We start from the raw sequence: 102,515 nt of genomic DNA on the forward strand, positions 1-102,515 counted from the left end.
AGAACAGAGTAAATGGTAAACTCCACTATTGTAGTCAATCAGTAACAATTCAATTTAGCTGATGTAATTTAGCACCTGACCAAGGCAGCTCCAAAAAGGGTACATGCACAAAACTGCTCAAAATTCAAAGAACAACATTGACAATCTTGGCTAATTGAGCACTAAATGACTGATTTATTGCCAATCTTAAACTTAATGGACATTCGTAAAACATCTAAACTTAAAAAATAGTTCTTATAAAAAATGGTTATTTTAGAGTATTCCAGAGAAAAAATGTCGGTTATTAGGAGCGAAATAGCAGTACCGATTTAGACAATTTGAACTGCTCTTCAATGCCGGCTGTTTTCTTTTGTGCGAAATTATCGAAATCAAAATTGACAATATAAAGCCGCCGAAATCGTATTGTTTGTGAGAGGCATTGTTTGACATTTTATTAGGTGTTCTCAAGCCAATATTTTTCCAATAAAATCTGGGAAAGTCCAGAAGGAAAAATCATCTATAACTCGCAATAAAATCGCACGATATTTTTGTAAATGTAAACACGCGATGGAAAACAAATTTGATGTGAAAAGATTAAACGCGTCCAGCTTTGGAAACAAGAAACACTATTATTAAGCTTTCATTACAACTGTTTTGGTGCTTGGCGCGACTGTGGAAAAAATACGAAAAAAAACAACCTTTTAAATTCCCCAGAGCTGTGCAGCTGGTTCGTTTGTGCATACTAAATCATTGCGCGCAATTGTGTGTGTATGTAAATTATACCAGCTTATCGCAAATGATACAAAAAGACAAAGAAAAACAAAAGGCTTGACCTCATCAATATTAGAGCTTGAATTGGGGCATTTAATCAAAGTAGGTCATTGTACGATGAAAACTATTTTTTTAAACAATTGCGTAACAGCTTTTGATATCTGCCACAATTCAAAAACAAAATTACATTTAATGTTTAGCTAACTATGTCATCAAAACTGTTTTACTCATCTTAGAGTTGCATAAAAAACTGATATAAAAGGAGTTTGTCCGGAAAAGTGATGAAATTTAAAGTGCAGCTGGAAACGTCTACACTTTCTCAAACATTCATACAAACATCATCATGAAACATAACCGACACCATGAAATTGTCTCTACACATCATGAAATTGCCTCCTCAAAACAGTTTTGGTGGATTGCATTCTCAGAGACTGGTAAGGCGTAAGGCTCAAAAACAACTTAATGCCCTCCGAGCGTTTCCTGTTTATCCCGTTTCAGAGGAAGAAAAGTTAGTTGGGCCAGGCGAAAAATCGGTCAAGCGAAAAAAGTGTCTAGTAAATGTGTCACGCAAAAAAAATCCCAACAAATTTTCTATAGGATATAAAACCCCAAGGAAATGAACCTCCACGGAAATAAACCATCATTTTAAATTTGAATTTAGCTCGTGATAATTTGTTGAATTGTGGTAGATAGATAGAGGCATGGCCAAACGCGCTAAAAACGCAACTTGTTAAAAGTCAATCAGGGGTTTATTTCCGTAGCGATTTATTTCCTATTCAAAATTAAAATCTTTTTTCTCCGCGTGGTTCTCTTTGCGAAACCGCAAAAAAGACCACAGAATTAATATAATAGCTACTAACTTCGCTTGAGAGCAATTAAACAGCGCTTTAGTTGTAACAAGTACATTCTTGATGTAAGAAAGATACCATAATCACTTATTCGAAATAAAAAGAACCATTTTTTGGTGTAATAATCATTGAGTATAACATGAAAAAAAATTTATGCCAATGACCCGAGTTGTGCCCCAGAGCGACAAATAAAACTTTTATCTAAAAAAACGCAAATCGCTGTATGCCGTTCAAAATCAGCAACTGTACCAGCCTAGTCGTTTCCATAATATATGCTCGCGTGTGTCTTCACATTTAGAGGAATTTTCAGAGCATACGAACTGTTTTTGTGCAAATACTTTTTTACAAACATAGTGGGGTTTTCTGATAAATAAGACCGACAAAGTCCAGTTGGGGCATAACTTGCCGATATTAAATACATGGTCCAGCACACTATAAATGTCCACCCATTGTTTTTTTTCCCTCAAACATTAATTGCATTTTTAGGGTCCACGGGCGCGCTAATTTATTCTGCTGAAAATTTGACTGAATAGTAGCGATTTCTAAAAGATTAAGCGCTGTCCTTTTTAGATGACTTGAGACTTTTTTCGTGCTAATTGGCCAAGTCTTGGATGATCCCAAAACAAAACCAAACGACTTTAGTTAAATTTAAGCATTGAAATCAAGCACATTTATGCTACTAAAAAATTGTCGCAACAGTTTATCACAAATTACTTGTCTTTCTACTGTATCGCATACTTATCGAGGTGCAAAATGTCTGTCCTTTTGTCCTAACTTTTGTCCTAACTTTCAGATATTTTTAATTTATTTCTAAAATTATGGCCATTAATTTTAACCTTTTTGGATACCCTTGCATCGAAACATTGTAGACTGAAATAAATTACACCTTTTCTTCAAAATATTCTAAATTCTAACAACTAAATACATTATTAATTAAGCTAGAGCGTAGAAGGAGAAAAAAGAAACAGTTCTAAGGTAAAAAGTAAGGCAGATTTGTTAATCTGTTATCCACTTACTGTTGCTATAGCAACAATCTACGTCAGAGTAGATGTTGCTACAGTTCAAGTCATAGTCAAGTCACAAAAGGAAAAGGTTACTAAAACGGCAACACAAAAAGCACTCATTTACAGCCACCGGTTTTTTCCATTACTCAGCAAACTATTGCAGATTAAATTGATTTGAGCAGTAAATATCATAAAACTCTGTCTTGTAATCTTAAAATTTTTGAGCAGTAAATTTTTACTGTATCTTGTGTCTACAAATTTTTTGAGCAAAAATTCAAATTTCTTTTGCGTCCTGCTTCTAATATTTCAACTCGTGAGTACATAGAGCGGAACCCCAATTGTTGAAATTGTAAACTTCTGAGTACACGATTCTCCGACATAAATCTTTGCTTTCAATTTGATTCCTAGTCAGATTGAACATGTATACATAAATATATCATGTATGGTGTGAAATTTAATCAAGCCAGATAAACTTGAGGTTGAAATTAAACCTAACAAATAGTTATAGAATTCAACTGTAAAAATATAACAAAGATAGAGTTTCAAAAGAGCATTGCAAAAACATATCCAATCAGATTTGGAACCGCTAAAACAAACTAGGCGGTGCAAAGCTTTCCCTGTCATAATTGGAAAAGCACCCATTTTAATAATTTGTTGCCTTTGAAAAGTTGTTTTTGAAAAATACGAGTGTTGAAATTTCTTGGAAATTTGAAATTTTTGGGAAGGGAAAACAAATTGAGGGTCTCTTCGAAATTCGCCAGACAACTTTTTGCTTTAACGCGTGAATGATGCGTCTTTATTTCGCTTCTATGTGTCAAAAAAAACATGTCAAAATGAAATTTAAGTTTTTTACTTCGCTTCTTAAGTGCCTCCGAACGAATTCGAGGCAACCACCAAGAACTACCAAACATTTTGCTATTCAATTTTGTGCGGCATCTGATCAAAACCCAAGGTTCATTTCAAAACGAAAATTTTTGGTACTAAAAAACTAGGAGTAGATATTACAAATTATACACATTTCTTCATAAAAATAACCACCTGACCGAATTATTCGTTTTTGCCAGGCTACATGCCTTGTCAACACACCAGAATATTCACTTGGCGGATTCAGCGGAAAATGCAGGAACAAAATTTTGCAGTTTTGTTTGCAAATACTCTACTTCCTTTATTTTATTGATAGCTTGATTTTTCGCTGTACAAATTCGCTCTCTAAAGGAGTTTGGTAGTCACAAAAAATGAAACGATTGAAAAACATTATTGCAAAGGCACCGGTAGTTTATTGTTGAATTAGAATAATTTTGTCAAGTCTGGATAATCGTATGTTGTCCTCTTCGCAGTGTTTGAAGGATTTAGAGAGCATCAACCGTCGGCATCTCTCTAATGTTACCTTCGGAGAAAAAAATGTGAGCAACTCAACTATTTGTAAAAGCAAGATAAACAACTTGAATATTTCTACTTTGAAACAAAATAACTGTCCACTATTAATTTCTGTTAAATATCTCCTGATGGTCAACTGAATTTTATCCTAAAAGACCAGTGGGAATGTATCCCTTTCTTTTAAATTAGAATTTTTTTCTTGGCTTAGGACTGGAAAATGTCCAGATTCTTCAGATTCTTCTCTCTTGAAGAGATGTTGCTAACCTTCTATTCTCACAGTTCAATGTCTACAGCGCAAACTAAGTCGAATTTTACCGTCTCTTCCTTCTATAAGTGCAGTTTATTGCAATTATATACGCATGAGAGAACCCGTTCAATTTTCATACTAAACTATTGAATGACTCCTTTCAAATTGAGGAGCCAAGACAATTGAATAGTTTGCTTTAATATTGCTGAGAGAAGATGAGTGCTGGTACTTTGTTTTCAAAACGAAATAGATGTGAAGTTCAAACTCAGGACTGTTTTGTTACTTTGAATGTTTCTTTCAATTGTGCAACTTGCAAATTATTTTGTAGAAAAATATTTAGATCAGACGTTGGCGATTCCGTCCTACTACTCTTATAAATGAACAACTGAATATTTAACTGGTACCAGCCTCCACCCTCGTCCCAAAGCACACGCGCACGTACCCACACCACTGCCACAAAGAAACACACAAACACGCACACAGAAAATTATTCACAAATTTCCGACTAGTCCTATTTGATAAATTCCTTTTCCCCGGATTGAACAACAATTTTAATGATTGACTTCACAGATTGATTCAGTATTCTTCAATACCATTTATTGTTCTTCTCAATTATGTTGATTCGTTGCCCAAAGTTGATTATGAAATTATTATTACATCGCTACAATCGTTCTAAGAAAGTTTCATTTTAATTATTTCAGAAATTGAGATAAGGTTTTATATTCCGGATGACAAAATTTATGGACCGCTGGATGTGAACAAAAAAGAAAAATCAAATTTGTAGATTTTCTACAGCAGTTATAAAGAATTGCACACATGACCCAGTTAAACAAGTAGATCAATTTCACGTCAAAGTTTTCAACACCTGTTTACAAACACTTCCATTTGAGAAAAATGGTTGTTCAATCTATTTGCTCTGATTTTTATAAAGTTATACCTAAGAATTTCGTGAGATGAACTAAACTTGAAAACATTCTACAAAAATCTCCAAAACAAATTTAGGCATAAAAACGGAAAATGAACTATAGCAGTTCAATTTTTCAAGAGAATTTTGGCAGTCGGTTTCAATTCTCGACAATGTAGATCGGTGATAGAAATCCAAGAGTATGGGTAATATGATCATAACCAAACTTCAGATAATTTCTTAAACTAAGAACTGACGAAAGGTTGCCGTGGTGACTATCGTGGAAGTCAGAAGAATTCGGGAATAATTAGCCCTTTCAAGTAGTCAAATGGCCAATTAATATTGAGCATCGATAAATTTTAAGACAGTCACAAAATATATTAATCTTCAGATCCAATAAAACTCAATTCTTGAAGTTTTTAAAATGGTCTAAAGTTAGCTTACTATAATTTGCTTTAATTCTTTACACATAATAATCCGACAAAATTTTCTATGTGAGAAGATTCGCCGGAAAATCTTACGATAACGATACTCTTCATTTATCTACAATAATGTTTTCTGTTTTTCACTAAAAGACTACCATTGAAGGAGCTAGCAGTCTATTTTAATTAACAACAATACTAGCTATAAAAATATGTAATAAGATTATTATTAGTAACAATTAATTTATTAGCAATAGTTTTTTTTAGTAATAAGATGTTTACTAGACTATTCTATTGCTACTGACTGCTTTAAGAAAATAATTATCACCAGAGCATTAAATTTCGGTCCATACTCATCAAAGAATTAACACAACAAATTTAAATAAGTCTTTATGGCCCTCAAAATTGCTAATTAGTTTTGAAGATCGCAGTTATAGTCGCAAGAGATCACAAAAATAAACAATGTATCGAGTCATAATAACAAAGAAACGCCGGCGTTTTTATTTGATTATTTGGAAAACTAAATTATGAAGAACTCTGAAGTATAAGTTTATAAGTATAAGTGACTTTATCAGAGTCACGAATCCCGCTTTAAACACGCAACTTACAAGTTTCAAAATTCTTCAATGTATATAAAAATTTGATATTCTAGAATCTGGCACTGTGGAGTTAGGGCATCCTGGTACTTGCACGTGCATGCTTCAATTATGAGGAAAATCAAAGCATTGCTAATGTTTATGTACATGGTTGCGGAGGGGAATCTTGTTCATGTGTTTTCGCGTACAGTTCTCAGTTGATAACGGAATCTGCGTAATAAGACAAGATAATTTTACGGATGTGTTGATAGAACAATCCATAGATCTGACTATGCAAATATGTGAACATAATTCAGCCAATATCTCATTCACTCATAACTCAATGGTCATGAACTATACAGCAAACCTTGTAAACCTTATTGGGAAATATTTATTCTCTTCAATCGCCCACCTCATCTTGTCCCATTGCATATTGCATACTCCCTGCCCCCCCCCCCCCCCGTTGGAGTTAAGAACCTCTTGGAAATCTGTTAATCTAAATTTAAGCGCGTCCACTCTAAGAGAGCTGATTATCAAAAAATAATGTTTTTCGGTGTATGTGTGTGTTTCGGGAGGTGGGGGGGGGGGGGGGGTAGAATATATCCCAGACACAATTTGCATAGTTTCTTTTCTTTGAGTAACAGTTGTTACGTCATCTGTGAGTCTAAAGCGTTTGCAGTCCATTCTGGGTGAGCAGTTGCAATTCTGTTCACAATGTCATTCACCTGTGAGCACACCTGTCTAATCTGTTGGTCCCACAGCTGTGTTTGGCTGCTTGTTTCGAAGTGAACAAACCTAGCCAACTGGTCTATTGAACCCTCCATTCTGCCCTGAAATCGACAAAGTCTCAATCAAAAAATTTGTCATTTCACAGAAGAGTTGAACGAGGAGGCTCGTTAATGTGCGTTCGCACATGATGTTCCCACCCGAGCTTATCAACATTTTTTACTTAATTGTCAACCAAATGACGATATAACAAAAATAGATATTTCAGTTTAAAACAATCGTTACACAATCTAACCACTAATTGAATTACATAATGCCACGCCTCATTACTGCGCCAACAAAATCTGCCGTTAAAGAGACTACGAGAAAAAAGCAACAAAATTAGCAAAAACAAAAATTTCACGGCAAAAACTGAAAATCAAAAATTAAAAGCACCGAGTAACAACGTCAAAATGCAGTCAGATAAAAACTTAACGACACAAATTTACTTTTTCCTAACTATACAGCAGATGGAAATTTTTCTTAATGAGACTAGGTTACAAGTCGATAGAGAACGAATAATGAGGCGAAATTCAAAATTTAACCAATATTTTTTAAACCAAAAAATTTCAAAAGTCTTAAAAAGCATTAGCTTTTAACTAAACAAACCTTGACAAATTACTAAAAAGTTATTACGAAACCAAAAGGACCTGTCTTTGGTAAGAATAAGCCATAGAAACGGACTAAAGATGCAGAAAAACTAGAAAAAAATACAATTTACAAATACACAAATTATTGATACCATTAAAATCATTAGCTATTAATGACACTTATGTACTTTTAAATTAATTGTTTTTCTACTATTTCAGCTAGGATTTATACAGAGACATTTACTAAGTTTACCTACGCCACAAATGAAAACCATTGGGATCGGTTATTACGCGATTGTGTTGAAAGAAGAGAAAAAGAAACACAAAACTGACCACTCAGAAAACGTTTATAAAAACGCATATTGTATAACAAACAAAACGTCAGTGAAAAATCATATAAGTAGAAATGTTTTTTTGAAATACAAAAAATTGGACGGGACCTCTCAATGATGAAAAAAGTCACAAGTTGACGAAAAGAACAACAAAAACTGAAAACTTCGAAAAAAAAATTGAAAATGTACATCATAAACATTAAGACTATTCGCTATAAACCGAGTGCTTCGGGTAACATCATTCCTTCAATCTTCAATTACAAGCTTATGCGACCGGCCAACAATTTACGGCTACCTACAGAACAAAAAAACAGGAAAAAACAGCAAATTCAAGAAAAAAATTGATCAAGAGAAGTGTCGAAGACACTATGAAAACTCGTAGTATCAACGCCACAAAATTCAACAGCTTTCAACGGAAGCCAGTAAATACGCTAAATTGATGGTGCGACAAGATTGTTTGCCGTTCATATTTCATCAATAAACCAATACCACAAGTCATTGACCATGAAAACAACAACAAATACAGGCAGAAATTAAAAAAATCAGAAAAGTGCCTGAAGAAATTATCGAAGCAATTTAAATAATAAGCTCAACTCTGAAAACTTTAGCTACCATCCATTGAACGTCTTCGCTAAACCAACGGAAACTACCAGTATTAGGATAATGTGATAAGATTTCAAAAGGAACCAAAAATAAGAAAAAGTAACCAAAAATTTTAAAAATTATGAAAACCAGTGGCATTGAAGTCTTAAAACTATTAGATAGAAGATTAAACCGCAAGCCATATTAATTTTGTATGCAGTAGAAAAGAAAGGGGTCCTCTCAATACTGAGACTGACTAACAAGTCACGAAAAAAGTTTATTATTTATTAATGTTAAAAAAAATTTGGTGAAATTATATTTAAGCAAATTTAACAGCCATTAAATTCAATAGAAGTTAATTTTAACCTTTAAACTCAACGGAAGTAAAAAAAAACTCCGATATGCCCCGATTGGAGGTTAAGGATATTTGTCTTGCATAGTTAATTAATAAAGCATCACAATAAGTCTTATGACTATGAAAACAACAAAAACATGCAAAAACCAAAAATTCAGTAGGAAAATATAAGAAGAAAGTGTCAGAGCCATTTAAAACATAAGCTTTTCTCTGAAAACCTCATCTGTGATCCCCTGAAAATCATTTCTAAGCCATTGGGAGCTATCAATATTTGGATAATGTGATAAGAGTTCAAAAGTAACCAATAATACGAAAATATCCAAATATCTAAAAAAAATTGAAATCTTGCCATTGAAGTCATAGAACCAATTGTTAGAAAACCGCTAACCAGTTCAATTTTGGTTGCGGTAGAAAAGAAGGAGTCCTGTCACTACTGAGACTAATTAACAGTTCACGAAAAAAAAGCTTAAGATTCGTTAATGTTCATCAAAATTTTTTGAAAAATTATTTTCAAAGTCTTGACAGCCATTAAAATCAATAGCTTTCAACGAAAAAAAATAACCCGTTGTGAGGACAATGACGTTTGTTATTCTTAGGTAATCAATAAGACATCACAATAAGTCTTACGACTATGAAAACAACAAAAACAGGAAAAAAAAACCAAAAAAGTGTCGAAGCCATTTAAGCCATAAGCTTTTCTCTGAAAACTTTATCAGCGATCCACTGAACGTATTTTCTAAGTCTATGGGAGCTATCAATATTTGGATAAAGTGACACGACTTCAAAAGCAACCAATAATACAAAAATAACTAAAAAAAATTTTTAAAAAATTGAGCTCTTGTGTCATTGAAGTCATATATCCAATAGTTAGTAGATAAAACCAATAACCAGATAAAATTTGATTGCAGTAGGAAGGAATAGGGTCCTGTCATTACTGAGACTGACTTAAAGTTCACGAAAATAAGTTTATGATTAGTTAATGTTCAAAAAAAATTTTCGAAAAATTACTCTTAAGGTCTTAACAGCCAATAGCTGTCCACTCAAAGCACTAGATATGTTCACTTAATGCTCATTAGGGAACATATTGCACCTTTAGTTTATGAGTTCATGTCCTAGGACTCCAAAAACATTAGTAAATCCCCAAAAGAAAAATCAAATTTTCATTTAAAATTACGAAAACTCAGTGTCGAAGCCAAAAAAAACATGAGCAATTCCTTGAAAACAATTTTTTTGTTCATTGGGCTTTATTTGACTGTAAATGAGGTTTTTCGTTAACGGAACCTCGATATAAAAAGTGACTAGTCTCTAGGTGACTTGAAAAACAAAAAAAAGTTTTCTAAAAAAGAGCCCTCAAACAGAATTCGATTTTTTTAATAGTGAACTTCCCTATGAGACCAGAATTAGTCTTTTCAACGCCTTCAGTCTATTAGGAACACACAATTGGTTCAATTTGTGGCATGAAATGTAAATAATAAATCCTTTTTTTTATAGAAAATATCTTTATTTGAAGAAAAATTACACTAAATGTGAACAAAATCATGCCAAATATCCCGTGTTCACACAAAACTTCAATGCTCGATAACTCCTCGAAAAAACAAAAAAACGAAATTCAAAAATATCTTTTTAATTTGAATTCTACGCTGGAACAGCGTTTGAATGATACCACTCACATTTCTCTACGATGAATATATTGATCGGCCAAAATTGACTGAACAAAAAAAAACCCATTTGAGTATATAGCTCCTACCCCCACAAGTAGGTCGGAACAAAAATCTAATTTGCTATTCAGAATCCTGCAGCCTTAACGTGCATACGCAACATCTGCATGTAACTTTTTGTGCCTTTAAATGAGTTAATGTCGGACATGATAGACTGATCAGCTGGAGCTTGACTCAAATTACGCAAAACTTGAAATCGTATCGAGATTTGATTAAAAACAATACCACATGGTTGATGTCGCTCTTTAATAACTTGGCTTAACTTCGGAGTTGGGTAACGTCTGGGTGGCGTTAATAACCACTTGGCAATATTCATGATTTTATCACCACAGCCGTGCCTTATTTTGCTACATAAACATTGATGGACTCTGAACACAAATTTGACAAGGTGTTATACATCGCCTGCTCTGTGCGACTGATTAAGCTGAATGGCTATGTCTAATAGCATTTAAATCTCCATTTACCATAAATGTATGTTGTTGTAGCTGACCATAAATCAGTTTGAGATCAGAACTAGTTCAAGGCATCAATTCAAAAACAGTCGAATTATTATTATTGCATCTCATAATTATTATTTTTTTTTAAAACATGTAAATTACTCAGACTATAACCCTAAGGTTAGATATCTACATGCTCTAAAATGTTAAATAAATTAATCAGCATTGTTATTAATATAGTAATCTTCAAATTGTGGCTGTTCGTTTTTATAGGTAAAAATAGGATTTGAAGGCTCCTATTTGTCTATTAACGGGTACTTTCCTGTGTTGATCGAGCAAAAACTCGGTTAAAACATTTTTAAAGCAAGTTTTACTGTTAAAAGTTCTTATTGAAGAGGGCAATTTGTTCCATTTTTGAACGCTTTTCAAGATTAAAGATTTGTTATTCCACTTCGTTTTCGTTTTCTTTTTTATAATAATTTGATTTGTTCTGTTGTTCTGTCTGGCGTTATGGCGACTAGTAAACATTTTAAAATTTTCGGATGTTTCCCATTGTTTTATATCTGTTTGTAGCTTCATTAGGCTAACTTTTGAGATAAACAATTCGGCTGGTAGGATACGATCCTTAATGAGAAGATCAATGGAGTGGTCAAATTTTTGACGAAAATAACAAACTTTTATTCCCCAGTTAATTTGCCTGTTTATGCGGTTTATGTTTTTCACTGTAAGAGTTTGGAGGAATACTCCACTGAAAGAAAGATGAGAGAGTACAACTGACTTGAAAACATCAATTCTTACTTTCAAAGGTATTTGATTTCTTACAAGATACAAAGAACGAATTGCATTAGCCATTTTGCTTGAAACTGAATTCAGGTGATTTTCAAAGGTTAAGTTTGAATCAATTTGTACTCCCAGATAACGACATGCATGAGCTGGCTTGATAACTTCGCCTTTAAAAGAAATTTCTGGATCCGAATTAGTATGATCTGTAAAGAATAACATCTCTGTTTTATCGGCATTTAATGTGAGTTGATTCTCTGTCAGGTATTTGTCTGTTTGTTCTAATATTTTTTCAATTTTTTGGGGAATATTTTCATTACGTTCGAATTTGCATATAATACTAGTGTCATCAGCAAATTGAACAACATTATTTTCACCTTCCAGCTTTTCAGAAAAATTGTTGACATATAACAGAAAAATAAGAGGTCCTAACACAGTTCCTTGTGGAACACCATGATTAATAGTTAATTTATCTGATAAGTCAATACCCAGTTTTACGCATTGTGTTCGATTTTCGAGAAAAGATTTGAGAAGTAAAATTGTTGATTGAGAGAGGTTGAAATTTTCAGCTTTCTTGAGAAAGATTTCATGTGAAATTGAATTGAAAGCTTTTGCAAGATCTAAGAACACAGCACCTGTATCGTTATCTTGCATATTTCCTATTATTTTTTCAAAAAAAGTAAAGAACAGCATCAGTAGACGACTTTCGAGATTGGAAACCGAATTGTTTTTTGTTCAAGAGCGCAAATTTTTCAAGATATTCTAATAACTGATTAAGTAAAAGCCTTTCAAAAACTTTTGCAAAAGTTGGTGTTACAGAAATTGGACGATAATTCGTTAAAACAGAAACATCTCCTTTTTTGAAAATTGGTGTGATGTGTGCATCCTTAAGAATTGTTGGAAAAACTTTCTCTTGAATACAATCGTTAAATATAATCTGAAGATGTGTCCCAATAGCATATTTTCCGGATTTCAATGCCCAAGCATTGATGTATCCCGGCCCTGGTGCTTTGTTGTTGTCTAGATTGTCAATAACTTTATAGATTTCCCTCAAAGTAAAAGGTCTAAAATTAAACTCTTGAAAAGTTCGCTCTATTTTTTCGACGTTCAATGGAACAATCTGCCCTCTGTAGATGCCCATTTCGCTGAAAAATCTGTTAAAAGCGTTACATATTGATTTTTTATCTTTCGTTTTTTTACCATTCTCATCAATTTCAGTGATGTTTGGACTGTTATTTTTCTTTCCAATTTTTTTCTTAATGAATTTCCATTTCTCTTTTGTGGTTTCAATTTTCTTAAAAAAATCCTCTGAAAATTGATTTTGTGCTTCTTTTAACTTTCGGTTTACAAGGTTGCGATATTTTTTAAATGACGCAAAAGATTCAGCACTTTGTGTCAGTTTGTACTCATTGAAGTAACGATGTTTCTCAGAAACTAAATGTTTAATTTCTTTTGTCATCCAAGGTTTTTCTGAAGTAGTCTTTTATATTAGAAATTAATTTCTTCTCTGTTGGTGCATTTTTCTCGAGTATTGTCAGAAAAATTTTGTTAAACTCTGCAAACATTTCATCGCAGTTTCTTTGTTGATAAACTGTTCTCCAATCTGCAAGAGCCAGATCTCGACAAATTTTTTGTATCTCGTTTTTAAAAAAATTTTGTTTTCTAACAACAAAAGTTTGCTCTGAAAAAATATTACATTATGATCAATATCGAAAGGAGGTAAGCAGACTTTCCAACTAGTGATTTGCTTATTAGACGAGAAACAGTGATCTATCAAACTTTTTTATTGTTGCTTATGCGTGTAGGAATATCAATGTTAGATAACTGTAATCCTAGTCCCGCCGCAAAATTCTGAAGGCTTTTCTGCCCATTTACGCTCAACATATCAATGTTATAATCACCAAATAAGAGAATATTATCTGTAGCTGAGAACGCATTAGAAACCTCTGCACTTAATTCGTCTAAAAAGAAGTCACCCAGGCTTTGATGTGGACAATATGAGATGTTAATGAGACATTTTTCTGATAAAGAGTTGCCTAGCTCCAGCCACAAAGTTTCAAAAAATTTCGGATCAGCTAACTCAAATTCTCTTCTGCGTTTAAAATTTATTTTCTTAGGAATCCATATTCCTACACCCCCACCCTTAGCTGCTCCTGTTTGATGTGACCGATTTTTATGCAAAAAAATTGGGCTCAGCGCTGAGGTTTATATTCCAGCTTTGATCTTCGCTCATCCAAGTTTCAGTTACTATAACAAAAGTTTCCGAATCTAGCTGCTGGAGCAAGTTTGATATATCTTGATACTTATTCTGTATGCTACGAGCGTTGAAAAGTAGAAATTTTATGCCAGTTTGAGCGCCAAAAATAGCATCATCCAAAGAAGAAAGTTTTAAGTCATAGGGTCCAGGATTTTTTTCTATGTCACCACAGAGAAGCAAAAAATTTCTGTTAGGAAAACGTGAAACACTACGAACAGCCGCAATGAATAATAAAATCAGCATTCTCTGGAAATAAATCAGCACATTTTCTAAATTATCATGTTTCTTATTTATTTGAGTTAAGTAACGTTGCTTAATGTATACCTGGTCTTTCATATTTCCCATAATTATAGTAGATTAGAAGCAAGTTGACAGTCAATTGTAATTGAATTATCAACTGAAGGTCAAAATGGTCGACTGCGTTGGCATAAAACAGGCGCTAACTAAACAACAGTTGTAAAAATTCTTCCAATCAATATATGAATAAACCGGAAGACGTTGAACTTTTATGAAAACGTAAATCATAAGTTGAAATCATATCAAGCAGCTTGCAAGAAATTATCTGATATAGCGTCATAGACATGAAATCTCAAAAGAGCTATGAAGAGATTGAAACAAAAAAAAGGTTTCTAACTAATTGTCTCTTGCTTGCTTGTATGTGGAGCCGCCCTCCCATAACATTTAATTGGAGTGAGTAAAACCTAATTGAATTTAAATTACCCCATCAAAGTTTGACAAGCTTACTTTGAGAGATAAAAAATCATTTTGAGAGTAAGGCGCAAAAGAGCAAACGATTAGTCACGCCATGAACCAAAATCTCTTCTCTAATGAGCGTGAAAAATGATGGCAGGAATACAATTTGGTTAAACAATTGCAAGATAGAAAGACCAAGACGCGGATTTGAAAAGAGCGTGACATCAAATGACGAAACAAAAGAGTCGACATCACGAAATTTAAAAAAACAGCACAAGTCATGAACTACAATTCGCAGAATTTTCATTGACTAAAAAAAACTAGAGCTTGAATGGACTATGACTGGATTGCAAAACTATTAAGAAAAGAATTCCATCAAAAAAATTGGGAAAAAAGTAAAATCGAAGCAAAAATGCCGCATGTGAACAAAAAATCAGTAGCGAGAAAGCGATTTTTTTCAAACACTGCTTTATCACTTTACATAAAAATTAGAATGAAAACATTTCACGCCGCAGAGCTACTCGCTTTTTCGCTCCACTCCTTGTTTCGGCTTGATCAAAATCATCACTCCAAATTGACTTCAAAAATCGTGAAAATGTGTGAACAAATATTAAAATAATTGGAAAAAATTCTGGAAACAACTCAAAGATGTCTTTGCCAAAAAACAGCTATTTGAATAACTAGTTTCTGACGGTTGTGTAAGCATCAAAGAAAATGAAATACTTTCTTAGTTGAAATAATACAAGATAATCAAATACAAAAATTCCATTAAAAGAAAAGCTTCCAGATTTTGCAGTGAAAACGTTCAAAACTATTTTTTATCTCCTGACTTATGTCAAGTAAACCATCTGCAAGACTTGAAAAACTTTGTTGGCCAGTAATGATAGTTAAACTCAGAAAAGGACAAAACATTCCACAATTGCAAATTTTAACAAAATCCTGCTAAAATTCAACACATTAAAAACTTTAAAACCATTTCATTGTCTCAAGATACTAAACAGTATCCCTGTTTCAAACCTGAAATAGTTTCACTGGCTCATAAAGATCCATACGCTTGGAACAAAAATTTTCCAAAATTTGAAAAGTTTAAATTTTATTAATTTAAAACTAAAAGTTTTAGAGTTTTTAAATATTACTAAAACTGAAGTAAAAAAAACTGTTGATCACAATCCCATTAACTCTAGAAACTATGCAGCAGCTTATTATCAAACTTTGGTCCCAGGGCCTCTGTTGCCGGAAAAAATTCGAAAACATGAAAAAATTGCAAATACTTTTTTAAAAATTGATTAAATTCGTAATATTAAAATCTCCAAGAACACTCCATTTCATCTATAAACTATGCAGTAACATATTATCAAACCCTAGAGGAAGTTCTTAGGCCCTTGAGACTAGAGCAACCTAAAAAATGACAAAAAATTTCAAAATACTTCAAAAAATTGCAAGTTTTAAAGAAAAATTGCTAAAACTTGATATTAAAAATTTGAAAATTAATCCATGACCAACAAAAATTTTCCAATAACTTATTATCACACCCTAGCAGAGGCTTTTTTGACCCTTGACGCTCAAAAAATCTGAATAATGACTATGAATGTTAAAAAGTTGGAAAAAAAATGGCAAAAAATATCAAAAATATGCAAAAATTTGTGATGTCAAAATATTGCAAGACATTCCATTTAATCTAAAAATTATTCAGAAACTTATTTGCAAACCCTAGAGGAGGTTATTTGGCTCTTAAGGCTGAAAAATCTAAAAAAACGACAAAAAAATTGAAAAAAAGCAAGTTTTATCAAAAAATTGCTAAAATTTGTCACATCAAAAAGTTGAAAAACTATTCCGTTACCATTAAAATTATGTCAGTAACTTATTATCAAACCGCATATGATGTTTTCTGGCCCCTGGGTCTGGAAAGACCTCCATAAGGAAAAAAATGTCAAAATTTGAAAAAATTGCACGTTTTGTCAAAAAAAAAATGCTAAAATTCGTGATGGTAAAATGTTGAAACCATTAAATTACCACTAGAAACTACTCAGTAATCTGTTTATAAAACCTAAAGGAGGTTCCTTGACACATAGGGCTGATAAAAATCAAAAAAAAAAATTTCAAAAAGCTTGAAAAAAAATTGCAAAATAGTATAAATTTGCGTTTTTAGCAAGCGGTTGTTCGTCAGTAGCTAGCCGCGGGAGGGGGGGGGGGGGGGGGTGCACCCGGGGCTGATTTGGGGGGGGGGCAACACTGGGGTGGGGGGGGCAACAACAAGGTGGGGGGGTGAGGTCAATAGGGGGGGCAACAGTGAGGGTGTCTTCAACCTCTAAGAACCGCCCTTCACACCTAAGTATAAGTATGAGTCTCAAAAACAGTTTGAGCTGAAACAGAGCTTAAAGGCTCTAAGAGCACTTAATGCCCGCTGGGCGCTACCTGTTTATCCCGTTTTTGAGGACGAAAAGTCAAAAGCGTCAGACGAAAAATCGGTCAGGCGAAAAATCGCATAAAAAAAGACCGACAGGACTAATATAATTGCTACAAACTTCGTTTGAGAGCAATTAAACATTAATTCATGCAAAAGAGACAACTTCACTGCTTACATAAAAAAGTACATTCCAAACATAAACCTCTCTCTAATTTTTGAATAAAGCGGAAAAACCATAAGAAATCATAAAAAAACACTTCAAGTTTTCCTCAAACTTCAAAAGACATCAAAGGTTAGTACAAAATACCGAGTACTTAATTTGTTACAGAGCTTGAATTTATTTTGAAAACAATAAAACATAAAAATGGGCCAAAAATTACTAAAATATCCTTCAAACCGGAGATTTAGTTGAAACTCCTTCAAACTATCGTAAAGCTCATATTAATTGCAAAACCCAACGAAACCATGTCAAAACAGTAAAATGATAACTTTAGTTCATATTAACTTTTTAGACAACACATGAAAAACTACCGATAATAGCTCCGCTCAGCTTTCGCAAAAATAAAAACAAAATACAGTCAACAAATTGCCAGAAAATGACCACTGCTGACCCAATTGACGAATCTGGGTTAAAACAGAAGAAAAGAAAAACATACCCGGCAGATTGCCGGAAAATAGCCGCCGTTGATTCTAATAAGCATGATTGGGATTGAAAGAATAGAAGATATTGAAAAAAAATATTTTTGTACAAAAACATTTTTTAAGTCCGATTTATTTTGATGGCATTTTGTAGTTGAACATAACGTACTTCTGTTTCCTAGAGAGAGGGTACAGGGGCTACTATCAATACCAATAAGCATTAGAGATGGTAACTAAGACTTATAGGAACGACGTTCAAATAGCGGGCATCTAAAATTGGGCTTTATGGGTTTATCCCTTTTCTATTTCTGACTTCAATTTTTTATACTGACTCTGTTCATTTTGAATTGCTTTGCTGAGCAACTGATGTTCAAAATCACTTTTAGCAGAATGAGAGAATAGAGAAACTAGCCTAGAGAAGTCAACAAGATATCACGCAAAATGTTGAAAAAGCGGCAAAATGAGGTAAAGCAAAACATTTTTTTATTCGACGAAGTAAAAAAAGGAGCGCTATAATAGCCGGCTGAGAAGATGAGGGCGGCTATTAAAAACAAAACATAGCCAGCAGATTGCCGGAAAATAGCCGCCGTTGATGCGCTAAACGCACATCGGGATTGAAATAGAAAAAAAAAGGATAGAAATTGACAAAAAATTTTTCCTAAATTTGTTCTATTTCAGCGTGGAGTTTTAGTTACATTTTAAACTTATACTTACTTCAGCCTCTATACTGAAGGGTATTAAGCTTAATACCAATATCAGCTAGTAATCGCTCTAATGAACTTTGGTAACCTAATGCGCTATGACTTAATGACCGGGCTTTATCGGTTTATCCCGTTTCTTTTGATTTTGCTCTTTCGACATTGACCGCATTCACAATACGTAATTCAATGCGTGAAAGAATTCAGAATCTATTCGGTTTAAACAGTGAGTGAGGTAAGTCAAAAGTCAAACGCGACAATTAAAATCGAAGCAAAAATGCCGCATGTGAACAAAAAATCAGTAGCGAGAAAGCGATTTTTTTCAAACATTGCTTTATCACTTTACATAAAAATTAGAATGAAAACATTTCACGCCGCAGAGCTACTCGCTTTTTCGCTCCACTCCTTGTTTCGGCTTGATCAAAATCATCACTCCAAATTGACTTCAAAAATCGTAAAAATGTGTGAACAAATATTAAAATAATTGGAAAAAATTCTGGAAACAACTCAAAGATGTCTTTGCCAAAAAACAGCTCTTTGAATAACTAGTTTCTGACGGTTGTGTAAGCATCAAAGAAAATGAAATACTTTCTTAGTTGAAATAATACAAGATAATCAAATACAAAAATTCCATTAAAAGAAAAGCTTCCAGATTTTGCAGTGAAAACGTTCAAAACTATTTTTTATCTCCTGACTTATGTCAAGTAAACCATCTGCAAGACTTGAAAAACTTTGTTGGCCAGTAATGATAGTTAAACTCAGAAAAGGACAAAAACATTCCACAATTGCAAATTTTAACAAAATCCTGCTAAAATTCAACACATTAAAAACTTTAAAACCATTTCATTGTCTCAAGATACTAAACAGTATCCCTGTTTCAAACCTGAAATAGTTTCACTGGCTCATAAAGATCCATACGCTTGGAACAAAAATTTTCCAAAATTTGAAAAGTTTAAATTTTATTTATTTAAAACTAAAAGTTTTAGAGTTTTTAAATATTACTAAAACTGAAGTAAAAAAAACTGTTGATCACAATCCCATTAACTCTAGAAACTATGCAGCAGCTTATTATCAAACTTTGGTCCCAGGGCCTCTGTTGCCGGAAAAAATTCGAAAACATGAAAAAATTGCAAATACTTTTTTAAAAATTGATTAAATTCGTAATATTGAAATCTCCAAGAACACTCCATTTCATCTATAAACTATGCAGTAACATATTATCAAACCCTAGAGGAAGTTCTTAGGCCCTTGAGACTAGAGCAACCTAAAAAATGACAAAAAATTTCAAAATACTTCAAAAAATTGCAAGTTTTAAAGAAAAATTGCTAAAACTTGTTGATATTAAAAATTTGAAAATTAATCCATGACCAACAAAAATTTTCCAATAACTTATTATCACACCCTAGCAGAGGCTTTTTTGACCCTTGACGCTCAAAAAATCTGAATAATGACTATGAATGTTAAAAAGTTGGAAAAAAAATGGCAAAAAATATCAAAAATATGCAAAAATTTGTGATGTCAAAATATTGCAAGACATTCCATTTAATCTAAAAATTATTCAGAAACTTATTTGCAAACCCTAGAGGAGGTTATTTGGCTCTTAAGGCTGAAAAATCTAAAAAACGACAAAAAAATTGAAAAAAAGCAAGTTTTATCAAAAAATTGCTAAAATTTGTCACATCAAAAAGTTGAAAAACTATTCCGTTACCATTAAAATTATGTCAGTAACTTATTATCAAACCGCATATGATGTTTTCTGGCCCCTGGGTCTGGAAAGACCTCCATAAGGAAAAAAATGTCAAAATTTGAAAAAATTGCACGTTTTGTCAAAAAAAAAATGCTAAAATTCGTGATGGTAAAATGTTGAAACCATTAAATTACCACTAGAAACTACTCAGTAATCTGTTTATAAAACCTAAAGGAGGTTCCTTGACACATAGGGCTGATAAAAATCAAAAAAAAAAATTTCAAAAAGCTTGAAAAAAAATTGCAAAATAGTATAAATTTGCGTTTTTAGCAAGCGGTTGTTCGTCAGTAGCTAGCCGCGGGAGGGGGGGGGGTGCACCCGGGGCTGATTTGGGGGGGGGGGGGGGCAACACTGGGGTGGGGGGGCAACAACAAGGTGGGGGGGTGAGGTCAATAGGGGGGGCAACAGTGAGGGTGTCTTCAACCTCTTAGAACCGCCCTTCACACCTAAGTATAAGTATGAGTCTCAAAAACAGTTTGAGCTGAAACAGAGCTTAAAGGCTCTAAGAGCACTTAATGCCCGCTGGGCGCTACCTGTTTATCCCGTTTTTGAGGACGAAAAGTCAAAAGCGTCAGACGAAAAATCGGTCAGGCGAAAAATCGCATAAAAAAAGACCGACAGGACTAATATAATTGCTACAAACTTCGTTTGAGAGCAATTAAACATTAATTCATGCAAAAGAGACAACTTCACTGCTTACATAAAAAAGTACATTCCAAACATAAACCTCTCTCTAATTTTTGAATAAAGCGGAAAAACCATAAGAAATCATAAAAAAACACTTCAAGTTTTCCTCAAACTTCAAAAGACATCAAAGGTTAGTACAAAATACCGAGTACTTAATTTGTTACAGAGCTTGAATTTATTTTGAAAACAATAAAACATAAAAATGGGCCAAAAATTACTAAAATATCCTTCAAACCGGAGATTTAGTTGAAACTCCTTCAAACTATCGTAAAGCTCATATTAATTGCAAAACCCAACGAAACCATGTCAAAACAGTAAAATGATAACTTTAGTTCATATTAACTTTTTAGACAACACATGAAAAACTACCGATAATAGCTCCGCTCAGCTTTCGCAAAAATAAAAACAAAATACAGTCAACAAATTGCCAGAAAATGACCACTGCTGACCCAATTGACGAATCTGGTTAAAACAGAAGAAAAGAAAAACATACCCGGCAGATTGCCGGAAAATAGCCGCCGTTGATTCTAATAAGCATGATTGGGATTGAAAGAATAGAAGATATTGAAAAAAAATATTTTTGTACAAAAACATTTTTTAAGTCCGATTTATTTTGATGGCATTTCGTAGTTGAACATAACGTACTTCTGTTTCCTAGAGAGAGGGTACAGGGGCTACTATCAATACCAATAAGCATTAGAGATGGTAACTAAGACTTATAGGAACGACGTTCAAATAGCGGGCATCTAAAATTGGGCTTTATGGGTTTATCCCTTTTCTATTTCTGACTTCAATTTTTTATACTGACTCTGTTCATTTTGAATTGCTTTGCTGAGCAACGGATGTTCAAAATCACTTTTAGCAGAATGAGAGAATAGAGAAACTAGCCTAGAGAAGTCAACAAGATATCACGCAAAATGTTGAAAAAGCGGCAAAATGAGGTAAAGCAAAACATTTTTTTATTCGACGAAGTAAAAAAAGGAGCGCTATAATAGCCGGCTGAGAAGATGAGGGCGGCTATTAAAAACAAAACATAGCCAGCAGATTGCCGGAAAATAGCCGCCGTTGATGCGCTAAACGCACATCGGGATTGAAATAGAAAAAAAGGATAGAAATTGACAAAAAATTTTTCCTAAATTTGTTCTATTTCAGCGTGGAGTTTTAGTTACATTTTAAACTTATACTTACTTCAGCCTCTATACTGAAGGGTATTAAGCTTAATACCAATATCAGCTAGTAATCGCTCTAATGAACTTTGGTAACCTAATGCGCTATGACTTAATGACCGGGCTTTATCGGTTTATCCCGTTTCTTTTGATTTTGCTCTTTCGACATTGACCGCATTCACAATACGTAATTCAATGCGTGAAAGAATTCAGAATCTATTCGGTTTAAACAGTGAGTGAGGTAAGTCAAAAGTCAAACGCGACAATTGTGACTTAAGTAAAACGAAAACTTGATCAAAAGGTAACGCGAATTGAAAAAAGGAGAGAATCTAAATAATAGCCATTTGAGAGGCTGAAGGCGGCTATTAAAAACAAACAACTTGATAAAGCCGCACGTGAACCAAAAAAAAATCGCTCGCTTAATCAAAAATTTTTTTACCCATACGTTTCTCGCTGGATTTTAATATTTTAATAGAAGGCATTAACAAAATATTCTCTCTCTCTCTCTCTCTCTCTCTCTCTCTCTCTCTCTCTCTCTCCCTCTCCCTCTCCCTCCCTCCCTCTCTCTCTCTCTCACTCTCTCTCTCTCTCTCTCTCTCTCTCTCTCTCTCTCTCTCTCTCTGTTCTTGGCTTCTCAAAATTTGTCACTGAAACGACTTTTTTGAACTTAATTTACTCCCTGACTTCCGGTTTTCTTGCTCAGAAAACCATAACGACTCTTCGAGTAGTAAAAACGACAGCAACCCAAAACAATTCAAATTCTTTGAATTGTGACAAAACAGGAGAACCCCGAACTACAAATCGAAATTTTGTATTGACTAACCAAAACACTTCAACTATAAAGTACTAGGACTGGACTGGGAAAACCACTAGGTCTGGACTAGGAAACACCGCGAAAAAAAGGTAGTGAAAATAGAAGTCAAATTCCCACGCGTAAACAAGGAAACCCCTATCCAGAAATTGGGTCGCGCAGTGTTTTCTCATACTAACTTCCTTTTCATTAGAACATTCAGTGACTAACAAATTACGAGAAAAATTTCTTTCGATAAACAGCCCACCCGTTGTTCATTCAACTGCAACTTAAATTCTAGCAACCGAATCAATTCCTCAGCAACTCCAGCAACCACAGCAAAATAGCCACCAATGAAGACGCCCTTACTGACATCGGAAGACAAAGCCGGCAGATTGCGGGTTACAAATTGACAGCCTTTTTTCTATTCCGGTGTGCTTAAAAATTAAGAGTATAAAAATTCACAAAGCAAGACCCCCTTCAATTTTAAATCCAATTTTCACAACTCCAACTTTAATTGGCTCCTTACAGCAATAAGTTTTTCAAAAGTAGAAAGAAAAAATGTTAAAATCACAATCTTTTACATTATGCAGAACCTTATTTATTTTCTGAAACTTGAGAAAGCCACAAAAAACGAAGCTGTAACGTAAAGAAGCTAACAATTAGCCTCTTCAGACCTCTAAAATTGTTTCATCGTGAGTTAATTCTCTCAGGTTCTACCATTTTATCTTGGGTCTCCCAACAAACAGTCGAACCAGTCAGTCACCCTAGAAACAAAAATGGGGAACACGTCTGACAGTTAAACGCGAATAAAGACTTGAATAAAAACCACGGACGGTTACCACTTACTATACATTAAGTACTATTAAAGCGTTATCTACATGGGTAATGCTTGAATGAAAAAAAGTGAGTTTCTAGAAAAAGAAGCCAAACTTAAGCCACGAACAACGCGTTTAATTTTAACAGTGTCTTTGACTAGTCAACTGCCCAGATATCTTTTAAATAACTTATTCTTCCCCTTCATTAGAACATTAATTAACTAATCAAATAAGGAGAAAAATTTTCTTTCGATAAAGAGCTCACCCATGGATCATTCAACTGCAACGTGATTTCTAGCAATTCTAGCAACCGCATCAAAATAGCCACCAAGGACGCCCTTACCGACATTGGCTGACAAAGCCGGCAGATTGCCAGTAAATAGCCACAGTTAACACCTTGACGCCAATCGGGATTGAAAGAGAAAGAAGAGTTACAAATTGAGAGCCTTCTTTCTAAGTGACAAAAACGATTCTATTCTGGTGTGCAGTGCAGTTGCAGTTACATGACTATACAGCTGCACTAATTGCTGCTTCCAAACTGAACGCTATTAATTTGAATACTTATTGCCAGGTAGCAACCGGCTCTGATAAACTATACATTTTTAATCCACTTAAAAATGTGTTAATGAACATACTTAATGAGCCGCCTTTAACGGTTTATCCGGTTTCTTTTGATTTTGCCCATCTGACCTTGACAGTATTCACTAAATTCACTACACTTAATTTGTTTGAATGAAATCTAAACCCAATTCAGATGAAACAGTGAGTGAGGCAAGTGAAAAATCACGAGTAAAAATTGTGACTTTTGTAAATAAAAACGTGATCTAAAGATAAAAACGAAATGAGTAACATAGTAGGACCAGCATTTAATTGAAATCCACAGATTCAAGTGGAAAACTTGACAATTTCTAATTTCAATGTCAAGCCAAATCATTTACGAGCCAATCAGACGAACATACAATAACAAATTTGTACAAAACACAGAACATTTAAATTGTAGACATTTTTAAAGTTAAGTATTGAGAGCCAATACTTCCCATTAAAACCAATAATGGGAATAAAGACCCAGTAAAAACCAGGCTTAATACAACAAAAAACAAGCAGAAGCAAAATAAACCAACTTCATACAAATTAACTAATGAGTTTCGTCGTGTTCATGAAAGCAAAAAAAAAAAATTTTGCGTTCTACGCATAAACCTCCCAGAAAGTGAAAACAAAGATGGGCACATTGTAACTAGGAAACACAAGAATGAAAACTTTTTAAAAAAATAATAAGCCTTAACAATTTTGCTTAATTTTCGTGAGTTATGTTCCCAAAAACTACTAATTTGCAGTATAGCTGAAACCATGATAGACGTATAGTATAGGCAATTATAGAGAGGTCAATGTTATAAGTTGAAGCTATGAACACACTCCATTAGCTTGTAGAATACCCGAAACAATTCAGAGGACCAGCCGATTTCAAATTTAAACCACCTTAACATAAATTTTTTAAAAAATCAAAGGACAGAAAAATGCAAGTTAAAGACTTCATAAAACTATTGGAGGTATTTTATTATAGCAGACAAGTTTTTAGGTGGGGCGAAGGGGGCTAGATAGGGGGAGCAGGGGGTAGGTGAGGGGTGGGGATTAAGTAGAGTGGGTACGACTTCAATCAAAGACGCGAAGTCTCAAAAATTGTTCAAAAAATGTTCTGCTGATATCTGTACTAAATCAATGACTACAAATGTGACTACCCAAATTACGCAAAACATAAAGCACACACTAAAGGCGAAAAAACAAAATTCAGTAGTTTTTGAAAAAACAAGTTGTATCAAATAATCAGGTGTCTCCCTCCAGTAACACAGTCCAAAACTTTAATTTAGAAGAAAAATTTTGAAGAACACAAAAATAAAGAAAAGTTATTAAGAAAACATCTAAAACGAACAATAAAACTCCGACATTAGACTTAAATTAATCAGTTTGCTCAACCAGAAAAAACATAATATATAATTCTCACTACATAACTCACAAGATAATGTAAAAAGGTTAGAAAATGAAATAGAAAACGCTCCATTCATCTAGAATGGCAGAATGACAGTACGAACCTCAAAATTTCATTTGAAATTCTTAAATTGTTCGAAAACAGTCCCAAGCCTACCATTAATTGTGAACTTGTGAAAATAATCAATTGAGCCACAGATAATGATCTAAAAATATAACAGATTAACGTCGGAAGAACGTCTAGTGGCAGCTCGAGTCTATAGACGCATGCTTCAGTCTGGTCGGTGGTAACTTTATGCACTAAGGTAAGCTTCAAATGACGTCTTCAGAGATTGTTATACCACTAAAAACCACCAATTTCGACGCTTTTTTCATTTGACTTTTATTGGTGAACTGCTGCCACTTGAGTTCAGCTGCTAACAAGTGAGAGAAATTTAGATCAAGCAAAACTAAAAAATCAAGGGCGCAAAGATCACTCGAAAAGTTAAAATGGTCAAGCGTAAATTTTGCATAAAGACCAACAAGTTTACAATAATTGCTTCAAACTTCGTTCGAGAGCAATTAAAAACATAGCCGGCAGACTACCGGAAGATCTGCGAAATAGACTTGTGTGCCGCAAAATACAGCTAGAAACAGATACAAAATGACTTGAAAAAAGGCTATCACGACCACCCAAAAAATAATTCAAAATGCAAATTCATTGAAAACAATTTTGGGTGTAAAAAAGTATTGACAACGCAGAGGTTCGAACCCAAATCCCAGGCGTACAGAAGACTTTGACCACTTGGCTACCACTCCAGTTCCCTTGTTACACTTCATCTTAGATTTTGTTTTGGCAACAGACATTAATTAATGAATGACTAAACAAAAAACCAAGAGCACCGCAATATAGCTCCGCTCAGCTTACAGCTTTGCGGCTACATAAATGCTTTGGAAATGCCGCACGTGATTAACGAAATCTGATATCGCTTTTAGAAATTTTCACTCCTACTTTTCTCTCTCTATCAGAGCATTGTATGAACAGAACAAAAATCATTCTGAAACTTTCTTCTGCTTTCGAATTCTGTTCATCAGATTGACCTAAACACCTGTATTCACGTGCGGCATATGACCGAATACTGAAGTGAAGGTGCTACAGTTTTTTTTTAAAAAAAAGTAGATCACTAGCTGATTTTGATGGCCATTTATGCGCATTAAGACTGCACCTTACATGATTTTAAATCAAGGCCAGGAAGTGTGCTTTTTGATCGGCTACCTGCTCTGTGCAACCAAAACATATTTGCATTGCAAATAACAAAATGTAAGCTATATAACCCTCGTAGAATGCTTAACTACTCTCAAACGACGCGGTTTTCAACACCTTATTGTGCCATGTTGGACTTTTCCAGCAAATTTTTGTCTGGCTAATTTGCTTCATCAGAAGAAAGACTGGTAAAGCCAGCAGATATCGCTGCAGTTCTATTAGATATTTTCTCGTACGGTGCACCAAAAAACTACTGCGGAAAATAAATTCATGGCGCAAGGAGCAAGTTTTGAGCAGTTATCCCCCCCACCCCCACCCCAACTTGGAGGCTAGTCTCCCTAAGTTTCAGTTGACTAATATCAAACCTCACCAGGATTTGAGAGCAGTTCAGTTCGACTGACGATATCGGTTTTTATATTTGCTGAACACCTGACAAGGCAAACATTTTGAAAAAGAAAAACTAGCCTCTGAAATCATCTGTGAAGCAAACTTCTCTGCATTTTCAGCGGACACTCCAAGTAGAGCACCCAACTCATCAAAAGATATGTTCACGTACAGCTTACTGGCTGAGAGCAAATTGTGTTCTATGACTGCACTCTCAAGTATTGTTATGTTGTCAGCAGTCAGTGCTTTCTGATGGGCTGAAACAGGAACATACACATACAATAATGACAAGACTCCAGGTCGAAATCGATCAATTATCCAAACCGCGATCTACAACAAAGGATCTTCATCGTCTTAGCATCAGAAAATATCACCATAATCATAAAAATGGTTATTAATAATAAAATAGATTCAGCAATTCACTACAACCCAAAACGTGGGGGTCTCACGGAACCTACACTTAACCCTTAACCTCTTTAGAGTACATAGAAAACGATCAAGCAAAAATGTTGCATAAAAAGACAAACACATTTACAATAATTGCTTCAAACATAGTTTGAGAGCAACTAAACAACTAAGCAGAGATTTCATGGAGTAAACAAAATTTAAAGGAGGCGGACACTATTCACAGGAGAGACAAATAAACGTTTTCCTTAAAAAAATCTATCTGTTTTCCAGTTCTATCCTTAACTTCAATTCAAATTACGCGCATCGATATCTCTCAAGTAATCAAAGGTCAATATCATCAACTTAAACTGTACAAAAGAGTAGAAGTTTTTTTCGAAAGAGGTAAGTCATGTATGATCAAAAAACTCAACAACGTTTACATAAGAACTCATGCCAGAGAACCTATCAAATCAAGTTAAGCACACCAATTAAGCAGTTGAGTGGTAGAATTTAAGAAATGTTGTTCTGTTTCGACGGCTTGAAGCATATCAAATGTTCGCTTAAATTCACAATTATGACGAACCAAAAATTACCAGGATGAGGTCAATACGATCCCTCGCCTATTAAAATTCGTGAGCCAACAGAAACTCGCACATTAACAAGAGATATCTACAAAAACGATTCTTTTGAAAAATTAATCTACGAACAATATAGTTTATAGAGGAACGTAGAGGAACAATCAGCTCTTTTCATAAATGTAAAAACCCGTTTGCATATAAAAAAATTGAAAAACAAAATCAAGCTATACTATTTTTAGGCAGTGCTATAAAACAAGTTGTATAAAACTAAAACACAAACCGGCTAATGTCGGACAAATTCCTCTCGAACCACAGGCTGGGTAATTTTATTCAGAGGGGCTTTAGCCTAGATATATTTTTGTGTGCGACAAATTCCGACTAGGGAGGGGCTCAAACCCGATACCTCTGCGGCACTATATCAATCATTACCCATACGGCTAAGATGCCGTTGTAATTTCCTATCTTACAATTCCTTTTGTTTTCAGCAAGAGACTAAAATTCTGAAGAGCCATTTCAATAAGGTCACACAAAAATCAAGAAGCCGAGCGTGAAGAAGTCAATTAAGAGGTCAAATCGAACAATTTTTGAAATATAGCAGTCAAACTGCCAGAAAATAGCCGCAACAAAGCTTCATAGATCCGCAATCTCAAAAAAATGTAAAAAGACAGACAAAAAATTGCTCTTTTCATTAAAGGATGAAACGTTATTTGGATAAAGAATCTGTATAAGTTATTGCTGCCTCTATTAGCTACTCTCAAAAAACCTTCATTTAGATTGGCACACATTCACCTGACCTTATCTCTTTGATTAAAAGTAAAGAAAAGCCAATTTCAAAGTGAGGAAATCATTTTTGAGAAAGAGGTAATTCACGCGTGACTAAGAACTTAATCACGCGAAAGAAAAAAACATAGCAGGACAAGTCATGGCGTACATTTCACAGATTTTTCATTGGTTTAAAAACTAAACATAGAACGGACAATGAAAGAATTGGAAAAGCCATTCCTTAAAAAATCAGATAAAAAATTATTAAAAAAAACAGAAAATCAATGTCAAAATGCCGCATGTGAACAAAAAACAACTAGCAAGAAAGCAAATTTTTGTTCAATCTTTGGATTCTTACTCTATGTTGAAATTATAACGAAAACAATTCACGCCGCAAAACCACTTGCATTTTCGCTCCACTTCCTGTTTCAGCGAGACCAAAATCAGTACTCCGATTTGATTTCAAAAATCATGAAAATGTGTGAACAGGTCTTAAAAAAACATAGCAGGACAAGTGCTGACGTACAATTCAAAAAATTGTCATTGACTAAACAAAAAATTAGACCTAGAACGGACTAAGAGTGAATTGGGAAAACCATTTCTAAAAAAAATCATATAAAAAATTAAAAAAAAGAAAATCAATGTCAAAATGCCGCATGTGAACAAAAAAACCATAGCGAGAAATTGAAATTTAGATTAAACAAAAAACTAGACCTAGAATGAACTATGAATGGATTGGGAAAACAAAATTGGCCGTTACACGAATTTGATCAATGTGAATAGAAAATTGCAGACATTTTTGGTCCACGAAATTTTACGGAGCCCTTATTATTTCGCGGTGGAGTTTTCTTTACTCCTCAATGTTCTTTCAAATTTCCTCCATTTGTGAAGCTCTTTTTGGTCAACCTTTAGGGCGGTGTAGTTGTATTGTAATGGAAATTATTGGAACTTTGCAAGCACATTTCTGATTTTGTTTTGCGCATAACATACAACGAGATGCAATAGTCTAGATAGCAGGAAAAGAATTTAGTAGATATATGTAAGCAAGAGTGGGGGGGGGGGGGGGTAAAAGGACGTACCTATGTATAAAGATTACCTATAGCCTATTTTCATCAATTTTCCAAAGACGTACCTAAAAAAGAGAGTGAGAACAATAGACCTGTCATCTTATCGTAATTACCCAGGGGTAATTATTTTAATCACCCCAGGTAAATGCATCCAGTTTTCCGCTCTAATGCACTTCAGCTAATCTTATCTACTTAATAAAAAAATATCTGCAGAATTTTTTCTTTCATTCACTTCATTTACGCATAACTTTTTCAATTATCAAGAAATTTTTTAGTTTTTGATCATTAATGAAGTTTTGTTTCGAATAATTTCAATATATTGAAAATTTTTCACAAAATCTTCTGTAACTTTTTTTTTGAAAATTTCATTTTTTTAAAGTTTTTTTCACTCCTGATGATGTGAAAGTATGCAAGACCTTTTGGCAGTTTCTTTTCGTAGTTTCTGGTTTATTTCTCAGTAGTTTCAGTTTCGAAAACCCGAAACCATGAACAAATTTTTTCAGATATTGATGTTCAAATAATCGATTAAAAATTTTTAACTCAGATTTCAATGAAAAATACTAAAGCACAGAAAACCATCACTGAATTTTTTTTTGTTTTTTCACAGTTTCAGATTCTGAAACCTTAAACTAAAATTTTTTTTTGGTCGAAAATTTATGTTACAGTACAACTTTAGAGGGTATTTTTCGAAGTGGAATTCAATGGTGGTAATTTCACGGTCAATTGTAGATTATGGCTTTGGGTTTTTTGTAGTTTTAGTTTCTCAAACCTCATATTACAAAAAATTTTCTTCGAGAATGGTAAGCTGTATCATCTCTCTATATGTTGTTTTTAAACAATGCATTTGATAGTGATTTCTTTGACCCTAAGGAGTTACAATTTTTCGGTTTTTGCGAAGTTTCAGCTTCTGAAACCTGAAACCTCGAACTTTTTTTTTAGAATTTTGTGTTACAGTACATCTTTATAGCGTAATTTCTAACGCAGAATTCAATGGATACAATTTAAAAATCATGAAAAGGGGACAAGTTTTTTTGTTTTTCGAAGTTTTAGATTCTGCAACCTGAAACCTCAAATTTTTTTTGGATTTGTGTGTTACAGTACATCTTTATATTGTAATTTTTAAGGCAGAATGCACAGGGCATAATTTGTAAGTCATTGGTAAAGTATAAGTTCTTGGAAAAAATACCCAATTATTGCCAAAAATTACCCAATTATTGCCGAAAAAACCCAATTATTGGCAAAAAAATCCCACATTCTTCAAAAACAAACACTCAACCATTGTGAAAAATTCCTAACTATTGCCAACAGAACCAAGGTCTTGGTGAAAAACACCAAATTCTAGACCCAAAATATCCAATTTTTGTCAAAAATACTCAAATGTTTCCAAAAAAAATCAAACTGTTGCCAAAAAAAGAAAATTCTAGCCCAAAAAAATCTGTTTATAGTCCAGAATTACGCAATTCATAGCAAAAATTCCAAATTATTACCAAAATATACTACTTTTTTGCCAAAAATACCTAATTCCTGTGGAAAGGAACTCCGTTCTAGCAAAAATATCCCAATACTTGCCACACAAAGAGACAAATCTCGCCAGAAATACCCATTTTTACCACAAAGTAGCAAAATCTTGTCAAAAAATACCCAAATTGTAACCAAAATAACGAAATTTTATCAAATATTTATCTAAAAAATAACAAAAATTAGACAACCTTGCATCATCTGTATTTCTCTAAGTTCTTACTAACAATCAAATTATTTAGTCATCTTAAAAACATCAACATTTGAGATCATCTTTTGTAAGGCCGAATCTTCTCAGTTGATCGATATAGGTTTAATGAGCACAAATTTGTCACGAATTATTTGCTATTGTACAGAATTAATCGTTAAATGTTTGAGTTCAATCATAGTAATTTAACAATTACGTCCTATTATCTTTTCAATTACGAACAATTAGGTGATCTCATTTTTTGTAAGAAGGTCATTGAACTCTTTGGAACAAAATTTATTCCAGCTACGTCATATGATTGCTACAATTAGGGATACCTAGGTATTAAATGGGGTCACTGAACTCATGTGAACAAAAAATAATCCTTACTATTTACGATATTATTCTTACTTTATCGAAGCATACACAGCTCACGTGATCGAGGTCTTAATCATAATAATGTAATAATTACGTCACTATTGCGTAATAATGATGTCATTTTTATTGTAGTGTACAAACAAAAATTGAACTCATTGTGCTTATTTTCCTTCTCTTCAACAACACAGCTGTAATTAGTTTTTTCATTCTTTTTCGGAGACAATTTGAATCTCTTTTTCCTACAAACCTAAGTTGTCAGTAAAAACCCTTTCAGTGGAGATTCTTCATCTCTATTACATCTTCCTATTTCCAGTTCCAGGTAAGTCACCTCTGTTATAAAATATGAAAGCAGACCAGAAGAAACGAATAAAGGGCTATTATAATCATCGTACTCATTCACAAATAGCATATTAATTCTTCAGAGAGAAAGATTTTGGAATATCTGTAACTTCAGTTCTTTTAGGTGTTCAACCGTCTTCACCCAAAAAAGCCTGGAATAATGAATATCAAATCTGTGAAACTGAACAAAAATCCTTAAGGCCCACTTCTTCCCCGATTTCAATGATGATGTAGCAATTATAAAGGAGAGGAAGACGTGCTTCGGCTGGGTAGCTGATCCTCCATTCTCAATTCCGAGGCAGCTTCTGGTCTTCATTATTGCAATCGAGAATTTGCCTGAAGTCTCTGTTCCATACAAACAGTCAACTGTAGACTTCTACAAGAACCACTTCGAAAACTAAACTTTACAAATCTCAGACAACATGGAACTTAGCAGATCGGTCCCTGCACAATTCTGTGATTATGAGTTGTCCTATAGACCAATGTATGAAAATCAATTGGGAGTCTTTGAGGAGGAAAGAGAACTTAAATTTCTCTGGTGTGTGTCTGACGAGTATGACAATTTGCAGGAGCAGAAACCTGATCGGGATTGTGACGAGTGGGAAAATGGGTCATTGACAGAGAGTATTATCGCAAGAATAGAAGAAGAGAACGCACTTAAACCCAAGTTAGACAACAAAAAATCTGACAAGGCAGTCCCCTCTTCGTGTTTTTCTACCGAAACTGGACAAGATACAATGAAAAAAGTACAAGGAGCATCGACTGTTGAAAATATTTCATTCAAGTCTGCCAGAACCACCCATAGTACTATAGTCAATGATTATACAGATTACCAAGATCATATTTTATCTATGGAAGCAAGTGAAAAAATAACTGAAAAAACTGCCCTCAAATCTGAGCAACCAGCGTCTTGTACAAAAAAAGACTGTCAAGAGAAGGGCTCCAGCTGTCAGTAACCCTGAGAGAGTGGGAAGTAAAAATCCAGATGGTGATGAAAGCGAAGACAAAATGTGTCCTCCATCTCGCAAATTGAGACGAGCTGCTGAGTTGTATAGTAACTAAACTAGCAGGCTGAGAGGTTATTTCTTTAATTGATTATTTGTTTTTATTTCCGGTATAATTTCAGATCCAAAACTACTATTTCCTGAGATGACTAATTGACTGGTTAATTTGTAATATTCTGTTTTTACACTCAGAAAAAACTGAATTTCACGTATGCTTTTGAATTGATACTTTGATACTATAGTTTAATTGAGTTTTAAAAATTTCTTTTCGAAATCAATTTTTAGAGTTCAATTTTGAATTAAAATTTATGTCAAAAAATGCTTGTTTTTGTAATATGTTTTTTTCAAAAGTGGCTGTTAACGACAAAAAAGGCTTGCTTTTGTAATATCTGTTTTTTTCAAAAACGCGGGTTTTTTTTGGCCTCTGCAATACAATCCCGGCAGCTGATACTGGATGATGCAAAGCAATTGCAGTGATAATTTTGCAGCAAACTCAAGCAGCAATTTTTCCCACTAGATTGTTGCAATAAGCGTTCTGCCTTTGATAATAGAATACCTGGTCTTTTTAAAGAAGAATTTTTGGCAAAGAATTTTCAGATATGGATACTCATACAAATCGTTAAGTATAGAATTTACACTTTTAAAATTTGAAAACCTTTTGCATAATTTTTTACTGTTTTGAAAAAAGTTCTTTTACTATCCTAGTTTTTTTTAGAAAAAGTCGTGTTTTTACAGAAGCTTTTTATTTTTCATTTTTCCATTTGTCAGTTTTTGCAACTTTTTGATGTGAAGTTTTGAATTGAATTATTTTTTTTTTTGAAATGAACATCTTTTTTGCTAAAATATTTTTTTTTAGCATTGCCGTTTTTTCAAAACGTTTTTAACAAAAAATGTAAATCTTGATGTTTTTTTCATTTTTCTGTTTGAGCATTTTTCAGTTTTTGAAGTTTTCATGTTAAATTTTCAAATTCATTATTTTTTTAAAAAAGAAAATATTTTACCAGAATAATTTTTCTTTCCAAAATGCCGTTTTTTACATAAGGTTTTTAACAAAAAATGCAATTTTTGTTGTTTTTTATTTTTCTTTTTCTCTATTTTCAGTTTTTGAACTTTTTTATGTAAAATTTTAAATTTAATTAATTTTTTTTTGAAAAAACAAGTTTTACTAGAATAATTTTTCTTTTAAAAATGCCATTTTTACATAAGGTTTTTAACAAAAAATGCATCTTGTGTTGTTTTCTGTTTTTCTGAAAAATAGAAAAACAGAAAACAACACAAGTTGCATTTTCTGTTTTTGAAGTTTTTTATGTAAAATTTTTAATTTAATTAATTTTTTTTGAAAAATAAATGCTTTACCAGAATAATTTTTCTTTCAAAAATGCAATTTTTTACGTAAGGTTTTTAACAAAAAATGCAATTTTTGTTGTTTCTTATTTTTCTATTTTTCAGTTTTTGAATTTTTTTATGCAAAATTTTTAATTGAAATATTTTTTTTTCAAAAATTTTGTTTTACTAAAACATTTCTTTTTTCAAAAAGGCCGTTTTTTACATAATGTTTTTAACAATATATGTAAAACTTGATGTTTTTTATAATTCTGATATTCCATTTTCACTTTTTGAAGTTTTTTTCATAAAAAATATTTAAATTAATTATTTATTTTAAAAAGATAATGTTCTACTAGGATATTTTTTCTTTCGAAAATGTCGTTTTTCACATAAGGTTTTAAACAAAATTTTCAATTTTTATTTTTTTTTATTTTTCTATTTTTCCTTTTTTAAGTTTTTGAAATTTTTTCTTGTAAAATTTTTAATTGAATTAATTTTTTTGAAGAATATTGTTATACTAAAACAATTTTTTTCAAATGTCGTTTTTTACATAATGTTTTCAACAAAAAATGTACGTTCGGATGTTTTTCTTATTCTATATTTCCATTTTTCAGCACTTGAAATTTTTGCAATTTTTTAGCGAAGACGAAAATTGTAAAAATCAATTTATTACAATTATTACAAAAATCAATTATCTATTACACTTATTTATTACAAATTATTACACTTATTGATAAAATCTGCGTAAATCTATAACAAATCAAGCTATTGATGACAAACTTATTTCTAATATTTTTTCATTTTAAACTATTACATTTTTATTAATATCATATTTTTCTTAAGAATTTCCAATTTACTCATCGTCTCATGACAAACAAACCTCAGAGTAAACCCCGGGGTACCGTTGTCGCCTGGTGACAATTACTGACTTCAAGCATCCCTAGCGTGCATCTCTGGATGTTGTTCGGAAATAAAAGAACGTTGATCGCGGCTCTGCCGCGAGGCACGCTCTGCGCGCCCAACGATCTTTTATTCCAACAATTAATTAAAATAAAAATTTTGCATAAAACACTTCAAAAACAGAAAAGAAAAATAGAAAAATAAAAACAACCTTAGTTGCATTTTTTTGTTTAAAACCTTATGTAAAAAACGACATTTTCGAAAGAAAAAATATTCCAGTAGAACATTATCTTTTTAAAATAAATAATTAATTTAAATATTTTACATGAAAAAAACTTCAAAAAGTGAAAAAAGGAATATCAGAAATATAAAGAACATCAAATTTTACATATATTGTTAAAAACATTATGTAAAAAACGGCCTTTTGAAAAAAGAAATGTTTTAGTAAAACAAAATTTTTGAAAAAAAAATTCAATTAAAAATTTTGCATAAAAAAATTCAAAAACTGAAAAATAGAAAAATAAGAAACAACAAAAATTGCATTTTTTGTTAAAAACCTTATGTAAAAAACGGCATTTTTGAAAGAAAAATTATTATGGTAAAGCATTTATTTTTCAAAAAAAATTAATTAAATTAAAAATTTTACATAAAAAACTTCAAAAACAGAAAAGGACAAATAGAAAAACAGAAAACAACACAAGTTGCATTTTTTGTTAAAAACCTTATGTAAAAAACGGCATTTTTAAAAGAAAAATTATTCTAGTAAAACTTGTTTTTTCAAAAAAAAATTAATTAAATTTAAAATTTTACATAAAAAAGTTCAAAAACTGAAAAAAAAGGAAAAATAGAAGAAAAAACAACACAAGTTGAATTTTTTGTTTAAAACATTATGTAAAAAACGACATTCTTGAAAGAAAAACTATTCTAGAAAAAAAATCACTTTTTTAAAAAATGAATAAATTGAGAAGTTTACATGAAAAAAACTTCAAAAACTGAAAAATGGAATAAGAAATATAAAAAACACCAAAATTTACATTTTTTGTTAAAAACATTATGTATAAAACGGCATTTTTGAAAAAAAAAATGATTTAGTAAAACAACAATTAAAAAAAAATAATTCAATTAAAGTTTTATATTAAAAAAGTCAAAAACTGAAAATAGAGAAACAGAAAAATAAAAGACAACAAAGATTGCATTTTCTGTTAAAAACCTTATGTAAAAAACTGCATTTTTGAAAGAAAAATTATTCTATTACAACATTTTTTTTTTCGAAAAAAATTAATTAAAATAAAAATTTTGCATAAAACACTTCAAAAACAGAAAAGAAAAATAGAAAAATAAAAACAACTTTAGTTGCATTTTTTTGTTAAAAACCTTATGTAAAAAACGGCATTTTTGAAAGAAAAATTATTCTGGTAAAACATTTTCTTTTTTAAAAAAATAATTAATTTGAAATTTTTACATGAAAACAACTTCAAAAACTGAAAAATGGTCAAACAGAAAAATAAAAAAACATCAATTTTTTGTTAAAAACATTTTGAAAAAAACGGCAATTTTCAAAAAAAAAATATTTTAGTAAAAAAGATGTTCATTTCAAAAAAAATAATTCAATTCAAAAGTTCACATCAAAAAACTGCAAAAACTGACAAATGGAAAAATGAAAAATAAAAAGCTTCTGTAAAAACACGACTTTTTCTTAAAAAAAATAGGATAGTAAAAGAATTTTTTTTCAAAACAGTAAAAAATTATGCAAAAGGTTTTCAAATTTTTTTAAAAAAATTGTAAATTCTATACTTAACGATTTGTATGAGTATCCATATCTGAAAATTCTTTGCCAAAAATTCTTCTTTAAAAAGACCAGGTATTCTATTATCAAAGGCAGAACGCTTATTGCAACAATCTAGTGGGAAAAATTGCTGCTGGAGTTTGCTGCAAAATTATCACTGCAATCGCTTTGCATCATCCAGTATCAGCTGCCGGGATTGTATTGCAGAGGCCAAAAAACCCGCGTTTTTGAAAAAACAGATATTACAAAAGCAAGCCTTTTTCGTTGTTAACAGCCACTTTTGAAAAAAAACATATTACAAAAACAAGCATTTTTTGTCAAAAATTTTAATTCAAAATTGAACCTTAAATAAAAGTTGATTTCGAAAAGACATTTTTAAAACTAAATTAAACTATATTATCAAAGTATCAATTCAAAAGCATAAGTGAAATTCAGCTTTTTCTGAGTGTAAAAACAGAATATTACAAACTAACCAGTCAATTAGTCATCTCAGGAAATAGTAGTTTTGGATCTGAAATTATACCGAAAATAAAAACAAATAATCAATTGAAGAAATAATTTCTCAGCCTGCTAGTTTAGTTACTATACAACTCAGCAGCTCGTCTCAATTTGCGAGATGGAGGACACATTTTGTCTTCGCTTTCATCACCATCTGGATTTTTACTTCCCACTCTCTCAGAGTTATTGACAGCAGGAGCCCTTCTCTTGACAGTCTTTTTTGTACAAGACGCTGGTTGCTCAGATTTGAGGCCAGTTTTTTCAGATATTTTTTCACTTGCTTCATTAGATAAAATATGATCTTGGTAATCTGTATAATCATTGACTACAGTACTATGGATGGTTCTGGCAGACTTGAAAGAAATATTTTCAACAGTCGATGCTCCTTGTACTTCTTTCATTGTATCTTGTCCAGTTTCGGTAGAAAAACACGAAGAGGGGACTGCATTGTTAGTCTAACTTGGGTTTAAGTGCGTTCTTTTCTTCTATTCTTGAGATAATACTCTCTGTCAATGACCCATTTTCCCACTCGTCACAATCCCGATCAGGTTTCTGCTCCTGCAAATTGTCATACTCGTCAAACACACACCAGAGATATTTAAGTTCTCTTTCCTCCTCAAAGACTCCCAATTGATTTTCATACATTGGTCTATAGGACAACTCATAATCACAGAATTGTGCAGGGACCGATCTGCTAAGTTCCATGTTGTCTGAGATTTGTAAAGTATAGTTTTCGAAGTGGTTCTTGTAGAAGTCTACAGTTGACTGTTTGTATCGAACAGAGACTTCAGGCAAATTCTGGATTGCAATAATGAAGACCAGAAGCTGCCTCGGAATTGAGAATGGAGGATCAGCTACCCAGCCGAAGCACGTCTTCCTCTCCTTTATAATTGCTACATCATTGAAATCGGGGAAGAAGTGGGCCTTAAGGATTTTTGTTCAGTTTCAGAGATTTGATATTCATTATTCCAGGCTTTTTTGGGTGAAGACGGTTGAACACCTAAAAGAACTGAAGTTACAGATATTCCAAAATCTTTCTCTCTGAAGAATTAATATGCTATTTGTGAATGAGTACGATGATTATAATAGCCCTTCATTCGTTTCTTCTGGTCTGCTGTCATATTTTATAACAGAGGTGACTTACCTGGAACTGGAAATAGGAAGATGTAATAGAGATGAAGAATCTCCACTGAAAGGTTTATTACTGACAACTTAGGTTTGTAGGAAAAAGAGATTCAAATTGTCTCCGAAAAAGAATGAAAAAACTAACTACAGCTGTGTTGTTGAAGAGAAGGAAAATAAGCACAATGAGTTCAATTTTTGTTTGTACACTACAATAAAAATGACATCATTATTACGCAATAGTGACGTAATTGTTACATTATTATGATTAAGACCTCGATCTCGATCACGTGAGCTGTGTATGCTTCGATAAAGTAAGAATAATATCGTAAATAGTAAGGATTATTTTTTGTTCACATGAGTTCAGTGACCCCATTCAATACCTAGGTATCCCTAATTGTAGCAATCATATGACGTAGCTGGAATAAATTTTGTTCCAAAGAGTTCAATGACCTTCTTACAAAAAATGAGATCACCTAATTGTTCGTAATTGAGAAGATAATAGGACGTAATTGTTAAATTACTATGATTGAACTCAAACATTTAACGATTAATTCTGTACAATAGCAAATAATTCGTGACAAATTTGTGCTCATTAAACCTATATCGATCAACTGAGAAGATTCGGCCTTACAAAAGATGATCTCAAATGCTGATGTTTTTAAGATGACTAAATAATTTGATTGTTAGTAAGAACTTAGAGAAATACAGATGATGCAAGGTTGTCTAATTTTTGATATATTTTTGATATATTTTAGATAAATATTTGATAAAATTTCGTTATTTTGGTTACAATTTGGGTATTTTTTGACAAGATTTTGCTACTTTGTGGTAAAAATGGGTATTTCTGGCGAGATTTGTGTCTCTTTGTGTGGCAAGTATTGGGATATTTTTTGCTAGAACGGGGTTCCTTTCCGCAGGAATTAGGTATTTTTGGCAAAAAAAGTAGTATATTTTGGTAATAATTTGGAATTTTTGCTATGAATTGCGTAATTCTGGACTAGAAACAGATATTTTTGGGCTAGTATTTTCTTTTTTTTGGCAACAGTTTGATTTTTTTGGAAATATTTGAAAATTTTTGACAATAATTGGATATTTTGGATCAGGAATTGGGTGTTTTTCACCAAGACCTGGGCTCTGTTGGCAATAGTTGGGAATTTTTCACATTGGTTGAGTGTTTGTTTTTCAAGAATCTGGGATTTTTTGCCAATATTTGGGTTTTTCGGCAATAATTGGGTAATTTTTGGCAATAATTGGGTATTTTTTCTAAAAACTTATACTTTACCAATGACTTATAAATTATGCCCTGTGCATTCTGCCTTAAAAATTACAATATAAAGCTGTACTGTAACACACAAATCCAAAAAAAATTGAGGTTTCAGTTTGCAGATTCTAAAACTTCGAAAAACAAAAAAACTTGTCCTCTTTTCACGATTTTTAAATTGTATCCATTGAATTCTGCGTTAGAAATTACGCTATAAAGATGTACTGTAACACAAAATTCCAAAAAAAAAATAGTTCGAGGTTTCAGGTTTCAGAAGCTGAAACTTCGCAAAAACCCAAAAATTGTAACTTCTTAGGGTCAAAGAAATCACTATCAAATGCATTGTTTAAAAACAACATATAGAGAGATGATATAGCTTACCAGTCTCGAAGAAAATTTTTTGTAGTTTGAGGTTTGAGAAACTAAAACTACAAAAAACCCAAAGCCGTAATCTACAATTGACCGTGAAATTACCACCATTGAATTCCACTTCGAAAAATACCCTCTAAAGTTGTACTGTAACATAAATTTTCGACCAAAAAAAAATTTTAGTTTAAGGTTTCAGAATCTGAAACTGTGAAAAAACAAAAAAAAAATTCAGTGATGGTTTTCTGTGCTTTAGTATTTTTCATTGAAATCTGAGTTAAAAAATTTTAATCGATTATTTGAACATCAATATCTGAAAAAATTTGTTCATGGTTTCGGGTTTTCGAAACTGAAACTACTGAGAAATAAACCAGAAACTACGAAAAGAAACTGCCAAAAGGTCTTGCATACTTTCACATCATCAGGAGTGAAAAAAACTTTAAAAAAAGGAAATTTTCAAAAAAAATTTACAGAAGATTTTGTGAAAAATTTTCAATATATTGAAATTATTCGAAACAAAACTTCATTAATGATCAAAAACTAAAAAATTTCTTGATAATTGAAAAAGTTATGCGTAAATGAAGTGAATGAAAGAAAAAATTCTGCAGATATATTTTATTAAGTAGATAAGATTAGCTGAAGTGCATTAGAGCGGAAAACTGGATGCATTTCCCTGGGGTAATTAAGATAATTACCCCTGGGTAATTACGATAAGATGACAGGTCTATTGTTCTCACTCTCTTTTTTAGGTACATCTTTGGATAATTGATGAAAATAGGCTATAGGTAATCTTTATACATAGGTACGTCCTTTTACCCCCCCCCCCCACTCTTGCTTACATATAACTACTAAATTCTTTTCCTGCTATCTAGACTATTGCATCTCGTTGTATGTTATGCGCAAAACAAAATCAGAAATGTGCTTGCAAAGTTCCAATAATTTCCATTACAATACAACTACACCGCCCTAAAGGTTGACCAAAAAGAGCTTCACAAATGGAGGAAATTTGAAAGAACATTGAGGAGTAAAGAAAACTCCACCGCGAAATAATAAGGGCTCCGTAAAATTTCGTGGACCAAAAATGTCTGCAATTTTCTATTCACATTGATCAAATTCGTGTAACAAGTACCTTGTAATGAATTTTCAAAATCTTTCAAATCATCGCCTCTTTTGATAATCCTTTCCAAATACATTTTCTCCAAAATTGGGAATGATGCCACTTGCTGGCTTCTTTCATCTTTATACAGAGTGGCCAAGATACGTGATCGCTGCTGACCCGCACCAGCTAGAATTGCACATGCAATGGCCATCTTGAGGGCTTCGATTCTCTCCGATGGGTCCACGATTGTTTTGAAAGAAATCTCGATATAACGTTGGGCAGCATCTAAAACGGTCAGAAAGCCTGAAACTGTTCAAAGCTAGTCAGGACCAATATTTCTCTAACGATCTCGGTCATTTAACAGAATGGCCTAAAACTAATCCATTGTAGTGCTTACTGTTAATCTTGAGTTCAATCCATTCAAGCAATTATCGACCAGATACATGAACAAAAAAGCCATTCTGATGAACACATAGATATTGATTCCAATGCCTCGAGCAAAAACAACTTACAGAGTGGTCAAAACTGGGCTTAATTCAATAAGATCTGAGTGCCAATGTGTGGCATCCGCATGAGCTGGTGGATTACTGGATTGTTAATTTCGAACAGAACGGGGCACGGGAGAAAACGTTCTGATTTGTACAAAGTTAAATTTTAAGTTATCTATTGATGCCATATGGTCACAACTGAAGGGTAGTGCGGTGGTGGCAAGAGTGATTTTATAAACGCTTACTGCACTATTTCTCATTTTCTGCAATTATCAGCCACTCGAAAGCTCTAAGCTTCATACAATGTTTCCAAAAAGGCTATTTTTTCAATAGGCAAATATACCCATGATTAGAAAACGTAGCTCACCTACAAATTTACGTCGATAGTCTTGCACCCTCGCATAGCACACTTTGTAAAGAATATTTAGCTTTTCGTTTTTCACATCATGGCACAAAAGTCCACTTCTGTTGATGTATGACTCTGCTTCGACTGGGTCATCGTCCTCTAAGTAGAGTCTCGCTATCTTCAAATAAGTCTCCATTTTGTATTCTGATGTGTACTTCTTCTGACCATCAAACTTAATGCCAACCTGAAAAAGAAAAAAAAATCAAGATTACACTGATACTATCATCGGTTCCTTTCGCTTTCTTGAAATTTGGTGGATCAAATTAGGAATTGTATGTTTCATTATCAGAAAATTGTAAACATTTTGGATAAGTTTTGTACAATTTTTGGAATTAGGAATTGCAAGATTTGGTTGGTGTGAAATTTGATCAAAGAATTTTACAAAAATCCCTTGATTAACTGGGAGAATCTTTGCTCAAATTTCTGGTATTCTTCATGTCTTTGAGTGAGCTGAATGTCTTTGTTTCAGAAAGCACAGCACAGGTTAGAAGACAAGATAAAGATGACATTTTTGCTAAAAAGCAAAAATTAATACATTATTAAAAAAGTTGTTTTGTATTTTTCACGTGGGAGCATCAAGTGTAAAAGTTAATGTATATTTAAACAATTCAATTTCAAAGATGACAAAAAAAACTTATATTTTGAAAATTCAGAATAAGTGATAATTCCACTTTAGAAAAATGCAAAACAACCAAAAACCAATAAGTGAAAAAAGCAAACAAGGTCAAAAATAAAAATTTCTCCAAAATTTTACGAAATAAAACAGCCTCAATTCATATCCACGATTAGCTAACAACTGAAAACAAAATAAATTCACAGATCATTTACATGAAGACCTAATTAAGGGCAAGATAACAAACATAACCGACTAACGTCGAAGAATTGCTTTCGAAAGTCTAGTGGGAGCTAAATCTATTGCAGCCTGCCTCAGTGGGGGGGGGGGGAGGGGGCCATACCACAATAAACACTAACAAAGTTAAGTGAAAAAAGGGCGATTTTGGCGAACTTTTTATTTAGCTCTAGTGAACTATCGCCACTTGACTTCAGCTGCTGACATATGTGAATGAAGGAGAAACTTAAATCACGCAGAACGGTCAAAGGGAAAAACGGTCTTCGTTCGAGAACAAATAAAAATAGCAAGCTGTCAGAATTCGTAAAATATTTGGAAAAACCAGAAATTTCACAAGCAAGAAAATAATTAGCTATCAACTAAAAACACCAACAGGTTTATTATACGCCTCTACATTAATAAAGAATTAGGAGATCTTTCATTACTCACTGCGACAAAACTACAGAAAAAAAACTTTTCAAAAGTCAGTGTTCAAAAAACTTTTACGAAAATAAAAGGTTTTAAAGTAAGCAATATCGAAAACTATTCACCGAAAAACATTCATGTAGATTAAATCAGACTATGCTAGAACTTCAATGTGAACTGCTAGCATTGAGACTCAGTAACAATACAACAAAGAACTGAAAACGGGCAAAATTCACAGATTGTTATGAAAACAGAGTCAAGATCATTAGTTCTCAACATATCAATTCAGAAAAAATTATTTACACACCCTTACAAACATGCACTTCCGTTAATAGACTATGCCTGAGTTAATAGTTTATCAAGTGTGAAAATAATTGCCTCTTAAAACTAATATTTTTTGTGACTAAGTTTTGTGAAGTGGCGGATCTTTGCGGAAGTTTTGTATTGCGTTGGTAAGCCATGTCAGCATTGAGAATTAATTAAGTGTGCTATTTATGGCTAACATCAGGCATTAGCTGGACAAGTTTCAAAAACGTTTATATTTTTTTGCTTATCATTGCTAACCGATACGGTGACCCCCGTTTTTTATGTAAGCGTGAACTCTTGGAAACTATTAATGCGAAAAAATGCGATAAAACTTGGGAAAAATTGCTACCGTCCTTTTGCATCTATTCCACTAGTGCATGCCTCGATAAAAATGTTATCCAGGCTTAAGGATTGTTGTGTTTGCAAAAAATTTATAAGTTCGTTTTTAAAATTTCAATTTTATTAAAATTTAATGAAAATTTCAAATTTATTGCGGCGCCAGGTATTTCGAATTAATCGTTAGTTGTCAATAAGGACGTAGCTTCACTTCGTTTCGGGGCCCTTAAAACTTTTAAAATTCACAATTTTTTCTGGATTGAAAAATGACCAATAGCGACTACAATGATCAATACGAACACAGCATTCTTATTCAACGCAGTTTTCTTAAATCGAACCTAAAAAGCAAGCACATTAAACTACGAACTATTGAGCTTTTGAACGGTTAAAAAGAGGCTGAAATTTTAGTCAAATCATTAAACACGAGCGTAAAAATGAGCAACGTAATGTGAATAATAAACATAACCAACTAACGTCGGTAAATGACTCTCAGGCAACTGGCGAGAGGTTGGCTTCGTCAGTATCTAGCTGCAGCTTATGGAAGCTCACTTTAACTTAATTGAGGAGGGTGGTTTGAGCGGGGGGGGGGGACCTGGTTAATGATTCCTTAACAGATAGCGATAATGGATAATTTTCGGGTGATAAATGACAGTTTTTCAGGTACTCCTTTTTAAACAGATACAAAAATAACGTACACCTATTACCAAAAGTAATTTAAACGAAAACTAACTTAGTTTTTTTTTCAAATAGTCTAAAAATATTGTTAACTTCGCAACCAATATTAGGTTACAAAAAGAACCTAGAAAAAAACTATTCAAATAGTGCATTTTTCAACCATAAGTAACTGCACTAACGAGGATGCTTGCAGCTTGCCTCCAATTGTGTTCCTTTTCGTAAATAGATGCCAAGTGTTGTCGCAATGAGGCAACTTGATCCTCGAAGGATAGAACTCTGGGCTGCATCTTCTCAAGAGCATACAGTCCAACACTTTTCACAATTAATACGTTATCCACGGCCTGCAGACAGCTGCAACATCAAATACAGGTATGAACAAGGCTAGCTTGAATCTGTGTGAGGTACAAGTCCGAATATCACATTTTACACAGTTTAAAATTAAACAGAACCTAGTTACACATCAAAACACAGCAATATGTTCTTAGTCATAAGGGCGAAAAAAATCTGTTTAAACATCAGCAAACACAACTTTTATGAAGCTGATTAATTTTGATAAGCACACTTATTTTATTGAACATAGCCGCCAGACTGCAAGATAATGGACGCACTATAGACCGTTCAGATCAGACAATAGGTTCAAAAATGAGATTGAATTCAAATTCTATCGAAATCCAAGCACTGATGTCTTTCAAGCAATATAGCGTTGCAATTATCTGGTTTGAATAACCTCCATTAAAACAGCACATCATAAAACTTTACAACAAATATAAAGTTATAGAATACCTTATAGCAGTACTAATGGCTGAAAAAGAGACAAGAACAACAATCAAAGGCAAGATTCAGAAAAAAAAACAATTCGAAAAAATGCTATCCCAGTAAATGAAAACGTCAGCTAAAAGTTGGGGCCCATAAATTGTCCAAAATTACGCGGCAGAAAAGGCCGATAAGAACTGTAATATGCTGAGATCAAGCATTAAGACCACAAAAAACGCAAAGAAGCAAGACAGACAACAGACAGAAAATTAAACTAATTTCCAATATTTTTTTACAAATAAAAGTCCAAGAAAGCAACAACTATTGTTTCAATCAATTATTTCGACTAACTGAATCCTCATTAGCAAATAAACTTTTTATAGATGAGAATAGGTTATGAGACAGCAATAAGTACAAAAAATACAAGAAAAACTCAAAACGAACCAGTCATAAAAAGCGTTATCTGAAAGCGCACGAGATAGCAAGCAATAGCTCAACTGAAACACCGAAACAATATATTCGGTTCATCATTAAATAAAACTAAAAGATGGCAACAACAGAAATTCTCAAAACTGAAATCAATTACTTTCAAAGTAAAAAGTATTATTGGCTTTGAATTGAAACAATACATAAAATAGCTCAAAGAAATCCTCAACTGCAACCTTTCACAACTGTCCCTAATGAGATTAAACGATAAAACAACAAAAAGTTCTCAATTCTCGCCAACATTAAACATTTTTGAGAACAAAGTGTCAAAATCATGAAAACCATTACCCATGAACTCAGAAGAAATCATGAAAACTATTAACCAATGAGACCTGTCTCTCCCCCCCCCCCCGCAGCGTAGTGAGCATAAAAAGTTTCCCGCCATACCTGCGAACGTGCTATTTTTTAAATATGCAAGTGGGGGACATAAAAACAAGGACAGAATAGATTTCAAAATTACAGGCGCTGGTCTAATACAATAGAAGTTTACAATAGAGAGGCGCATGCAAATAGCACATTAAAATGCAAAAAGACACTTAAGCAAAGTCGGTTGCACCTGCCCAAAATTTAACCAGGGAATTGAGATAAAAGCAGTGAATCCTATTTTTCGCGCTATGTAGAATTATTCTAGCACGACTTAGGTATTTATTTTTCGTAATGAGCGTAACTCTTTTCAACCGAATGAATCTAGAATCGGCCGTTACTGTACCTATAACCCGCAATGTTACCTATTTTAATGAGCGCGTTTGAGCATGAAAAATTCGTTTAAGCTTTATTAATAAGGCATAAAAATATGGTCTCTAATTCTCCAAAATCAATCAGACTCAATAGATGTACTTTAGGTAAAAAAATCACACATATTACTGTTTTTTCTAACTTATTTCAGTTATTGAGTGGCTTCAAATTCAAATAAACAATTTTTTTTCAATTGAGTTGATTCAATATTTCTTTACGTTTATTTACTTATTTACAGGTGTCTATTGACATATGAACACCAAGATAAAAGAGATTTTTCAAAAAAATACGTCTGAAATGATTACTGCTTTTCGTGTTTGTTTCAAGCAGTGAGTCATTTCCAAAAGAATTAAGATAATCAAACTATTCAATTGAGTTGTTTCGATAATTCATCTATTTACAGGTGTCTATTGGCAGGTATCTGTTAACAGGTGTCTAGTGACAGCTTTTGTCTCAACTAAATAAATTTTTACTGATTTATTGAATAATCTCAATTGAAATGAACACTCATTAGTTGATAAAAGCAAGAGAAAAAACAGTAGAACTAAGCAAGCAAGAGAGTTGAAAATAATTTGATTTTTTACATTCATCCTTAGCGACTACTGACACGTTGACACTTTTGAATACATTAAAGAACGAGAATTTACCACGAAAAAGGCTATGAAGTTATTTTTATAGAAAATTTAGATAATTACGATGTTGGGGGATTTTTCGGAATCCATAATAAAATCAACACTTCGCTCTTTTGAACGGGCCAAAACGAAAAAAATGAGTGTCCAAAATGAGAAAAACCGTGTCCAAAATGACAATTCAATTGATTATTAATATTTGCCGAATTCATTGGAAATTACTTACTTGAAAAACAAAAAAGTAATCATCTCATGTGTGATTTTATACCAATTGAATTCGGCAAAAACAAACGCAAGGAAAAACAGTAATGAACGCTAGTAATAAGATAATGAGATCTCAAATTTAATTGCACGCCTTAAATGATATAAGCATAAAAAAAGGTAATCAGTTCGGCGCTTTCCAAAAAATCCCTCTACTGAGTATTACTGATAATCGACGATTAAGGAGACGTTTACTAATGCTATGTTTATTGATGAAATAGCCAAATCAACCACAGAGCACAAAAGAGTTTTATCCACCCAATTCAAATAGTTCTAAATGGCGCCAACCTAAAAACTTCGCAAGGATGTCCGATATTGATAAACTTAATTTTGTTGCCGCTGGTTTAATGCACATCATAATTTTTGGGTGCATGCTTCGTTTATCTTGGACATCCCACAGACGAGTGTCATTATGGTCTGGGACCTCAACTGGTGCAACATTGCTCAACTCACTTGACTAGTTCACTCAGCTGTTGCCGTGACGTCACCACACTCATGTCCTCGTTGACCAGAATATCAACCAGAGCACACAGAGAAGTCTCAATGTCATCGTGACTGGTCAATTTAAGAATCTCCGGCCAGATTCCTTTGAATTTGTCAGCCAGCTGGGTCTGGTTCGTGGTCTGGCGACTGGACAAAGCACCAATTTCTGCTTGGATGTCCGATAGAGTCGGCATCGTTGGCTAATGCTCCAAAGTGCGAGCAAAGAATCGAACAAATAATCTGAAGATGAAGTTGATCACGAGCAACCAATTGAACATAACCGACTAACGTCGTGCGAATTGCTCTCAAACGAACGGCGAGCGGTTGGCTTTGATAGCAGCCAGCTGGGCCTTATGAATGCTAGCTTTGGGAGGGGGTGACTTGAGAGGGCTGCGCGAGAGGGGGGTTCAAATCGACAGGTGGAGGAGTGGACAACACTACCCTTCACACCATGAAATTGTCGCCTCAAAAGTTTTGCGGCATCGCATAATTAGAGACTACTAATACGTAAGACTCTAAGACTTTACTTAGTCACTCAATGCCCTCCGGACTTTCAACAGTTTGTCCTGTTTTTAAGGACGAAGAGTAGAAAGGGTCAGACAGACGAAAAACGACATGACGCAGATACAAAAATGATAACATATCTGGTAGATTGCCAGAAAATAGCCACAATAGCTTTGTAGATCTGCAGTCTCAAAAAACAGTACAAAAGACAGACCAAAAATTTCATCTTTTCATTGAAGGCTGATATGTTATATTTTGATTAAAAATCTGTATACGTTTTTGCTGCTTCTATTAGCTGCTCTCTAGTAACCTTCATTTAGAGTGACATGCACCCATTTGACCTTATCTCTTTGAATTAAAGTAAATAAAATCAATTTCAAAGTGAGGAAGTCATTTTTGTGAGTGAGGTAAGTCAAGTGTGACCAAACATTCAATCACGCAAATGAACAAAAAAAAACTCGCTCCACTAAGAGCGAAAAATGACGTCAGGCACGCACTTCAGTTGAAATTGCATGATAGAATGAACAAAAAGCAGATTTCAAGTGGTTGTGACGTCATATGGTCGTAACAAAAAAACGAGACGACGAAATAAAAAAACATAGCATGACAAGTACTGTCGTAAAATTCAACGAATATTCATTGACTAAACAGAAAACTGGACCTAGAACCGACTATGAATGGATTTGGAAGACCATTTAGAAAAAAAGAATCCGATCCAAAAAATCGAAAACAGCAAAAATCAAAGTGAAATTGCCGCATGTGAACAAAAAACCACGAGCGAGAAAGCGAATTTTTGTTCAAACACCGTTTTTTCACTCTAGTTTAAATTTAGAGCAAAAAAATTTCACGCCGCAAAACCACTCGCTTTTTCGCTCCACTTCCTTTTTCGGCGTGACCAAAATCACTACTCCAATTTGACTTCAAAATCATGAAAATGTGTGAACAGATCTTAAAAAAAATAGCGCCTCAATACAATTCAAATTCTTTGAATTATAAAAAACCAAGAGAAGGCCAATAATAGGCTATTAAAAATCTCTCAACTGGGACTGACTTTGCAGTGTGAACATTCGAGATTTAATGTTATTACATTCAAGATCTTAACTCATAGATCAAGTTTGTTAATTATTTTTAGATTATATTTACAATTGTGTCGATATTGCTTCGGGACTATTTTGACTGGGACCATTTTGTCTGCTTTTATTGGACTAATTCATCTGGGACTGTTTTTTTCCGGACACGGATTCGCCTCTCGATCTGAACACACGGTTTATACTTGTTGTTGACAATAGAGAAGTGGGTAGCGACAAAAACATTTTCTGAAAACTGTCCCATTTTATAACATTCTGAACTATTTACAACATTTAGTTTCATTAGAAGCCAGTTTGATGTTTTTAGTTAGCACCGTTCACTGCTGAGAGCAAAATTCCAAACTCCGAACTCCTCATGTTCAACCCAGGGCCAGCTGGACGCCAAAAAATCCACAAGGAATGCACTCTTCATCTGCCCTCAGTTACGCTTCATAATCTTCTTGATGTGCTTTCCGGGTACTATTACAAGACCCACTTGACGCGATTCCTCCTCTGAAAAATAAACCAAGAGTAAACCTTAAACCATCAATCAGGCACAAAAACTCCAACATAATTCTGCTTGGAGCAGTCTTCATGTCATAGATGTAGACGTAAGTCTAACACTTTAAAAGTTAAAAGTTCTTAGAAGCGTTATTCAATATTAGAGGAAACAATCCCCAACCAGTTATACTATTGAATGTTATTTTTCACACTAGTATAATGGTATTTCAATTGTAATGGCTCTATGCGCCTATCATTAGGGTACATATACAATAATAAAAGCAAATTACACATGAAGATAAAATGCTGAAAAATTGAGTTAACTGTGATACTTAAAAAATCAAGAACAATTTTACCTCTGTTGGCTGCGTTTAATCAAAACCCCATAGTTGAAATAATTATACATTTCGTTTCTACGTCCAGTTGTGGTGATCAAGTACTATCAATGTGTGATTTTACAAAACTGTCAAAAGAGATCAAGTAACCTCTAATTGGGCCTCCAAGAAGCTGGCCTTAATTGTTCCGACCCTCTTGAGGGGGGAGGAACTATATACTCAACTGGGTTTTTTTTTGTTCCGTGAATTTTCGCCGCTCGATATATTCATCGTAGAGAGTTGAGACTGGTATCATTAGAAAGCTCGTCCAGCGTAGAATATGGAATTAAAAAGATTTTTTAAATTTTCGTTTTCTACAGGGAGTTATCGAGGCTTAAACTTCTGAGAAAATAAGAGTGAATTCACGTTGTTTTTATTCACATTTTCCGGAATTTTTGCCTAAATTTTCGTCAATTTTGCTAAAATTTGTTATAATTTTTCAGAATAGTGTCGTTGATTTTATTTTTGAAGACGAACAAGCATTTTTGATTGTTTTGATTTAATTTTTTGGTCAAAAAATCTGGATAAACATTTCAAAATTTAGCCTTTTTCATCAACAACAGCACGAAATAAGATACTTTAGTCCACTTTGATTAAATTTGCCTACAGTACACCCCCAAACATCACTCGTACAATCTTTGTAGACTCAGAGGGGGGCTATTTCTACTTCAGAGTCCGCAGAGAGTTCCTTGTAGTTAAAACTTTGCCGTTTTTTGCTAACTTTACTCGTTGATTATCAAAAATGCAAAATTTATTTTGAGTTTCAACTCAGAAATTATCTATATCTACAACATTCGAAAAATCAATTGTTCTTAACGGACAATTAAGTATTAACAGAGGTAGTTTTGGGCCATTCTTGGACTGTTACAATCCAAAAAAAATCGGGTTGTAATCAGTCGGTCTTTTTTTTTCAAAAAAAAAGACTTTTTTTAATAATAAAGAACAGAACATATCAAATCAAAGCTCAGGAGTGATAGGTCCAACCAATTCGTTTGCTAAACAGCTCCAGGCTAATGCATTTAGTTTTTTAATTGAAAGTTTATGGTCGTTTTTTTTAAAAAAATAATTGACTTTTCAATAAATAATGGCTTAATTAACTTTTCCTCTATTTTTTTCTTAATTTGTTCAACTTCCAGCTTAGTGTCAGCAAAAAAAGACTGCTTCTTCTTTCTACTGAGTTAACATTTATTCTCGGTTGCAGTTTTAAGCCTGAAATTATTGTTTTCTGGCTTTGATACTACAAGATTTTAGATTTTTGTTTGTTTTGATATTTGCCAGTTTTTCACGTTTTCTAATTTTGTCACATTATCACATTATTGACAGTTCTCATGTCACCTTATTAGCATTCAAATTCAAGCACAATTGAACATATTAAAATCCTGAAAGATATAAATCATCGTTTTAATGGCCTCGACGCCTCTTTCTTGAAGAAATCAATTGAATTTTTTAATTTTGTCTTAACTGTCATTTATACTTTGTCGTTTCGGTCGTATGAAATTTCCTGTATAGTGACAGCTTTCATTGGCTTTTCATGGAAGAATAGAAAAACCGATATTCTGATATAGCAGATAGCTGATGGCTTTTATGACTTTCAAACCCATCGTTTTCCAAAATTAAAAAAAAAACTTTTTTAACTTCGCAATTTTGTTCTTTTTATGTTTCTTTTTGTTACCTAATCTCGTTAGTTGATTACAGGTCAAATATGACATTATGGGTGTCAAGGGAATAAAAGGGATTGGTGTCCCAAAATCTTTTTTTAAAAGATTTTGTTATGACCTTACTGGCTTCGACACCGCTTTTTCACAAAAAAAAATAAATTAATTTGATTTCTGTCATATTTGACGTTCTTTTTCTAGATGCAAGAAATATTCTGGATAATTACAGGTCTCGAGGGTTTCCTTTTCATGAAAAAACGACGATATTTAAATAGCTCTTTTTGTAATTAATGCCTTTCTTGACATTGAATGTAATTTTGTTTCGAAAAAAAATTAAAAGTATTACATACTTTAGCACTTCGCCTTTTTGTCTACTTGTTACCTAGTCTTACTAATGAATGGCCACGTACTACATTATAGCTGTTTGAAGAAGGCGCAATCAAATATATTTTGAGTGCCAAAATTTGGCTTGACGGTTTTGACAGCGTTTTCTGGCAAGTTTCAATTGAAATTTTGTTTGTTCTTTGTTGTTCTTTTTAGCCGCTCTTAAAAATGAATAAGGTCAGGTCCTAATGCCCTTCTATAGAAGCAATGGTAATCGCAAATTTGTGGTAATATTAATTTATTCCTAATGGTATTTATTACTTTGAAGTTAATTGTTTCAAAAAATTAAGTTAATTTTTTTTACTTTTGTTTTTGTTCTTTTTTGTATAATTGTTACCAAACCTTTTTATGGACTGGTCGCATATGTTTTCTGGTGATTTATAAGTTATTTTTGTTTAGTTTCAGGTTTATCTGACGGTATGTTGACTTTGTTATTAAATTTAGTTTTTAAGAGGGACATAAATTTTTTGATATAATTAATGTTTGTTGTTGTTGTTGTTTGATTTTGCTGTTCGTTTTGACTCGCTTTCTTAATATTGACATATTACAGCAATCTAATGCATCAAATTTTACTCCACTGAGTTATTTGTTTTGGAGGTTATCTTATCGTTCATACAGAATTTTTTGAAAAAGACTTGGGCTTTTTTGGGATTCGCAAAAAATAATTTTTGGGTTTTTCTATCTGTTCCTCATTTGGTAGACAATTATGCCAAAATTTTGGATGGGCGGGGTCGGAACCTTATGTGCCATTGCACATTACCGAGCCGCCTTGTTCGTATAAGGACTTTTTCAAGAAGTTTTCTTCTCCAGTGTATTGCTCAATTTTTACCACATAGTAGTCTAGTTTTTTTGAACAAAATGTGAAACCAACTAAAAGGCAATATAAGAACGTGCGTGACTTCCGGAGAGAGAACACCTGCAAATTAATAATCTAGCTCATCTAAATTGTTACAGCTATTTTACGTCTAAGTACATGATAGGTCATAAATTTTAGTCGCCCGAGGGACTAACTGCCCTGACACGAAGGCGCTTGCGCCCGAGTTCTGGACACAAAGAACGTGGTGACTACGATTTGTTTTAACGTATTTAGAGAATCGAAAACTTTTCTCGACACTTGAGAAGGAATCAAGATTTTTCAAGTGCAAGAGGGCGACTATGTAGGGCAAGAATAACTAGAGTTAGGAGGGCAATTGTGGTTACAAAATTTAGACAAAGGCGCGGTTAAACATTAATATTGCTTACGTGTTTTCCCCTCCAGGTCCGTTTCGAAGATTTAATTACAAACTAATTGACTGTTGCGCTCCTGGAAGTTTTAGTTCCTGACAACTGAATTAATGGACAGTAAATGGAATCGTCAGTATTGGTGGAGTTTTGCTCAGTACCCATATACTACCCGATACAAAATGTGCGCATGAACCGACATTAACCGACTAAGGTGGCAAAGGCTAGAATTTTTTATGGTGCAAAGATTTCTGGACTGAGAGGGGTTAGAACAATCATGGCTCACAATTGGTTTTATTTTATCAACACGCCTAATTTTTGAATGCACGCAATTCAAATCAGTCAAATCGAAAGAATGTTCAAGAAGAAAACGGTCATGCGGAAATTTTGCATTAAAAAGACATGTTTACAATAATTACATCACACTTCGTGCGAGAGCAATTAATTAATTTGATTTGATCATTTTGTTCACTCTCACCTGGTCTTCCAGGAACATATTCCTGAGTTCCCCCAAGAATGATATTAGCATCCTTGTCAGTACACAGGAAGTCACCAACCATCACTCTCCCGTCTGTGATTGTAACTGCAAACTGTTTATTCAGACAACTCCGAATGAAATCTTTGTCCTGTTCAGAGGAGTTCAACGAATCACTGTTTGACTCTACTGAGACGTCAGCCAGGTCGGCTAATTTCATTTTACGTTCTGAAGTTGTTCATTGACGAAAGCATTTACTACGGCAGCTTCGCGCTTATAAGGAATTTGTGCCGATTTAAGCGTGCAAAAACTCTGTATTTTGTATTTAAATGTTATTGGTAAATCGTTCAAGTTTAGCCATTATGAAAAATTAATGAGACCATCCATAAGGTCAGTGCGCACCCTTACTAATGCCCATTGTTCAACGAAAAACCATACAAATCTTGAATATAAACAATAATGATACGAATTCCCCTGTTCCTATGAAATCCACTTGAGGGCAAAAAACGAAGCCTAACCGGCACAATAACGATACCCTCCAAGGGTCCTGCTAATATTCTAAACTTTAGAACGAACAAGTCCGAAAACAATCAGAATATTAGAAAAAGATGCAACAAAAAAAAAACAAAACCAAGAGTATTACCTGATAATTTTCGAGAATTTCTTTTGTTTTACAACACCAATGGTTGGTGTTTGGAGAAGATTCAGGCGATAACGGGGAAAACAGAAGGAAGATGGTTACCTCCAAAGCTCCCAAAATGACCCGCTTAGCTCAATAATGCCAGCGGTTCCTTGCTACTGTACGCTAGAAATTAGCGTTCTGTTGATTTCAATAAACTTTGTTTGGAAACATGAATTAGTTTTCAAAAGCAAAGTCACATAAGAGGAGGATGTGAAGTAATATGCTCCGGCTTATTAACATAGCCGGCAGACTGCGGAATTGGCTCGAAAAAAGGTGAACGATTTATTTCCCCGCCTTCAGCACGGGGGCATCGGCCAGGATGAACTCAATAAGGCGCTCCAAATGATGTTATTAGATCTTATTTTAGACCATTACTTTTATATCCACTGATTTAAAAAATGAAATCAAACTAACTTCGGCGCGCCGTTGATTCGACATGTAATAGTAAACTGGCAACTACTCAGTTCAGCTGCTTAATTTTTTGAAATTGCGAACCAGAGTTAAATTGCCGCACGTGAACAAAAAACAAGTAGCGAGAAAGCCTACTTTTGTTCAAACACGTTCGTCTCATTCTTTTTTAAATTTTCAAGGAAAAATTGCACGCTGCAAATACAGGTATTTTTTGAGCTTCACTTCCTGTTTCGGCGTGACAAAAAGCATCATTTCAATTTGAATTCAAAAATCAATAAAATGTGTGAACAGATCGTAAAAAAATAGCCAGAAGAGTTCCGGAAACGACTCGAAGTATACATACAATAGACTATCCTCGCTGATCTAATGAAAATTCTACGTAATTATACCAAGCATTTTAAAACAACAACACAAAAAACAACATGAGAAAACAACTGACAAAGACTGAGAGAGCATCTGATAAAATCTGTTGCTACAGACCCTGCAATGCAGTCACAAAACTATTAAAAAAGCAAAGGACAAAAAACATGAAAAAAATAGTTTTTTTTTATTCCAGTGAAAAGTGCCATATCTAGCCTTCTAGTGTTATAGCAGCAAAATCATACACAATGGCTGTTCAATGTCAACAGACCAGAAAAAACTGCAACGAGGAGCGTGAAATCAAAAATCGGCAAAAGTTCGAAAAGGACAAACTAAAAACCAGCAAAACTGCTAGACCAGCTAATTTCAACCACAATACTCCCCAATTGCCAAAATAAAAACAAGAAAAATACAAACTGTTAGAAAAGCTTAAAAGAAGGCAAAATGGTGGAAACAAAATAGAGAAATGAAACTAAAAATGCAACATTTGCTTCAAATGGTCAAAAATCCCTCCAAACACACTATTAAAGGTTTAGATAATTGAGAGAAACACTGTTGACTGAAAAATTTCAGATAAAACTACAAAACTGCCTTGAAAAAGCAGCATTTTATCTACTAAAAATTTTGCTCATTTAGCACAAAAAATTCACACTTAGGTTTCTCTGTCAAAAAACGATTTGAACAGATAGCCACTTTTTCTCTCCGCTCTTCAATTCGTTCAGTCGTTTGAACTTGGTTTTCAGATGCGATATTGACCATAACATCCTGTTTTAAATATCAAATAAACTCCAAAAATTATCGAACAGAAAACTCTTTGAGAGTGAGGTAAATCACGTCAAGACCTAAAACTTATTCAGATGAACGAAAAAACTCGTTCCAGTAAGCGTATAGATGGGGTCGCGCACGCAACCCAATACAAAATGCATCAGCACCACAAAGACGGTATCAGCACGGATGCTCTGGTCTTTATTATTTGATACTACTTCCCCTAAAGGTCTGATGACTAAACACCTGAGGCTCCGGCCAATAGGGAACTTTTCTAGGATAATCTAAATGACGCTACTATAAGTTATTATCGAGCACTAATTCGAATTAAAGTATAGTGAAACCAAAATCCGCAATTTTAAATTGACTATCAGTACTAATATTCCACAATTGAGGAAGCACATAACTTCACGAATCAAAGTGAAACAGGTAACTGAGAAAAGTTAGCTAAAAGCAGTGAAAACATTTATTATATCACTGGAAATAATAAATTGAGACTTCGTAAAGGAAAAGAAACTTGAGAAAACTTCAACAAACATAACCGTCAGCTCTCTCTCTCTCTCTCTCTCTCTCTCTCTCTCTCTCTCGCTCTCTGTCTCTCTCATAGGACTCGGCGAACGCTTGGCTTCGTTCTTATTTGCAGGAAAGACTTGGAGAGGAGTTGAAAGGGGGCTCCAAGCTGCCAGAAAATGGCTTTGCGCCTTCCCAGCATTTTATCTCTTCCCAGCAGCTTTGGTGAATAGTACACTAGAGACTAGTAGAGCTCTAAAAGAGCAGTGCAGTGACATAAAGCCCCCGGGTTTTGACTAATTAAACCATTTTTGAGAACAAAAAGTTATAACGTCAGACAAAAAATCGATCAAAATAAAAAATTGCATAAAGACAGCAGGACTAATATTTTTGCTACAAACTTCTTTTGAGAGCAGCTAAACAATTTCTCTTGTTACAGTTAAACTGGTATCTAACTTCCCTAAAGCAATCTGTGATCACCTCTCAAATCAAAAACTCAACATGAAAAAAATTAATTCGGTGTTCACTATTACCATATCTCAGCAAGAATGATTCCAATCTAAATTAACTTCAAACAGCGCACGCAAAAAAAATCGATGGATTGAACTGTGTAGAGATTGATCGAGGCTCTCAGTTGATTACGATCCCTTTCAAACTTCTGACAGAAATTCTCGCAAGCAAGACAAAAGCTAATTAATTTTTTTGAAAAATTGACAACTGAGGGCCTGTTAATTAAAATAGCAGTATTAACACTACCGTTACATTTGTCACAAGTTAAAATTTAATTCGAAGCATTATTACTTTTACATCAGATGAGGCAATTGTACACAAGTTCTCCATGGTGTAACGAACATCTAAACATCCTATATTATAGTTGTTGGTATAAATAGCATCATTGGGGAGGGAGAGGGAAGGGGACTATTTTCAGAATAGACAATTACAGCATAACTGTGGCATTTTTGCATATCGGCACCAATGCTCCCGTTGGGGCATATCCTGTTAATTGTGAAAATATTTAGCTGATGGCTGGTCGTAGAAGTTTGATGAAGTCATGATTTCGCTGATTTACGGATAGCCCGGTCACGTTTCGAGGAAGCTTGCAATTGGGAGATGAAACCGGTCACAATTGGGTTTGGAGGGGTAGGAGTGGGTGGGGTAGTGCTTAAGAATATCCTGGAGATCCCTCGGGGGGCTGCTGCAATTTGGCGTTCTCTTTGCTTCCCATGATGGTGCGTATTGACTCTAAGGCCTTTTTGATTGTGTAGTCTGGCTTCCAGTTTTTCAGAACGTCCACCTTGTCAATGATAACCTGAAAAACATTCATCCTTGTTCTCTGAACTCCAATTCCAACAGCTGAGACACTCAAAGCGTGTAAACACTTAAATTTTTTAAGTTAAAAAATAGTCAGTCAAAATACCGATTTTTCCGTTATTTCACAACAATTTTAGATCTTTGCGATTGTTGACAAAAACCTGCCAATTTCTGAAACTTTTTTTTAAAATTTGCCAATGAGAATCAGTCTTTTCTGTTTCCAGTTAACTTAGCTTGTTCAGTGAAAAATGGAAAACAATGATTATTAGCAACAAAAACCGTTGGAAGACCTGGCTTCAATGAAATTGAATGGTTGTGTTAAATTTGAGAAACAGTAATTGACACCAAGAAAAACTGGTAAGACTGCAAAAAAGAGGTTGGAACAAAATTTCCAAATGTTTTAGTTGTCAACTAAAACAGAATTTGAACAACATAGCCGCTAATATGTCAGACAATAGCCCCCGTTGACCCGCTTGACGCATATCGAGATTGAAACAGAAAAAGAAAAAAACAAGACACAAAATTTGATAGGGTTTTTCTAAGTGTCAAAAAAGTTCCAATTTGATGTACATTTTAGTTAGATTCTAAAACAACTTAATTCAGCTTCTAAAATGAAGGTTATAGAGCTTAATACTAATGCGAGCTAGCAATCTCTCTAATGAACTTTGATAACCTAATGCACTATGACTTTATGGCCGAGTTTTAAAGGTTTATCCCTTTCAGTTGATTTTGCTCTTTTCACTTTGACCGTATTCTCTACATTACTTTATTCAATGAGTTATTCAAGAATCAAAAATCCATTCAGTTGAAACAGTGAGTGAAGTAAGTCACGATTGAAACGTGAAAAACGTGACTTATGTAATACGAAAAACAAGCTCAAAAGGAAAAGCAAATTTTAAAAATATGGATAGCGCCTGAATAACAACCGCTGAGAGGCTGACGGCGGCTATTAAATTTATTCATACCAATTTACTGCGTTAAGAACTTAAAAGTTCAACTGAAACAAACAACTCCAAATATCACAGAATAGATAGGTACAGCCCATAGTAACTATTAATAAACGTGAGTAACAACTAAGAAACCGCTTACAAACTTTCACCAAAAATTTGCAGACACGACCGATTAAAAAAACAGAAGACCGTCATAACCATCCCTCAAAGGAAATCATGCAAACTAGAAAAGAATAATTTTCAACCGACCTGTAAATTGAAGGGAGATAGCAGTCAGTGATTACTGTGACCCCCTATTGAGATCGAAATATGAAAAGAACATTATTGATCTTTTACAAAAGTGTCCGAAGTGCGTGGTATTTCGATTGTATTTCGTGGTTAGTCACACTCCTCTTTGATGAGGGATACACGAGTTAGTATAAACACCAATAAACATTAAGCCTGGTAACAGACAAAGTTCACATACAGAGTGCGTAGAATTGCGCTTTATAGGTATATGCAATTCCAATTTTTGATTTCGTTTTCCTAAAATTGCTATTCAGTTTAATTTATTTTGCTTATCAGTTGACGTCTAAATGCACTTTGAGAAGGAGCAAAAATGAAACTGACTGAGAGAAAGGGAAATGATTTCACGCAAAATGTCGAAAAAGATGAGAAAATAAGTAGACGCAACAACTCTTATCTGACGTAAAGAAACAGGACATGTCCTTAGATACAATCCAAAGAATCGATCCACAAAAAACAATCCTTGACCTGACCAGCAGAACAATTAAACGATACGAGACAAGAGAAAAAGTCAAGAGGACAAAAACTACTCAATATTTGTGGAAGGTTTCTGGCCCGAATGTCTTCAAATTGAAAATTGCAATAATAAACTCAACGAACGATCACATTTGCGATCTCAAAGAGGTTTAATTGACACTTGAACTCATAAAAAAACATAGCCGGCAGATTGCCGGAAAATAGCCGCAATAGACGCTTGTGGCTTGCTTGTGGCTTAACATGAATTGAAACAACTATAGAAAAAAAAATAGACAGATCGACCACCAGTCCTTTAACAGACCACTAGACTTTTTGGGTTAGCTTCTGACTGTCATTTTTATGAGACACATAAGCTCTGAGGAGAAAGAGCCCTAATAGGGCTTTTCAAAATTAGAATGTTTTCAGTTCGTGCCCCCTCAGCTTAGTGGGCGCATATTATTTGACCCCCCAGATGCACGTGCAATATTTGGGGGGGGGGGGGGGCACAAACGGAAAAGATCCCAAAATTAATATTCGAAATCAAAAACTCAAGACTCTAATATTCAAGAATTAGGGCAAATGTTTGGCACTACTTAGATGCACACTATTGACCTTTAATAAGTAAATGTTCACAAAATTTAAAGTTTCATAAGTGAGCTCAGAAGTCATTTTTGGAGTGAGGTAAGTCATTGAAAAAGTCAATTCCAAGAAGTTACGGTAAGACAAAACAAAAATCTGTTAGATGAAGTAAAAAAACATAGCAGGACAAGTCCTGACGTACAATTCAAAGAATTTTCATTGACTAAACAGAAAACTAGACGAAGAACGGACTTTGAATGGATTGTGAAAACCATTTAGAAAATCCGATCCAAAAAATTGAAAAAACTGTAAAAATCAAAGTGAAATTGCCGCATGTGAACAAAAAACACTAGCGAGAAAGCGAATTTTGTTCAACCACCGTTTTCTCACACTACTTTAAATTTAGAGAGAAAAAATTTCACGCCGCAAAACCACTCGCTTTTTCGCTCCACTTCTTGTTTCGGCGTGACCAAAATCATTACTCCAATTTGACTTCAAAAATCATGAAAATGTGTGAACAGAGCTTAAAAAAAAGACAGCGCCCCAATACAATTCAAATTCTTTGAATTGTAAAAAGAAATTTAGGAGCGCTATAACAGCCGCCTAGAATTGAGGACGGGGCTATTAATCATATACAAAATTGCGAAAATCAAAGAAACTTGTCAATTTCGCATACTTAAATCTTCGAGACTAACTCTCCCAGCCGAAAAGCATCAAATCAACTGAATTTCAGACTAGTTAGTTGAACCTTGGTTCGACAACTGGAGGCAAAATGACTCAATAAACAAAAATTTGAAAACATAAGCTTACTAAAACGTTGCTTCTTGAACTAATGTTCTTGAAACTAATGTCCTCAAAAAAACCATTTTCTTGCTGCTAAAACCAAACCATTGACCCAAGCAGAAGACTTTCAAAAATTACTTGGCTGCCAAGAAAGCCATTACTCACTTTTGGTTTGTAAAATACCTGAGAACCAAAACCTCTCTTCGAACCGTAAAAAGCCTGTAGAAAACCAATACTCCTCTTTGAGTCCCAAAAGACGCATGATACTACAATAATTGCTGCATACTTCATTCGGGAGCAGTCGAGCATAATTGATATTAAGCACAAAAAGCAAGCAAAGAATGATAGTGGTATGTGTTGTGGATGCGGAGTGCGTACCCTTCCTTTTTGGTCTACGCAGGTGCAATTAACTCTGGTGGTGAAGCTCATGACTGGGGGAACCGCGGGATAGTCCTTGGACACCTTGATGTGAAGCGTGTAGATGCGAGAATCAAATGTCGACTGAAATAAACAAAACTCACTACTCCCACGATTAGCAGACAAAGTTCCAACATCAGATTATTTTAATCTTATCATTTACAATTGTAATTTACCCTTTCAAACATGAATAGTAAAGTTCTCAGGAGTTGAGCAATGTCTAAGCAAGCTACGTGTATATGTTAGAAGCAATAGAAAAAAATTGAAACGCACCGTGGGTTCAGAAACAATCCAGCTCACAAAGTTGCAAAAAGTCTGCAACTGAAACGCGCTTAAATAATAAAAACTTGAAAATTTACGCTAAGATAAACAAAATTGGGATCTTTTCCGTTTGTCGTAAGAAAAAGGACAGCTGAGAACAGGCCGCTGTGGCCTAATGCTGTTCAGCTGCGATTACGCAGGAACCAAAATTATTTTATATTTTATGTAATACCACGTGCTCTGTAACTAGGGGGCGCATAATTTTGTGGAAAAGATACCACAAAATCAGTAACTCGTTCGCTATTAAAAGTCTATCAAGAAATGCATTTCAAACTCTCATATTAATTGCGAATAGCTCGGTGAAGTGCAAGCCGGTACTTTTCATTATTACGCTATTAATAAGCTTAAAAAATGAGAACTAATTCGAGAAACTGATTTACCCCTCCAATTTTAGTGCCCAATAAAAATGGTATATCCTAAGAAATCCCATCAAAACTATTAATTAAATTGGTAGCTCTGGGTTCAAATTATCAAATTTTGTGAAATAAAGAAAAAATCTGCCATTTGACCTCTATTAAAAGCAGTAAACTATTCCAATACGTGACCAGTTTAAAACACGGCATATTTGCTATTGGAATGTACCCTTTATACTTGTGATACTTTTGATGCTCTATGGCCGATAAAACACACGATAAAATATCTGAAAGATTCTCCAGAAGTTCGTCAATTAATTCTCCGCAAGTTTATCAATCAATTCATTTTCTAATTGTTCCGACCCACCTTTCTGGGGAGGATGTATATACTCAAATGCGTTTTTTGTTCAGTCAATTTCCGCCGATCGATATTTTCATCACAGAGAGTTGTGAGTAATAGCATTAGAAAGCCCGTCCAGCGTAGAATATGAAATTAAAAAGTTTTTTTTTTTCGAATTTCGTTTTGAGCATGGAGTTATCGAGGTTTCAAGTTTTGTAAACATTTTAACGGATTTCAGTAGCTTTTGTTCACATTAAAACACCTTTTTCAATAGTTAACCAAGTTTTCACGGTTTTAATTTAGAAGACAGAACGAAGTTGCTGAGGAGTCTGATCCAAAATTTTTCCTAACATTTTTTGCTTAATTTTCCTGGTAAAATTAACCGGAGGTACACACCGAAAAACTGCTGACGTAGTCTTCTCAAACACCAAATTGGCTACTTTTACCTTTGCTTGCTATGGAACTGTTCTGAAATTCAATGTTTGCCGGGTTTTTTTCCAATTTAACTCGATAATATTCAAAAATTTGTCAGTTATTTTTGATATGAAATTTTCCGTAATATTATGTATTTCACTGACATTTGGAACAATTACCTGTTTTAAAATGACGACAGCAATATAGGGTAGGTTTTTGTCTGATCGCAGGATCGAATTGTATAGTTCGCTGTTCATTTCTATTCTTAAAATTTTTTTCGATGTTTGTTGTTTCTTTAGTTAATTGCCGCAATGCTATTACACAAGAATGAATTCAAACTATTACTCAATTACCGACATATGTTCTTAACGAACAAATGAAGACCAATAAAAATATATAAATTTCATTTATAAGCTCGAAGTATTTATGGTTTCAACACTTTTTTTGAGTAATTTTTTTCGGATTTTGGGTTTTATTTGATGTTTTTTGTAGTCTTCAGTTTTAGTTTCGCTAAAGACATATCGAATTGGCGTCCTATAGTTTTCTTAGTTGAAAGCTCATTGATTACGATTTTCAAAAATAAGTTTGCAAAACAAATATTGAACTTTGGAGATTTTGCCATAAATTAAACTTATCTCAGTCAACTTGTAGCTCAGTACCAGCAATGAGGTTGCATCAATTTTCTAGTTAATTGAATTGTCGAACTCAATGTGCTCAATGTTTTCAGAAAAGGTTTGGCTTTGAGACTCAAGAGTTTTCTTTTTATTTGTACATTTGTCCATTTAGTCTATATTTTTGAACACGTCTTTTCTTTTGTCACATTTTTACGTTAATGACTGGACAAATATCACAAATATTAAAATTTGGTTTCGTCTTGATTTTGATTTTCTTGTCTCGTATTCGTGTTATTGGCATATCTCAACCGCCCTCTGAAATCGCCTTGTCTACCGTTTAATGGTTTATATTTAGAGCAGTTTTTTATTCATACACCAATTATTTTCGAGATATATGTAAAAATTTGAAAACTTGCTATCTCGTCCTCTGTCGCAAGACAATTAAATCGGAAATATAAATCAGCGGGCTGGGAACATTGTTCAATCGCACGTTGCCAAGCCTCCTTGTTTTCTTATTGGCATTTAAACATACCACCCGAGAACAATTTTGCTTATAGGAAACTTTTGTGGTCTGTTTCATAAACTGTCGACAATGGAACAAATCAGCCTTTTTGTAAATACCTGTTCTAAGCCTGCCGACGTTGAAAAATCAGATGGCTGTGAATTTTATTTGAAAGTAGCTCATTTCTTAGAAATATAAAACTCCCAGTTATGTCTACAGCTCACACAAGTTAAAGAAAGAACTTTGAAAGTAGCTCATTTCTTAGAAATATAAAACTCCCAAAGTTATGTCTACAGCTCACACAAGTTAAAGAAAGAACAATCCGAAATTTGATTTGAAATGGAAAGAGCTCAGATAAAAGCCCTTGAGTTGATTCAGTGTCAGGACACAATATCCATTCCTAATATACCCAATGCAGCAAAATACCCAAAATATACCCAAAATTTATTCCAATGCCGAAATTACAAGAACGATTATTTAAAATAATATTAAGCTAATGCATTTGTCCGTGCCTTTCGAGTCATGGCAAAGTCTCAACGGCACGTGGTACTTGATACCGAACTATCACAATGGAACATGGATTAAGTTATCCGTTGAAGTATAATGAAACCTGCTTCTAATACTTAGTGCTAATTTGTAATCGGATTATTTAACAAAGATCCAGGGCTCAAATAGAGTTTAATGGCATTTTCAGTCATATTGAGAGAATGCCACATTGGTGATTTTGACATTGCCCATAGTAATATGTAACCAGTGAATCAAATAATTTGAAACGAATTCGAATTATTTCTGAGCTCATTTCAACTAAATTATTTCATAAAAATTTGGCAGGTCCTAAGTTTAAAATCTGAAGGAATTACAAACACGATATTTTTCCGAATCGGAATCATTGTTTAATCAAAAGATTCTTTAGATAAAAATTTTTCAACCATTTGGAGCAAAAAACTGCTGAAATATTTTTCACAATTAACAAAAACCCTATCATTAGTATGCAATATTCTCACGGTTAAAATCAAAAAATGGTTTCCCCGATGCAGTTTTAACTTTGTCATGCAATCTTTCGTGCCACTATAGGGCAGCGTAAAATTTGGTGCGCTATTCGTTATACGGTTTCCAACTACTTTCAATAAAATCAAGCTATTAACTCAATATGGCTCAAATCGGGGAAACCATATTTGAATCAAAACGTTTGGCTAATCCCCTCTAACTCTGGTTTGCCACTGCAAATTTGCCATATTGAATCCCAGTGACGGTCTTATGGTATACTAAACCGCCAACTTTTGGCTCATTTAGGAAAACCGCGGGACAGTGTCATGTGGCCTCGTCAAAAACAGCATAAAAGAGCCCAAAGCAGTGATAGTTGAATTTGTGCCTTTTAGGAAAACCCATGACTTCGTAGGGATCAGTATTTTCGCATGTTTCATGGTTGCCATAGGAAATTGCTTACATCATGGGCAGATCTGCCTTCGCTTTAGTTTAGCCATACCTTTGCATAGTAATGATTCGATAACAACCTTTTCATTTTTCCAAGTGATTAAACAACAGTTTTTGAAAACTTTCTGAAGAGAACTGAGGCCTAACGCATAGTAACAAAAAATTTTAGTAAGCAACAAAAAATTTGTTTGAACGAAAGGGAGTGAAATGGGCGCTACGTCGCCGTGTTAATGAAATCTTAAGCTGCAATAAATTTTGAGCTGTAATAATTAACGGTGAAATAAAGAAAAAAATTACCTAATCATAAAAATTCGAGAGCTCTTCAGTGACCCCACCTGTATACAACGCAAAAAAAATTAAAAATATCGGTCAGCAAAAACTTACGTAATAGAAGAGGCCGAGCGGGCATGAAATTACCAGCCCAATTTATGGACCGTTACAATAATATGCTCAATAATCAGATAATTCTGTCCCTTAGAAACTAAAGTAATCTACAGAAACATGTTTTCAATTTACTATTAGCGAAGATGAGGACAGGAAAGGACAAAATATGAGAGTATAAAATTCTCTAATGATTCTCTATTGGAGTATACAATTGGAGAATGGTCTTTCATGATTGGCTCATAGTAAAAGTTAACTTGCATAAATACACCGCCACCACGAGTACTCTTACAGTTTTATTTTCAGAAAAAACTAATTCTTGAGAAGATACCTTTTATGGTAACTTACCATGTTTAAAAAAAAATGCAGATTCCAGATTCTATATAAAAGCTAAATTGCTCAACGTGGGCTCTGTGGCATTCTCAAGTGAATGACACACCATGGTTTCTGCTTTTTTTCAGAAATTTTGGTTGCTCGGTCTGCTGACGAAAACGAGACACATGGTCACTTGACTTATAATCGACCGTCTGCGCTCTATGATAGAAATAGATAATTTGAGAGAAACAGAATTTGCCATTCTGTTTAGCATACAATAAAGAACCTTCTTTTCTCTACGAATCATTAAGCCATTGATTGTCCTTCACTAAAATTTGACCAGCAAATATCTCCCACCATGCAAAAATTCCAAAAATGGGAGTTCAAGAAGAAGTTTCGGCCCAAACCTTTACACAAACATATCGCATTTGGCACCTCATTGGGCTTAGTTAAACATAACCAGTGAACTGCCAAAAAAGCCACCATTGATATCCATGACCACAATTGTGATCGAAGGGAGAACTGAAGTGCGTATGTGCAAAAAATGCTGACAAATTGTGCCATTTTTATTTAATTTCGTAGTGGGCAAACTCTTGTCTTCTAATGTGAAGATACGGGAATTAAATTCAATACCAAAAAATAGATCTGATGAATAAGACTAATTAGAACAAAGTTCAAACACCGGGGAACTAAAACTTGATATTGGTTTTTACTATTGCTATTCTTGATTTCGTTTTTAATATAAACGCAGTTCATTTTAAACTGCTTTGCTGAGCAGCTGCTGCTTAGAAGCATTTTTAGCCAAATGAGCGAGAAAAATTATTTTTGAGATTTGACGTAAAATGATGAAATGGCAAAGTAAGGCACTGAGGGACAACCGTGCAGCATCGATCCTTCAATGTTTTTATAGCAGCAAATATTTATGCAATGATTCTTGCAATCCATTTCCTCTAATCTAATATCAATTCGGTTATATGATTCGAGCTGTACTATGTGGCCACTAGCTTGCAAACATGGTCGTATCTGTTTTCAATTCTGCGAGAGATTTTGATACTGCAGATTGTTTCTGCGGTCTCAGTTTTCAGGTAGTCAAAAATTACGGGAACGGCAGCATCAATTGACCTTTGAATTGTTTCAGATGTCTGCTAATCAGATTCAATCAAAACTCATAGCAGTGCACAGTCTGTTTAAGCTTCCTTCTGTAACCAGTGTTGAGTCATGATACCTCAGCGTGGGTGAAAGCTCTTTAATTAAAGTGTCATTATCCTCATTTGACACTTCGAATGTTTCAACCGATCTGCGTCATCTCGAATCATTTCAATAAATTCCAGCATGGAGCTATTTAATAAGTTTATCACCGCAATGAAGCTAAGCATAAAGACTGTAAATAGCAAATCTTGAAAGCTTCTTTCTTTCACAGATTTGTGAAATATTTTTGCGAAAATTCTAGGCTATGCTACGCTTCTGACATCAGTGACGTTGACATTAAACCACAATTTTTTTATTACCTTAGGGGGTCCCAGAATCGTAGCGACCCATTCCCTCATGTCCATATCATCCTGGTCTGCCAATCCCCAGGAGATAGTGGACTCGCTAGCTTTGAGAGAATCCTCGTGCTCTTCTAGCAGCTTGAAACTCCTCGGATACACAACTGGAGCTGCCATCGTCTATCAGCGTCAAGTCCTTCTTTCACTCGCAAACTTGCGGCCAAATCAGCACCTGAGAGACTTTTTATCGTCCGATGCAGCCTGCTTTCAAGTATGGTCTGACTTAAAAGACAAGACTTATTTAAAAGCGGTCAAATTGAATTTCAGTTCTCTTGAACAAGCCTACTTTTAAGTTCACGTTCAACTCAAAAATGGATTTACTGCATTACTTTTGTAATAAACTCCAAAGTTTGTTCGTAATTGCCGATCGAGTTGAACGTATAAGAATTTTCAATGTTTATCAATAATTTCAATTCTGAGCATTTTGTTCCAAATTCATTCGTAAAGTCAGGCCATACAGAAAGCACTCGAGAAAAATCGGAACTGCCAGAATTTTGTTTTGATATGCAGATGCAACAATACTGATTCTGCATAAAAATATTTATAAGGCCTATCAAGACATTGAAATAGTCATTAAAAGCAATGTAAGAAATATTCACTAAAAAGCATCGAAATCATTAACTACAGAAGATGAAGTCTTGTTCAGCCGGGTGTAGTTACCGAGTTTGGGGCAGTTCCGATAAATCTCGACCTCTAACTCTGTGAGAATTGAGACGTGGGAACAATAGACAATTTTGCCTTCTGTGGAAGTTGCGATTAGTGAGTATCCAGCTCAACTATCTGAAAAGGTCATACATGCGTCAACGCGAACACAAAAAAGCAGACAATAAATAGCTCCCCGATTAAATTTTAAACATAGCTGTTGAATTGGCGGAAAATAGTCGCCGTCGACGCATATCGGAATTAAAACAAATAAAGAAGAGAAAAAACTGACAGCATTTGCTTCTAAGTGCCCACATAACAGCAGCTGACGTGCGGAATCAACAAAAGTGCTAAGGAAAGAAAAGAGAGAGAGAGAAAGGGAGAGAGAGAGAGAGAGAGAGAGAGAGATACAGAGTAGGAGCAAGAAAGAGAAAGAAAGAAACCCCAACAGAGAAAGAGCTATGAATATTTTTCACGATAAGATTCGACTCTGAAACTTTAGTTTTCTAGCCTTGTTAATAATTAAACCACATAGAAAACTAAAAAGTGCAAAATTAAACAAAAATCCAGATTTCGCAGTGAAAATAACGTTCAACACCATTTTTTGTCTACGAAAATCTGTTTTGTAACCCATCTGCAAGACTTGAAAAGTATCGTTGGCCAGTAATGGTCGTTAAACTCACGAAAAGGACAGAACATTCGAAAATTTCAAAAAGAATTGCAAGTTTTTACAAAATCTTGCTAAAATTCGTAATATTAATATCTCAGAACCATTTCATTGTCTCAAGATTCAGTATCCCTATTTCCAGCATTAAACACTTTTACTGGCTCATAAAGATCCATAAACCTGAAAAATGACAAAAAATTTTCTGAAAAATTGAAACAAAATAAAATTTAATATAAAAAATGCTCACACTCAAATCCACAAGCTCTGGAAATAATACAACAGCTTATTATCAAAACTTGGAGGAACCTGGAGCCCTCGTGCCCACAAATTTAAAAATATTCAAAAAATTACAATTTCAAATAATTACAAAAAAATTGCTTAAATTCGTGAAATTAAACTCTTGAAAAATATTCCATTTCATCTAGAAAATATGCAGTAACCTATTATCAAACCCTAGAGGAGGCTCCTTGGCTCTTGAGGCTAGAGAAACCTAGAAAATCAAAAAAATTTAAAACTTGAAAAAAAATTGCCACTTTAAAAAAATGCTAAAATTTGATATTAAAAATGCTAAAAAAAATGCTAAATTTGATCATTAATTTCTCTTATTCACACTTGGCTCTCTGCTTTTCTTACTCCTCCCATTTAATGTTTTAGCTCCGATTCCGCAAAAACAGAGGAGGGAAGCGGAATTGACAGTTGGACAACAATTAATAAAAGAAAAACTACCTAACACCGTAGTGAAAAATCCATCGCAACACTTGGCTTTCTTCTTGACTAAATGAGTTGAAATTTCGAAAATTTATTTAACTACAGATATCTTTATTTTATTAAGAGATTGCAATCTCAAGCTTCCGGATGAAAAAGGAAATCGCTTTTAAATGATTTTAAAGAAAGCCAGTAGATCATTACAACAATACCTCGTCACATTTATCCAAGATTTATGTCACTACTTTCAACACCTTTTTGGACTTAAATAGCCTCCAGATAGGGTTCTCGATTTTAAAAATAATGATCTAAGACATAGTTCAGAAACTAAATCTTGTTAATGAACATATAATGGTACGTTCAAACCAGCAATTTGTCTTCTCAATCCGCAGTTGGTAAAATGAAGTTTTTTTGTCTAATTAAAAATCGATTAGCTTTCTTTGATTTCTGCTCAATTGCCATTTTATTGCTAGTTTTCGTTCACCGATAGCTCAAAAACACAAATCGTGGACAAATGTGAAGGATATTTCCGAACTTTCTCGAATTTTAGCTAAATTCGCCTTAGTCACTGATTTCCACGCTCAATTATAACTCTAATCTTAATACATCGGCTGTGAAAAATCCAAACAAAATCAGGCAAAATTGTTTGTTTTTGTGTACGTTTGGTGGCCTAATGATCGACGGTGACCAGTTTTCGTCGATTAATCAGGGGTTTTCCCAAGGACCCAAATATTTGAAAGACAAATTCCAGAATTACTTCTTGGAGTTGATATTTTCAAAACAAAACACCGTTCAACTAAAGCAGATTAAAAACACGAAGAATCAAATCCTAATTTGAAATAGGAAAACTACAACAGACTCAATCGCGAAATTGCACTGCAAGAATGGTCATCAAACTGTAGAACAACAGGAACTGGTACTATTTTTCAAGACTCATTGAAAGCGTTGAACACAATTAAACTGGAATGTGCCATTGAAACTAGTGAATCAAAAAATAAGCAGAGCAAAAGTGGTTGAAAAGAGCAAAATCATACTTCAATAAAAGTAAAACAAGGCGTTTTCAAAGAATTGGACTTTTTTTGTTTTACAGAGTAATAAGGAGTTTTGTGTCAGGAAAGTTGCGTTAATTCCTCTGATCAGAGCAAACAACAATCATTGCCGGAAAACGAGAATGGCGGGTTCTCATAAAAACGATCAACAAGAGCAGTCAAATGCAAGAATTAAAAAAGTAACAGGAATATTGATTGACGATATAAAATTGTATTTCCGATTGCTTGAATACTTGTATTTGCAGAACGCGGCTTGTATAAGGTGCAAAAAGTCAATCCAATATCGCCCTCTTTTCATGAGCAAGAAACTCATTTCAATTTCAATACAGAAAAAATATATCTCAGAACAGCGATCAGCTATCCAACTGAAAACACCGGATCCAGGCTGTTTGCAATCAATGTCTTTGAACATGTTGAATTGTCTATTGAAACTGAGTTTAAATTTGCAACCAATGGGTTCATAAGTAAAAACAAGAACTTTCAAAGTTTTATGCTACTCCGGTGTACAAAGAAGGGAGACAGATGCCACATGCTATTACGCAACTTCCGTGACCACCAAAATTGGCAAGAGGTTCTGATAGCCTTTTACTGAAAATACTTCCAATGAAAAAATTTCTTTACGAGAAGCAACAACAACAACAACATAGATTTAGCAAAAACTTTTAACCGCGGGGTTCTTTGGTGGTTTCAAGGAGACCCATTTGTTTCTTCTAATAGTAAACAGTCAGTCAAAATGGAAACCAAAATCAATTGGATTGTTACCAATCACAACAGTTCTCAAGAAAAATTAGAAGATTTTTTGGTTAATGCATTAAATACTAGAGAAAGGCTCTATTATTCAAGGGCCGCGAAACCACGGTGACCTTACTTGCGACATGATCAAGTTTTTTTTTCCAATTCATCGAAATTCAGTCCGATAGTGGAGCTAGGACGACCCCATTTTTGTATTCATCTCATTGAGAAGTGAATGAAAAACAGCTGCAAGAGTATCAAATTTTCCCGCCTCCCAAATTTCTCACCCAATTCCCTTACAATAATCTCGGGAAAATCCAACAGTCGTGGACCAAATCATTTTTCTCAATGGAACCCTTTTCGAGCACTTAATTTTAGGGAGTTACTGTACTCGCCAAGGACAAACGAGCCAGCTTTCCCCAATATTGACTCCAGCAAAATCAAAATTTTAAAAAAAAGTTAAAAAAACGACGCAAAAACCAAGAAGTCACTTTTTTTAAATACATGAATGATAGATGACTAGAACAAGACGAAATGAATAGAAGGAATTTCCCCGCATCTTGGCAATTTAACACTAAAAATCTCATTAGTCGACTTGCAAAACCCAACGTTCTGGAGTCGTTAATATGTCTTGAGAAAAAGTCACAAATTTGAAATAGAAAACAAATGCATAAAAGTAAGAATTCGCGGCAATTTATCCCAACAATGATTAATATCTTTTGTAAAAATTACATTAAATCACTGCTCAAGGCTGACACAGTCTAGCAAAGCAATAAATTTAAAACCAGGCAAAATCAAACTTTCAGTTTAATTTAAAAAAAATAAGAGAAAAGCAATAATTTTCACACATCCAGAAAAGAAGAAATTTCCCGTTCTGTTTTTGTAATTTTAATTGCGGACGCCTTCACCGTTCTAAAATTGGTATCAACTGTTCACGAGGTTTAGAAAATTACACTTTTTTAAAAATTGTATCAACGATTTGAGCTGTTTTTGTTCTCACACCAAATAGTGAAAATTCTGAAGAAAGAAAATCGTCAATAAATTTTAATGCATTTTAATTTTAACCCAACAAATTCCTCCAAGTGACAAACAAGGCTTGTCACTCATCAAAACATTTGATATTTAAGTTTTCTTTGAGATTGAAATTTTTAAAGAATATATTTTACTGTGTATTTTCTCGAGGTTGAAAATGCAAAAAATAAACATTTAGTTTTTCTCTCATTTTCTCCAAAACGGAAGCATTGTTCTTATTCTGCCTAACCACTGTGGGTACTGTTTTCAAAAAATGGTTATCACCGTTTGCGAGGTAAAAATCGTAAATAATGGCAAATATATATGAAAGAAAACAGATCTTTACGAGAAACGACTCAATTAACCATGAATGAGATAAAGACAACAATAATAGTCTTTAAACATGTGCTGTTATTTTTTAAAATTAGCTGTTGTATTCGGTTGGACTTTCCTATTCTTTTATTAGTAGGCTCTGATAGTAAAGAAACGAGCACCGCAGACAATTGAATGCGCTGATTGATTGACGAGTACCTCCTATTCGCATTTGAATTAATTAATCCCACAGCTCACGGTCACTTTCAAAATTTTAAATTAAAAGTTCATTATATTACATCAACATTCTCCAGTCCTCCGCCAGATTTTGGAGGAAAATCACGTATGAGGTCTTGGCTGGCTCTCCAAATAACGTAGACCTTCAATATCCTACTTCCACATTCATTCGTCTTGAACGCTTCCAGTCTCACCTTCTTCTCATCAAAAACCCATTCATTAATTTACTTCATCCCGCTGTTTAAAATTCCGATTTTTGTTTGACCCGAACTTCCTCTTTTTGAACAAACCCAAACTAGAAGCTGGTTCTTTCTTTACTTCATCGTCAAAATCATCTTCATCAAATTCTATTCTCTTCTCTTTAACTTTTAGTCTATCATCCGGGTCGTCTTCTTCAAACGCCTCGCGTGGTAAATGAGAAAAGAGGTGTGAATTATCAGTTTGTTCAGGCAGGTCTAACTTGATTGGATGACGTGTTAATTCATCGGGATTTTCAACAGGTACAAAGGCGCCGTATGCCATCTCTCTACCTTTTGCACCTTCTCGTGGTTCTGTTTTCATCTCAGCATATTCCAATTCTTCTTTGCTTCTGTAACCGTGAGTTGTTGATATATCACGAAAAGCACTACTTTTAGGTTCCGGTTCCTCTTTAGTTTCTGAAACTCCAACGTTATCGTAAACTTTTAAAATGTTTGGGCTCTCGGGTTTTACCCAAGTGGACTCGTTTGTTTTCACGTGAATGTAGTACAACTGTCCCGAGTTGGTCTTGAACTCGTACCATTCCGGTTCGTCGTCATCCACTTCTTTTTCTTCAATTTTTGGCTGCTTGGCATCGAAATTTGGACGGATTCCGCTCTCACTTTGACGTTTCTGTTTACTAATTGAGCTGTTAGTAGAGCTTGCATTCGAACATGATGCGTCAGTTTGTACCTTTGAATTCGAATTAAGTCCCATATCCCTTTTGTAAGCTTCTTTTGCATTTTTCTCCATAATTCGGAACAATTTTTGAGCCTGTATTTCTTCCTTTTCCTTCCTGACACTGGCTTTGTGTGAAGAAGTTATTTTCTTTTGAACGGCTGCTTTGTGTCCTTTGCCATTTTCGTGAATGCTCACCGATATTTTGTTGTCAGCAATCCAGCATTTACAGAAATCGCAGTACTTGCGAGGAGTCGATTTCCAAGCTTCAGACATTGTTTAACTGAAGAACATCATTAAAATAGAACAAAAATTATTTAAGCAACGTCATTATTCCAACGCTAAAGTAGATAAAATAAACATTGTCAGTGTACATAACAAAATCCTAGAATTGTCGATGCATAAAGCTTTTTAACAGAAATGACATGAGATATCACTGCATGGTTAAAAAACATTACAGTCTGGAAACTAATTCGAATTCTCTGACAAACAGAAACAAACTACCCCTGGCGTCTTTTTAGGCCATTAAGCAATAAATATTCCAGCAACTTTCTCCCTCAAACAAGACGAGCATTTATTTCAGCCAAACTATATTCTATTAAAAACATACCCGGCAGATTGCCGGAAAATAGCCGCCGTTGATTCTAATAAGCATGATTGGGATTGAAAGAATAGAAGATATTGAAAAAAAAATATTTTTCTACAAAAACATTTTCAAGTCCGATTTATTTTGATGGCATTTCGTAGTTGAACATAACGTACTTCTGTTTCCTAGAGAGAGGGCACAGGGGCTACTATCAATACCAATAAGCATTAGAGATGGTAACTAAGACTTATAGGAACGACGTTCAAATAGCGGGCATCTAAAATTGGGCTTTATGGGTTTATCCCGTTTCTATTTCTGACTTCAATTTTTTATACCGACTCTGTTCATTTTGAATTGCTTTGCTTAGCAACTGATGTTCAAATTCACTTTTAGCAGAATGAGAGAAGAGAGAAACTAGCATAGAGAAGTCAAAAAGATATCACGCAAAATGTTGAAAAAGCGGCAAAATGAGGTAAAGCGAAACATTTTTTTATTCGACGAAGTAAAAAACATAGCAGGACAAGTCCTGACGTACAATTCAAAGATTTTTCATTGACTAAACAGAAAAACTAGACCTAGAATGGACAATGAGTGAACTGAGAACATCATTTTTAAAAAAAAAATCAGAAAAAAAATAAGAAAAAACAGAAAATCAATGTCAAAATGCCGCATGTAAACCAAAAAACCACTATTGAGAAATAAAAATTTAATTCAAACAAAAAACTGGGTCTAAAACGAGCTGTGAATGGATTGGGAAAACCAGTTAGAATAAAATCCGATCCAAAAAATCGAAAAAACAGTTGAAATCCAAGTGAAATTGCCGCATGTGAACAAAAAACCACTAGCGAGAAAGCTAATTTTTGTTCAAGCACCGTTTTCTCGCTCTACTTTAAAATTAGAGCGAAAAAATTTCACGCCGCAAAACCACTCGCTTTTTCGCTCCATTTCCTGTTTCGGCGTGACCAAAATCACAACTCCAATTTGACTTCAAAAATCATGAAAATGTGTGAACAGATCTTTAAAAAAAAAACATAGCCGGAAGAATTCCGGAAACGACTCGAAGTGAAAATCTATTTAACCGAAATCCAACTACTCATTAGAAAAAACTTGCCTCCACTAATTTATGTTTTCTCGAAACCAAACCATAAAGCAAAAAAGTAAAAACAAAAAAATCAAATCTGTTAAAAAATGGTTAAAAACTCTGATCAAATTTGGTCATAACTTGAGATCCCGAAATAACTATCTCTGCCAAAAATACTTCATCAAAACAACTAGTACTTACTAAAACCACTTAAGTGAATGTTATAAAAAAACTTGAGGCCAAATTATGAAAAAAAAAGCTCTTAAAAACAACTTGCACTAAAAAACTGGAAAGAGTTTGTAAATTTCTTAATATTACCAAAGCATATAAATCCAAAGAAAAAATCTTTTCAGCCAATAGGGCACCCAGATGCTCGCAAAACAATAGACAAGTCAAAATAGTATAAGAAACTTGTCTCAAAAAACAGAACAAAACCCGAAAAATTGCAAAAAAAATTAAGAAAAATAGTTCCAATGTTCGCCATTTTTTTGTCATATTTCTCAAAAAAAAGATTTACATCCAAAATTGCCCATACTTATTACTAAACAACTAGAACAACTATTATGAACCCTAAACCTCCACAAATGCCATAAAAAATAAAGGAATAGAAACGTCATTCGAAAACAAATTCAACAAAAAAACTATAAAACCTAAATGAGTTTTTTAATAGTACAAGGAAACATAAAGCCGAATAAGGTTCCTTTGCAATCACAGCAATGAAAAACTTGCAAAACAATGGGCCAGTTATAATAGGGTGGGTAAGACACTTGTGTAAGATTAAAAAAAGAAAAACTGCAAAAAATGAGAAAAATTGTTAAAAAATTTCTCAATTTTTCTGTCATTTTTCCTTAGAAAAAAATGATTTATACCAACAAAACTATAGTCAATTGGTATCTGACAATTCCCTAATTAACAAGCTTCTATTCAAATCCCACTTAAAGCAGTAAAACAAAAAAAAAACAGGTAAAAAAAATCATTAAATTTCGTCTAAAAATCAGCAAAACTGATCAAAAACCTCCAAATTAGCATTAAAAATCAAATTAACTGCTTGAAACCTTCAATTCCTATCAAAAAAACCTAAAACTAAAACAATATCATAATCAAACCTCATAACCATCAAAAGTTGCAAAAAACTGCTTTTAAAAGCCGCACGTGAACAAAAAAAATTTCGCTCGCTTAGAAAAAATTTTTTCACACATCAATTTCTCGCTCTCTCAAAAACAGCGGTATGAACAAAAACCACTCTCTTTTCGCTCCGCTCTTCAGTTTTGTTCAGCACCAAAATTACTCCAAATTTTTTCACGCGTTTCATTTCCCGCTTCAAAATTCACTCCGAAAATTGATTAAAAAAAGGACTTCTCCAATACTCCTCTTCGAGTCGTAAAAAGACAGCGCCCCAATACAATTCAAATTCTTTGAATTGTAAAAAAATAGGAGCGCTATAATAGCCGGCTGAGAAGATGAGGGCGGCTATTAACAATAACCAACTCTATTGTAGACCTAAGGAGAAAACGACGCTCAATCAAGTAGCTCAAACAATTTCAAATCTTGGTTCCATACGAAAATTGACAAATTGTGTCTCTTCATTAAACTCTTCATCCGAAATGTCGGAAAAAAACAATATTTTTCACAAAGGGCTCGACCTGTTTGGACCCTCAATGCTTTTTCTGTTTCCCAACTTTCATTCTATCAGACAGTGGTCTAACTTCGATGTTGTTAATACTAGACTCTCGGCTACCTGCTGACATTTGGTCTCTGCCGGGCGAGTCACTATCTGAATTTTGAACTTCTATATAATTAATTGTACCAGAATTTTCTTTAGATCTTTCAGGGGCTCTCTTTTTATATTCTTTATCATCAGAATGACCGCTCTTTAAAGCTTCCGTTCTATCTTTCTTCTTCCCGTTCTTCCGAGTATCTAAAAGCTAAGTTGTTTGAATTGGTGGTTTTGCTAGGAACTGTGCTTCTATTATGTCTTTCATTTGGAATTCTTCGTAAACATAGCCGACAGCTTACCGAAACAGCTGCGAAAAACGAACATTTATAACAAAAATAAAGCATCAAAGCAGATTTTTTGAGGAAAAACAAGGAAAATCGCATCACAGCAGACTTGATTGCTGTAATACATAGGTACTTGAGTCCATGAATGCAATTGAAAACAATTCAAACGGTCACGTTTAGCGAAAATTAAACTCCTTAATTTACTTCGCCTACGAGTCACTATTTATTAATATCACCCTTCAATACTAAGGTCCTATATTTACATTCAAATCTTTAAGAGTGCCATCAACTCATCGTAAATTCGAGATGTTATTAAATGAGCCGTGAAAAGTTGAAAAAGCGAAAAATTAGGACGCGACAAAAGAAAAGACAACATGAGACAGATTGCTCTCAAATAACAGCCGGGACTAGATTTCACCGTATCCTGCTTTATCCACGACTGAAGGGGTTGATTGTAGTGCTTGCATTATGGGCGAGGTGAAAACTTCAGAGGGGATTCAAATGATTTTACTAGAGCTTATGATAGACCACACTTCGTTAGTAACTTGCAGCTTAGAAACTTCAGCTGCTTATAAATATTGATAAGGGAGCAATGTTTGTCACACGATAAACCAAAGTCATTCAAGAGTCATAGAACAAGAAGACATACAAGACTGCGATAATTGCACCAAACAAAGAGGATCGCAATGCACACTTCTTTACAAAGTAAACATTTAACCACATTTTAACATGACAAACTGGTTCTTGTGAGCCCTTTCAATCTTTATAAGGATCAACTTTGATTCTATACGACATTCACAAAGAATGTCAATCATAACTCGCTAAGTGAAATAAAAAAAACTAGAATATCATTAAAAAAAAACTTTCGCAAACGGCGCTGAACAATCAACGAATATTTTTTACGCACAGCAGCATCGAAACATAATACATCTTTATGAAATTTCTAAGAGACAGTATGTCTTAAAATTTTTCATAAACCAGACAACACGGATAGTTTGATTAACTTTTTAGCAAGCCATAAAATTTAAACTCCAATTTTATTACCATAGCAACCAAGTTTGATTACGTTTACATCTTAAGAATCAATTGATTAAGAACAGTTTGGTCCTAATAACACCGGTAAAAAAGTTCTAAGACCATGCATGCACTTGTCTATCTATTTGAACACGTTCACGTACTTTAACAATTTTGCTTTTTACTTTTTTGCTGAAAATATTTTTTCTTTCCAGATTTTCAGAGGTAAGTTATTCCACTTTCCCAAAAATTCCCATTTACTGATCGGTCACTCCATTTGGATTGCATTTTTTCTGAAAAACTGAATAGTTCGGGAGTTTTCTAACACCACGCCTTTTTCGATCATTCACCACATTTTTTACTGCTCTATTAAATCAAAAAATGATGAAAATTCCTTAATGAAATAGTTTACCAGCAGTTTACTCAGCAGATCCCTTGCTTTGTCTATTTTTGTGAGCATTTGGCAACTTTTGATAGCCCTAATTATTCATCTTCTTAGTCCCCGAGGCCATGAAGCTGGCAACGACTGGAAAAAAATGTATATACTGAAAGTTTCGTGACAAAAAACAAGTGATCTGAAGAGTACAATTGTTGTGTTCAGAAATTTATTGCGTGGCTTTAGAAATTAATTAGAAAACGACAAAACAAGAATTTTAAAAAGTAAAGAACTTGCTTTTTATCGGTATTAGGTGACATACTGAGTAAATGATAAAACAGCTTTAGGCATTTTTGCGAACATTTTGTTCAGATTTGCCTCAAATGTCAAATAAATGTCAACCGCTAAACACAGTTAACGACAACCAGCCTATTATAATTCCATTGTAATGATATTCCTCAAAGTCTGATTGAGCATTTAGTCAAAAACATTTTCTCTTCTATCTCTGTTTAACGTTAACATATTGTTTTATACAACTATCTCTTTTCTTGATTAGAAGTTTTCAAGTATCTTAGCAAGGTGATATCACTAAAATTGGTCTGTCGTTTTCTGATTCAAGCTGATCAATTGTTATAAACTCCAGTTACACATGCATAGGCTTTTATTTATTAACTTTTTATTGAATTCATAACAATCATCTTTTGATTGGAAAATTTTCTAAAGACTGAAGAAAAACTTTGAAAAAACAGCTCTTCATATCTCTTTTTTTGCGCACACATCTTCCTTTATGCTTGTAAAGCAGATGCTCCTCTTCGTGCTTGAAATGATTCCTGTAAATTTTATGTCGGGGCAAATTCTGTCTCCTTTAAATGCACATCAATATGATGAGGAGAACAAAAAATATGGGCCCTAATAACAGCAACCGATCAGTAACATACGTTATAAAAATTAAGGGTTCAAGTACTGTTCCTTGAGCAACTTCACGAAAATTTATAATCCAATCCAAATCTATGACGCCGTTTTTAAAGCATTGTTCGCTAGCAGTGATTTTGGATAGAAATGATTTTAGCAAGGCTTTTGATCCTATAACAAATTCATACTCATTTGACAATTTATTTAGGGATCAGAAATTTGGGCTGATTTTCGTTGATTATAGCAAGGTTTACTACGTGGTCAAACATTTATTGGATCAGAAGCTTTTAAACTATTTTAGCAAGTTGGTATCACTAAAATTGATATATCGTTTTCTGAATCAAGCTGATCATTTTTTAAAAATTGGAGTTACATATTCATATGCTTTTATTTATTAACTTTTTTCGCACACCTCTTCTTTTATGCTTGTGAAGCAGATTCTTTTCTTCGTGTTTGAAATGATTACCATAATTTTCATGTCGGGGCAAATTCTCTCTCCTTTAAAAGCACATCAATATGATAAAGAGGAGAACTAAAAAATGGACCCAAATACCAGCAACTATATACCAGCAACCAATCGGTAATAAACATTATAAAAATTAAGGGTTCAAGGACTGTTCCTTGAGCGATTTCATTACTATTTATCATCCAATTCAAATATATGATGCCGTTTTTAAAGCATTGTTCGACAGGAATTATTTTGGATAGAAATGATTTTAGCAAAGCTTTTGATTCTATAACAAATTGAATCATTTTAGGATTCACGTTGCGATCAGAAATTTGGGCTCATTTTTGTTAATTATAGTATGGTTTACTACACGGTCAAACATTTATTGAATTAGAAGCTTTTCAAATATTTTAGCAAGTTGAAATCGCTAAAATTGTCTGTCGTTTTCTGAATGAAGCTGATCATTTTTTCTGAATCGAGTTGGTCATAAATTGGAGTTAAATAAGCATATGCTTCTATTTATTAACGTTTCTCTAAATTCATTACAATTATCTTTTGATTGGAAAATTTTCCAGACTTCTTTGTAAAAAAAAACTTTGAAAAAACAGCTCTTCATAGGTCTTTTTTTTCGCACACCTCTTCTTTTATGCTTGTGAAGCAGGTGCTCTTCTTCGTGTTTGAAATGATTCCCGTAATTTTTATGCCGGGGCAAATTCTGTCTCCTGTAAAAGGCCATCAATATGATAAAGAGGAGAACTAAGAATATGGGCCCAAATACCAGCAACCATGGTGACAACACCCAAGTGTTGTTTTCTTTCTGACAGACAACAAAAGCTTTGATTAGAGGTTTTATTGTTTTGCACCCAATCCTTTTTTCATTAAACTCATTTAAAAATTGTGTAGTTATACCCCGCTACTCTAAAACTTGCAAATCCCAAACGCTAAAGGCAACAGAAAAAACACAGAAACCCACCCCCCCCCCCCCACCCCCAAGATGAACATTAGGTTCGTTCCCATTACAGAAACATGAACACATAGCCCCACTTTTGGTATATTTACGGTTTTTTGAAGGGCTTATAATGGGAAAGAACCAAAGATTTTCTTTTCGGGCATCTTCTAGTAGTGCCTTCCCCTTGCTAGTGCCATCCCATTCACCCGTGTAGAGGTAATCCTCAGAAATCTGACCCGAATGACCAACCTCAATTATGTGCACATACTCGCTCATTCTTTCTCATTTTTGTTTTTTATTTCATGCCGTAGAGAGCAAAAGAATTTTCATATTTGGCTATTCAAAACAACGCTGTTCAATGCACAAAAATTTCCAGACAACTTTTCAGCCTGCATGTATTGAGAATAAAAAGAATAGAACAACTTTCCAATCAAAGCTTTTGAAGTCGCTTCTCTATTCCTTTGACGCATGGAAATCCCCAATTCCATTCACAATTTCACAGAAATGCCCTCGAAAGGCCTTTGGACAAATACAAGAGACAACAGGGGGCACGTAAGATGCATTTTGTCTTTGAATCCTTGCCTGAAAACTTTCAGAGATACCACTTTGTCCAAAGGGACATCGACCTCCGTTTTTACAGTTGACAGGATCACACTCAAAAGAGACCGTTAACCTGAAACAATCAAATGCTCTGAGAAATAACAGACTCAATTTCGAACAGGAAATTGAATGTACCATAAAAAAACGGAAGGTGAATAACTGCAAAAGAAAAAAATGATTACAAAAAAGAGTTACAACTGTAAATAGGCGGAATTTCATTTATAAACATAACCAACTAACGTCCGGCGAACTGCTCTGAAGCAACTGGCGATCCGTTAGCTTCTTCTATAGCTAGCTGGAGCTTCATGGGGGCTGAACCGCCAGAAAACTGCCAAGCTTATCAGGATTTGAGCTCTTCCAAGCATCTTCGGTGAATTGTATACTTATAGACCAGTAAAGTGCTGAAGAACTATATCACCTTAAAGCCTTCCCGAATTTATCTGTTCATCCCATTTCTGAGGACGAAAAGTCAAATGGTCAGAACGAAAAGCTAAGACGAAACGTCGGCAGTACAAAAAATCACATATAAAAAAGAAAGGGCAACAGGACTAATTTAGTAGTTAAAAATTAATTTGAGACCAATTTATCACTTCTCATTAAAGGTTTTCAGAGTTCGGGTCTTGACGTGAAACTGGACTAACTCGTTATTCGAAAATCCGTCAGCAAAAACGACCATAGAGTGCAAAAACTGATATTCTGTGGTAAAAATACTCAATTTGAAAAGAAAACATTTTCTAGTCACCCACAACTCCATTCAAAAACTGCGCTTCGAATGAAGGCAGCTTGCGTTTAGAATTCTCATTTTTATTCTCTAACTCCTGCAATGGGTAACCCATTTAACACGAGAAAATTTAATACGCTTCAGAGTAAAACAGCTACGTAAGACAGACAAGAAGCGCCAAAACGTGAAACAATTCAAAAAGATTTGAGAGGCATCTGCTTTTGATTATCCTAAACTATTGATTACAAAGAACTATGCCAACCTAGCACCATGTCGATGTACAAACGGGTCAAAATTATAACATATTTTTATATCGCCAAAATATCGACATGATTGCTTTCAATTTCCTTTGCCAGGAAATAAAAAATTCAGCTTCAGGAAATGTTCTAGTCTCATTTTATAGGCAAATTTTATTGTTTCTGTAAAGTAATTCTTTATTCTAAAAAATTATGCAATAGCAAAAAAAAACGAATTTATTATTTCAATCTAAACAGGTGTGCTTACAAAGCAAGTGAGCACGGGCTTTTTTACCACTATTTTTGGGGAGGAGAGGGGATCGGAGGGTGAGAATAAAACCGAAACAGTAAAGAGATTTGAACATACATGCAATTGGGGCCCGGTAACATCTGATCTTGCAACCATCCTGATTCGCATTCACATATGAATGATTGTGTATTTATAGGGACACAGTATCCGTGCTCACCACATGGATTGCCTAGACAAGGCCACGACACTTGCCTACGGGGCTACAAAAGTTGATGAACGCTGCTTCTGCATTCTCGCTGGGACCAAATGTCATCATTTTTAAGAGTTATTGCTATGAAGCTTTGACTTCAAATATCACCAAATAGTATTTGTTAATTTATCTTATTTTTCGACTCGTAAAATTTAAACCCATGTCTATAAATTTTAATTTCTGTTCAAATAAAGGGAACTTTCAATGATTGGAAATTAGTTCGAGAACGAAACTGCGTACTGTGCGCTTGAAGCTCAATTTGTCATCTTCGTTTATATGTAGAAATAGACTTAAAAAACTTATAGACATAAATAATAGTAACCAATAAAACAAACCCATAGTCAAATTTTTGAAAACTAAGGAAAAACCTCTTGTTTTATCTCAATGCCTCACTCTAGCCCCCAACTTTTATAACTCGATAAAAACTGACAAGAACTAAAAAAATCCCCAAATTGTCATATACTGCTACTTACACTAACTCAAAACTAACAAATTTTTGATCCAAAAGTAAACCGTGGATCATCATTCCTTATCGAAATATTATTTTCACTTTTAAAACAATAGATTTGATGTTACTATCGTCTTTTAACCGTTGGTCAACATTTGGTCAAAATATCATTCATTCACGAGTTCAGCATGTCAAAGATTCTCCATAACTCATATAAATTTGCTTTCGGCATACTTTGATGATTACGTAACCTATTCAAATGTTATCAACTAATTGGTTATGACCAATTTTGGAAATTCTGCTTTTATCATCCCAAATTTCTGTGCTTCAGGGTCGCTAAACCGAGACACTGATTTCGCGGTTGACGAAAATTTCTTAATCTTTGCTAATTAAGATTTCAGTCCAACTAACTGCAAGAGATTGATTCTGAGAATACATTTGTATAAATTATTTCAATGTAATTGAATACTGGAAAGAGATGGAGCTATAAAAAAGTATCGGATTGAAACGAAACCTAGACCAATAAATGAAAAAAGGGGTATTTATCCAAAAAGTAAAAACAGAACAGATCATCACTAAATCATCAGGACCGACGACTGCATAATAAGTTTGGTTATCGCGCTGTGTGTTATCGCACAAAGGGAGAATATCCGGAAAAACTAAATGTACTAGTATCTTGTTTAGGGTGACGTGAGAATGCATTGCCATAACAACTTTAGGAATTATGATCACACGTGCATCATTTTTCGACATTTTAATCTGAAACTGAGGGTGCCCATAGTGTTTGGGGGAAAATTCTTACGGCGATACGTCTCATGTCCATGCTATAATTTAACAAGCCTCAAGTTAGAAACATTTTGATTAAATCATTCAAGTGTAACAGAGAACTAAGTAGTTTAAGACGGTATTTGACCAGTCAATTGAGACATGTGAAGTCCCAAAAATCAGACCAATTAATTGACAAATCTCGCCCTTCAGAGGTCCCAATATAATAATTATTTGGTTAACACACTACCGAAACAACAATTGACGAATTTTTGTACATCCTCCCCGGTGACGAAAAGTTTGTTTTAAAGTGCCTCTTTGATCAAATTGTAAAAAAGGCCATAGAAGCCTTCTATTGATTGATGTAAAACTAACATATTCGTTCACTCACAATGTTCCGACCATCTTGAAAAAATTCTTGCTTCCTCTCATTTTCACACCTTGCTGAATTTTCCCAAAATAGAGAAATTGAAAGCTTCATACAAATGAAATATCATTCGAAATTTTGAGACTTAAAATTTGATAAATCAAAAGATAAAAAACAGTTATTTCCAACAAAATAGGTCTAATAATGCAAAATCATTAGACTTCATATTTTATAATCAACATCAAAATTAAAAAAAATATGCGGTAAAATCAAAAAGTCAGTCAAACTATTAGGTCAGTAAAACTTACTTTATTAGGTCAGATTACGATCACACTTCACACCAGAAATTTACGTTTTCTCAAAACAGTTTCGATAAATCGGATACAGAGACTAGTGAGTTGTAAGGCTCTAAGAGAGCTACCCAGCTACTTATTGCCCTCCAGGAAGCTTTACCTGTTTGTCCCGTTTTTGAGAGCTTGAAATTGAAAAGCAATCACATAAAAAGACAACAGGACTAATATAATTGCCATAAACATTGTATGAGAGCAATTAATAATGAAAAGCCACAGATAATCAATTTGGAAATGATTGAAGAATGAAAATAAAATGCATGCTCTCAAGCTTATAACAGATGAAGAAGGCTCAATGGGTACGCAATTTTTCCGAGAAAACCAAAGCATACCTGTCGTAAAATAGTCGCCATTCATTCCCATAAACCCAATTGAGACTAAAATAACAGGAAAAATTGATTTTTGCAGAAAAATATAGTTAACGTGCAAACTAGTTTGATGTAATTGCGTAGTTGGACATACTCTAGAATCAATAAGCATTACGGATGGTAACTAAGAATTTTCAGAACAAAGCTCAAGTAGCTGTTATCTAAATCTGGGCTCTATGCGTTAATCCCATTTCTATTTTTGATTTTGTTTTTGATACACACTCATTTGATTCTAGATTAATTTACTGAACAACTGCTATTGAAAAGCACTTTGAGCAGAATGAGCAAGCATCACAAAAACTTAAAAAAAAACTCAACAACAGAATACAAAGGGGGCTAAAAATCCAAAATTTGCCAAAAAAAATAGAATCTATATGAAAATTAGTTGCGAAGGCGTGAGAAAACAATTGACTAAAGTCGGAATTGCTCTCGAACGACTAGTGGGAGCTCTAATCAATTGCAACTTCAGTCAGTTGGGAGAGGAGCCGAAATTGGACTAAGATATACCACTATTAAGATTTAAAGTGAAAAATGGCACCAGTGTCAGCGAACTATTCATTTTCATTTGACTTTGAGTTTTAAATTGCCGCCAATTGAGTTCAGCTGCTTGAAATTGCGATTGAGAGAGGATTTTAGATCACGCAAAACGCAAAAAGTCAAGGGAGTAAAAGTCACTCGAAAAGTCAAACCAGTCAAGTGAAAAATTTGCAAAAAGACACACACGTTTACAAAAATTGCTTCTCTAAGAGAACAATTAAAAACTACAGACTCAACTCTTCGATCAAAGCGTAAAATAATACGTCAGAAGTGAAAATACAACCATTAGCAGTTCCGTAACGTAAAAAACAAACAAACAAAGACAAGATTTAAAAATTGACCAACACCTTTCAAACACATATATCTAGGTCAACAAAAACGATAGCTAAAGTTCGAAGTCAGTAACTTGACAAACAATTGTGTTTCAAAAGAAGGCCATTGCGAGCTGTTATGTCTGAGAACTGTCATGTAATGTCTTCTAAATCATCGCCAAATTGTGACACAATTTGTGTCAAATCATAGAAAGCATTAGCTCTGACCCGATAAAATTTTTTTCCATTATCCAAACCTCGTCCACCAATGAACTTTTCCACGATTAATCAGATGGAGTGATAAAACAAAACGTGCACTTACCAATTAGAAATTAGCAATTAAATAGACGGAAAATTTGAGACCATTTCTTGAAAACAGAGTCAAAAGCATGGAATACTAACTCAAATCATTAATATGATTCAATTAGGCTTTATTGTCATATTAGCAAACAATGAGAACTGTCATTCATAAGACTAAGTGATAAGACAAAACGAGAACTACGAAACAGGAAAAGACTAATTTTTTTCTTTTCAAAACAAATTGTGACAAATTTTAGATATCAATTGACTGTGTGACATAGCTTCTGTTACGCCTCATTAGACAGCCGATGATACGAGTGATTAATGAAACTCAGAAACGGGACAAGAAAAACTACAAAAACGGGCAAATCAAAAAATCATCGATGTTTTATTAAAACCAACAGTATCTAACTTAGTCATATAAACCACTAACAGCCCGTTGATGAATTCAATAATACAAATATGTACATTATTAGAATGAATTAATGACCCTTCAAAAGCATTAAAAAATCAGGAGAAAAACGGCACACTGAAGTAAAATCATTGCCGTAAAACAAATTCGCATTCGAAGAGGAACAACTAGTTCAAACACCATTTTTTTCTCCATTTTACAAGAAAAAAATTACGTCTCAAACCTTGCTATCTCCGAGCTTTTCTCTCCCTGTATTGATCCCAGTAGGATTAGAACCACTACTCTCATTTCACTTCTCACTGATATCAAAAATTCGACGAAAGTGTGAACAGACCTTAGACAGATTAAAAAGAAATAGGGCGGCTACAATAGCAGACAGAGATGGCGGCTAACAAACTTTTCACCTATATTGTCTCGGAAGATTTTGTCGTCTTAAAATTATCAAAAACCATTAAAAATACAAAAACCACAAAGGCATGATAGATGAAGAAACACACAGAGCAGGACATACGAACAGCGGTATAAGAAAAACTTAAGTAATAAAAAATAATGAGCAATAAGAAACATACCCGGCAGATTGCCGGAAAATAGCCGCCGTTGATTCCAATAAGCATGATTGGGATTGAAATAACAGAAGATATTGAAAAAAAAAAGATTTTTGTACAAAAACAATTTTTTAGGTCCGATTTATTTTGATGGCATTTCGTAGTTGAACATACTTCTGTTTCTTAGAGAGAGGCTACAGGGGCTACTATTAATAACAATAAGCATTAGAGATGGTAAATAAGACTTATAGGAACGACGTTCAAATAGCGGGCATCTAAAATTGGGCTTTATCCCGTTTCTAACTCTGACTTCAATTTTTATACTGAGTCTGTTCATTTTGAATTGCTTTGCTGAGCAGCTGATGTTCAAATTCACTTTTAGCAGAATGAGAGAAGAGAGAAACTAGCCTAGAGAAGTCAAAAAGATTTCACGCAAAATGTTGAAAAGGCGGCAAAATGAGGTAAAGCGAAACATTTTTTTATTCGACGAAGTAAAAAAACATAGCAGGACAAGTCCTGACGTACAATTCAAAGAATTTTCATTGACTAAACAGAAAACTAGACCTAGAACGGACTATGAATGGATTGGAAAAACTATTTAGAAAAAAATCCGATCCAAAAAACGAAAAAACAGTAAAAATCAAAGTCAAATTGCCGCATGTGAACAAAAAACAACTAGCAAGAAAGCAAATTTTTGTTCAATCTTTGGATTCTTACTCTATGTTGAAATTATAACGAAAACAATTCACGCCGCAAAACCACTTGCTTTTTCGCTCCACTTCCTGTTTCAGCGAGACCAAAATCAGTACTCCGATTTGATTTCAAAAATCATGAAAATGTGTGAACAGATCTTAAAAAAAAAAGACAGCGCCCCAATACAATTCAAATTCTTTGAATTGTAAAAAAATAGGAGCGCTATAATAGCCGGCTGAGAAGATGAGGGCGGCTATTAATGATCATTGAATAATTCAAAAATATCTCGACATATCTTGTAAAAATTGCTGTCAATTCTCTTTTTTGAAGTCTGCTTACTTTTCTCAGCTACAAATCTTTTGCAGTAATATAATGCTTTGGCACAACAATCAAAATGTCAATAAATCTTAATAATAAGAAGGATCTTATGATGTTGTAAGTAGCACAAAAAGTTCCAGCACCCTAATCGATGCCAACAAGCAATGAAATTTTAAATTGAAAAATTAAATCTGGACATATAATTCCAGCAAAAACATTGGGAAATAACTAAGCATTGACACCTGAGCTGCGTCAATATTTAAGTTTTTCGAGATGTCGGATGAACAACTGGTCCATAGTATGAATTTTTTAATCCATCCCCTTTCTGATTTTATGGCGCCAGATCAAACAAAGATCTCTTCTTCTGAAGTAAATGTTGGAGTTTCGTTTCCTTTTTCCGTTCTGTTGCTGGAAATACAAAAATCGACAAAGACAAAGAAATGGGCAACCCTGACGAGACCAATAATATCCTATCTATCGCTTTGCGGCAGTTAATAAACTAAACACGCACAAGAAAATGAAGAAACCCGCCAATCTTGGCTCAGAAACTTTTTCATCAGAAAGTTACACATTGACAGCAAATGCACTAAAGTTAGCCCTTCGAAGACTACTAAAGCCATCTTAGGGCATCTATTGCAACTTAATACCCCCAGCATTTACATGTTGATAAGGTATCGATTGTACCAAAAAAGGAGAGAACAAATGAATATCGGTTCGGTTAGATGACGGTAGCTTTCTATTGACAAAACCAATAGCTGCCTTTCAGTAGTGAACTGGGTCACTTTAACTCAGCCGTTAAACTGGGCCACATTACGCGCGATTACTTTCTACCCTGGGTTCTCTTCACCCTGGGTAAAAATAAAGGAGGGAAAGACAACCGATAAGCAAAAATTCTGCATATGAACACAAAACCGGTCGACTATGAAATAAAAGTCTTGGCAGTTTTTGAGGCAAGATGATACCTACAAACGATGGCTTTGCTTCTTCATAAACTTATTTCCGTGTTTATTATACTCTGTCTTAGTTTCGCATACAATAATTAGTTGCTAAATCTGCGACGAAGGAAAGCATGGGGTCAACCACTTTCCAGTTTAATTTCTCCACCGAATTCCACATGCTAATGGATTAGATACAGGGCAATTAACATGTTGCGCGCGGTATCATCAAAGCGTGTGGCTAATTGCTCTGGAACGACAAAGCCGGAGCGCCCATTTGCATAGTACGCACGGGTTGAACTGATGCTGCCGATGGGGGAGTGGGAAAAGGTCCGTTCCTCAAAATAGGCCTTGGAGACATTTGGGGTGACAACAAAGATCTCTCCTCTTCTAAAGTCGATGCTGGAGTTTCGTATCTCTTTTCCGTTCTGTCGCTTGATCTGGATATTTTCTGTCTACTCAGTCTTAAATAGATAGATCGCCAATGAGGGAATCCCCCTCTCACCGAGGAAAAAAACCATGTAAAACATATTTTTACGTCCCTGTACTGATAGATTGAGAAGAAGGCTGGTCCAACCTTAAAACCTTAAAAAAAGTCATTATTAAGGCTATAAAGCCCATCAGTTTCATTAAACATATTTATTGAAACAAAGACTTCCTTAACGGGATACGCGGGGGAGATTTCGAGTTTTTTGCATCCAAAAAAGTTCATTTGTACCACTTTTACTATCATTTAAATTAATTTAATCAAAAGCAGACACTTGTATGATAGTTAGACAGCCAAAAAAATCGGAATACTTAAGCTTTATCAAATCAGCATGTTTAATCATTGAGAGCGAAATTGCTAATATTCTGCGATCACCGTCGGCTAAACGACCACAGATTAAATTAACTAATTCGGAGAGTCCAAAAATGCAATTTCAGGCAGTCTAAATTATCGCATCAAAGATACTGGCGCAAAGTACAGAAAAGATCCATAGGGGCATTCTTGAAATCTTTCGCCGATTTTGACTTCTTAGCTGCGTTTCTTCTTTTGATACACTGCACACAGCAAACAATAAAGCAAACCAAAATGATGGCAAGCACAGTACAAGCAATAATAAATAGTGCAGACTTTGCGCCCATTTTCGACCTCAACCGGCTTCCAACCCACTTTGAGCTTTGACTTGGCGAGGCGTGTTCGCACCACCTGCCAATGTAGCCCTTTGGGCACTCACAATTGGGGTTATCAGGGTCGTTGACCGGACATTTACCCCCGTGTTCGCACAGAGAGTCGTGACAAGTTGTCTCATCGTATTTTCTACAAAATATTTTGGAGTTAAGCCCAGGACATTATCCGTCAAACTTATTACCCAGTTTCTGTGCAAGGGCATATATTTTACAATAGGTGACATGGCGTGCCAGAGGGAGGGGATATTAACGGAACTCTACAAAGTGTCAATCCGGTTTCTCAATAACGAAATGAGTACCAAAACTTCATTTACAACTCTCATGTTGGCATTTTATGTCAGCCGATTGAAAGCCGAAAAATGAAAATTGGTATGCTTTCAAAGTTTGCGCCAATGGAAAAACAAGGAGGCCATTTCAAAAAGTAAACTCTAAGAAAAAATAAAGTAACGATTGTAAGTGAAACATGAGTTTAAACATGTCAATCATACAGCAGTGACTAACTTGCAATTGGGCTGTTGGTAATTTTCATCGTCCACCCAACCCCTTTCACACTGACACGCATACGCAAACCCATTCCCCAAATCACTGCATTCACCTTTCTCTCCACAGGGTTCGTCAGAACACGGATCTGTATCTTATTTGGCAAGGCTCACTTCTTAATTTTTTCTTCAAAATTACACAAATGTGGCTGATCTAATCACTAAGTAAAAGTAATACCTGCTTTTGCATTCATAACGCTCTATGTCTATGACATAGATGACATAGAAGGTTAAACCCTAATTATCGTTTGTTAGATTCGTTCAGGGCACTTTTTTGTGAATTAAAGTAATGAAGTGCCACAGAATAGCGCAATTTAACTTCAAGCAATATCTATAATAAAAATTTATCTGGATCTCAAATCTGCTTCACTTATAAACTAAGATTTGCCAGTCGCCGAATTTTCACACCGCAAATATGAGAAAATAGCAACTTCCTAAAACTTAAAAATCGTGATAAATTAAACAAACCGACAAACGTTGAACGAATTGCTTTCGAACGACTGACGATGCAAACAAAGAAACAAGCATAGGCTACAGCAATTTTTACGACGCAAAATTTTGACTGTTCAGGGATTCGACCTCTCGGATGAGAGCCTATGTACGGTCATCGATTACAATCGGCTTTAGGTTTGATATTAGCAACAGACTTAACGTCAGAAGAAAGTTCTAGAAGAAAACGATAAAGCAAAAACTTTGCACACGACAAGTTAACAACAATTGCTTCAAACAAGTTAACAACATTTGCTTCAAACTTCATCGAGAGCAATTATGGAGACTTTAATCATAGAAAACAAGTCTGGTCAATTTGGTGGAAAGTTGTCATCACGATAAAAATAGTCCAGTATAAAAAGTTACCAAGAAGCACAACCGCATTGAAGTAGAGGCTACTATGATTTCAGCAGAAATAAATCAAACGAGAGATGCTTCCTTACTGTAAGTTTGGTACTCTTGATACTCTCGGCTATCACGTACTCTCAGAGCAAGCAAAGGAGTATACTCAAAAAATTATCAAAAATTTACATGAAAACTCATAAAACTAAAATATAAGATTCAATCTTTGTTCGAGAGCAGCTAATCAAAAATTACATACATTAAAACACTCAAAACTTTGTTCAGAAATCGTATTTCGTCACTGATGAGTTCTTTAAACGACAAATCCTGTTCTACAAAAACGAAAAAAAACCGGCCTTGTTCCAGTGGCGTTTGTTTGAGCAATCCGATTAGTGCTCTTGAAAAATTTTTGTCTACAAACGATTGAATTTAGTGATTTTGATATTGTTTCAAATCCATTTGGACTAAAACTCAAATAAACTAGAAGAAAGAGCCCTTCTGGGCCTAAGTTTGAAACGCCGTAAGTTCCCTTCTTTTGTACAAAATAAAAACCTTATTAAATTCCATACATCCTGAATTGTAAATCGCTCTAAGCGTTTTACGATTTCACCATAATGATTTTACTATAATGATTTCCCCATTACTTTCGCACACTCAAACCGAGTTTACTTTTTTTCATGCCGAACTGTTGGATAGTAAAATCGACAAGATTTGAAAAAATTAAAAATTCGCATAAACAAATTTGAATTCGAAACAACCAGCTGCTCCTCTTTTGTAAAAACCAGCATCAGTAAAATTCAAAAAAGTCATCTATTCTGCTCCCATTCAGAGGGCTTAACACCTTCACGCCCCGCCTCCGACGGGTACTTGTTATTTATTTTGATAGTAGCGAGCTGTATAACAAAATTTGTTAGTGGGCGTCAAAAAACACAGTGTGAACAGAATAGATCCAACTTGTCCGTCCTTAATTGGCTAGAAGAGAGCCCTTTATCAGATTTCTCATCTGTCGAAACTCGTTCACTCTCTGAAGCAGTACACATCACTGCACTAAGACAAATACTTCCAAAACGAACAAAATTGAATTTTAGCATTTTTTAACTTTTTGTTGCTTTTTGCTTCTTGGTTGAAAAAGATTGCAACATTCAAAGTCATAAGTCAATACATTCTTTCCCTTAATGGATGGTCAATACTGAATAGTACCGCACGGTTGTTATCGCCACCGAGAAGTTATCAAACTCCGTGGCGAAGCCGAGGTGTTATGATAACTTCGAGGGCGACAACAACCGTGTGATAATTTTTCTAATCAACACCTGTTGCAATCATGTTTTTTTAGACCACAAGTTTATCAAACTGTTTCCATCATTAGACTACGAGTTTATCACCACTCTTTTATCGCCACTGCTTACTTGGTAACGTGGCAATAAAAGACTGTGATAAACTCGTAGTCTAAAGCTGAAATGTTTTTCCGATCGGGCATTAAAATTTATTACGCCAGCAGTTTATTTAACTGCTATCATCGCAACAGGTGTTGAGTAAATTCGTTCAATTGATGTTGATGAAATAGAACTACTTTTGCATGTACTAACTGATTACTATACGGGGCCGAGTTGAGGCCAGGCACAGCCGAGTTGAAACGAAATCTGGCACTAATCAATGAATCAGTTCATATTGTTAAAGAGCACCAATATAAATAGGCGAAGCGGAGTGACTTCTTGAATGCCAAATTTTACATTGTAAACTGCCCGTTTTTGAAGTCGATATAATTTAGGCCCTTTCTTCTGATTTTGAGGGTCGTTTTTCTTTCGCCGTCCAGATAGAAAATGAAAACTGTTCAACTTGATGATGCCTCCAGTAATTTAAACAAAATTTTGCATTGTGAATTCAACTTTTCGAATAAGTTGAACAGATCTCAGGTGAGACTCAAATTACTCTTGATTACGCACAACTTGACAAATTCTATCTGGGTTTTATCACTAAGTAACTTGCCAGTTTATCCAAATTTAGATCAAATAACATTCTGATGACGATGCGTCAATGGATATGAAAATCAAAAAGAAATGCGGCAAAAAATATGTCGACCAATCATTACCAAACAAAAAATATGTTGACCAATTACTTGAAAAACGTCCTGTCTACTATGTAAAATTACAAATTGTGCGTTTATTTTTGTCAATGAGTCTATGCGTAACCAAAACCTCACACCCGGAACTTAAACAAAGCACTCAAAGCAAGGCGAATTCAAATGCCTATTTTTAAAATCAAGGGTGAAAAATAACAGGGTGAGCAACTTGTAAGCTAAAAAGATAGTGAAAAGAAGAATATTTGCATATGAACAAAATAGTTTAGATTCCGGTTTTCGGCAATTCCCTAAAGGCCACTTAAGACTTCAAAATACCATTGGAGTATTGCTTTCGTTCTTTAGTAAGCACTGTACTCTGTCAAAAATGTGACATTAAAAAATTTCTGCCGGTTAAACTAATTGTGGCATCACAAAAAAAACCAATTCAGATTTGCCTTATATAATTTTGGGTTTTCTATAGTTTCTATATAATGGAATGTTAAAAAACACTTGATTGACACTGAATGTGACGTCATCAAACTAATAATACAGCTGTCTATTGCGTGAACTGTCCAATAATATTGGCTATCACGTAAACTGTCCGATAATAGGCAGTTTCGTAGGACAGGTGGCATATTTTTCATTATCAATGAATCGGATTGTTCGAAGAACATCCATATTAGCGCATTCAAAAACATGCACAAATTAAAGCACATTAGACTACTTTCAAGAATCATTGTTGATGGTTTCATTCGGCCCACGGCCTGTTTCAATCCATTAATTACTCGATACGTCGAAAAGCGGTAATCTAGTATACTTATTAAGAAGTCATCTTATTAGAGATCTAAATATATGTTAGAACAAAATCTTAGTCACCCGAGGGACTTAGTGCCCCGAAACGAGTGCTGGGCACCGAGACCCAAGGGGCACTAAGATTTTCCTCTAACGTCTTTAGAAAACCAAGGGTACGAAAAAGTTTGAAATTGAAGTTAGGGGTACAATTTTGCAGATTAATGAAAGTAAAGTCTTCGTCTTAAAAATAAACACGAGTTGAAATAAACCAAACGTCTCCGTCTCCCGTAGCGAATCAGTCAATTATTTACAGCCGTTTGATTCAAGTGTCGAAAGTTAAATTTCTTAGTTTTAAAGACTGAACTTGAAAGAAGTGAATTACCAATCTTTCGAACTAAGCTCTCTGCCTTGAAATTTTGCAACTGGGTCACAGAAATGCACGACTGAGCAAATCCACAGACTAAGCAAGCCAAACAGCAAGAGGACTGACTAATTATCTAATTTCACACAAGCTGCTAAAACCGAGACATCTATTACGAAGTCATCCAGATTTTAAAAACTTCTATTACGACATCTATTACGAAGTCTATTACCGAGACATCTATTACGACCGAGACATCTATTACGAAGTCATCCAGATTTTAAAAACTTTCGAAGTGTGTGTTTTGAAAGTTACGTGACCGTTGAAGTGAATTCGCAATTCTCTCAGATATTCGGAACCTGTACTTGAATCACGCACTATTTCATCGTTAAGTTTGCATGAAACACTTTTGTGCCTAACTTACACGTGAGTGCGTCAAGAATAACTTAACGATGAAAAAAATGTTGGCAACCGATGAATCCAAGGAAAAACAAAACCAGTGACGCAACTCTGCTTCGAGATTAAAATAGTTTTTCCGCCGCTTTCCTCGCAACTGCTGCTGTGAATTATTCTTATTAATGAAGTGGCGTAACTAATACACATAGTTGTTATCGCCCTCTCAAAGTTAATCAACAGCTCGGCGCAGAGTTTGATAATTTCTCGATGGCGATAACAATTTTAAAACAGCTAAACCATACAGAAGCAAGTTTTATGATACTCTACGCAGCTAGAACAATGATTTCGTCCTCCAAAAATTAACCCTGCCGAAAGATTAAACAGTTTAAAAAACAAACATAAAGGACTAACATTGGTGGCTTGCTCTGGAACGACCGGCGAGCGGTTAGACTCTGTAGTGGCCAGCTGGTGATTAATTAGTGGCATTGTGGGCTTATATGCTGCTCATGCCCCCAGTATTTACCTGTTTATCCCATTTTTGAGGACCACAAATCGGTCAGGCAAAAAATCGCATCAAAAAATTGATCAAGCAAAAAATCGCATCGAAAAGACCACATGATTAAAAAAATTGATACAAAAAAATTGAGAACAATTCGTTTGAGAGCAATTAAAAATTCTGAGTGCCCGTACTTTATTGATTTATTCCGTATCACTTTAGTTCGCTTTTAGCGTGAACGTACTTGAACGTATTTGCACGCGGCCCGAGGGGGAGTAAGATTGGATGCTCACGTATTTAGAGAACCAAGAGTACCAAAGTGTTCAAATTCATTAAAAATTGAAGTTAGAGTATAGTATTGCAATTAATGAACGGAAAATTTTCTTAAAAGTATACAGGAGTTGAAATAAGCTAGTCTCTGCGTCTCCAATAGCGAAGCAGCCGGTGATTTATAGTGGTTTGATTCAAGTGTCAAAAGTTAGATTTCTAACTAAACCTAATGTTTCCGTCCCAAACTAAGAGACTGAATTAGGACACTAAGTTTAGGGAAAAAATTTAGACTTTCACTTCTTTAAGTATTAGTTCAAGCTAAGCTCTCTGCTTCAAAGTCTTAGCGACCATTAAATCGTAGAAGTCCCGAGGAAGCTACGATTTACGTTCTAACTTACTCAGACCCAAATCGTGAAAACACATCAAGTTCCACGACCAGTATTTGAAATTTAGAGGACATTTATATGCTCTTTCGGGTGAAACCTTGCATGCAATTTCTGTTTTTCCGATCATTCATCCTTAAACCCTAATATGGAATATTTATAGTACAACGGGGCTATAAATTATACGACCACTTAGCTCAGGGGTCACTACATTGAGTGGAAAAACCCATTTTCTTCTAAGTTACGGCCAAACATTTTGAAAATAACCGGCTAACGTTGGATGAATTGCTCTCGCATGACAGGTGCGGGGGTCAATTTAAATTAGGGGTGTAGCTTAGGATAGATAGAGGTTGGACCCCGCGACCTCCCGGATAGCAGGCAACAACTTAACCACTAAGCCACAACTGCGTTGTTACTTAACCGCTAACAATCATATTGGATCTATTCTGTTTCCCCCCTTGTTTTCTACGCCCCCCGTTACAAATTATATGTTGCTATATAGCAAGTCACAATTTAAGAAAATAGCACGTTCGCCAGGGGGCGTAAAAAAATAAGCCCCCTAAGCTGGGGGGGGGTCAAACCAGAATAGATCCATCATATTTATATTAGCAACAAACTTCATTTCAAAAAGAGCAATTGAAATCACTAAAAATGGAGAAGTGAAGCGTGGAAGAGTTATTTGAGAAGTCAGAATGTTCTAGAGCAAAAGCGCAAAAATGGTGAAGCAAAAACTATGCATAAACAAGACCAAAACGTTTACAATAATTGCTTCAAACATCTCGTTCGAGAGCAATTAAAAACGAAATATTCCATGGATGCGGGGTTTTATAAAGCAAGAGCTACGTCACAGGCATATTACCAAATAATTCAAGATTGATCTTCTAAATTGGGCCGGCCTTCAGCTTTTTGCACCTGAATTTTATTACCTTGGGCGCTGTAAGCACGCTCTGTGATTTTTACATTTGTTAAAATAGCAGTATTTAGAGAAAAATTAATTGCCATTGCCAGCAATTACTTCAACAAAGATAACAGTTCCTAATATTTCAAATGCTCTTTCTGTTATAGCCCCCATGTCCATTTGCACCCCCTTAAAACTATTATATACTATATTCCTTGCATTTCATGCACTCACAAATACACTTAGGACATACTGCTTTTACAATATAACGATACAAAGAAAATTTGAAATAGGATCATTTACGGTCATCACATTTTGCCATATACAAGCAAAATAAAATTTCGTAATTTGATCATTCTGGTGCTTATCTTCATGCAAACTTCCACTTAAAACCATTATATATATACTTTGCATTTCATGCACACACAAAGACTCACGCTGCGGGGGGTGTGGTTCGTCAACTTCTTCTAAGAACCGCACTTCACACCAGCCTCAAAAACATTAAGTAGAAGTCTCCTAAACAGTTTCTGTGGATCGCATACTTGGAGACTAATGAGCTGAAAGGCAACAGAGAAATAAATAAGAGGAATAAATGCCTGCTGGACGCTACTTGTTCATCCCGTTTTTGAGGACAAGTCAAATGGGTCAGACGAAGAATCCGTCAAGCAAAAAATTGCGAAAAAAAGACCAACCGGACTAATATGATTGCTACAAACTTCGTTTGAGAGCAAATGATACAGAGAAAATTTGAAATTAACTCTTATACGCTCATTACTTTTCGCCATATAATATAAGTACAAAAATAATACTGCAAAAATTATTTCGCTTTAACCATTAATTCTGACAAATTACCGTGAACAAGTATTTCTGCCTGTAAACGGAAATTATTTTTGGGGGAGCAAACATATTGTTTATATAGGACTGGGGCAATAACAGAAGAGCCAGATATGGAATATTACGCAATATAATTGTAAAACTGAAGTAATATTCAGTATTAACGCGGTTTTGCCCGTAGAACAGCTTCATAAATAAATGCAAAAAATAGCTGTTTATCGGAAACGGCTCGACGACTCGTCTAATAAAGCTCTAGAATTATCAAAAACAGACAAAGCAATATATAGTTAGAAACAAGCAATTGTGTTAGTTAGGAATGTGGATAGTTGTGTGTAGGGGTAGGTACGTAGGTAGGTGGGGGGGGGGGGGCTCGATAGTTGGGAGGCGGAGGTTTATATAGGTGGGGTTGTATAATTGGGGTTCTTAGGGAAGGTAGTTGACGGGGGGGGGGGGTAGGTGCGGGGTTATGTACTTGTAGGGGTTCGTAGGGGGGGTTAGTTGGGGGCGGGGTATCATTGTACCACGAGGAGTATAAAATAAGGTATCACTGTACGACAAGGTATACAAATTGGTATCATTGGACCATCAGGACGATAAATTAGGGTATTCTTATACCACGAGAATAATATATTAAGTTATCATAGTACCACGTGAGCCCTAAATTAAGGACTCATTGTACCAAGAGGACAACAGATTAAGGTATTAGTGTGTCACTGAGACTATAATAAAGTCTATAAAGACTATAAGGTATCGGCGCACCATCAGGACTATAATTTAAGGTATCAAAGTTCTCAGAGGAAAAAAATAAAGGTATCATTGTACCATGAGGACTAAAAACCCCGGTATCTTTGTACTTTAAGGACGATATGACTATACCACGAGGACTATAAATTAGGTTATCCTTGTACCGCGAGCACTAACTTAAGGTACAATTGTACCACGAGGGCTTAAATTAAAATATTATTGTACCAGTAGGATTTTATATTAGGCCATACTTGAACCACGAGGACTATAACGAGTCAGGATAATAAATTAAGTGTAGCTGTTTCTAAGGTCTGAGAACTAACATACAAGCACGTACCAGTTTGTAAATTCCAAAAGTGTGCAGTGCTAAATTTACAACGCCAAAATTTTGATATACAATGCAGCAAATAAAAGTAGCAAGCGGGTACAAAATGGCCGCCTGACTACAAAAAACTTCAAAAAGCGCGACTTTCGAAACCATGGATTACTTGATTAAAACAAACTTACGCCGGGTAAATTACTCTCGAACGACTGGCGTGACAATTTAATCCCTTGTCCAGAGAGGGATTCGAGTAACTGTAAGTATAAGAAATGACCGCAATTAAATAACCGTGAGGACTATATGTTAAGGTATCATGGTACCACACGGAGTCGTATTTAGGCATTATTGTACCACGGGGACTATAAATGAAGGCATCATTGTACCAGGAGGACTATAGATTAAGGCAGCCTTGTATCACGAAGACTATAACGAGTCAGTATTATAACTTAAGATAGCTGTTTCTGATGTCTGAGAACTAACATACAAGCACGTACCAGTGTGTAAATCCCAAAAGTGGGCAGTGCTAAGTTTACAACGCCACAAGCGCGTAGATTAAGTGCTTAAAATGGTTGCCTCACTCAACAAAAAAACTTCATTATGCGCGACTTTCGAAACCATTGATTGCTTGATTAAAAAATAACCTTACGCCGGAGAAATTACTCTCGAACGACTGGCGTGACAATTTAAAACTCTGTCTAGACACGGATGCATGTAAGGGTAAATATAGGAATTGACGGCATTTTCAACAAATTAGAAATAACTCACATTCAATCAAATTTCAAACATTTGTAAGATTGTTACTTAAATATGTGTAAGTAATTTTATACAACCGTAATGGTAAATATAGGATATTGAACGCAATTTGAACAAATGTTTGAAATTCTAAACGAATCTGGGTTATTTCTAATTTGTTTAATCTGCGTTCAATTCCTATATTTACCATTCATGATTTGTACCCGCAGCATCCACTAGATTAGGATACCAAGCCCTTGTTTTATCCTACCATACAATCGCTAGCAAGAGAATTAAACACCACCGACTAACGTCGGCGAATTGCTCTCAAACCACCGGCGAGCGGTTGGCTTCGTCAGTAGCTAGGCACAGTTTAGTGAGGCCAGCTTTAGCTTAATTGAAGGGACGTAAGTAAGCGCTGCGGGTGGGTGCACCGGAGGGCTGATGGCGTGACAACAGTGCGGGGGGGTCAATCTCTTAGAACCGCCCTTCGCATCATAAGTATAAGTCTCCAAAACAGATTCTGTGAATCGCATACTTGAAGAACAGTGAGCTAAAAGGCTCTAAGAGCACTTAATACAAACTGGGCGCTACCTCTTCATCCCGTTTCTGAAGACGAAAGTCAAATGGTTCAGACAAAAAATCGGCCAAGCGAAACATTGCATAAAGGAGACAAACAGGATTAATATAATTGCTACAAATTGCTCTTGAGAGCAATAAACAATGATTTCTAAAAAAATTGCCTGTTAGATCATTTATGATAAAACATTTCTACTATAACTCATTGTTAATGAGGATCAGAGATGATGACATAACGCCACATAACAGCAGCTGAAGTGCGGAATCAACAAAAACAGAGAATCAACAAAAACGTGAACCAGAAGAAAGAAAAACCCTAACCGACAGAGAGAAAGCAATAGAAATATTTTCTATGATGGGATTCTACTCTGCAACTTCTAATTTTCGAGCGTTGTTAGTAAATAAATCATATAGAAAAAAACTAATAAAGGCAAAATAAGAAAAAAATTCAACTTTGCAGTAAAAAAGTTAGGAAACAATTTTGGAAACAATTACAAAATCTTGCTAAAATTCAGGATATTAGTATTTCAAGATTCATTCCATTGTATCAAAATACTATCCAG

The 102,515-nt window shown here is 34.3% G+C and overlaps 7 protein-coding genes across 13 annotated transcripts in view; all 7 read right to left on the reverse strand.

The window, feature by feature from the left end:
• The window catches only part of LOC142351441 (uncharacterized), a 51,783-nt gene extending 51,152 nt beyond the window's left edge, over positions 1-631 (reverse strand). Inside the window, exon 1 of the mRNA XM_075403448.1 lies at positions 1-631. This exon is cut by the window's left edge and continues 83 nt beyond it. The gene's annotated coding sequence lies outside the window, so the exon portion shown is untranslated.
• A 6,037-nt stretch (positions 632-6,668) lies between these two features.
• Positions 6,669-48,846, reverse strand: LOC142352100 (COP9 signalosome complex subunit 4-like). The gene is made up of 6 exons (XM_075404471.1): positions 48,563-48,846; positions 45,425-45,596; positions 42,635-42,857; positions 41,810-42,064; positions 27,280-27,455; positions 6,669-6,957 (listed from the first exon to the last, which is right to left on the reverse strand). Exons 1-6 carry the CDS (start codon positions 48,784-48,786, stop codon positions 6,775-6,777), a joined length of 1,233 nt encoding a protein of 410 aa, XP_075260586.1. The 5' UTR covers positions 48,787-48,846; the 3' UTR covers positions 6,669-6,774.
• A 1,457-nt stretch (positions 48,847-50,303) lies between these two features.
• Positions 50,304-68,312, reverse strand: LOC142352087 (uncharacterized). Its single transcript, XM_075404455.1, has 3 exons — positions 68,295-68,312; positions 54,777-55,001; positions 50,304-50,676 (listed from the first exon to the last, which is right to left on the reverse strand). Exons 2-3 carry the CDS (start codon positions 54,991-54,993, stop codon positions 50,603-50,605), a joined length of 291 nt encoding a protein of 96 aa, XP_075260570.1. The 5' UTR covers positions 54,994-55,001; positions 68,295-68,312; the 3' UTR covers positions 50,304-50,602.
• LOC142352086 (ubiquitin-conjugating enzyme E2 variant 1-like) lies at positions 57,998-69,285 on the reverse strand. Of its 4 annotated transcripts, none has more exons than XM_075404451.1 (4): positions 69,202-69,285; positions 68,465-68,704; positions 62,244-62,366; positions 57,998-58,810 (listed from the first exon to the last, which is right to left on the reverse strand). In XM_075404451.1, the coding sequence occupies exons 2-4, from the start codon at positions 68,618-68,620 to the stop codon at positions 58,664-58,666; spliced, it is 426 nt and encodes a 141-aa protein (XP_075260566.1). In that variant the 5' UTR covers positions 68,621-68,704; positions 69,202-69,285; the 3' UTR covers positions 57,998-58,663. The 4 variants fall into 4 exon arrangements, with proteins under 4 accessions (XP_075260566.1, XP_075260567.1, XP_075260569.1 ...); XM_075404452.1 differs by having other exon boundaries at positions 68,465-68,707; positions 69,202-69,277; XM_075404454.1 differs by having other exon boundaries at positions 68,465-68,675; positions 69,202-69,276.
• A 4,596-nt stretch (positions 69,286-73,881) lies between these two features.
• Positions 73,882-75,055, reverse strand: LOC142352313 (uncharacterized). The gene has a single exon (XM_075404846.1). The coding sequence runs from the start codon at positions 75,047-75,049 to the stop codon at positions 74,078-74,080; it is 972 nt and encodes a 323-aa protein (XP_075260961.1). The 5' UTR covers positions 75,050-75,055; the 3' UTR covers positions 73,882-74,077.
• A 7,311-nt stretch (positions 75,056-82,366) lies between these two features.
• Positions 82,367-85,406, reverse strand: LOC142351928 (uncharacterized). Its single transcript, XM_075404194.1, has 3 exons — positions 85,360-85,406; positions 84,065-84,207; positions 82,367-82,813 (listed from the first exon to the last, which is right to left on the reverse strand). Exons 1-3 carry the CDS (start codon positions 85,396-85,398, stop codon positions 82,594-82,596), a joined length of 402 nt encoding a protein of 133 aa, XP_075260309.1. The 5' UTR covers positions 85,399-85,406; the 3' UTR covers positions 82,367-82,593.
• Positions 85,407-90,236: 4,830 nt separating this feature from the next.
• Positions 90,237-94,406, reverse strand: LOC142352265 (uncharacterized). 4 transcript variants are annotated; one of them, XM_075404752.1, is made up of 4 exons: positions 94,072-94,398; positions 92,218-92,344; positions 91,535-91,846; positions 90,237-90,986 (listed from the first exon to the last, which is right to left on the reverse strand). In XM_075404752.1, the coding sequence occupies exons 1-4, from the start codon at positions 94,175-94,177 to the stop codon at positions 90,788-90,790; spliced, it is 744 nt and encodes a 247-aa protein (XP_075260867.1). In that variant the 5' UTR covers positions 94,178-94,398; the 3' UTR covers positions 90,237-90,787. The 4 variants fall into 4 exon arrangements, with proteins under 4 accessions (XP_075260867.1, XP_075260866.1, XP_075260869.1 ...); XM_075404751.1 differs by having other exon boundaries at positions 92,218-92,350; XM_075404753.1 differs by having other exon boundaries at positions 90,801-90,986; positions 91,512-91,846; positions 92,218-92,350; positions 94,072-94,399.
• Between the last annotated feature and the right edge of the window lie 8,109 nt (positions 94,407-102,515).

This window comes from Convolutriloba macropyga, chromosome 13, assembly GCF_964194025.1.
Source record: "Convolutriloba macropyga chromosome 13, txConMacr16.3, whole genome shotgun sequence".
NCBI lineage: Eukaryota > Metazoa > Xenacoelomorpha > Acoela > Convolutidae > Convolutriloba > Convolutriloba macropyga.

Bases quoted from the DNA above. Each gene is read 5' to 3' on its own strand.
- LOC142352100 (XM_075404471.1), bottom strand. From the start codon at position 48,786: ATGCCGACTCTATCGGACATCCAAGCAGAAATTGGTGCTTTGTCCAGT. The intron at 42,858-45,424 runs GTTAGTGCAGTT...TTTCTTTTTCAG, and splicing joins GGCAAGCTGCAAGCATCCTC to GTTGGCATTAAGTTTGATGG. The intron at 27,456-41,809 runs GTACTTGTTACA...TTCCTGTTTCAG, and splicing joins TTTTGAAAATTCATTACAAG to CCCATCAGAAAGCACTGACT.
- LOC142352087 (XM_075404455.1), bottom strand. From the start codon at position 54,993: ATGAAATTAGCCGACCTGGCTGACGTCTCAGTAGAGTCAAACAGTGAT. The intron at 50,677-54,776 runs GTGAGAGTGAAC...TTTATTTTTCAG, and splicing joins ATATGTTCCTGGAAGACCAG to AGGAGGAATCGCGTCAAGTG.
- LOC142352086 (XM_075404451.1), bottom strand. From the start codon at position 68,620: ATGGCAGCTCCAGTTGTGTATCCGAGGAGTTTCAAGCTGCTAGAAGAG. The intron at 62,367-68,464 runs GTAATAAAAAAA...TGTTTATTTCAG, and splicing joins CGATTCTGGGACCCCCTAAG to TCGACATTTGATTCTCGCAT. The intron at 58,811-62,243 runs GTACGCACTCCG...AATGTTTTTCAG, and splicing joins GCGTAGACCAAAAAGGAAGG to GTTATCATTGACAAGGTGGA.
- LOC142352313 (XM_075404846.1), bottom strand. From the start codon at position 75,049: ATGTCTGAAGCTTGGAAATCGACTCCTCGCAAGTACTGCGATTTCTGT.
- LOC142351928 (XM_075404194.1), bottom strand. From the start codon at position 85,398: ATGTCGAAAAATGATGCACGTGTGATCATAATTCCTAAA. The intron at 84,208-85,359 runs GTTGTTATGGCA...CAACTTTTGTAG, and splicing joins GTGTGATCATAATTCCTAAA to CCCCGTAGGCAAGTGTCGTG. The intron at 82,814-84,064 runs GTATGTTCAAAT...TGATTGTTTCAG, and splicing joins TTACCGGGCCCCAATTGCAT to GTTAACGGTCTCTTTTGAGT.
- LOC142352265 (XM_075404751.1), bottom strand. From the start codon at position 94,177: ATGCTAAAATTCAATTTTGTTCGTTTTGGAAGTATTTGTCTTAGTGCA. The intron at 92,351-94,071 runs GGCTCTCTTCTA...TTGCCAAATAAG, and splicing joins AGATGAGAAATCTGATAAAG to ATACAGATCCGTGTTCTGAC. The intron at 90,987-91,534 runs GAATGCCCCTAT...GAAAATATCCAG, and splicing joins AAATCGGCGAAAGATTTCAA to ATCAAGCGACAGAACGGAAA.